The sequence below is a fragment of the Phyllostomus discolor genome, chromosome 14 (genome assembly GCF_004126475.2).
Source record: "Phyllostomus discolor isolate MPI-MPIP mPhyDis1 chromosome 14, mPhyDis1.pri.v3, whole genome shotgun sequence".
In the NCBI taxonomy this organism is placed as follows: Eukaryota; Metazoa; Chordata; class Mammalia; order Chiroptera; family Phyllostomidae; genus Phyllostomus; species Phyllostomus discolor.
In genome coordinates, this window is record NC_040916.2 from 27,121,744 (window position 1) to 27,257,160 (window position 135,417).

Genomic DNA, 135,417 nt, shown 5'->3' on the forward strand with positions numbered 1-135,417 from the left:
TGACATTCCCAGAAGGGTCACCAAAGGGTCTCCCGTGCAGGGACAGGGTAACAGAGTCTTGTGTTGAGAGGGGACGCCGTCGTGAAGATCGCCGAGTGACGGTGCCCCTGAGGCTTGTCAGGAACCGGAAGGCAGCGCCGGCTGCTCCCTCTGACCGCCGCCCCTCGCCCCCCGCCCCCCGCACAGAGGGTCGGAGATGAACCGGCAAACCCCTGTCCCCGTGTTTAACACTCACGCTCAAGCGCCAGCAGGCAGTTCAGCAGCCGCCCTCTGGGGGGAGGGCGACCAGGACCGGGCGCTGCGCCCAGAGCGAAGCACCGAGGCGGCGGCAGCGCCAAGTTCAAAAGCTGCGAGTCCGCGGGGCGCTGCCGGGGCAGAGGCCCCGCCCTCCCGGCCAGCACCCTGCGCCCCCCTCTCCGCCCCAGTGCGCACGGGGGGCCGCACGTCGGAGACCCGGGTCAGGGTCATTTCTCTCCCTTCCTCATCTGCGTCCGAGGCCACCCAGCCCACGCCGCGGCGTGGGCCCTGGGCCCCGTGGGGCGGGTCTGGGCGCCCCGGGCTCCCCGGTCTTCCTCCGCCCCGCTGCTCAGCTCGCTCCCCGCCTCCCCCCCTGCGCTGCCCCCTCCCCCTGCGCGCTGTCACTGGCTGCACCTCCGAGGCCGCACAATAGAGGCTCCGCCCTCGCCCTGCAAGCGCTGGGCTGCCTCTGCGCCCAGCAGTCGGCGCGGCCTGCCCGTGCACCCCAGGCTCCCGGTCCCCCGCGCCGACGACCCCAGGCTCCCCGCTGCTGCTGGCGGTGCGCGCACGGCCCGGACCCCTTCGCCCCCCTGGGGTCGCCGGGTCACCTCCTGCTTCCCTCGGCCCTGCTCCACCGGCTTGCAGTCCGGGCTGCTCGCTCCGGAGGGAGATGTCCCGGCGGTCCGGGGCGAGCCCGCCTGCCACGCTGGGCTGCACCCGGCTGGAGAAGGCGCTCTGAGCGGCCCCCTCGGACTCCAGGCGAGGGGCCCTCTCACCTCCGTCGCTCCGGACGCGGACCTCCGGCGCTGCCGCGGGCAGCCAAGCCCCTTCTTGCCGCCCCCATGGCCAAGCCTCTGCTGCTGGTTCTGTGCCTGGCTCTGGGTGTGGCTCCAGGCGGCGCCTCCAGCGTGGCCCCCGCGGGAACCAGCCAGCCCGCGGCGGGAACCAGTGTGCCCCCCCCAGGAACCAGTGCGCCCCCCGCAGGAACCAGCAAGGCCCCTGCAGGAACCAGCGCGCCCCCGCTGGCCCAGACTGTGGCCCCCACGGAGGCCGAGACCCTGCAGAACGAAGCGGACAACCAGGAGAACATCTTGTCTCAGGTACATCCCCGGCCACCTGCCTGCGCCCACGAGGGCGTCTGCTCCTGACGAATCAGAGCAGTTCCGTGGGGAGGGGACACGGGTCTCTCCGGGTGATGGAATCGGGAGAAAGAAGGGAAATCACGGAAACTCTCCGTGCGGGGCTGGGGACAGCAGGGCCCCTCTGGTCTGCGTGGCCGTTTGTCCGGCCAGGACTGTGATCGAAGATGGACGTTGGGCAGAGGGGGCTGGTGGGATCCACGGCAGAGTGAGACACGCGGGAGAAGACGGGGTAACTGTGGCCGAACAGCCATGTGGGAGGCTCTGGACACAGAGGGACCGACAACCCCTGACTGGGGCGCAGCAGGGAAACTCGGACCACCCAGGGCTGGCGCGTCGGGTGGGAGTGCGGGTGACGAGTGACAGCTGATACGGACGGGCTTTGTAGAGCACCCCTTTGCAAAGGACTTCGCTGGTTTTCCGACTCCGTCCTCACGCCCCCAGCCCCCAGTCTGCAGCGAAGGACCCGTTGGAGCTGGGGGTGGGCAGAGCCGGGGTTCCCACCGGCTGTCCAGACCCGTCCACTGCCAGGGACAGCTCTCCGGGGCTGTTTATCTCGTGCTCCCAGAGCCCGCGCGGTGACACGCGGTGGGTGTCACCGTGACCTCAGCAGGGTGGCTGAGAAAGAGCCCCAGGCGGCAGCTGTCAGCACCTCCGCCAGCCTGGCACTGGTCCCCTGGGCCTTCCCTCGACCACGCAGCTTACACGTGCTCCCCGCACCGCCCCCGCCCTCGGCTGACCCCCAAATCGGAAAGCAGACGCCTCACGGGGGACTTTTCCTGAACGCCCGCCCCTGGAAGGCAGGGCCCCCGGGGGGGTCTCAGGGCAGGTCCGGGAAGGACCTGGGCAGGGTCTCAGAGGGCCGCAGGTGGTGGACAGGCGGCCCTGCCGGGCCGGTCACCCCGAACCACCCCGCCTTGGTCCGCTGGGCCATGCTGCGTCCGAGTGCAGGCCTCACATGACTGTCAGCGTCAGAAGAAACCCACCTTCGCAGGGAAACATGGCCAGCCTCGTCCCCAGCATCCCAGGAAGGTTTCCACGGCAACACGCTCACGACCTGCCGGCCAGGTCGTGCGCTGCACGGAAGGGACCGGTCTCTGTGCCCGGAAAGGGAGCCTGGCTTTGGGGGCGCCGGGCGTGCTGGGGGGGGACACAGGGGGAGCCCGTGCCCCTGTGTGTGCCTGCTGGGGAGGCCTGCTGTGGCGGCCCCCGGCCCCGGCCGGCTGGCGGGGCCGCACTCTGAGGAAATGGTTTGCATCGTGGAAGCGAAAGGGCTGCCAGTTCGCATTCCTCGCTCTGGCCTGGAGCTTGGGTTCAGAAACTGCTCCGGGAGCCAGATGAACCCGTTAGCTGAGTAATCCTGACTGACTTCTCCACCCAGTTCCCTTCCCCCACTCTCACCCGTCCCCCGAGGCCCAGCGCTAACACCGCCTCCTCCGAGGAGCCCTCCTGGGACCCGGCTGCAGCGCCGGGCCCGGCCCGGCTCCCACTGTGCAGAGCACACAGTGGGGTGCCCCTGCTTCACTGGAGCTGCTCCTTCCCTCCCTCCCGCACGGAGGTCCCTGAGCGCTGGCCCGGCCCCGGCCCACGTGCTCGCCCCCGGGTCCCCCCGACCCAGCGCCGTCCAGTCTGAGGCGGTGCTCAGGGCGGATGGCGAGGGGGCGGGAGGAAGTGGTCTTCGAGTCTGAGTGTCAGCGAGCCCTCCGTCCGTCCATCCATCCGTCTGTCCATCCGTTCAGCCGCACCTGGCGCTGGTCTGGGTGAGGGCTGTGGGGAGGACCGAGGGCTTTGGTGCAAGGCTGCGGCCCCTGGACACGGGCAGCCTCTGGCGGGGGGGGGGGGCGGCCACTCGGGGCGACGTCAGGGAGCTGTCGCGGCAGCAGGCGGTGTTGCGGTGACCCCTCGCGCCACCGCCGGCGTGGCCTGAGGCCTCTGACCGCGCGAGCGCAGAGCCCTCTGCGGGGCCTGTGTGTGCGCCCTGCCATCTTCCCGTCTGTCCGTCTGTCTAGTTGCTGGGGGACTATGACAAGGTCAAGGCCGTGTCCGAGGGCGCCAACTGCCAGTGCAAGTGCGTGGTGAGGCCCATGGCCCAGGACGCCTGCCGGAGGGGCCAGGCGGGGGACGCCCGACAGGAGGACTTCTACACGGTGGAGACCATCACCTCGGGCCCCGCCTGCAAGTGCGCCTGCATCGCACCGCCCTCCGCCCTCAACCCCTGCGAGGGGGCCTTCAGGCTCCAGAAGCTCCGGGAGGCCGACGGCCGGGACCTGAAGGTGGGGGCTGCTGGGGGCAGGGCCGGGGGCGGGGGGCGCCTGAGGGACCCCGGAGTCTAACAGGCCGGGGGGGGGGGCACGGGCCTTGGAGTGCGTGGACCTGCTTCGCCTCTACCCGGACCGGCCACTTCCAGTCCCCACGAGCAGGGGCGGCGCCGAGAGCCCGGGGTGCCCGCCTTCCCGCTGCAGCCCAGGGGGCGGGGCCCGGGGGCAGCTGCCAGGCCCGGCAGCCAAAAGAACTTGGCGTCCTTCCTGGGGACCGCTGCCACGGCGAGACGGCCACCAGCACGGCCCCCGAAGGGGCGCGGGCGCACACCCAGGCGTCGGCGTGAGCGCTGGGTGACGCCAGGGGCGCTGGGGCCTGGCTCTGACCCCGTGGCCCTCGTCCCCTGGGGCGGGGAGGCTCCGGCCTGCCTGGGGCGGCCTGTGGGCCGCCGGGGCCTCGGCCGGTCCCTGCTGTCCCCCTTCCCTGGCAGCGAGGACAGTGGGAGGCGCCGGGCCTGGGAGTCAGACAGACGGGCTCAGAGCGTCACTCCGCCGCCACTTGCGTCATCCGACTCGAGACGTTTACGGGTCTGGTCTGAGTCCCCCCGAAAGGGGGTGGGGGCAGCAACACCCGCCTCCTGGGGCCGTGCTCTGAGCCGAGGACGACCATCGGGCCCCTGCCGGGCCCCCCCGCAGCCCCGCCCCGGCTCTGACCAGCCCTGTGCGTGTCCCGCAGCTGGCCACCGTCATCGACATGCTGGAAGGGGCCTTCTACGGCCTGGACCTGCTGAAGCTGCACTCGGTCACCACCAAGCTGGTCGGGCGCGTGGACAAGCTGGAGGAGGTGAGGAGGGTCCGGGCTCGCCCTGTCTGACTCCTGGCTGGGCCCCGCGTGTACCAAAGTCTCATCGTGTTTTTGCAGAAGGCTCGAACCCCAGCTAGATGTACGTAAGCCACTCCCTTCTTTGGAAAGAAAAAATGCACGGCAAACACGCACCCCAAATTACGCCGAGTTGTTGGTGAAACACAATATAAAGGCCTTCCTTTTCGCACGGACGAGCCGCACAGCCGCTGTGGCTGTGGTCATGGGCGGCCCCCCGAACGTGGGCCGTCGTCCCAGAGGCCCGGGGCTTCTCCGGGGCACCCTGGGGCCAAGTCGCCCTGCTTCCCAGGTGTGAGCCCGCACCTGTCGGGGGCCAGATGCCCACCAGCTGTCTGCTTGGGAGCGACTGACCGTGGCAGCTGGCGGCCCCACCCCGAGGCCAGCTGCCCAGGCCGGTCAGCTGGGGTCAGAGGCACTGCGCCCCGTCCTCACAGTCTGAGCACCAGCTGTTTCAGGGGCTGGAGCAGCTGTCCCTGGCCACCTGGTCCCTGCTGTGTCCCGGAGCGCTCGGGCTGAGCTGCGGGGAACTCCAGCCCCCTCCCCCCCGGGGCCCAGCGACCCCCACACTTGCTCACGCCACTCCCACAAGGCAGCCTGTTCCCTCCCCCCGGCCTGTGCCCTTGAGCCAGGCCCTGAGCACACCCATCTGCCTGCCGCGGGTCGGGCAGCTCCCGGCTGTGGGGCCGCACCCGCTGCGCAGCTGGGGCCCTGCTCCGCCCAGCTGCCGTCTAGCGAGCTCTCCCCCAGGCGTGCAGGTGTCTCTTTACAGCCCGCCGCTCGGGCCCCACCCTCCTCCCTGCCCCTTTCCACCGGCTGGTCTGTGACTGAGATCCAGGGCCCCCCCCAACTCCACCTCACCCTCGGGTGCCATGCTGCACGTGCAGCCCCGCCGTTGTCGGCCCCAGGCCTGGGGAGGGAGGCAGGTAGCACCCGTCCTGCCCCACCACTGGCCCGTGTGGCCGCACAGCCAGGCTGCGCTCGTGCCGTGGGCATCTCGTCTGGTGCCCAGAGCAGCACCTCCCCCCACGCCCACCCTGTGCTCCGGCTGCCTGAGCTCAGGGACCTGGGCACCTCCCCCAGGTCCAACGCTCCCAGCCAGCAGCACACACCTGTCCGGCAGCTGAGCAAGGTGCGGACAGTCTGTGCCCGCTGTGCCCGGGGACAGCCTCCCCCAGCCCCGGCCCATCCCCCACCCGCGCACCCCGTGGTGTTGGCTCCTTCAGGCTGCGCTCTGACCGACCGCTGCGCTCTGACCGCTGGGCCCCGAATCCACCCACGTCCACTTCCCCCTGCCCGGTGGCTCCGCCTCGTCCTCACGCTTCCTCCCCTCGGTGTCTGCGAGTGTGTGCACCGGCCCTGCCCTCCTGGCAGTGCGGCAGCTGCTGGCAGGCCCCCGTGCCCAGTGGGTGCTGCCCCCCAGCCTGTGGCACCTGGCCGTGCACGCTCCGCGTCCCCAGGAGAGACTGCCCAGGTCTCCCGTCGCTGGCCCGCCTGCTCTCCTCTGCCTCCTGCGCCGCTCTGCCCAGGGACCCCCGGTGGGGGCCACGGGGGGCGCGCTCACCCTGCCAGAGGGGCACCTTCCCCCACGATGCCCACGGGCCCAGCCACACGGCCCGCACGTGTCAGGGCTGCGGCTCCCTGCCAGGGTGGGAGGTGGGATCGAGAGCAGAGAGTACCCTGGGTGGGGGCGTCCCCTGCGCCCCTGAGAGGTGCCCCTACAGGCCCTCGGGGTGAGGGCGCTGCCCTGGGAGCAGAGCAGGATGGCGGTGGCTGGGGGCAGCCGACGGGGCGATGCCACCGCACGCAGACCCAGGGGTGGGCTTCTCACCGTCCTGGCGTGGGGACCGGAGACTCTAAGTCAGTGACTAGGGGCCCCTGGGGGTGTGGCGACGCCAAGGTGTGCGGCCCACATGCGCGAGCACACCTGGCAAGCTGCTTGGGAATCCGGGGACCTCATCTGGGCACCAGGGTCACTTACGGCCAAGCCCCCCGGGGCCCCCATTGTGCAGTCCTGGGCCGTGCTGGCCGCGGTCGTGGCCACCTCAGTCCCCGCCCCCCACACGCGTGTCACCGCCCGGACTCACTCCCCACGGCACTTGTCACATGTGCGCATGGACGCCCCGCGTGGTTCAGCTCCTGGGTCTTGAGCCCTTGCCCTCAGGGAGGGTCGTTGCTAAGCGGGGTCCTCGTGCACCCAGCCCCTTACCTGAAAGCGTCATCGATGAAGTAACACGTGCAACATGACCCCGCGGCGCTTCCGCCGTCGCAGGACGCCTGAGTCGTGGAGACTGCGGCCCAGAACCGCGGGAACCCGCCGGGACCCAGAACGCGCCCCCTCCTCCAAACCGCTGGCTCCCCTTCCCGTCCTTCCCCAGGAGCTGCGCTGCCCGCCGCCCCCGCATGCGGGCACAGACCCTCGCGGTGCGCGGGTCGCCTGTGCGCCTGGGCAGCGGGCTCTGATTCCAGAGGGCGGGGCCTGATCCGGGTGGGCGGGGCCTGGTCCGGGTGGGCGGGGCCTGGGCCCCGGGCGGGCGGGGCCTGCGCTGCTGCCTCTCTGGCCAGCTTCCCCCGGTGACAGGTGACGCCTGCTGTGGCCCTGCCCGCGCTCACGCAGCGCCCTTGTGTGGAAATGCACAGCCACTGCGCGCGTCCATCCGCGTGGGCTCCTTTGCTCCTCGTGCCCCCCACAGGGAGGTGCGCGAGTCCCCGCCTGACCCGGCACAGGTCCAGCAGCAGCGGCGCCTGGTGGGAGCCGGAATGCTCGCCCCTGAATCCAGGCTCGTAACCACCGCACGTGGCCGCCCCACACCCCTGCCCGCACCCTGGGCCGCCTTCTCGGGGCTTCGTTGTCGCGGCGCTCCGGGCATCTGGGGGGCGGGGCTCAGCGCCCGCCCTGCACTCAGAGCCCCGCCACTGCAACCGGGGCTCGGCCGGTTTCCGCACGCACCTCGGGCTTCTCCTGGCGGCTCTGCAGGGGCCCCAGAGCCGCCGTGGGTGTCCCATCGGCCCGGGCTTAGGGGTTCCACCTGCCCTCCTCTGCCTGTTCAGGACAGGTGGGGGCCGGCCCACCCTGCGCGTCACCTGCTTGCTGCCTGCACGCCCTCCTGAGCCCAGCGGCTGAGAGCTCGGCGGCCGGAGGCGGCCTTAGAGCCGGCCTGAGGGGGCAGGGCGGGACCTGGGTGCTGGGAGCGGCGCTGGCCCCAGAGGAGGAAGGGCGTCCTCGGTTCGGACCCGCGGCGCTGGCCTCCCACAGCCGCTGCCCGGCTGCTGGGGTCCTCCGGGGCCTCCCAGGTGCTGCCCACGGTACCTGGGGCCTGCGACCCGGGACCCGAGGGCCCGGAACGGGTCCTCAGCGCAGGGCGGGACACACCCTGGGGCCTCCCGCCGGAGTCTGAGCCCACCCGGTGCGTGTCTGAGCCGAAGACGTCGGCCGGCTGCCTTCTGCGCTGCGCGTCTCCAGGGCGCGGTGACGAACCCCGTTTTACGTGTTTCCCCAGGAAGTCTCCAGAAACCTCACCCAGGAAAAGGAGCAGACCAAGGAGGACGTGGAAGGGACTCGGGCCGAGACGCACCAGCGGGGCCGGGAGAACTGCTCCCAAAGCGCGGGGCACAGCCTCCCGGACGTCCGCTCCGCCCTGCAGAGGGACGCGGCGGCCGCCTACGCGCACCCCGAGGTACAGCCCCGCCCCGCCCCAGCCCCGAGTGAGCCCCCCCCTCCCCCGCATGCGCCCCAGCTGTCGGCTCAGTGCCCCCACAGGCCGGGCCCGGGCAGGGGGGCTGCCCGCCTCACTCAACTTGGAGCCCCGGGAGGCCCAAGAGCCAGGACGGGGCGACCCTGCTTGGCCGGGACACGGTGGCGGGGGTCTCAGTCCCCTGTCTCTGCCTGCTCTGCCGGGCCGCCGGCCCGGCGTCGCCCGCACACGCGTGTGATTTGAGTGACGCCCAGGGACCCTCTTGCTCCCGAGTTCCTCTCCGCCTGGTGCCCGTTGGCTCTGGCCCCCGAGACTAAGTCACGTCCACCCGCTGGCGGTTCAGTGTTACCGTTTCAGTGTGAGGGTGTCCCCCAAGTGGGTGCCGAAGAGGCCGGCGTGCTCCGGGGAGCTAGCCCGGGAGAGTGGAGGAGGAGCCGGGGAGGGAGCAGGGACACCGTGGGGGGCAGGTCAGCATGGGGGGGAGCCGGCCCCAGGGAGCAGCCGGGACAGCCGCCTCGCTGACTCCCCGGGGTGGCCGGTCAGGGGTCGCCGGTCAGGGGCGGACGGCAGAGCGAGACGGCAGGTGTGTGTGGAGGCGTCGTGTGGGCAGGGAGGGGCTGGGTGCTGCCACCCGCGGGCACTGCTGCCCGGGTCGCTAGCGCACTGGGTCGGGCAGGATGTCAGCCTGGCCTGTGGCCTGCTGTCCCGGGAGCTCCTCGGGGGTGCCGGGCGGGCAGCGCCCCAGGCCCAGGGTGCAGGCACGTGAGCCCCGAGGGCAGGGCCGCAGGCAGACCGCCCCGAGGGGAGCGGGGGCCCTGCCCAGAGTGTGACTCAGGACAGGGCCGGTTCCAAACCGGGGAGCAAGTACAAGGCAGGCCTGGAGCTTGCTGGCGTGGCCTGCGATGACTCCTTTGATGCTTTCTGGAAAAGCACATTCCGCCAGAAACCACGTTCACTCCCAGCGCGGGGAGTCCCGGGCGTGCTGGCTCTGTGCTGGGTCTGCCGGGCGGCCCCGGGCAGGGCCAAGCTCGGGAACCTCAGAGCCCAGGCCCTCCGGGTGGGAAGGGAACCGGCGGCACCCTCGAGGCCTGGCTGGCGCCCCCCGCCCACAGGCTGCCCAGGGTCCCTGGCTGCCAGGCTGAGAGCCGCCGCTGTCCCGGGGGCACACCGTGTGGTGGGCTCAGGAGCCGGCCCAGACTTCCCGAGGGCAGACAGCAAACCAAACAAGAGACCTCTCCGAGCTCAGCGAGGCCCGGTCCCCTCCGAGGTCCCCAGCGTCACCCAGCTGAGGTCAGCGCAATCCGCCCGAGCCAGGGGCAGGGCCTGGAGGGAGGGGGGGGCCCCAGCTGGGCCCGCCCTCTTTCTCCCCACCCCACCCCCGCCCCCCAGCGGGCCCAAGCCGCTGGGACACAGCAGGGGTCTGGGCTGAGCTGCTGCCCTCGGGGTTCTTGTGGGCGACGTCACAGTTCCTCCGAGTGGGGGTGACGACGCGGGGGGCCTCTCTCCAGGAAGGCCCCTGCCTGGGGGGCGGGAGAGGGACAGCTGGTCGCCAGGAGCTGAAGTCAGGCAGTGGAGGCACAGAGGGGGTCAGAGCGCAGCGGGGCCGCCCCCAGGCGCCCGGGGAAATCACACGCTCTCCGGCCGACCCGTCTGAGGTCTTGCTCCATCCCCTTGGCTCCGGGGAGGAGCCGCCACCCTGCCCGTCCCTGGGGGCCCCGCAGCAGAGGCAGCCCCTGGGGTTCGCCACGAGGAAATGACGGCCCGCTTCAGCAATGCGGGGGGACGCCTGGGCGGCAATTAGGAGGGCCTGCAGCGGTGCCTGAGTCTAGGGCTGGGGCCTGGTCCGCCTCTCAGGCCGCTCCGTCCAGTGGGAACCCAGGGGTCCCTGGGCCTGCCAGGCCGCAGGGCGCCTGGGCAGGGTCTCTCTCGCGGTCACAGCCGTGGGCCTGTGGCTTCACGCAGGCAGGCGCACAGGCCCTGAGGGCAGGCAGCCCGCTGAGAGGCTGTGTGAGCACAGGTGCCCCTCTCAGCCCCTGGACTGGCCCTCGGCTGGGGGGCCCTCGACGCAGAGCCTCTGTCCTCCTCTGCGAAACAGGGACCGTGGCACCGACCTGCCCGGGTGGGGGAGGGGTGCACACTGACCGAAAGGGCGTGTCTGACCTTGACAGGTGGCAGAGAAACGGGAAGCCGTGGGGATGGGGAGCATGTCGGGGCCAGTCGCCAGGGCACAGGTCCGGGGCCCCTGCCTCCAGCACTCGGCCGCCACCACCGCGCTCCCCCTCGAGGGGGCCAAGGCCGCCTGCCGGTGGCTCCGGTCCCGGGAAGCCCAGTGCAGGCGGGTGCGGCGGGGACAGGGACCCTCCCTTCTGTCCAGGCCCGACTTCACAGGTCCACCCGAGGGCACGATTTGCTCTTCCTCTGCAGGGCGAGGAGTGGGCCATGGGGGCAGGGTGCGTCCCTGCCAGCCGACCGTGACCCCCGGGGGCCTGCCCTGCCCCTCGGGGCTCCGGGCATGGGGGGACGGGGTTGCTTCTGAGCAGCTCTGCTCTCCGGGTGGACTTCAGCGGGGTCTGTAGTGACCGGGTCTCAGGGAGCGCCACCTCCTCCTGGTGGAGGGGCCCGTCGTGGCTTCCGTGGCTCAGGGCTGGGAGGGCCACACCCCCGAGGTCCCACACCTCCTGCCCTGGGGAGCCGGGCCCTGGGGCAGCCTTGATGTTGAGCACGGCTCCCCCCCCGACGCCCCCCAGCCCCCAGCCTGCGTGTCAGTGGAGACGATGAAACCAGCTCCTTCCCCACTCCCCGGGGGGATGAGCTCCTTCCTGTGGAGGCGCGCCCCGGTCACGGGCTCAGCCCCCACTGTGACCTGACCCTCTCGTGTCCCCTGGAGGAGACGTTCCTGCCGGAGGCCCCCGCGACCCGGCACGTGAACTCCGTGGAGCTCCCGCGGACGCGGCCGCTGGCCCCGCCCGAGCTGCGCCGGCCCCGGCAGCCGCTGCACAGGCAGGTGCACCTGCGGGGCCGGCCGGCCTCCAAGCCCACCATCATCCGGGGCGTCACCTACTACAAGGCCAAGGAGCCGGAGGACGAGAACGACATCGAGGAGCAGCGTGAGTTGGGGTCCGAGGGGCCCTGGAGGCTGGGCCGGGTGGGGAGGGGGAGCTGCCCGCCTCTGTGGTCAGAACTCGCCGCGCCGCCAGGGCGGCCACCTGTCGCCCCGAGGGTCCCCGCAGTCACAGCCCCCGAGCTCTGGCCGGGCCCCGGGCGGGTCTCCCGCCATCTTCACTGGGCGTGAAGAACCAGGGGCTGGGGGGAGGGACAAACCCCCCCCCCCCCCCCCCCGGCTCTCCCTCCGCCCTCTGCTGGTTCCCGGCAGGCGCTGGCCGGCCCACACTCATCTCCCTGGTTCCCTGACCTCTGCCCCTCCCGTCCCGGCAGCCCTCGGGGCCCAGCCCTGGCTCCGCTCGCCCAGCCGCTGCCAAAATCGTTCTGCCCATTTTTAACTGCGTTTGTTGTCTTTTTTAATCACCGACTGAGTTCCCCGTCAGTCACGTGACTGACTCCTCCCAGGACTGTCTTCCCGGTGGCCTGTGTCCCCAGCTCGAGGCCCGTCCGGGGGGGCCCCCCTCCCACCACCCCGGGGCCCCGCAGGGCTCTGATCCTGAGCCAGGGCGTCCTCTCCAGTCGGACCCTCCCCCTCCCAGTGCCCGGCCCTCGCGCCCGCCCCCCCGTGGCTGACGCCCGTCCTCTCCCCCAGAGGACGAGCTCTTCAGCGGGGATGGCGGCGTGGACCTGCTGATCGAGGACCAGCTGCTGCGACACGACGACCTGCTGGCCAGCGCGTCCCGCCGGGCAGCCGCCACCCGGCACGGCGCGACCACGGCCACCGGTGTGGGCGCTGAGGCCACAGCCCCGTCCTCCGAGCTGCCGCGTGACTCCCCCTGGATGCCCAGCACCCCCGCCCCCACCGTCTCTGCCGTCGTCGCTGAGCCGACCTCCACGCCTGAGCCGGCCACGCCCGTGGCGGCGGACGCCCCGGGGGAGGCAGGCCTTGCCCCTTCCACGCAGGCCTCGCCCACCACCGCGGCCCCCCAGCCATCTCCGGCCCCGGCCGCCCCACCTGAGGCCCCTGGGGACACGTTTCTGGGGACCACACGCTTGGCCCCGGCGCCCCCCACCACGGTCGGGACAGACTCGCTGGGGACGGAGGCCACCGCCGGGCCGGGCGCAGCCCCCGCCAGCCCCACCGCGAACCCGGAGGAGGCCGACGACATCCGGAACGTCATCGGTGAGTCCTTGCCGCCTGGCCGGGCCCTTGTCAGCACGGGTACACGGCTGGGCCTGGAAACGGGTTGCAGCCAGGCAGTCCAGCTCCCCCCTCGGGGAGGGCCAGTGGTGTTACGTGGCCTTTGGCGGCGGCTGGCTTTGGCACCCTGGGCTGAGGCGTCCAAAGGGCGTGTCCTTTCTGAAGTGCGTGGGGCCTTTCGGGGCTCTCTGGGCCGGGCTCGGTGGTGTCAGCGCGTGTGGGTCCCCGGTGGCGCGAGCAACAGGCCAGGCCGAGGGAGCTTCCTCACCGCTGGTTTCTGCCGCGGCCCCGCACGGGAGGCTGACGGGGCAACAGCCCCCCAGTAATGGCGGGTGGGCAGGGGCACAGCCCACGGGGCCATCTCAGGTCCTGGGTCTGCAGGAGCAAAGAGAGGGGCTGAGACCCTGGGGTGGGGTGCTGGGTCTGGGGGTCGAGACGTTGGGGTGGCGGGAGGGAAGCGTGGTTGTGACAGTGGCCCAGGATGGTGACGGGACGCAGTGTGTGTGTGGGGGAAGTCTCGAGAGCAGCGGCAGGAGTGAGGCTGAGACACGTTTGGGTCAAGTTAGCCGGGCGGAGCCTGCCCACGCGTCCAGGCTCCGGTGGGGGACCGGCCATGGCTTAGTGGGGGCTCCCTTCCATCACCCCAACCCCCTCCCCCCTCAGGCAGGTGCAAGGACACGCTGTCCACGATCACGGGGCCCACCACCCAGAACACCTATGGGCGGAACGAAGGGGCCTGGATGAAGGACCCCCTGGCCAGCGACGAGCGGATCTACGTGACCAACTACTACTACGGCAACGCGCTGGTGGAGTTCCGGAACCTGGAGAGCTTCAAGCAGGGTGCGCGCGGGGCCCTGCAGCTCGCCCTCCCCTCCGTCCTCTGGGCCGCTTGCCAGCGGGGGGGTGGGGCCAGCGCGGGGTGGGGCCGGGGCGAGAGGGAGGACACCTGTCGGGGAGGGACCTGCCACACTCCCCCGGCGTCTTCCGCTCCCAGCTCCGCCCTCCTTCCCGCCCCCGGACGAGGGGTGGCCTGGAGCTGGGACCTCCTTTCCTGTGGCCCCGACAGCTGGCCACCGTGGTCACACGGGGTGGCCCCTGGGCCCCTGGGGCGAGGGGCTCTGGTCGTTCCTGTGGGCACATGAGGGAGCTGGGGCCCGCCGGGGCTGAGCGCCTCGCTATAAAGAGTACAAGGTGGGGGGCGGGCCGGACACGCGGGGGCGCAGACCCCTCACCCATCACACCCCCGGCCTGCCGCCCGCCCGCCCGGCTGAGCCCGCCCTGTCCCCCGCAGGCCGCTGGAGCAACTCCTACAAGCTGCCCTACAGCTGGGTGGGCACGGGCCACGTGGTGTACGGCGGCGCCTTCTACTACAGCCGCGCCTTCACGCGCAACCTCATCAAGTACGACCTGCGCCGCCGCTACGTGGCCGCCTGGGCCATGCTGCACGACGTGGCCTACGAGGAGGCCACGCCCTGGAGCTGGCAGGGCCGCTCGGACGTGGACTTCGCCGTGGACGAGAACGGCCTGTGGCTCATCTACCCGGCCCTGGACGACGAGGGCTTCGGCCAGGAGGTGATCGTGCTGAGCAAGCTCAACGCGGCCGACCTGAGCACGCGGAAGGAGACCACGTGGCGCACGGGGCTGCGCCGGCACCTGTACGGCAACTGCTTCGTCATCTGCGGCGTGCTCTACGCCGTGGACAGCCACGACCAGCGCAACGCCAACATCTCCTACGCCTTCGACACGCACACCAACACGCAGATCGTGCCGCGCCTGCTCTTCGAGAACGAGTACTCCTACACCACGCAGGTGGACTACAACCCCAAGGACCGGCTGCTCTACGCCTGGGACAACGGCCACCAGGTCACCTACCGCGTCATCTTCGCCTACTGACCCCGGCCGCGCGGACGGGCGGGGTCGCCGCACCTTGCGCGCGCGCGCGAGTGACGTGCGCGTGCGTGGTGCGCGCGCGTGCGTGCGGGCGTGCATGGGTATGAGCGAGTGTGTGCGGATGGGTAAGTGCTTTTCGAAAAATATGTATTATTTTGTATAATGTAAAGTGACGACTTGGGTCTATTTTTTTATACGGGTTGTAGATCGACCCAAACGTGTGTGTGCTGGTCTCATCCTCCACGGTTTATGTTTTCGTGCAAACGAGCTTCTCCCCTGGCCGCTGAGCGCCTGCCCTCCAGCCGCCGCCCGCCCGCTCCCAGGTCCCTCCGCGGCCGTGCAGCCACGGCTCCAGAACACGAGTGGAGGCGGCAGGAGGAGGCACTGAGGAGGGGGGAAATGATGTCCCGGAGAAGTTTTAAAAACCCAGAAAATGCTTTTTTAATAAAGAAGGAATTTTAAACGAGCCCCCCCCCCCGACGCATTTCTGTTTTGTGCTGCTGTCTGCCCAGGGCTGGGCCCCTCACCAGGCAGAGGTACCCAGGGCGGGGACCCCGCTCCCCCCTGCCTCCCCCTGTGTGGCCTGGGGCGCCGCGCTGCCGGGAGGCAGAGCGGGGCGCGTGACCTGGTCCCCGAGTCTCAGTTGTCAGCCTGTCCCCACGGTCCCCGCCTCACCCCTGCTGGACACTCTCGCCCAGCGAGGCTCTCCTCCCCACCCCCGTGTCCCCGGGAAGACAAGCACAGTGCGTCACCGCTGCCCCCACAGCCCCTCCCCCACGCATCCTGCAGGCCCTGGGCAGAGGGACTAGAGACAGGAAGCAGTTGTCCCAAGTTCGGCTTGGACGTGACTCTGCGATGAACTGGCTTTCTCCCCACGCCGGCTCCAGAGAGCAGGGGTCCGTCCCTGCCCCCAGCAGGCGGTCCTGTGTGTGCATGTGTGTGTGTGTGCATGTGCGCACACGTGTGTCCTGGCCTCACCTGCTCCTTTTCTTCTCCCCGACCTGTCGTGCCGTGCGCCCTGGTACCTGGTTTTTGTGTTTTCCTGGCTCAGGGCAAGCATGCCCGAGCCGACGGCCTGGGATGCCTCAGCAGTGCGCTGTCGCGGCTGCGGGAGGCTGGCCCCCCTGCACCCCGTTTCCTGCGGGGAGGGCTCTGGCACGGTGTCCCTGGAGCTGTCTGCGGGGGACCTTCCCCAGAGAGCGGTGTCAGGCTCCCCTGAGCAGCAACCTGCCCTGGGGTGGAGGGCAGCATGGCTGTGTGTGTGTGTGTGTGTGTGTGTGCGCGCGCGAGCGCGTGCAAGGGAGACAGAGGCTGGGGGAGGGTGGGACAAGGGAGGCTGGCCCGGCGCCTGGGGCAGGGCCTGGGGTGGTTTTCCGGTGACCTCAGCTGAGCTCTGGCTGGCAGGCAGGCCTGGCCTGGGGCACCAGGAGAGTCTGGCCAGGCCTGGGAGGTCCAGTGCAGCCAGCAGCCGCAGGGCTTGGGGGGCGGGAAGCTGGTGAACTTCCCGGAGGCACAGAGCTCGGGCTCGGAGGCCAGGCTGGGGCTGGGGGACATCAGTGTCCCCGCCAGAGTGTGGCCGGGGCCGGGCTCAGACAGGCGGACAGATGTGCCGACCTTGGGACTGGAGCCCAGACACAGGACTGGTCACACGCAGGGCTCGGGACCCTCCCAGCACCTGCGGGGGCCCACCGGGCTCCAGAGGCCCCCAGCCACTCTTTGCCTGCGACAGACTCTCCCCTCGCCGACGCCAGGCGCCCCTCTCAGCCCTCCGTCTCCCCTCGGCCTATCAGGGGCCTCGCCCTCCATGTCCATGGCCCGAGCGGACAGGACCTGCGGTCCCACCCACAGCTGCTCTGCAGGACACAGGCCCCTGACCCCCGACCCCTACTCCTGCCCCTACGTCTCCTCTTCCCTGGGAACGTCCCGGGCCGGCGGCTGGCGTCAGCTCCCGCCCGCTGACGGTTCCCGTGCGAGGCCAGGCCGGGCCCGGAGCGCGATCCCACAGGAACTGCGGCTGGAAACTAACTCGAGGGAGCACCCGCGGGCCCTGGCCAGGCACGCGGGGGCGGGGCGCGGCTGAGCGCCCTGGGCACCAGCGTCTGAGTGTCCAGTGCTGCCCGGACCGTGGGCAGAGCGTCGGCCCTCTCGGGAGAGCAGCTCCGGCGGGGAGTGCTGGCTGCAGAGTTTGTGGGGGGCTCCACGCCCGAACCCCCCACGCCCTGCGCCGTCTCCCGGTGACGAGGGCCCCCCATGGAGGCCGAGCCGAGCCCGGGGCCACAGTGTGCCTGCCGCCCGGGCCCACCCTGCAGGCCGGGAGTCCTGGGCACACGGCGCCGCACAGCTGGGCACGGGCAGGGCTGCGGGGGCCCTGAGCCCGCGGGGGCCCCCCTCATCTGCGAGGCCTTTCCTGGGGGGTGGACACAAGGTGTGTGTGGGCACTGCCCTGGGGGAAACCTCCAGGGCAGGCCCCAGGGTCAGAGTGGCAGGAAGGAGGGGTCCTGCTGCTTCCAGGCCACAGCTGCTCCTGCAGCACCCCCAGCCCCCCCCCCCCCGGGCCCTCCCCCGCCTGCCCGGCTCTTCCACCTTCAGGTTCTTCCCTCGTCTGCAGGGACAGGAGCCTGGGAGCAAATCTCCAGCTGTTCCTGGGCCTGGCCGCCCCTCCCCCCTCCCTCTCCTTCCAAGAAAATGCCATCGCGCAGAAAGCTCCGCTTTCACAGCTCCGGCTGTTTTCAAGCGTTTCCCCGGCTCTGACACGGCCCAGGAATGTCTGACTTCACCTCCGCCAGCCCAGCGCATCCAGCCCGCACGGCCCCGGCCCCTCCCCCGCTCGGGCTCCATGACTCAAACACAGCTTTCTTGTCCCCAGAACCCACCCTCCCTCACCCCCGGAGACGCTGGGACACGAGCTGGGTCTCGGGCTCAAAAACAGCTTCTCGGTTCTGACTTTCGACGTCGGTGCCGTTGGACTCACTGGGGCGGGGCTGACAGTCCGGAGGTCAGGTCACCCCAGGGAGCTGGAGAGCTCGGGCGGGCAGGTGGCAGCATTTCTACAGCCCCCCGCCCCCCCCAACCCCCCACAGGTGGGTCCTGCCTGCAGCCCCACGTGGGAGCCACAGACACAGGCTGCAGTGAAGCTGGTTCCAGCCCGAGGCCAACCGCCCTGTCCCCAGGGCTGCGAACGGGAGGCCAGGGCAGAGGCCTGTCCTCAGGTGGCCAGGAGCCTTCCTTCTCTGGGCGCCCTGGCCGAGGGCACGGGGCTCTCCAGGTGGCCGCTCCCTCGCTGGGCCCAGGAGGCCCCTGGCGCAGGGGAGAGGGCGGTGCCTGGTGGGCAGCGGGCTGGCTGGCTCCCTGCCTCCGTCCTGGACACCGCCCAGCCGCGGGCGCTCCCCTCGGACCAGGGGCCCTCCGAGGGGCGTGCCACCACCCGCACAGCAGGGTCCTCCCAGCGGACCCGCGGGTCTTCAGAGGGGAGGCGGGGGCACGGCAGGGCCCCTGAAGCCCCGGCCTCCTCTCCAACCGGCCCCTGCGTGGGTGCTGCACACTGAGTCGGTCCCGCTGCTGCACTGGCCTTGAGCTGACCCGAGGGGGCTCAGTCGGGCCACAGAACTCTCAACAGAACTCTCGGCCCTGCTGAGTTCCGGGGGCCATGTTCCTGCAGCCCCGCCAGCCCAGGGCCCCTCGGCCGCACCTGCAGGTGCCAGACCCACGTCGCAGGGAGCAGCCCGGAGCCGCCCCTGGCCCCCGGGGTCCTGCCTCGGCGTTGGGCAGCCCTCCCGTGGACGTGAGTGCAGGGACGAGGCCACCGCAGGCCACCAGGACAGACGCCCGGAGACAATGTCCGTCCCTATCTTCCCAAATGGTCAACAGTCCAAGTCAACAAAAAACACCAGTTCAGCCCCCAGTGCCCAGAGAGCCCCGCCCCAAGCGCAGTGTCCACTGCCTGCTGGGGGCACCCGATGGGGTGAGACACCGACAGGCCCGCCCGGCAGGACGACGGACAGGAAATGAGCCCCTGCAGGCGCGAGAGTTCAGGACGGGGTGGGGGGGGGGGGGGGTGTGCTGCTCTGGGAGCAAAGCAAAACCCGGCTGTTCCCTCCTGGGCCCCCGCATGCCCCGCCCCTCCCCGAGCCGGCTGGAACCTCAGGGTGGGGAGGTGAGCCCTCGTGCCGCCAGCTAAGGTCCCCCAGAGGGGCCCCTTCGGGCCTGTGGGAGCCGGACGTCAAGTGTCCCCGCCTCCTTCCCGCTCACACTGTGGAAGGCGCGCTCCTGGCCCCCGGCTGAGCAGCAGGGGCCGGGCCGGGCGGCCCCCGAGGCTGCCAGGCCGGAGGGCACGTGTGGGGCTGACGTGAACACGTCACGAGCAGGAGAGGGCCCTGGCAGCTCCGGGAGCTAGGGAAGGTGTGTCCTGTGACCGCGGCCATGTGTGCGGACGAGCCGTGGCCAGGACGGACGCTGGCCCGGGAACCTCCACCCAGAGCCCCGCCGAGGGCAGCAGGGGTTGGAGGGCAGTGACGGCACCATCTCAGGACCTTGTGGGCCCTTCCCGCCGTCGCCACTGCACCGTGGGAGCGCAGCCCCCCCCCCCGCCCCCGGAGGCGGCTCTGGGGCGTCTGAGGGGCTGGGCTGGCGAGTGCTCGGGGGCAGGGTCCGCGTCCTCACGGAGGGCCCAGGGGAAGGACGCCCGGGCGCAGGTGACATCCCCCAGGTGACGAGCGCAATGCGGAGGATGCGGGGCAAGTGCTGCCGGTAAACCGCCAGGCACACGCTGACGGGCCGATGGCTGTGTGCCCCGAGGTTGCCCTCCGGCCCCTCACGTGGGTCTGCTCGGACCGCACCCCACGTCCAGAGGGCAGGAGCCCCTTGGGCGGTGCCGTGGGAGCTGGTGGGGGGTGTTGGGTTCTAGCTCCCCGCTCCCTCCTGTGGCTCTGCTGGCCCTCTGGCTCCTGGACTCTCCCTTCTTCGTCTCCGTGCCCAGCCCCACGCCTGCCTCCACCCAGACTCGGTGGACACAGGCCTGCACTGACCATCTGGGACGCCCAGGAGGACGAGCCCCCGGCCGACAGACCCCCCCCCGCCCACTGCCTGCGAACCTGCTCCGCAGACCTCCGGAGAGGCCCGGGACCGGGTCCTCAGAAACAGGCCGTCCGGCCTCCCAGAGAGGCCAGCGTCGCCGTCCCTGTGTGCTGCGTGCGCCCGGGGCCGGGGGGAGCGGGAGCTGCCCCTCGCCAGCTCCGAGTCCCGGCCGCAGGGAGGTGGCGGCAGCCATGGTCTGTGGACACGAGGCTGCGTCTGCGGACCCGTGGGCCTCGAGTTAGCTGCTCCCCACGGTGCCGGCGGTCACCGGGGAGGGGCCTCAGGCCCCACAGAGCGGGAGGTGGGAGAGGGGAGACGGGCTGCTCCCTGGCAGGACGGCCGTTCCCGCGTCGGGACACCGGGCGGGGGCTGCACCCCACCGGCGGGTGGGGGCTCAGCGCCTCCGTCTGAAGGGTGACAGTGGTGTTCCCGTCTCGTCAGGAATCACGTAACGTGAAGACGCGGTTCGAGTCCTCGTCCCCCCCCCCCCCGGCACAGACAGAGCAGGCAGGCAGCTGGAGACTCTTTATTCACATTTCAGAGGGAACGAGCACTGTCTCTCGAAGGCGGCCTGAGAGCCCGCAGCCGTGGCCGTCCCTGACCCGTCCTCCCGCTGCCGACCCACTGACACGCGTGCTCGGGGGCGGGCGGCACACCTGTCCTCCCCCCACCATGCCCACTGGTGGTCGGCATGGACCCAGCCTCAGCGAGGATGCCACCCACGCTCCAGGAGCCCTTTGCCGGCAGCCCGGCCACTGGGACGGTCAGAACACGCCGCAGGTGCCGGCACACGGCAGGGCTCACCTGCAGCCCCACGCCTCCCTAGGTGACTGGCCTGGAAGCCAGGGCTCAACGTCAGGTAAACATCCAGCGTGCATCTGCCGAGGTCAGCCGGCCAGCCTGCCCAGGGTTGCCGCCCTGGGGGACACAGGCCACACCTCCTGGTTTATGCAGCCGACGGCCCCACCTTCGCCGCAGGACAGGAAGCAAGCTGGCAAGGCACTTGCTGACCTTGGCAGATCGCAAACTGAGACACTCACTCCTTGGCTCCTGCCGAGGTCCGTGGCCAGTCTTCCAACGTGCCGAGTGCCCAGACCAGCAAACCGGTGCTGGGTGCAGGGCCCACTCCCAACAGGGGCCCGGACACGCCCACACCAGGACTGAACGCCCCCCCAAGAACCTCCCTGCTCCTCCTCCTCTTAGACCCCGGCTCTCCGCCCGCCGGGGGCACGGACGGCACAGCTGCTGGAGCCCGTCCTCCACGGGGACCCTCGCTTCAGGCAGCTGCCACCCACACCCCAGTGGGCAGGTCACTCGGACACCCTTCCCGGGGGAGGGGCCTGCCTGCTCCCACTGGGGCCTGGCAGCACCCCGTGGGGGCACCCAGGGTTCTGTTTCCTAGAAAATTAAAAATCAACCACAGCTCTTAGGGGTGGGGGGGGGGGGGGTGGGGACAGGAATGCCCCACTTTGAAATTAGGAATAAGAATGAAACTTTCTTACATTCTTTCTTTTAGGCATTACTCTTGCTTTTAAAGTTAAAATTAGCATTCACACTAGCAGCAAAGATCCCCGATCTCTGTGAATAAAACGACCCCTTTTGGTGAGGGCCAGGGGCCCCCGGGTGCCGATGAGCACCCGCCTGCGGCGGCCCCGGCGAGCAGTAAGGTCCATCTGTGCGGAGCAGCGGGGAGAACGCAGGGCCCAGCTCCGGCTCCGAGTGGTCATTGCCAGGGGGCCTGTGAGTGGAGCTGCCGGGAGCGCCACTCCTAGGAAGGCGGACGCAAGGACAGGTTCACCCCGCCCCGCCTGCTCCGATGTCCCCACAATGGGGGACGGACCAGCCCTCTGCCCCACTGCCGCCACCTCCTGGCCCCCGGGTGGTCCCAGGGGTCCCCGACGAGCCGGCCCGTGAGCACGGGGCACGCTGGGGACAGGTGGGTCCCGTCAGAGCTGTGAGGAGGAGGGGATGTCTGCGCACCCCCACGCGGTCTCTGCCCCGCCGACCCCCCGCCCTGGGCCCGAGGCAGGGCCCCCGGCACCATGGGTCAGTGTGGCCCCCGGCAAGAACTGCCTGTTGGACCACCACCAGGACGCCAGGGCGGAGGGGCGCTGTCCCTCGGGGAGGGTGCTGTGGGCAGGAACAGTGGACGGAGGGTCTGGTGGAGGAGGGCCGGCCGGCAGGAGGCCTGCCCGGGGAGGGAGGTGCCCGGGGCAGGAGGGCAGCGTCCATGCACAGTGCAAACGAGCGAGGGCAACGTTTCAGTCTTTGTTTCTGGTCTCGACGCGCAGGGGCCGCCCCCCACACCCGGCAGGAACCCCGCTTGCCTGGCAGCACAGTCAGTCTCGGGTCCGAGAACTCGGGTCATTCCCAAGACTCGACACTCTCCTTTGCTTGGCCTGGTGCCCCCGAGCCCCTGTGGCTGGGCGTGGCACCACTGCCTGGCAGAGGGGTGGCGGGTGGGGGCTCCCCACGGGAAGGGGGTCTGTGTGTGCCGAGGCCCGCGGGGCCGCACGGCGAGCGGAGAAGACTCGGCCCGGCGGCCGCCGGTCCTCAGAAGAGACGGCAGCCGTGGCTCCGACCGAGGACGGCAACCCCAGCGAACATTCAGTGCCTGCTCACGGGGCCCTGCCCCTGGCCTGTCCCGTCCTGCCCGCTCTCTCAAACTCGCTGCCCCCCAGCCCCCAACCGTCACCCGGGTGTGGGGCAGCCCCCCTACGGAGGTTTCCCCCTCCTAACGCACCCCTGCACTGTGCTGGCTCTGGGGGTGCACTGGGCTGTCCAGTTCCGAAACCCCATTTCCGGGGCACATGGTGTGCGCAGTGGGTCTGCGTGGACCCACAACACGTGTGCTGCTGTGGCCGGCGACAGGCGGCCCGTGCTGGCGAGTGAGGAGCAGGGCGGGGAGCGGGGCCGACCCCCAGGAGGTGGTGGCCGAACAGGAAACACACACGGGGGAGCCACTCAGGAGACCCAGGAGTCCGCTGGGGGCCTCGCCGGAGGGGGGGGGGCCACACGCCCCGTGTCTGTCCGCATCCGGGGCCCTGCCGGGGGCGGGGGAGGGGGCAGACGTGGAGATGCAGCAGCTCCTCTTCTCTGTCCCCGAACTTGACCCTGGGGGCGGGTCCCGGGTCAGACGCCACCAGGACGGCGGTGGGAGGAGGCACGCGGCCCCTGTCCCCAGTCTGCGGGGTCCCGCTCGGCGCCCGGGGCTACTGCAGCGACTCGGGGATGGCGCCGACCACGCGGGCTGCCTCCGCGGCCGTGGGGGGGGCCCCAAAGACGGTGCTGGTCTGGTTCCGCGGCGGCTGCTCCCGCAGGGAGGGCGGGACGGAGGCGCTCTTGATGTGCAGGATCCTGGTGTCCATCACCTGGCAGTCGATCTGCATCATGACCTCGTGGTCCTGCCCGTCGATCACGTTCTCTGCAGGAGGGCACGGGGGGGGGGGGGTCAGCAGGACGCGCACGTTCTGCCGCCGGCGCGGCCCCAGCGAGACTCGGGCCGGCGGGCAGGGTGCGAGGAGCGCTGCGCTGGCAGGTGCCCGAGCGGCCCGACCTCGGCTCCACCCCCACACCACCCTCCCAGCTCGGGGGGGCCTGGACACACATGGCGTCTGCGTGCCGCCTGCGTGCCCCCACGGGCTGGGGTGCAGGGAAGGGCCCCCAGCAGTGGGAGGAGCAGCTGCCAAGGACCGGAGCCTGGTGTGCTCGGCAAGGGGACCGTGGTTTGCCCTGGAGAGCTGCGCACGGAGCCTGACTCTGGCGACGGCCCTCCTCCCAGAGCCCTCCACCCCTCCACCCAGAACACAGACGGCCGCGCTGAGCTGCACAGGGCTCAGAGACGGAGGTGACCGGGTTCTGGACGGCTCCCGGGGGCGCATGCAAGCCGGCTCTGCAGCCCCAACAGGTGCTGGCCCCCAGTTTCCACCAGCCGAAAGCTGAGCCGTCTGTGCACACAGACTCGGGCTCCCGCCACAGGGCGGACACGGAAGGGGCCTCACTTCGAGCCGACGGGGCTCGGAGCTCAGGGCTGGGGGCCGGGAGGGGCAGGGGGCCCGGCGGGCAGCCCCTCCGGGGCAGGGAAGAACTGGACCCTAGGAGACGCCCAGCCAAAGGGCGTGAGTCTTGTGGAAGCGCTTGCAGACCAAGCAGCTCATTACCGAGTCAAACACAAGACAAACCACTCCTGGAAAAATTACCCACACGACTGCCAGCAAACCGTGAATTATCTTCCTCGACGCAGCGACAGCGAACGCACTAAGGGTCCAAGCCCGCCGGGCAGGCTGCCCCACTCCACGCTGCAGCTGCGTCCCCAGGCCTGCTCCGTGGCAGAGGGTCAGAAGAGGCCACCCCGAGGGGGCGGGGGCAGCCGGACATCTGGGAGGAGCTCAGCAAGGACGCCAGGTGGCTTCAAGGAGCGAGAGAGGGAGCGAGAGGGAGAGAGCGCTCGCGCCAGCTGGACAGTGCGGGGTGGGGGACGGCCGTCCAGTCCCCAGCGGGGCGGGCTTCCCCAAGCGGCTGCCAGCGCCACGGACGCTGCCGCTGACAGGCCGCTGGACCTTCTCCCTCCTCCCCACTCCAGGCCCGCAGTGACCTCAGCCCGGCGGCTGCCACGTCTCCCGGCTCATCGCCGCCGCTGCCGTGTGCTGCCGCCCCCCCCCCCCCACCGCCCCCGTCTCCTCTCTACGTGCAGAGCACGGCCACACTGACCGTCCCCCAGCAGCGCCCCCGCGGCGCGGGTGCACGGTCAGCAGGTGGGAGTCACTTCCGGAGCGCACTAGTGACCTGAGCCCCCCGCTGCACCACCCACGGCCAGTCTCGTCCCCCCAGGTTCCCGCCGGCGTGCATCACCCAGACCGTCGCCTCTCCCGCCTTCTCACCTCTGACCCCACACCCCAGGGTGGGGCTGGTGGCCACCCAGGACCGACCTGACCTCTCTCTGAAAAGTCCGTCGGCGCGCTGTGTCCGGGGCGGAGCTAAGCGGCCCCCGAGGGCCCGGACCGGCTGGATACGCCGTGCCAGAGGGCTGCGAGGCCCACTCTCGCCCAACCTCGCGGGGCAGCCGGGGCCACACAGGCCTCCCTGGGTGACTGCTCTCTCCCGGCGCAGCCCACGGGCACGAGGCGGAGGCTCGGGGCTCTCTGAGGGCCTCACGCAGCGTGTCAGCAAGCGTGCACGCTCACCACCACACTTGCTAGGGGCGCAGAAGCGACAGGTCGGCGTGTTTCTGGGAGAAAGGAGCCGTCTGCTGGGGCGGCGGGCGGAACGTCACCAGTGCCCGCGGCAGGGGCCACAGCTCCGACGGCGAGTCCGTTTCCCGTTAAAAAACCGAAACGTGGGTTCTGACTCCACGCACCTGACTGTCTGCACGCGACCACCAGCACTGGACAGAGAACCGCAGCGAAAACACCACGTGGTGAGCACGCTCGGCAGACAGGCCCCCTGCAGGCCGCCAGGAGGAGGAATGGCTTTGCAGGAGCGGGGGCGCAGCGTCGGGGCACGGCCCGCGGGGGCCTGCGGGGGCGGCCCCCCCGAGTGAGCGGGAGGAGGTCTTCTCGGGACCATGCCGGGGGGAGGCCGTCGCCGGGGCGGGCGTGTCACCGTCCCCTGACCGTCCCCCGGTCAGTGTGTGTCCTGCCCTCGTTAGGTCCTCTCCACCCACCACGGGGTTTCATCGTGAGTCCTTCGGCTTCCTCCGCAAGGAAACGACTCAGGGATGAAACTCCGCTGCCGTGCAGCCCTGGCGGCACTGGCGGCCGGACTCGGGCCCTGATGGCGGCAGGGCGGAACCTGCCGGTCTCCGTTCGTCCCCCGGTGCCACCACGGCTGTGCGCGTGGCACACGGGCGGGTGGGGGGTGCACAGGACGAGCTGCTGGCCGACCTGCGGCACTCCCGCCCGGGGGGAGACCGCCACAGAGGGGAGACCACTGAAAACCCCCCTCTCTGTCCTGTTTTGCTGGATTATGTATCAAGACTGAAAGGAAATGAGCAGTTTCACCACAACATCAGTGGAAATAACTCAAAAGCGGGAAATGCTGACTTCAGTGCAGAAACATCCAGAACCCTGTTTTAAAAATAGCACGTCTAACTCATCGCCCGCGGCTCCGCCAACCGCCCACAGTCGCCTTCTCGCAGCTTTGTCCGAGCGTGGCCCGCACTCCGCTTCACGCCAGTGCTCTGCGGTGTGAAGACTCCCCGGGGGGACGCGGAGGGTGCTCTGGGCGGAGTGAGAGCCGGGACGCGGACGGACGGCCCCTCCCTTCCAGCGCGGGGCCCACCGCCGCCGGGCACACGCAGGAGGACGACGCCCTTTCCGGGGCCCAACCCCCCCCCCCCGAATCTGGGGGTCAAGGGTCAGAACGTCTGTAGCTTCCTCTCACCTGGCTCAAAAGACACACGCGTGCAGACAGACAGACAGACAGACACAGGCGAAGGGAATGTGGTGAAACGTGAGCGACTGGAGAGATCCAAGTGAAGGGTCTGCAGATACTTGCCGTCCTCACCTTTCGAATGTCCTGTCGGTTTGAAACTTTTAAAACTAAAAGCTGGAGAGCCAAGAAAAGAGGGAGCCGTCGGCCACACGAGCCCTCGAGAGGCCGGTGCGGGGAACAGAGGCGTGGCCTTCGGCTGTGGCAGGGGCCCCGCACGGTGGCCCTTCTGCTAGAGCTTTCCGGCGCAGCGACGACGGGTAAGAGCCCAGGAGGCAGGGCGGGACGGACAGGCCCCCCTGCAGGTTCCACCGGGGCACGTGGCGGAGAGAGGGACATGGACTCCAGGTGCCCCCAGGGCAGAGCTGACCGGGTCCGCCAGCAGGACGGAGCTGCTCTGGGGGCAGGAAGGGCTCATGGGCGGGCGGGGGTGGAGACTCTGACCCAAGAGGAACCGGGACGCGGGCCCACGGGGACGGAGAGTCCTCAGAGGACAGTGACGGCGCTGACAGTGACGGCAGGGACGGAGTGGCCCGCACCCCCAGTGCGGCTGCACCACCGGAAGCTCCTTCCCCAACCCAAGTCGCCCAGCAGCTTGGGGTGGCCAGGACGTGCCCGCAGCCGGGGCTGCTGGGGGTCTGAGGAGAGAAGGCCGGGTCTGCAGGGCTCACAGCTCTGCTGGCCTGGTGAGGCTGCTGCCCGCCGCGTCCAGCTGAAGACAGGGGACAGCCGGGCTCAGCAGGGGCGGGGTCTTCACAGACAAGTGGGACCCACGACAGACTCAGCCAGTGGGGGAGAGGAGGGGCTGAGGGGGACATGGAATCCAGGTAGGTACGGAGGCACATCTGTCCACAGAGGGCACGAGGGACACAGAAACGGTGGCAGGGTCAGAGGACAAAGGTCATGAAGCCAGGAGTAGGTGATGGCGGCACAGGGCTGGCAGAGACCCGTGGGGTCAGCAGGGGGCAGGGGGCAGTCGCACACCTGAGGGTTCCAGGGACACGGCAGAGGGCGGGGGAGACGGTGTGGAGGCTGCAGTGGGGCAGGGACGAGGCCCCTCCCCCGACGCCGTGGGCATGGGGGTGGGGGGAGCCTCAGGTGGGAGCAGCAGCCCCGGTGGGAGCAGCAGCCCCGGTGGGAGCGGCCGAGGGTCGGGGTGGGGCCTGAGGATGGCCCCCCACAGTGTGCACACGGCCTGTGATCCCTGAATTGGAACCTGAACTTTCCTGACAGGTTACTACGCCCTAAGAAGAAAAAACAAAACTGTTTACAGGGAAATCCAAGCCACGTTAAAGAGAATGAGCCTCCAATGACTGTCTTTTTCGGGTCCGTGAAATGCTCGTCCCCTGGCCGAGACAAACGGAGCCACACAGCACCTCCCTGCCTCTGGCTTCGCAGAGACCGGGCGCGCTCACGGCCCTCGGCGGCACCCTCCTGCGCAAGGGCCACCATCACGGCAGCGAGGCCACACGAAGCCACACTTGGGCCGCAGCCAGGAGCCTTGCGGGGCCGAAGCCACTGCCCCTGGCTCAGCCGAGGAGCCCGAGGCCGGCGTCCCCAGAGCCTGAGGTCTGGAGCGTGCGACGCGCACTCGCGGCCGGAAGGTGCTGCGCTCCTCAGCCTCCCGGTTTTGGTTTTCGTGTGGACGGGCCGACCGTGGGCTAGGTCAAGGGCTTTCCCGTTCGCCTTCCTCAGACCCCAGGAGCCTCTGACACCAGACACAGAGTTCCTGGGGGTCCCGCCGCTCTGACACAGGGGCCTGAGGCGGTGGCCGGCTCCCCCAGCACCCCCCTCGCATCAGAGCCCAGCGCAAGGCAGTGGAGAGCCGGCCCTGCCCTCCGCTTGTTTCCAACCCACGCCAACCCTCGCGGCGCTGGGAGGAAGCCGGCTCCCTTTTCCATGGGAACACAGCTTGAAGCAATCTCCCCTCCGCGGCATTTCCTCAGTGCCTGGTGCGTTCCTACGGGGCTCGCTTTCTGGAGCAGAGGTTTCTGTTTGTCTTATTTTTCCTTCTCGAGGATGTTAAGCAAGTGCACTCTGCCTTAACATCTTCGGATAGTTTCTTATTTTTTTTTTCTAAATCCTTGCCCGAGGATAAGTCCATTGACTTTAGAGAGAGGAAGGCAGAGAGAGACAGAGAGAAACACCGATCAGTTGCCTCCCATATGCACCCTGACCAGGGATCGAACCTGCAACCTTTCGGTGCACAGGACTGTGCTCCCACCAACTCAGCCACCGGCCAGGGCCATCCCCGGGCGTCTGAAAGTGCTGCAGTCTGACCGCACTCCAGGTAACAGCCAGCACCAACACACAAAACGCAACGCAACACTGTCAATGCCAAGCTCTCCGGTGCGAGGGATTAACTATAAAGAGGCTCCTGAGGCTTGGTCTGGAGAGGACGCCGCCACCTGCACGATGCCGGAAACCGCTCTGCGTCCTCAACCACGAGCCCCGCGGTCCCCCCGGGGCTCTCACTGGGCGTCTGGACCCAGAAGGTCCCAGGCGCCAAGTCTGCGACAGTCAGCTAACTTTCCAACGTAACGAAAAAAGAGCATCGACTTTTCTTTGAAAAATACGTCAATTTAAAAAGTAACTTTAAATCTTTTAATATTTAAAAATGGTATAAAATTTAAAAATAGTATCTCGTGAAAATAGTGGAAAATGTTTCACCGTCGACGCCCAGACACACACGTGACCAACCGAGCACTGCGAGGGTCTCCCGGCCAACCCAGAGCGCCTCGGCCCCCACCCCGCGCGCCCACGCCGCCCGCGCCCGGGGCCGCCACTCACCGCTGACGTTGATGGCGGGCAGCACGATCGACATCTTCGGCCTCGCGGTCTTGTTGTGGGTGGTCGCGGGCAGCAGCAGGTGGTCCTGAGGGCGACAAGGAGCATCTGTTAAACACGGGCCCGGTTCCGCGGTAGGCCGCACTCGGGGTGTCCCAGATGCCAGCACTCGGGGCGACCACAGGCAATGGGTTTCCAGTTGACCTTGACCTACGGCTGACGGACGTCAGGCCGCCTCACAGCTGCTTCCCTCACTACACAGCACACAGGTGCGGAGTGCCCCTCATTCCCGACAGAATGCCGGGACACGCCAGGTTCTGGTGACGGGCTGGGTGCGGGACACCAGGGAGAGTGCTGCCCGCGCACTCAGACCAAAGACTGTGACCGCAGCTCTGCCCCGAAACAGCTCCTGGTCCGGGTCTGTCTCCAGGCCCCAGGAACGAGGGGCCGGTCTAGACAGACAGTCAGAGCCCTGCCGTCGTCTACCCAACAGTCATTTTCAAACTTCTTTTTCAGGAAGACAGGTGTTCCCCCCCCCCCAAGAAGCTCACGGTCCCAGACGATGACCACACACGGCGAGACGGAAGCAGGGCCGGGGCCTGGCCGTGCCGCTCGGCCTCCGCGTCCCGGTGAAGCGGACGACTCAGGTGACACGCCGCCGTGAGCAGCAGGTCCGCGTGACGGAAGACGGCGGTGCCCGAGGCGCGCTCTTAAAAAGCACAAACGCGTGCTGAGCACAACCACGGGCAACGCCGCCGGCCCGCGATGCTCCCCGGGTGAGCCGGGGCCTCCGAGGCTCCTGGTTCCCGCCACGCAAGCCCGGAACGCGGGAGCAAGCCCAGAGGGGTAAAGGGCCTGTGCCTCCACAGGCGTTCCAAGGTGAGTGTGACTACGACTTGGCTCTTAACTGCTGTCTTCAAGAACTCCTTTTTCCTACCGAAAGCAGGTATCGTCACGACAAAAAGAAAAGGACACAGAGGTGCACGACATCTCCACGGCGGGGCCAGGCCGACCCAGACGCACGTGAGACGTGCGTTAACCCTGCGGCTTCTCGCTCCTTTCCCGTCCGTCTCACCATCACTCTGCACTCTCGCTCACAGGACTCGCCAACACGGAGGCCCTGCCACGGCAGAGGGTGACAGGAACTCAGCGCAGCCTAGTTCAAAGCCCACGTGACTACGAAACTCGATGTCAGCAAAGCTAAGGAAAAATCTAGAATGTGAACAACGCACAGAGATGAACGTACGGAAACAGGACTGGAGAGCAGACGTTTCCGGTAACGGACGCTTTGCCTCATCCGGGGCAACACTTCCCAGAGAACGTGTTTTTCTAAGGGGCGGAGACGGGGGAGCCTGGCTGAGGGCTCCAGCCGTGCGGGAGGCAGGGTCTTCGGATGCGTCGTTAGACCCCAGATCACAAATTCCCGAGGGTAAGGCAACATATGACAGCCAAGAAAACACAACATTTGCTGACCTTCGTGCCACGAAAGCCTGCAAATCCTATAATTAAAACATAACTGAACGAGAGAACAAACCAACAAACTTGCAAGCCCCCAATTACAGCCACTGCAAAAATAAACAGTCAGACGCCGCTGGCCACGGGCTAAGAAGGTCAAGCTCAGACTTAAGCCCGAGTTTCCAGCCGAGGTCTGGATGCCGCGCCAGACCCCGTCTTCAGACAGGACCTCCTCAACACGGTGGCTCCCGCTTTCTCTCCGTTCAGTTTCACACCGAGGGGCCACTTCTGCGAGAAACGAAACACAAGCCCCACACACTGTCCACAACAAGGAGGCTCGCACAGGGAACGTGGCCAGAGCCCTCCACGGGGGGGGGGGGGGGCGCCTGGCTGTGCCGAAACCCCTGGGGCTCGTGAAACCTGGGGTCCCTTTTATGACCAAAATTAAGTTACATTTCACACAAACGTAGAGATTAGTTTCAGATTCCTCTAGGTTTTCTGAAACTGAAAACATTACAGCCTGTTCTGGCTTAGAGACATCTCAGTGTCCCTCGAACTGCACAGCATGAAGTAACTTCGTAGGGTCACGCTGACCTGTGGCGTCCTCCAGTGTGCGTGTCTCTGGAATGTCTCTTTCAGCATCCCCTCAACAGCTGATGGTGCGGTGGGGGCGGGGGCCTACAGGGGACAGGAGAGGCTCCGCCTCAGACCCCACCTCCTCAGGAACGATGCCGAGACACCCTCGGGCTCTAAATTTCTTCACCTGCAAGACTAAGGGCAAGAGTGCACCTCTCCACCCCAAAAATCTAAACTGGGAACTAGGATTTACTCAGCAACCCCACAACGCTTAGCCCCTTGAAAGCACTATCACTTGAAGCTTATGTCAAACTCCGTCAAGCCAGATTAAATAGACGCCGACGGGCCTGACCCAGCCTGTGAAAGGGACCTGGTTCTGGGGGTGGGTTCACTTCTGCTCGCCACTCCCGCTGGCTTTCCGGGGGGTAGTCAGCCGCCCGACCCCGCTCTGCGAGAGAGGTCACTGCGCCCGCCACCTGCACGACAGGAGCGCGAGTTCAAGCTCCCGGGATCGCGAGGCTTCCCTGAGCCGAGTCACCGCGGAGTGACCTCGAGGGGCCCGGGGACGGGTCACAGCGAAGCAGCAGAGGAGAGACGCACACAACCGTGCAGGCGCCGCACACGGAGCACCTGCCGCCGGTGTCTGGGGTGGGGGCGATCCCCGACTGCGGGGCGTGGAGCCCCCGCTTCCCGGGACAGCCTCGGCCACCCCGTGCGGGCAGGTGCTGGGGTGTCAGGCAGGGCTGGCCCGGCACCTTTCCTGTGACTGACTGAGTCCTTTGTGCTTTCGAAAGATCAGTACTTTTTTTTTAAAAAAAGCCTCGATGTCAGGGCACAATAGCGTCTTTCAGAGATGTCTGAGCGCTGACAGGAAGCGGGGTTCCCTCCTACTCACCACGAAGTACGGAAGCAGGAATTGTTTTCTTTGGAGAGGCCGTTGGTTAAGTGCTCTTCTTCGGGGCGGGGGCGGGGGAGGCACGGAACAATAAAGCGATCACATGTACACGGACAGTCCCACCAGGGAGCCCCGAGTCCACAGCAGAGGGGAGCCCTGCCCTAAACACGCAGACGCCCCAGTCTCCCCGAGACCTGACCTCTCTTTCCCACGCTTTCCCCAAACCCTGCCTCCGACCGCAGCCTCACGCCTGCGTCGGGGAGCCCTAGGGACCCTCCACGCCAGAGAGAAGGGGGCCTCTCTGTCACTGTCCGAACCCGAAGACTTCAGTCAGTACGATGACAGTCTGGTAGGACCGGATCTGAACACCAGCCTTTATCCTCCACAAAAACGTGCAGGACCTATGTTGTGACGACGTACAAACATCGTGCATCTCCTTAAATCAGTGGAACCCACATGACTACTGCATTAGTTTCGTTGAACTAGTGGGTTATAGGTGACTTGTCCCTGTTTGTTTTACAAATTTCTGAGCAATGAGATAGTCCTTCTGAAATTAAAAAAACATTTAAAACTCACCACAATTATCTATTAATGGTTGAGATTGTGTGGTAAGAATCCTGTATGAACACGAAAACTCCACAGACTATTTTAAAAAACGTTGCCTTGAGAAACTAAAAACTTATAAACAACGCAATAACTTTTAAAAACGGGATCCCCACAACTCAGGAACTCTGAAATTAAGCCTCTTTTACTCACAAAAGGTTATTCCACTCAGTTCTCACGCCAGATCTACCAACTGCGAGTTTTCAGTCGAACTGGAGTCAGTAGCTCTCATGAGTTACAGAAAGAATTTAAACTGTAGTTGACTTCAAAATGGGATTTTAAAACTATTTCTTAAGAGCAAAAACTAAAATACACGCTCTCAATCCAGTTGTCTTTTTAAAAGGAAAAGAGGGATTTAAGTACTAATAATAGGGAAATGATTTATATTGGGTATTACGTTTTTGTAACAGTTCACAAGATATGTTTATTATTATAAAAGATTTTGCAACCGCTTTCGAGAAAGGGGAAAACCACAAAGGGCTTAATTTTTGCAGAAAGAGGGCCGTCAGGCAAGTGCTCCGGCTCCACTGGAGCGTGACACCGTGTCGGCGCGGAGAGGGGAACGCAGGCACCGGAGGCCCTGAACTACGAAGGACACGCCTGTGTTCCTGGTCGGAGACACGCCTGCGCGTTAGACACCGTCTGTCTCGGTCCGGCCCGGGATCTGACAGCCTGAGAGTCAAGGAACAAGCAGGAGGTGAGGGTTGGTTCTGTTGTGCACACAGAACAGACACTTCACACCGCAGAGGACTGACTGCGGGGGGAGTCCGGGCAGCCAGGGCCCTGCCTGACACCGTCCGCACACGCCTGTGCGCCGGTGCGGCTGCCGCCCAGTGTGCACACGCCTGGAGGAGACACGAGGGAAACGGGGAACTCTCAGGGGGGTGGGCGGGGGTGTCACACGCAAACAGACGCCTTCTTATTAGGTAATAACTTTTGTTGTTTTTTAAGGTCAGATTTGAAGGCTCAGGCTTTGCAAGAAGTTCAGCAAAATTCTAACCTTGTCTTACTTGTGCTTTCATTTCCAGTTTACTTTGAAAATAACGTTTCCACTAAACCGGTCTGCAAATCGTCCTAATCTCTGCAGGCCAGAAAAGACAAACACTCATGTCCACGCCGGGAAGTACGAGGCCCGTTTTCTGGGTACAACTGCAGACACAACACACAAGCCAAGGTCACTGGGACAGAACTTCATGTGCTCCATCGATCCACCTTCACCGTCTTCTCGCTGCGTCAGCCGAGACAGACAAGGCAACGCAAAAGCAGTGGGTCAGGGGTCACGAAGCACGTCCCGGGTGGACCCCGAGCCGCTCCGGTGACGGGTGCAGCCCAGACGCGTGCACAGGGGCCCTCTGCCCCGCACAGGCACCGTCTCCGGGCTGCGCTCAGAGCCCGCTCAGGCCCGGAGCCTTCCGGCCGAGGTGGGGCCTATGGGACAGAGCAGGGGCGCACAGCCCAGCGAGAGGGTAGGCAACTCGAAGGGGCCGGGGGGGGTGCATCGGCTGCAGGAAGGAAGGTGGGACGTGAGGGACAGAGGGCTCAGCAGGGACCCCCAGAAGGGCAGGCACCCTGAGGAAGTCCGCACAGGGGGACGCTGCGACGGCAGAGGCCGCACGGGGAAGCCATCCGGCGGACTCCCCTCCGTCCTGAGGGGGGTCTCACGCCCACCTCTCCGGAGCATGTAAGGCCCACCACTGGGTACGTGCCCCCTCCCCCCCTGGCAGAGCCGAAGCACAGCAGGTGGGGGATCGCAGTCCAGCCGAGGCGGGGAGCCCCCGCATCTGCACACTGGGCCCGGGGCAGCGCGTGCCGGCCGCCCCAAACGTGGAAGCCCGGTCTCGTTTCAGTCTGCTGCACTGGAGGCCGACAGCGGCCCGAACACGCCCCTTACACTCCTTTCCTTGCAACCCCCCCCCCCCAAAAGTGATGGTGTAAAAGCAGCCCTGTTCTGTAGAAGCTTCCTTTACTCTTCCTTTAAACGTGTGGTTCTTCGGAGGAGCCCTGACCGTCCAATGTCACCAGCGCCATCAAACAGAACAGGACAAAGAGCCCTGGGCGACGTTTGCCTGTGAAGCTGCTTCTAGACCGGCCGTCCCCCCCCCGGGCCGCCCCAGGGCCTTGTGGCAGAGGGCCTGCCCCCATGCGCTGCTCCCCGAGAGGAACACCACAGGGAGCGGGGCCGAAGGAACTGGGCGTGGAATCCGCAGTGGCACTGCCGCCCGGCACCGCGGGCCGCGTCCCCGGGCGCAGGGGAAGCGAGCCCGAGGGCACGGCCGCCCTGCTGGACGGGGGCACTTCTGAGCGGGGCCTTTCGGCGGCAGCCCCGGCTCGAGTCCGTGACGAACGACACAAGCAGCACAGTTTGGGGACACGCCGGGTCCCAGATCCTTGGCTTTGAAGCTGCTCTGGCCAGGACGCCAGCCCTTCCTCGCTCGCAGAATACCTGAGGGGGCGCGGCTCAGGGTGGGTGGTGAGCTCTCCAGGCCTGTGCGCCCCAGTGGCAGCCCGTCGGCCGCCGGGGACCGGCTGTGCGTCCTCCCCCGAACGCTGGGACAGTGGGCGTGCACGCGGGGGGGCCCACGGGAACTGCCGGGCAACTCCAGGCCGCGAGGCCATTCCCGGTGGTGGGCCTGCCTGGTGGCAGCGCCACTCCTGGAGCAGGGTGAGAGCGGGGAGCCTCTGGGGACGTTGGCTCTTCCTCCCTTCCCCAGGCGGCAGCCACTAGCGGCAACAAGGCTTTCCATCGGGGTCTGGGAAGGGTCCCCCGCCCCACGACACCACTGTCAACAGTCCCGCGGGCTGGGACTTTCGCAAGCACACGTCACGGGACTCCACGCTGCTGGCTTGAACCTCGCCAGCGTGATACTACCTGTGTTTAACTCACACGACTGTTCACTCCCGCGGTTGTAAACCAGACGGCTGTTTCCGGTTGGTTGTCCGTCTGTCCTCCACGGAAACCGGTGCCAGAGAAGCTCCCGCCCGGAGGAGGAGGGGGACCCTTCCCCCACGGGGTGCAGAGCGGCGGCGCCTTCTGCCCGGACGCACGCCTGCTCCTCCCCGTCTTCTGCGGGGCGGGCGGAGCTCCGGGCGCCTGGTCCCAGCCCGTCCCAGGGGCTCCGCTGGCCGCTGTTCCCCGGGGCCGGCCCTGCGTCCAGGGCCTGCGCCCTGCTCCCACGAGCTCCCCACCCGATCGCACAACCAGCCCCAGAACACCTCCCGCCACCCCCCCTCCCCCCCGACGCAGGCGAAGAAGTCGCGGGGGCAACGGTGCCCGCCGCCCGCCGCAGCGCTGCCGCAGGGCTGGCCGCGCGACCCCCACGACCGCCGGGCCGGGCCGCAGCGCGCCAGAGCCAGCAGCCACCCGGCGGGCCGCCTTGGCGGGCTCCGCTGCCCCTCCCACGGCTCCTACCCCAGAGCTGTGTGCGACTCCCGATTTCCGAGTCGGTCTTCCCCACCGTGACAGACTCCTGGGGACGAGGGTGTCCCCTTGTTCCTCTGCACAGGTCCCGTGGCAGCGCGGGGCCCGGGGACAGTGAAGGTCCATCGGGCCCCCGGGGCGAGCCAGCGAGCGGAGGAGCAAACCGGTAGAACCTCTCAGGCAGAGCCGGCCCAGCGGAAGGGACGGGACCCCCGGGCAAGGCCCCTCGGGAGCTCCAAGGGCTCCTCCCGGCCGAGGTCTCCCAGGGCCTGCAGGAGAGGGAGGAGGCCCGGCTGCCCCTTCTCCCACCGACGGCGCGCACGGGGCTCCACGCACGGGGCGGTGCGCACGGGGTTCCGCACACGGGGTTCCACGCACGGGGTTCCACGCACGGGGCTCCACGCTCTGCCCTGACTGGGGACGCGCCAGTACCCCACCAGGGGCCACGCAGCCTGGTCCTACACGCAGCCCGGACGACTGGCGGCCGTCACCCGGAGGCCCGGTGGCTGCGCAGTGCTGCGTGCCCGAGCGGAACGGCCCGAGGCCTCGGGAAGTACCAGGGCGGTGCCCCCGCTTGCGAGCGCTCCTGCGGCCTCCTGGTCACCTCTGGTTCGTGTGGGGCCTGTTTAACTTGGCAACAACACCGGATTTCAACGGAGAGAGGAGGAGGCGAGAAAACGCCCGAGCACAGGACCGCTGCAGCCGAACGATACCCTTGTGCTGCGTCCGCAGGCGCCCGAGGGTGGTGCACGCCGGCCCCGCCCGTCCCGGGACCCCGGGGTCCGGGGGTGCGGCCGCACTGAGGGTGTGACTCCCCCACGGTCACTTCCACGCTCAAACGCTGCACTCACGAGCCGGGGCTTACGTTTTCAGACCAGCAGACAGAAAATGCACGGTGAGTTTCTAATTCCTCTAGATAATTCTCACCAGCAACAGTACTAGTCAAAAGCAAAGAAAGAAAGAAAAAAGCCAAAGAATTTCTATGCCTGGAACCCACAGCTACTCAAATACTTGCTGGGTAAGTGACAGCAGAACCGATTAAATCTCCTGATAAAAATAAACATGCTTTGCGGAGAGCTGTATTTTAAAGAACTATTTATAATTATAAAAGTAAAGCAGTTATTGAAACAGGCACAACTTAGCAAGAATACAGTTTTTGTGGATAATAAAATTAATTCTTCAAGGTCTGAGGAAACCGTTTATGCTCTGAGGATATCTCGTACTTTCTCTTAAAGAGCAACAACAAAGGCACCACTCCAAAAAATTCTGGGTTTTGTTATTTATTACTACCATTTATGTTCTTAATATAGAACTGTTTGTTTCAGAATGAAAGTAAGATTCACATTTTGGGGATGGAAAATATGACTTCTTGGATTTACATTTTAAACGCCCATCAGTCACACAAAAATAGAGTGAAATCCGGTAAAAGTGCCGATAGAGACAGCTGCGCCGGAACTGGCCTGGGCTCTAACGAGTGCTTGCTGGGGGAGACCCCACGCCCTCCCCAGGGCGGGCGGGGCGCAGGGTCGGCGAGGCCCCCTCCGGGGACGAGGGCTCGGGAACCGCCAGCAATCGTCCTCGCACAGGAGCGGGGCCCTTCCTCCTCCAGGGCAGGGTATGACGTGCACGCACGTTTTACGTTAAAAAGTAAGCCAGATAAACTTTATCTCTGAAGAGCTGCCCCCAAAGCCTCAGACTTAGGTTGTTCCGTCTGAACAGACTTGAACGGCTCTGTAACCTGCAATCAAATTACTTGTCACTAATTTTTCACCTTCTTAACAATGTGCGGACTTCCATCACCTGTGAAAGTGCCAGGTAACGGGCTTCACCCGAACACGGGAAGTCAGGACTCACCGCCTCGTCGAACGGCATCGACAGTCGCCAACCCGTGTGTGACTGTGTGTCTACGTCATTGGTATTTACGGGAAGACAAGGTCGGCCCATGCTGCACACGACAATAGTGCCGGTTGTTTATCTCCTGGACACACTCGAACTCGCCCCACATCAGGCCTCAGGCTCCTCTGGTGTCCACTGGGAAAGTCAGATTAAGGCCACCGAGTTTCGTTTCCCTTCCCAGCGGATGCCACCGACTCTGTCAGAACCAATGTGGGCAGGCAAGTTGAGTGAACCCCCCAAACTGCAGGAAACCTGGCATCTGCTGTTAGTTCTCTACGTGCAATCGAAGTCTAGACAACACGATAAACGAACATGGAATCAGAACACAGGAAATCTCTACAAGAACCCTAAAACCCCTTTTCTAAAGGCTCCTCCGCACGGCTGTGCTCTCCGGAGGGAGACTCTGGCCCCCTGGCCGGGAGTGTGGAGGGCCCCTCCGTGCAGCGTGTGGCCCCTGCTCCCCCCCAAGGAGGCGAGGGCGGGCCCGCGCACCCACGCCCGGCCTTCACGAGCCTCGCGGGACAGAGAGACGGGACGGAGGCACCCCCTCCCACCCACTGCTGGGTCCCTGAAACCACGACCGTGCGCTCTCCGAGAGGTCAGCCCACGGATGGGAGGGGCAGACGTGCACCCGACACCCACCGCGTGTCAGCACGGTGCTGGCGCTCCACTCGCTGTTTCATTTAAAAACCCCCTCTCCACCCACGAAGGGGGAGGCGGCCCCGTGGGCCCCCCTGTTGGCGATAAGGCGGCTGGGGCTCTGCTTGCCCCCCCCCAAGTCTCCCGAGTCCGGGGGCGGCAGAACAATGCTGGTGGGGAGCCAGGCTCCTCCGGCCCGCGGCCCCGCCTCCATGGCCGCCTGCAAAAAGTGCTGCATCAGCCCCAAAAGCTATTTTCTCCGCTGAACCCAATAGCAATGACTCACAGCTGAGTGGGAACCGCTCCCCCCTCGTTCCTGAGCAAGGCTGCACGGAGCTACAGGGTAACCTCGCTCTGCCCCGTGCTCTGTCTGCTCTGTCTGCTCTGTGGGCCAGTGCCTGCAACGTGTGTGTGCACACGCATGTACAACACACGCACACGTGCACGATGCGTGCGGTTTTAAGAGTTCTAGGTCTAACTCTCTTTCACTAAATAAAGGGGAAAACCCACCAGGAGACTGGGCAAAAAGCGGCGGAAAGTTCTAGCAAGAACTCCATTTCCAGTCCCCCTTTGCTCACTCTCCTGCGCACCCCCGCACGGTGGCCGGTGGGGGCGAGGCTGCGAGGTCACCGCATCTGGGCTCCAGAGTCTGGGTTTGGCAACAGCTCCCGCTGCCCATGACACTTTGCGGTAATTACCTACAGTCTACGCTACGTTTCCAGAGAGCACATCAATACCGTGCACTGGTTGGGCACGAAGACGGGAAATCTGAGGCTGCAGAAGCGAAGCCACAGGGTGCCGTTCCGGGAAGCGCAGCCCAGCACACCGCCTCCCCAGAGAGCCAGGGCGCGCACTAGGAGGACCCGACGGGCCGCGGTGCAGACCTGACGCTCCGCCCCGCTGCCGTCCTTCCCGCGAAAGCTGTGGGGTGAGCACCAGCAGGAACTAACTGCCCGCCGGCCCTGGGCACCCGTGTGCGAGCGGGAAGCTCCGGTCCGTCCCCCCATCAGTTCAAAAATCACTCAAAACAAATCACAGACCCACATGCGAAACCTCCAGCTGCACAAATTTCAGAAGAAAAAGTGGGAAAATCTTTGAAACCTTGGATTAGGCAAAGGTTTCTTAGGATAACAAAAACACAAACCACGAAAGACCGCTGGTAAGCTGGACTCCGTCAGCGCTGACCGCCTCCACCCTTCGGAAGCCCCCGAGGAAGACGCACAGAAGACCAGCAGCGGAGCGGGGAAGACGCTCCGAAACCGCGTGGCGCGTCCTGTAACGTGACGCACTCCTTCCCGAGGGAACACGCTTGTTCGACTTAACCGGATTTGTTCTTTTCTTTTTTTGTATACTTACACAGAGCTTAGGATAGCAGCTGGCACCGACTGAATCACTGAAGGTATCATCATCATCATCACTACTCTTTTTTCTTTCTGAGTGGCTTACTTATTTATTATTTTTTTCTTATTACTGCATTAGCTACACTACACTGAATCACACCTGCCCACACCCTGCCCCAAGCCCTGGAAAAACAGTCAAGAAAGAGAAAAAGAGAAGCCTCGACAGGGAGACAAGCTGTGGGCGCGGGGGGCGAAACTCCCCGGAGAGCGGAAGGGACGGCAGGGACGCGCGCACCTCGGGGTGCAGCAGCCGTGCCACTGCGGGGGGTGGGGGCGTGGGGGCACGGGGGCCAGCTGCAGGGGCAGGCAGGCCGTGAGGGCCTCGACCGGGTGAGCGGGCCGTCACGTCCAGCAGCAACACAGTCGGCGGGCGGTCACTCCCGGAAGCCTCACCCCTTTCCCTTACATCTCAGCAAGGACAGGAGGCACGAGCCGGGGCCTGAGAAACAGACTCCTTCCCCGTGACACGGCCTGTGGTCTCTGTGGTGAAACCCGCTCTCTGCCCCACCACTAACACGAGAAGGACACGCGATGTCGTCTCCAGCGACCACGGTCTGAGGACGCACAGGCCCACCCTCCCTCTCCGCTCCCCGGGAAGCACGGGGCTGCGGTCGGAGGTCGGTCGGGAACGGAGACGCCCAGCCGGGCCCCCGACCGGGGGTGGGGGTGGGGGTGGGCAGGGCGGCTTCCACGAGGACCAGGAGGGAAGCGGTGGCACCCACCGCCCTCTGGCAGCGCCCTCCGCGGCACACGCACAGGAAGCCGCTTCCACACATGCAGACGCGGGGGCGCCCGCTGGAAACACGCCGCAGCGGCCCTTCCCAGGCAGGACAGGACCGCCCTCGCCCACAGAGGGCGCTCCTCCCCGGACACACAGACCGCCTGACCGGACGGCGCCCGCGGCCGCACGAGGCTGCCTCCGACACGCGCCCCGGTCTGGACCGAGTGGCACAGCCGGCACCCTGCCCCTCGGCGGTCAGCTCTCTGTGCGTTACAACACCCCCCGGAGCGCACTCCGCACGGCACACTCGGCAGCGTCCTCATCTCAACCTCCACCGAGCCCCGTCTTCCGGGGGCTGGACCTCATTGCCGCACCCCCTCCTCTCCCCTCGGCCTCGTCAGCCCACGGGCAGCTGCCCTGCTGCGGACGTGGCTGTGCCCAGGGCCCCCCGGGCGTGTGTGGGGCGGGGACCCCGAGGCGTCGTCACTAGTGCCATCACGGGGGCCCCGCACCGTCCCAGCAGGTGTCACCGAGAACCACGAACGCAGGGCAGGCCGGGCTGCCTCGTCTCCGGCCCCAGGCCCTGGGCTCCTCGGCACTGACACCGAGGAGGGAACCCAGGGCCCCCGAGCGGCGGGGGGACGGGGCACCGGGAGGCGCCCTCTGCTCTGCTGCTGGGGCGCGCTCACTTGCAGCCACACCCCCCCCTGCCAGAAGGAGGAGTCCTCGGACACACACCACCGAGGAACTCCAGCCCCTCCCTCACCCGCTCCCGGTCTAACACCCGGCACAGGCATCCATCCGCACAGGGCACCCCACACGCGTGCGTCCTCCCTTCAGAGGGGAGACAGACGGCACGCAGGCCGGGTGCTCCGTTTGGTCACCACATGTGACATCCAAGACCGCTCGTGCGGACGCGGACGCTGCGTGAGCTGAGGACCCTCCACCACCTTCCGCAGCCGCAGGCGCCGGCGTCACCGGAGCACAGAGGAGGGGGCGGCCTCTCGGGACCACGGAGCGGACGCCCCACGGCTGCCACCCTTACGGCCCACGGCTCACCCGGCGACGGCGACATCTCATCACCCGACGGCCACCCCAGGCCTCCACAGGCACTCTGGCAGCACACACACACGGCGCGGCCACGAGGCCACAGGGACGGCAGACACGTCAGCAGGGAGTCGGCGCTGTGTCGGCACGGAGCCCCGGCCTCACCCCTCTCGCCCCGCAGCCCCGTCCACGCCAGCCACGCCCCGGGCTCTGCCCCGTGCCAGGGGCTGAGCGGGCTCTCGGAAAGGCGTCCCCCCCCTCACAGCGCACTTACCCTGCGGAACGACACCACGTAGAAGGTGTCCCCCCTCCTGCGGATGGCGTCGAAGAAGTCCTGGTGGCTCCGGGGGGAGGCGCGGTACACCTGGAGCTCGTTCCCCGCCCTCCTGCGGGGAGAAGGAGGCACTGTTCCTGCACCGCGGAGCGCCGCCTGCCCTCGGAGACACGCCCTCTGAGCCCACGTCTGAAGCGTGAGAATCTCAACCAAACCGGAGCGGCATCTCCGCAGTTTTTATAACAACACTTTGGAAAGCCCGAGAGGTCAGGAGACCGGTGAGATTCCACGGGCTGAGCTAGAACCCCATCCCTGCCTCGCGGCTGCAACGCCCCAGACAGCCACGGGCGTCGCTGAGACCACAGAAGAGCCGCGGCCGGCACGACTGCCCGTTCCTGGCAACGAGAACAGAGTCTGAGGCCAGGGCCGCCCACCGCGGTCGGCACTGGCCGCCCGCCTCCAAGGCTGTGGGGGTGCAGGGCGTGCAGGCGGTGCAGGGTCCCGAACACGGCAGCCTGGCTCGGAGTTCCTGTCCTCGTCCCCGAGGGCATCCGCGGGGAGACCCTGTCGGGGCCACTCCGGGGTCGGGGTCACTCCGGGGTTGGGGTGAGAGGGGACGGGAAGCACGTGTGGGGCCCCGCCCACAGGCATCTCCCGGCGACCGCTGGTCAGACGTGGGAAGTGCCGCGGCCCCGACAGAGGGACCCTGAACCCCAGTGCCCGGCGACTGGGACGCCGACACCACGGGTTAAAGGACACGAAAAGAAAGAACGCTTATCCTTCCCAAACACAGCTTACTCTTCTCCTCCGGTATCACGTTCTTTTACAGTTTCCACGAACCTTTAGTTTTCCAATTTCTATTCACGTAAGAGAAGAGCGCGGCCAAGAGGAGAGTCTGCGTGAGCCGTGACGGCTCCCTCTGAGGTCACGCCGTGTGCCCCCGGGCCATGCCTGACCGTGAACTTGGGCACACGCCCGAGACTCTCCACGGCGTCCCCACTCCATGCACACGCCGAACCCCGCTCTCCTCGGGAGGAGGGGGCTGGGATGCCTGCCAGCCCCCGGCTGCTGTGTTCTCACCCACAGTCGGCGTGCAGCTTGCTGCCCTGAGACCCTCTGGAACGGGGGCGTGTGCCTCCCGGCCACAGGCCCCAGGGTGACTCGGGCCAGACTGAAGCCCCCGAGACACAGCTCGCACTCCGGCACACGCGGACCAGGGCGACTGCCGGCCAAACGCACAGAAGCGTGGAAGACACAGCCCTGCCACCCCGCAGAGGACCCCTGCGCCAGGAGGCGGGGCGTGCGCGGCCCTGGAGCACTTGGCTGCACTGGGTTGCACACACGTCCCCACAAGCAGGGGGACTCCTGCACACGGAGCCCAAGGGCAGCGAGGACGGCCCCCACTGGGCAGAGTGCCCGCCCACTCACCTGGCGCTGGGGGTCTCCGTGTACTGGACGGCCAGGAGCTGCGAAGGCGGGCCCTGCGGCAGCGCACCCTGGAAGAGAAGAGCAGCAGGTGCCGCAGATGGAAGCGCATGGCGGTCGCCTGCACCGACCGGCTCCGCAGCCACAGGTACCGAGCTCCCACCGCGGTGGCCGCACGGCGTCCCTCCCCGCCCAGCTTCACGCACTGTGTGTGCGCGGCACGGCACCAGCACCAGCAGAGACGGGGCTCCTCCGGCCACAGTCGGGGCGCAGAGGTACCTCAGAGGGACCGAGGCATCTGAGACCCTTCCCGTCAAGTTTCTGGCTTAAGATCCCCAAAGCTTAGTTCAGGCATTCCAAGTTTTAGGGCCAAGTCATACAAGTACTGTTGAAAAGATAACAATTTACGCTTGCCTAAAACAATTAGTTTCCCAATGGAAAGTTCCTGAAGTGTGGAAGGTCCATCATGAAGCCTGCCCCTGCTGTTTACTGAGTCGACCCAAAAACCTTCGTGCCCAACCCCGCCCCCGCCCCCGCCCCCGGGGACGCCGCCGCAGGCCCTGGGCCCGGGAAACAGGAGGCTGCAAAGCACTGACGACGGCAATGGCAGGCAGAGAGAAGCTGGAGATGCTGCTGGCCTACCCAGAATCCACCCCCTTAACAGAGAAGCCGAAAAACTAGCCGTGGGCTCAGGCAGTCGCAGTCACAGGGACTCAGCCAAGGTCACGGTCAGCAAGGACGTGAGGTGGGCAGTAACGTCAGAGCTCACACAGGCCTCCGGCCTCGCCCTCAGCGCCCGGACCCTCAGCGCTCACACACGGCGGCACAGCCCCCACCGGACAGCAGGCTCCGTGCGGGCGGGACCGGGCCACCCTCAGCACTGTGCTCCCGGGTCTGCGCCTCAGAGGAGTGACAGGCCCCCGACCAGTGACGCAGGGACAGTGCACGGTGCTCTGTGGCAAGCGGCACCCAACTCCAGGTCCACCCGAGAGCCAGCGTCCACCCGCAGGGCTCCCCAAGCCCAAGGACAGTCTCCACAGAGGGGCCTTCCCTCCCCACCTGCCCTCTGTGTCACCACCCTTTCTGAAAACCCCCAAGAACAAAGAACGTAACCGGTGTTATTGCATTACTTATCACACCGTGTTTGCCACAAAAAACATCTGATGTGGGTGTCGTGACAGCGGGTCTGTGGACGAGAGCAGGAAACAGCAGCGGCTCTGCAAGGACCCCGGGGGTGCCCAGTCCAGCCCCACACCAGTGACCCCGGGCAGGGGGCAGGGACCGTCAGGGGCGGCCGAGGGTCAGACTCCCCAGGTCTTCCAGGGACGGGGTGCCCCAGCTGGGGGCAGCCCCCCCACGGAGCTAACACGCTCAGCCGCCGCTGGAGGCGGGCGCAGACGCACCTGGAGAACGTGGGCTTTGGGCTGCTGGGTCGTCATCCTCCTCGACTTGGTCCTCTGCACCTCGTGTCTGTGCACCCACCACCGCAGTTCGTGGTTCAGCCTGCAAGGCAGCTCCGGTAAGTGTGCGCGTGCCTCAGGGTGAAGACCAGAGAGAAGTCTGACCGCACCCCACAGGCTGCGGAGGGCGCTCCAAGTGCCCGGGGGCTCACTGCTGCTGCCGCCTGGAGGAAGGGCAGGCGCAGCTAAGCTGCTTTTCACCAGGCGTCAGCTGTCATGAGGTGGCCTCCTCCACCTCCAGGGCAAGGTGCAAAGAAAACCGCACCTGAGCACCTGCCAGGTGGAAACACGGACGCAAAGGTGTTTCCACAGGAAAGCGTCTGCTGCCTCTGCCCTGGGCTGCACTCCCGCGTCCAGACGGGCAGGGGAGCTGGCCACAGGGTGTCTGACGACGACAGGTGCGTCACCACCTTGAAAATCGCCTCTTTTGTGGGAAGGGAAAGAGCGAACTCAAATGCTCGGGAAGAAAAGGAGATTTCAAAGCACCACAATCCGAGTTTCCCAATTTTCCAACCAGAAATTTAAAAAGCCAGGCTCTACCCAAAGGCCCCTGTATTTCCCTCTCTGGAGCAGCTGCAAAGCCGCTGGGACTGCGTCCACGTAACCACAGTTGCTATCAACCACGAAACACCGAAGCGGGCTCTGAGGTTCCAGGACAGGGTCCAAACCGCAGGAGAAGTTCCAAGGAGAAGCAGGTGGGAAAAGGTGCACCCGTGGCAAGTGTCTCCGGGGTCACGTGTGTTCCAGTGACTGCCTCCCTGGCACCGCGGTGTCACCGCCCGCCCGACTGACACACACCCCCAACTTCCACACGAGCATCCCTCTGTGGTTTTCGGGGGGACGTCTGGGGCCACCCCCCCATGGAACGGAGGCACTGTGCCTCTCAGGCAGACGGGGCGCGTGACGAGTGGTGGCTCAGCCCCTCGGCGCCCGCCCCCCACAGCCCGCTCGGCGACACGCACCTGAGGGACTCCGTGGTGTTGATCAGGGGCCGGCACGGAGGGGGCGGCAGGTACAGCACGGGCTCCTCGCTCAGCACCATCAGGGCCTTGTCATCGGAGACGGCGTGGGGGTACCTGAAACAGACGGGCACAGGCGTGTCTCCCTGCGCCCCGATCCCAGCGGGGGCGGGAGAAACGAGCCTCTCTCTGCAGGTGTTCATGTGAGGACGGACCCAGACAAGAAACCAAGCGTTAAAAACCCCCACCCTGGGGTGGGAGCCGAGAGAGAGAGCCGATGGCGGCCCCGAGGTCGGAGGAAAGGGTCTGAGGGGGACAGGGTCCGGGTCGAGGGTGGGGAGGGGGGGGTTAGGGTTAGGGGAGCCACATCAGCTTCTCGGCTCCAGCTCAGCACACCCCCCGCTCACCTGAAGCTGTCCTTCCGGATGACGCCGTCGGGTGTGTCCTGCGCCTCCTTGGCAGAAAACCCGAGAAGATGCCTCCTTTGGTTCACAGGGCTCGTGCTGGGGCTCGCTCTCCGGGAATCCTGCTCCGGCGTGCTGCAGGTCAAAGACGGAGAGCGAGGCATGAAAGAGCAGCATGGCACACGCTGGACAGGGTGCACACGGGCACACCAGAGCCCCCGCGCGGGGCCGAGCACACGGCCAGAAAAACACGCTCGTGCACGCAAGCCCCCGGCCTGGCGTCCTCGACACGGGAAGGCAGCCCTACAAACAAGGTGTGTCAGTGTGAGGGCACCTCACTGGCGCACTGTTTGAACGACGTGGGTTTTCTGCGTCAGTGTGCGCGTGAAGGGTGAGCGGAGCGCACACGGGGACACACTCGGGTGGGTGACAACGGTGACGGCGGCGGCGGGCAGCTCTCCGGTGAGGAGACCTGCAGATGGAGTGGGACCCGCTCTGTGTCAACAGCCAAAGACATCAGGCTTTCGAGTCCCGCAGGCAGGCTACCGGACAGGGCAACAGAGGTCACTGTGTCCGATTCTTCCCTTTCCATCTCCTATAAAAGTTTCCTATTTACTTTTACCTCCTCCTGTCCACTCTCCCCATAACACCGTCGTTTGTCTACACCTGCTCTCCTGACGGGCCTAAGGACTGGGCGGCAGAGACACGCACACGATGCACGTATGTGCTGTGCACCCGTGCACACACACACCGGACACTGCAGCAGCTATTTAACCCTCCCACACACCAATCCGCCGATCACGGGCGGAGAAACCCGGCTCGCTAGAGCGCTCTGTGCTTCGCCTCCCGCCCGTGCCCGGGACCCACGCCTACGCGGGCGCGGACACTGCAGGCGGCACCGGGGAAGGGAGAGCCGTCCTGCCCCGAGGGAGGGAGGGAGGGAGGGAGGGGGCCGGTAAGGACCTGTGGCTCTGAAGGAGTCAGTCTCCGGAGCCCAGCGGTTTGCCCAAATCTGAAGAAAGGTACAATCAAGAGTGGCCACTTGCATGGTATACAGATGATTAATAAACTAAATCAGTTCAGAATTATTAACACTCGGAGGTTCCTAAAGAGCCTTTCTTCGAACGGTCACTCGGTCGATACAGTTATGTGACCGGTGACCCTCTGGTTCGCAGGCCGGTGCTCAATCCACTGAGCCACACCAGCCAGGGCATCGACTCAGCATTTTAAAACAAACTAGTAGATATTAAGAAAATGGTAGTCGCTATGTCTCAGGTGTCAGAAACATCCTACTCTCCACCCCTTGCTACCACAAGAGTCTTGACAGTGTCCCGCTACAAACTAGTCCTTACACCAATAAACTCACTCGTGTTATCTGCCAACAGGCCTGGAAAGCATAGAGTAATAAAACACAACTAATTTCAATTTCCCCAAAGGCCTGGAAAAGTACGGTAACAACTGTTACTTTACTTTTTCATTTACGAAATTCTAAAAGCCAACAACTGTTTTAGATTATTTATGAAGCTACTTAATCCTTGAGATAAAATTTCAGATACCCAGTTTTCATACCAAGTGGCTGAGCAACCAATGGCTCCTCCCCAAATCGGCCCCACCTCCGCACACCTGCTCCCCTGTGGCTGCCTCCGCAGGTGGGCTTCCCCGCTCTCTTCCCCAGAGCCGCCCCACGCGGCTGCTGCTGTCCACCTAAGAGCCACACCCGACCTCTGAACCCCCGAGATGCTGGCCTTCGGACCCACACACACGAGGGGAAAAGCCCAGAGTCTGAGCCGGGGGACCAGCAGGTGTGGCTCGGAGCCTCCCCCCACCCCCGATTCCTTACGTGTAAAATAAGAAAGAAGAAACATGTACTTCACAGGGACTTTCCAAGGTTCGACAGGTCCGTGTGCCCCCGAGGCGGCCGGGCAGGCTGCGGCACAGCCGGCACAGCCAGGCACACGCTCGACCTCGCGACCCAGGTCAGACCGCCGCAGCACTACCACCGCTGGGCCCACGCCTGCAAGGGGCGCTGTGCTTCGGTCCTCCCCAGCTCCGGCGCCTGAGCCCCTGGCCGCACCTCCCGCCTCGCCCGGACCTGCTCACTCTTGAGGGCTGGGCTACCCTGCCCTTCACTTTCCACAGTCTGGGGGGCGTTCTTCCCACACCCCCCGCCCCCCACCCCGGGGCGTCCTGTTCTCCCTGCTGGCCCTCACTGGCATGGACGGGCCCAGAGACCTCTGCTTCGTCCAGGGCAGTGCCCCGCCCGCAGGGAGGGCCCCTCCCATCCCCTCTCAACAACAAGCTTGTGCTGGGGAAAAACCCAGACCGTCGTGGTCTTCGGACAACCGGCTCCAAGCCGGGAATGAGGCCGCGCTCTCTCGCTCTCTCATCGGGACGGGGCGGGTGTGGGAGGAGCTCCCCAGGGAGCCCCTCCCGAGAGGGGGGCAGCAGGAGTTCCCGCGGGTCCCCTCTCCTCTCTGGCAGCGACATCGTGACTTCTCAAGGTCAAGGGGGAAGTGAGCAAAGGTCTCTTGGACTGCCTTCGCCTTCGTCCTAACAACCCATCTGGGGGAGGGGGAGGGGCGGGGCGGGGCGGGGCGGCACAGCAGGGAGGCGGCGGAGACACCCACGAGCCCCCAGCACGCGCCCCACCCGAAGGCCGGGCCGAGAAGTCGACCAGCTCTGAGCGCGACGGGGTGCAGCCCCTTTTTAAAGCCGAAGCTGGCGCCCACAGAGGCTGGGAGGAAGGGCCCGCACCCGCACAGAACGCGGACAAAGTGCCTCTGCTCCCCCCCACCCCCCCAGGTGCCCCGGGCCGGCAGCACCGGGCGCCGAGGCGCCTGCGCTTCTCCGGCTTGTGTGTCACTCTGACAAACGTGGAAGGGCTGCTGGCCAAGAACTTGAACTGGATTTCATTTCAAAGTCTGCTGCACGCAAGCCCGCACAGCTGGCAGCGTGAACTCCACGTCTGAGCTGTGCAGGGGCTCGCAGCCGCAGCCAGCGGTGACCTCGCATAGCGAGGCGAGCCGGGCGACCGGGGAGAGGGCCGGGGCGGACCTGGAGGGCGCGTCTCAGGGCAGGAGCGCGAGCGCTCCCTGGAGGACGACGGGCCGAGGGGCTCAGGGCTGCGGGAAGGGACTCGTGTTTCCAACGGGTCCCAGGCCCGGCGCAGCGCAGCGCCCCGTGCTCGCCTCTCCCGCGCCACCATCTCCTGAGAAACCCCAGAGGAGCTCGCCCGGCGGGGGCGGGACTGCCCCTCCCCCCGAGTCCCACGTCCCAGCCACAAAGATTCCCGTCTTGGGGAGGGGCCGCACCTTGGCCAGAACAGAGGACAGGGCTTGGTCAGCCTCCCTCCCTGGACACGGCGCCTGGAGACCTGGCCTGCCCAGAGCCTGCGGGGGACGCGGCCCCCCGGCTGTGGGAGAGAAGGGCGACGCAGTGACACCCACACAGCAAGGAGCCGCGTGGCCCCACACTCACCTGAAGGGCCCGCAGTTCAGGAGCACGAGGGCCAGCAGCACCATCACGCAGACGGCTCTGCGCTTCGGACTGGGCACTTTCAGCCTCTGGTTCTACAAAGGAGCCGAGAGACACAGTCAGACGACACCCAGCCCCGCAAAGCAGCCCCTCGGGGAGGGTGCTCGGCCCCCCCACCGGTTCTGTGAGTGCTCGAGCAGCAAGCAAAGCTCAAAGGCCAGCCAACGCCGCTCCCCGGAGACCAGAGCAGGGCCTCCCCACTCCCTCTGCCCTCCACCCGGCGCCCCGAGGCGCTCCAGCAGCCCGTCCTATCCCCTCGGCCGCTGGGGTCAGTGACCCGGGGCGGCTCCCTTGGGCAGCTGGGCACTGGGCGCCAGGACAGCGAGAAGCCTGCCCTCCAGCAGAGGCCACCCGGGGCCCCGGGCAGCTGCTCCGGCCCGAGAGCACCGCGCTGTGCGGGCGGAACAGGCGCGCACCAGCCTGGGAGCAGCAGGGCACGGTGCGAACCCCGGGACCGGGCTCCGGTGGGGCCGGGAGAGGCGGACACTTGGGTCTGTGCTGTCCCCGCTTCCCTTCCGAGGAGGGAAGCCTGGGGGTGCTGCTGAGCCGTGGGGACTGGGGGGGGGGAGGTGACCTGGGGCTGCTCCCCCAGGGCTCTGCCCCCCGCCCCCCCATGGACATGCAGGGCTCCTGGCCCCTCCTCACTCCGCTAGGTCACAGACTCCCCCTGCAGTGGGCCTCCCCCTGCGGATGTCTCAGAGAGGAGGGGCGGTGGCCCTGCGCCCGCCCGCCCGCCGGCCCAGCGGCCGGCACACACCTCCAGGACTGCCTGGTCCAGCTGCCGCTTCAGCGACCCGTTCTCCTTCCTCAGCTTCTCGTTCTCAGACAGGGCGGCCCGCAGCCGGGCCTCCAGCCCCAGCAGGTACTCCTTCTTCTTCTTGCGGGACTGGCAGGCCGACTCCCGGTTCTTGATCATGCGCTGCTGCCTCCGGAGCACGGCGACCTGGGGGGAGGGGGGGACGGCCGGTCAGAGCGCCCCGGGCCCCGGGCCCCGAGCCCCACCCGACCGGGACAGACCGTCTGCGCGGCTGTCCTCAAACACTTATTCAAAACCTGTTACTGGCTGTTTCAAAACAGGTTTTTAAAAGTCCCGCCCCGAGTGAAGAGACAGGATAAGGGAGGCTTTCCGAGGCCTAAGGGGGCACGGCTTCTGTTTCCCAGGCTGCTGGCCCCGCCCCCAACCCCCGCCACAAACCCCCGGGGGCCAGGCGTCACCGCACGGCACTCAGACCTGCGGTCTGTGGCTCGGGCCCTGCACCGACCGTTTTCGGGAGCCCCGCACGCCCAGCCGCTGCCGGGCTCCGCCCTGGAGCCACCCGCACTGGAGACACGGCATGTGCAAGCCGCACGCAGCCCCCCAAACGCCCCCACCCCCATTTCCCTCCCCGTCCTCCGTGGGTGACGGGAACCTGCAGACACGGAGGGAAGGCAGCAGGGCTCACTCCTCTGTTACTCCCCGCGCGCAGACTGAGCAGCCCCCCCAGCAGCCTCCTGACCCCTTGGGGCGTGGGGAATCTCCTCCCGCCCACCACCCCCAAGAACACTCCCCCCACGAAACCAGGCCCTCGCTGCCCGTGTGGAGAACAACGCCGGCCCGGCACCCCGCTCCCCAGCTCGGCTCCTCGGGCTCCCTCGCCGTGGCCGCCCCCACTCAGGCCCTCGCCCCACCCAGCACCACACCACAGGCCCCCGGTGGTCTCCGCACGTGCCTTCCTCGGGCCATCGTCCACTCCAAGCGCTCCGTCTCCGATGCGGTCTCCTCCACACTCTGGTTCTAAGGAGCCCCACGCCGCCCAGCTGACCGGCTGGGCGCTCTGCCTGACACCCGGACGGCGCCTGAACACTCCAGAGGTCTCCTCCGTTTCAGGAAGGTCACCGCTCCCGCCACCGAGACTTTGCACCCAAACCACCCACAGCTACCTGCCCCTTCGCTGCCCACAACGTCTGCCGTGGTGAAAACTTCTGAGCAAAACCTGCCGGGTCGCGTCCTCCCACCCAAAGTGTGGAACCTGCCTGCTGCTTCGGCCTCATTTATCCGGGGAGGGAGGGGCCCGGCAGCCAAGCTAAGTCCGTGTGAAGCACCAGACAACGTTCTGAGCATCGTAAGTACAGAGGGGACTGAGCTGCCGACTTCTACCTGTAACGGCTTTCACACACAAGCCGTCTACCCTGAAGTGGTCCATAACTGCTCCTGGTGAGACCAGTAAATAAGGTCAAACACCTTAACGTTGGTTTTCCTAAAATAACCACCCAGCCCCTCCCCCCTGCACTTCCCAGACACAGCCTCACCGGAGCCGGCCAGGCAACCTCGGTGGCGCCGACATCCGCCAGCGCCGACGACCCGTCTGCATCAGGGTCCTGGGGAGGAGCCTCATACAAGGTGTCAGAAAAGGGTGCCTTTTCCATTTTTATTCTTTTTTTTTTTTATACCAGAAACGCTACAAGAATGCTGACCTGCGCAGCCTGCTGAATTCCAACTCTTCTACCGCGCTTTCTGCTTAAGCGCAAGAGGAGCAGATCGTGACGATCTTTTCTTCTGGCCGTTTTGCATCCGGAATGGACACGAATCCAACTGACACACGTGCCGGGAAGGCCAGCCCGGGGCCCCCGGTGAGGCTGCCCGCAGCCGCTGCCCGCGCAGGGGTGCCCTGGGCTCCCGCAGGGCTCAGCCAGCTGACGGGCGGCTGACACCACCTACACGGCGGCTCCCACGGCGCCACTCCACCCGTCGCCACCACAGACTGGACCCGCAGCCCCCGCACCAGCCCCCCCCACACACACACACGGCTGGATGCGCGGCCTCAGCGCCCCCCCCCCCCACACACACACGGTGACAAGGACAGACGTGGGCTCTGCCCGCCCTCGAGCCCGGCACTGAGACACTGTGACCGAGGTCACACTTACGTCGGAGCCCACGCTTCTCCCGGCGCTCTGCAGGACGGGTTTGGTCACAGAAAGCTTTCCGTTCGCTGGGCTGCCAGCCACAGGGGCTGGCACCACACTGACCATGTGGTTGGGGAGCTGCGTGGCCCCCGCAGCGACGGCCAGGACGGGCTGGGGCGCGGGCAGGACCCCGGGCACCCGCAGCTGGACCACGGCGGGCGGAGACAGCACCACGGTCTGGCCTGCGGAGACAGAGGACAGGGTCAGCGGGAGCCCAGCTCCGCGGCGGGAGGGGCCGCTCGGCCGGAGGCCTGGTCTGCGGGTGGAGCGATGGGGGTGGGGGGTGCGGAGCCACCCACGCCGGCCTGGCCGCAGCCCGGGCTCTCGTGAGGACAAGCGCTGTCTGGCCTCCGCGACCCCGGCTGTGCCCTCCCCTCCCGCGAGAGTGCTCAGTGCACTCGCGTGTGTTTGGTCTCGGCACGCACGCACGCACCAAGGCTGCTAGGTCGTGCGGAGACGTCTCCGAGTGGGGCCCCGACCTCTGAGGCACGTCAGTGCTCAAAGGACTGTCACGTTATGCAGAACGGACCTTCCCACGGACGCAGAGCCTGTACACGTGTTTCGAGCTGGCGGGACTGAGAGGCGCTGAGCTGGGAACACGCACCCAGAGGCTCCTCGACTCGGTGCTTGGAAGGGCCCAGGGCCTCAAACACCAAGAACGGTGACGCCCCCGAGACGAGCTGTTGGCCGACAAGCGCAGGGAACGCAGACCTGTGACTCCGGTCCTGGGCAGGCGGGCACGGCCCCCGCCCCCAGACGGCCTGCACGTCTCTTCCTCATCTTCACGTTGCGCCCTGGTTCAAGGTCCCGCTCCTCTGAGCAGAGGGAGTCGGTGACCTCAAGGAGACGCTCGCTCACAACCCTCCTGGGAGAAGCGCTGCCGGCCTGCTGGGGGCCCCTCAGGGCCCCCGGGCTCCGGGAACCTGCCTGGCAACACGAAGGCACCGCCACGCCCGGCAACCAAACCTTCACACACGTCTAGGACCCGTCTCTAGGGAAACGGTGTTGCACTCCCAGGCAGCGTGACACGAGCCGCGTGAGACTCAGCCCATCCTTCAGAGCATCGAGGAAAACGAAAAATCAAAGTAATGCTTCAGAACACCTGTGCATTAAGAACATCTGTCTCAGCTTTAAAAAACCACTCCCATGAAATCGAAGTACAGCTTCAGACGGCCTCGAAAACCCTGCTAAAAGTAACGGAGTTCAACACTGTTTTGTCCCACGTAAATGAGTGCATCAGTGAGAAAGATGTAAGGGTGATTTCACGGATCTGTAGTACGTACAATTTACTTGGGCATAAATGATCACTAAACATTCTCCCTTAGAATGACTTCTTTTACGAAATAAAAACATAAAGTGAGAAAATGACACATAAGCTGATAAAAATACGCTCGGGCCAAGTACGCGAGTGAAACTAACCACCAGCGTGGGGGGACCAGCGGGAGGTCTCCCAGCGACACTCACCGAGAAGTCACGGCCAGTCTGGGCCCAAGGACAGGCTCGTGCCGATGCAGGACGCGCACCAGGCCCAGCCTCTGCCGCGCTGCCCTCACGCCACAGACACCACGTCGCCCAGCGGCCGCGACCGTCCTCTCCGTTTCTCCGGACTGAGAAACCGGTGACAAGAAACGGCCACTAAGAACTTCGCGATGCTCTTACACGAACCTGCAGCTCATCACCCAGAAGCGGAGCCACAAAACCTGGGAGCAGCAGTCGAGACCCACGGAAACAGGCAGGGCCCGTGCACAGGGGAGCCACGGGCTCCCTGCACCGGGGCGGCCAGGCAACAGCGCTCCTCCCCCTCCTCTCAGCGAGAACGCTGCTGCCGCGAGGAGGAGACCCCGGAAACGAGACACTGCTCCATGGGCCTGTCGCTGAGAGCACGGGACGTGGGCGACAGGGAGACCGCGTCGCTCCGAAGGCAGGAGCCCCCTCCAGCCCGGTCGCGGGCGGGCGGCACTGGCCAGCGGCACGGGAAGGCTCGGCCCCATTTCCCAAAACCAATGCAGGAAAGTAACGGCCACGCGGCCCCCACGGCCGAGCTCACACCACCTCCCTGCCGACAGCGGCAGCCGGGGGCCAGGTCCGGGGACGCCCCTCCAGGTCCGGGGATGCCCCTCCAGGTCTGGGGACAACCCGGCTCTGTGTCCGGCCGGCCTCGCCGCCTCCCGCTCTCCCAGTGCACGCCTCGCCCCTCCCCCGCCGCCCTCGGATCGGCCGCATCCAAGCCGAGGGGGAGACAGAACGGGGGAGACGGCTAGGTCTCCGCTCGGCGTGGGTCGAGGAGAAGTGAAGCCCCCGTGACTCGCTCTTCACGGGCCGCTCCCAGACCCCGAGCCGTGGGGCAGGGCCCGGGCCCCGGCCGGCCAGCAGCTGCCTCCGTCACTGGGCTCCTCCTGAGGGGACGCGGTCAGGAGGGACGCACCTCCCACCCAGCCTCCCTGGCCTCCCGTGCTCCATGCTGAGCCGCCTATGACCCGGGACACCCCAGAGCACCCCGGACCCCGCATGCACGGCCTCACCCCGTCGAGCAGAAGAAACGAGCTAACACCCAGAGCTGGACAGACAGCCCCAAAAGCAGACGCCCCACTGTGTTCAGGGACAGCCTGTACCCCAGCAACACCTCGTCTTCCTGGGCCCCGGTCGCTGCCCCCGAGGAGGCTGCTGGAGTCGGGAGACACGCCCCAGCACGAGAGGGGTGACGAGCACCTGCCAGAGCGGCCGCCTGAGCCAGCGACTCCCGGGCTGGACCGTGCCAGGCCTCCCTCCGCCGGACCCTCGCAGAATGGAGCGCACGCGGCCCCCTGGTGGACGGCACGCAGAAACACACGCGGCCTGAGCGAGAGGAAGACGGGCTTTGGGGTCCCGGAGCCGCCCCAGGCCACGTCCGGGCCTCGGAGAGTGAGCGCCTGGCTCCACCGCCAAACCACGAGACCCACGAGACCCACGAGACCCGAGCCGGGCCGCGCTGTTTAAACACCGCCCTCTCCCTCACAACAGGCTCACAGACGCAAACACCTCAGGACAGAACGTCACCGACGGAGTTTCCCGGGCTGCCCCTCATCACGCGTGGTCACACAAACCACGAGCCTCTCGTGACTAAACCTGTGAGGCAACGGGCGTGTCGGCTGCCGGGTCTGAGAGCTCTCTCCTGCCGGGACCGGGACCAGGTGTCGGCCACCTGCCACGTCCAGACCGAGGACGGGTCCTGGCGCGCGGCCCGGGTGCAGACAGCCCCGCACACCTGGGGCGAGTCACGTGGCGCCCGCCACGGCGGCCGCCCGTCAGGCACACGCAGCCCCGCGCTGCACGCGGTACCTTTGGTGGGCGCGGGGTGGATGCTGATCGCTGGCTGCTGCTTTGCCACCGGAATCAGGGTGGGCAGGGCCTGGATGAGGATGGCCTTCGCGGGGACGCTGGGGCTGGTCGGAGGCCTGGGTGCTGCTGGGAGCAGCAGAGGCTTGGGCTGGATCGAGGGTTTGGAGTTTGTCTGCAGCTTCTTCCTCGGAGCCGGTCCGCTTTCTGGAGAAACACCAAACCACAGGTCAGCCCGAAGACGGGTCAGCAGTCAGAGGGGACAGACTCCATTTACACCTCTCTCCGCACGTCGACCGCCCGAGTCAGCCACCCTGAGGTCGCCCTGAGCCCTGAGTGACCGCCTTCGGCTAGGTCCACGCACGGCGGCCGCAGGCCCCAGCGGACCGCGGAGCAGCCCGCAGCCCAGCCTCCAGCCTGGCGCCATGAGGTGGCAGAGGCCACCACCCCGTGGCCCTCACAGACAGGACCCCCCACTCAGGGGGGAGAGGCCTGAGTCCCCTGCGGCCCCTTCACCTCTGAAGACAGAAAGGACAAAAGGGGGACGTCCTCCCCACCCTCCCCACACTGGTGCTCCGTGTACCGTACACCAGTACACTGGACAGGCCCGGCGACCCTCCCACCCCGGACCCCACATCTGCTTCTGAGAAACGGAACCCGAGCCCGGCTGGGCCAGCAGGGACACCGTCGGGAGAGGGAACGGTACCGGCTCTGCTCCTGGGACTGGGGACGGGCTTGTCCTCCTTCAGGGGCTCGGCCGAGCAGGGTCTGCTGGAGCTCTCTCCGTAGAGGGACAGGGGAGACATCTGGGACGTGGAAGACAAATCCAGCTCCTCCTGCAGCGAAACCAAACACGGGCTCACCAGAAGAACGCCGTCCCCGAGCAGAAGGCCGTGCGGAAAGCGAGGCCAGATCCAGAGAGAAACAGCGGAACACTTTGAGACAGGCCCGCGGCCCAGGTGTGATGCACCAGAAACTTTGCGCGTCAGGTACCAAGTCGCTGCAGGCAGACAGACCGACACTGCTCACCAGCACGGAAGGGAAACAGCTCACAGCGCCAGGTCTGTCCGTCAATCACAGCTCTGCTGCTACACCCCCTCCCCACAGGCTGTGCATCTTACTCGGTTCCTGGCCCCACCAGCGACCAGTACGCTATGAGGCCACGGTTGAGACACGAGAGCCCTCTCCCCACAGACGCCTGCTCCGCCCTGCAAGACCCTCCGCGCGAGGGGCCCCGCTGCTCTGCCGCTCCTGCCCGCTGGCTCGGGCCCCTCGCCCGGCGTCTGGGAGACGGGCGCACGGGAGGGACTGGGCTGCTCCCCGCTCTCGGACGAGTGAGCGCACGGTGCAGAGGCCCGGAGGGCCAGTGCTCGCACTCCCAAGAGACCTTCACTGCTCGGGGGCCGTCTCCTTCCGACAGAGCGAAGAGAGCCACCCTGGCACCCCGCGGCATTCCTGCCCTGGGAGGCAGCGGCGTTCCCTGTTATGGCGAACGGGCGCCTTCGGTCTGTGGGGCCGCTGCGGGGCGCTGGGAGGGGGAGCAGCCCGGGCGCCCCCACCGGGGAGAAGCGCAGACGGAGACAGGAGACCGCGGTAGGGAAGACACTCCGCATAGAAAGCAGGGCGTGGACAAAGGCAGGGGAAACAGAGCCACGAGAGCCACGAGTCCCACCTGCTACAAAGCAGGGAACCGGAGTACAGACACAGGAAGCCCGGCGGGAAGGAGGACGGTTTCACAGTGTTAAAGCACCTGCTTGTTCTGTGCTCGTGGCAAAGGGAGCCCGAGCGAGCCACGGCGGAGGGGGCTGGCGGACGGCCGCCGTCCGGGGCGCAGCGGCGCCTGCAGCCTCCGCGCAGCCTGCAGCGAGCGCCACCCGTCCAGGCCAAGCACGGGGGCAGGCGCCCCTCCCGTGCTGCGCCCGCCCGGCTCGCCCCCGACTCCAGCCCTGACACACCGGGCGAGCCCCGGGGGCTGTCTGCACACTGGCCAGTCTCTGCTCAACCGAGTGACGAGGTCTCAAGACTCGGGAGGGACAAGCGGCCTCCCGTGAAGAGGGCCGAGGGACAGCACACGTCAAGGACACGTCAGCACACGTCTGTGGTCGACATGTGGGCACGAGGCGGGGAGCTGAGGGTCAGGTGAGCAGGGGCCTGTGCGTACTTCCCGATTTTGACGGTGACGGGGTGGCCACCTAAGACGTGTCCTGGCCTGTTGGAAACAGACGCTGGGGTCCCGGGGGTGGGGGGGCTCCAGGCCACATCTCACTCCCATGTGGCGGCGGGGGCGGGGGCGGGGGGGAGTTCTTTATGTAACATTTCTGTAAGTTCGAGAGTGTTCCAAATTTTTAAAAATTAATAGAAGCAAGAAAACAAGGATAAAAACACTAACTTCTGAGTAGTGGAAAACTCTCCTTTGAGTGAAAAAAAGCAATGAAAGACCAGTAATTTGGCTGTTTTTAAAGAAAGCATGCCTGAAGAAAGGAAGAGGCAGGAACAAAGCTTGAAGACCGACGACAGACGGGGGACAGAGACGCCGCACCTCGCCGCGCAGAGCGGAGGACTGGCAGCCCCGCCTCGCAGTACAAGGCTCGGGTAACGCGGGGCGGACAGGCCGCCGCCGCCGCCACTCTGCGGAGAGGCGCACAGACGCTGCAGGGACGGCGCTCGGGGCCCTCGGGAGGAGGCTCTGGAGGGCGGACCCCCGGGGGCGGCAGAGCGCCACTGTCCTGGGGGGGGGAGGGGGCTGGGCCGCACGAAGGGGGAGGGAGAGTGGGGAGCGCGAGTCCGCCCCCTGGCGGCGGCGACTGCAAGGCACCTGGGGTTCCAGTGGAGGACCGACGACCGACCAAACCCGACCGAAGGCTTCTCTGCGGAGGGAGCCGCGGCCACAGGGGCAGGGGCGGCGAGGACGACGCCACCAGCTGGGAAGGCGACTCCCGGAGACCCGGGCCCAGGAGGCCTCAGAGCTTCCCGAGCGACAGCGAGACGCCCTGTGTGTGAGCCTCCCCCCTCCCACAGCGCGCCCGCACGCCCTCTCCTGGGCACGCCCCCTCCTGGCCTCCGGCCCCCCAGACCCGAGCCGCATCACTTCTAAGGGACTCTTGGCCCGAAGACACCCCGCCCTCCGGGAGGCGGGTGGGCACCGCTGACCCATCTGGACAGACCGCCCTGGGTTCGCGGCTGCGGCCCAGGACCTGACCCTCTTGCCCTCTCGCCCCGGCCCCGTCCTCCCCTCCTCCGAGGAGGCGCGAGGGAGGTGGGGAGAGAGGGCCGCTGGGGAGACTCTGAGTCCCGCGGAGGGGACCCAGAACAGCCTCCACCTCCCCGCCCAGCCTCCCGCCCAGAGGCCGCTACTCACAGGCACGTGCGGGAGGGGCGAGGCCGAATCCCCGGACTGCGGGGAGGACAGTGAGCAGCTGCAGGAGGCCGGCGAGAGGGGCTGCGGCTCCGTCTTGACAGGTGAGACTGAAACACAAGGAGCACAGGTTTGCCGCGGGACAGCGCGGGCTCTGCTCCGCTCCACGGGCGAGAGCGGAGGCGGCTCAGGCTCTTCAAGTCCAGCCCTGGGGCGGCGGCGGCGCACACACCGCACACAGGTGCAGGCCTCCCGCTCTGCCCTGATTCTGCGGGCACCGTGGGAGGAATCGGGGGGCGTCGCTGGGAGCATGAGGAGCTGGCCGAGGGGCGAGACGGGGGGGAGGCGCTGTCCTACTCCAGACTCGTGCCCTCTGAACTTCACGCCACATGCAAAAATGATCGATTGCCAAAAAGTAATTTTGAAAAATGCAGCAGGAAAGAATCATTTTGGAAAGCGTTTTGGCACTAGAGTTAAAACTCACGAAAACACCGTGCCTTTGTAACTGTTGGTGCACTTACAATAACACATTGAGCAGCGTCACCCAGATGGCCTCCCGGTGTGGAACTGGTAGGGGGAGCAGGTCTGTGTCTCCCCAGCACAGCCGCAGAAGTCCTGGCGACCCCGAGGATCCTGCAGGGCACCTGCCACCCCGCCCGCGCCAGGACCCCGGGGCGCGGGACCCCTGCCCAGGGGTGCTGTGGACACTCTCGTCTGCACTGCACGCCCCGCGTGAGCCTCCGACGCCGGACTGCCGCCGGACGCCACGCTGGGAGGAGGCCGAGCCACGGGGACAGGCCCCGCGCGGGCACCTCGTGGGCAGTCCCCGCGGCCGCACGTCACCAAGGCAGGCGGCCGACAGGGAGCAGGAGCCCTCAGGAGGGCCCGGGCCCCGGGGCCGCCGGTCTGCCCAGTCCGGCCGGCACATCCCAGGCAGAGACTCGGCGGTCCTGGTGCGCCCCGCCCTGCCCCGGCCCTCGGACTCGGGGAGCGTAACAAAACCGAGGGCGCTCCAAGCCACTGAGCTCACGACACAGCAGCAGTGACCAGCACACCGGCCTCGAGCAGCCCACGTGCCCGAGGGAAGAAAGGCAGCGAGCAAGACACACACACACACACACACACACACACACAGAACGGAGGGGCGAGGAAGGGCGGGGCGGGGACCCACTGTTCGTCCGCCATCGGGGGGCTGAGATGCCAGTCATGTGCAGGCCCCGCTGGCCACTGCTGGGGCCCCAGCGCAGGGACCCCGGAAGGACGCCACTGGTGGGAGGAGGGGAGGAGGGTCTCTCACCCCGCATGCGCCTCACAGGAAGTGACAGCTCACGCAGATGCCAGCTTCTGTCTGTGCAGGCGCGCCCCCTCCCCAGCAGGGGGCGCCCCTCAGGGCACCACCCACAGGCCCCCGGCCCTGGGCTGAGTTCCAAGGGTGCGGTCACTCTTTCCCTGACTCCCCAGGTCTGTCTGGTGCTCTTACAGAGACATCATCCGTAAGTGGAAGCCAGCACGTCCGACTGAATGCTTTACTCACGTATGGGACCAAAACAAGTATGAAAGTCCCATCTTGCCCGGGCAAGAACTTCACGTGGGCACCACCACGCTGGAAGTAGGGTGTGCAGCCCCTGGAGATTCAGCCCACCAGGGCAGCCCCACAGCCCCCCTCCCATGGCTGCGGCCAGACCACAGAACAAGATGGACCCTCCCGAAGTGTCTCCGACGACGGCAGACCCTTACCCGTGCACAGGTCGTTGCCGACGTCCCACACGCCTGCCTCCCACGGCATCAGGTCCAGGTCAAAATCAAGGCTCTCAAAATTGCTGCCCTGTAGGTGTCAGATCAGCAACAGGATATCAGAAGAGTAAAACATGTGCCCCCAGACAGCAGACCAGCAGATGCGATTTGCCACGGACAGTGCAACCGCTGCCACCCAACTGGGCACAGACGATTTTCTGAGACGCCAGCTCACCTGGAGCCGGCTCACCTGGAGCCCAGAGAGAAGCCGACGCAGCGACCTGGCACAGCGGTGGCCACCGCGGGGAGCCCACGGGCCCGCCCTTTTCAGGGGACGGGCCAGCACGAGAGCCACAGAGACCCGAGGGCCTGCCACCGGAGCCCCGCACACAGAAGTCCGCTCTCCCACCGCCAACGCCTGCTCACCGCAGCACCCCGCAGACAGCGGCGAGGACACGGGCACAGGCGAGAGCCCGGCGGGAATCACGGGGGCTCCCCGGGACCCTGAGACCCACCCACGGGAGCCGGCTGTGCGGGAAGGGGCCCGCCCATAGGCGGGTGGGCCACCTGCTGCTTTTCTGTGCTGTCCTGCACCTTCAAACTTCTAAAATGTAATTTCTACAATGTTTTTAATCCAGGAAGATAAAACCTAAGCTTTTCAACCGGGGTCAACAAACTCTTCAAGGGACTCAGTTTCTCTTCACTGAGACGGAGCTTCTCCCCACACGGGAGCGTGCGCTGGGCCGTCTGGCCGGCTCCTGCCGCGACGTGCACGTCTGGAGGACGGCCACCAGACGCCCGAGCCCTCGCGTGAGGGCAGACCGGTGGGGGGGGCGGTTGGGAGAGCAGGAACGGAGCTCAGGCAGCGGAGAGGCAGCCCCGCGGTCGGAAGGCGGCCGACATCAACGTACTGAGACCGACGGCCGCAGGGAACATGGGCCTCCGGCGGAAAGTGGGCTCCAGTGGAGCAATTACTGCCCACCGCTCGGTGATAAACTGTAGAACAACGGTACCATTTCGAAATGTCTGCCGTGTGGTTTATTTTTATCGAGAATGTAACGGGACACAAGGCAGACTGTTGGGTCACACCCTCTCACTGAGCAGACACGGTACACGTCACACAAAGAAAACGTGTGTGAGAGCACGTTAAAGAACAGAAAAAGCTACTCAGAGCACGGAAGAACCACTTTTCAATCAACCTCCTTTGTTTTTCTCTTACTTGGACCCACACATCAGGAAACCGGGCGGCCGCGGCGGCCAGCCCTGCTCAGGACACTGCCCCTCGGGCTCAGCCAGAGACACACCCTTCCCGGCCCGAGGACCCTTCTGGTTGGTAGGCGCACACACAGGACTGACACCCGCCGCCGCGGGGAGGAGGGGGCACGGCCGGCAGCGGGACGGCCCTCAGCAGCATCCGCTCCCGCCCCTCCATTCCAGACCGGACCAGCCAGGGTGCTGAAAGGCTGAGCGACCTGCATGAGCTCAGAGCGCTGACTGGGACACCAGGCCCACGTCCCCCTGGGTCCTCCCAGTGCACCGCACCGCTCGCTGATGCTCCGGGCGCAGGGGCTGCGAGAGCGCACCCGCCACTCAGGCACCAGCCAGTGGTGCAAGTCAGCCTCAGCAGCAGACCACGCTCTACGCCTCTCGGAAAGGCGGGGAGAACCACGAACCCAGGCACCGACTCTAAAGCACGCCGTGTGCTTTCACTGTTCTGTGTCCATTCTCGGTAAAACCACCGCCCCACTGCTCTTCGAGAAGAGCCTCAGAAGCCCACTCAGCAACCGAAGCGTGTTTTCACACTCCGGTCGGTAAGGGCTCGAATCACAAGTGAGCAGCACCCGATCCGACCGGCGCGCACCGACCCCCATCCACGGGATCGACTCCCTCTGGGAGCAGCGCCTCATCCGTCCGAGCAGGAGCAGGGCACGGCAGGGCCCCCCCCTCCTCCCCCGCCAGAGTACCATGCGCGTGCATGCACTCAGGGGCAGATCCGGGAAAGGGGAGGAAGGAAATCCAGGGTGTTTCTGAGGACTCCGAGAACTACCAAAGCGCTTACCCTGGCTTCCAGTCACACAGAGGCAAGAAGCAGGGGCACATCCAAGTTTCAGAGCGCTCCCCACTCTGGATACCGAACTTTTGAAAACTCGGGGAGTTCTCCGCGATGAGCCTGTGACTCGCACGAGCCCCTTCGCGTCACCATTCCTGTCGCCCAGCAAAGGAACCCCGGAAACCGGGCCGGAGGCGGGCGGGCAGCCAGCCCAAGGTGGAGGCAGACCACGCGTCTTCGAGCACCAGGACCAACACCGTGTCCACGGCCCTGAGCCCCCTGGCTGCCAGCCGGCTCCTCGCTCCCCCGCTCGCGGCCCTTCAGCCCTGGACGCCTCGCCTTGCCCTGCGACCCCTAGCCTAGCCCGCGACCCCGGAACCTCCCTGCACGAAGAGGGCGAGAACGACCCCCCACGAGGCCGCAGCTCCGCCCGGGGCACTCACGTAGATCCCGTCGGCTGCATCCGCGTCCACGTCCGGGTCCACGTCCACGTCCACGTCCGAGAGGCGGCCGAGCTCGGCAAACAGCACAGAGTCTGGGGCGGAGGGAAAGGAGGCAGGTGAGCTGCCGCGGCCGTGTTCGGGCAGGGGGACAAGCACCCCGCCCCGAGGCCGGCCTCTCGGGGCCTCTCGGCTGCTGCCGCCAGCGGCTGTTGCTGACGGACTGCAGCGGCGCGAGGGACACTAAGACAGAGCTGGGCTCTGAGTTATGTGCCGCTGCCGGCGCGACTCTCGTCTTGTGAGCGCAGTCTTCACACCGGGGTCTGGGGACCGGCTTCACCTCCCGTCGCGCGGGACGCACCGGTAGCAACCCTCCGGAAGGGCACTCCCCCCGCCCCGCCCCCACCCCGGTTCTGAGACTGCCTCTGGGCCCAGCACCGGGAGTGCCGGGCCGGTCAGCAGCAGGGACAGGAGGGGGCCAGGGCTGCACGCGCTCCATGCGAAGGCCACCCGCGCCGGAGGTTACGGGACAGCGTTTTCCATCTGAGCAACGAAGGACTCGCACATCTAACCACTCAGGACACTTCACCAAATCTAACGATCTCGTCGTCGACCAAGAAACGCACGGACACGGAAAACAATCTTCCGTCAACCGGGCTGAAACCTTCTGTAGAGAGAAGTCAAGAAGCCGCTCGACCTGTAAAGCGTTTCCCTGACTCATTCTGACCCCAGGTCTGCCCTCTGCGGTCCGGGCGCCGCGGCCCCGAGACTGCGCCGCGGTCTCCCCGCTGCGCATGCGCGGGAGTGACACTGCCCGCGCATCACCAGCTCCACCGGCGCCGGAAACATTTCACCGACCGCAGCCAAACAACCCACGCTCAAGAGAGGGTGCGAGTGGTAAAGAGGAACGCTCCTCTCAGCTCTCGGGGAAACCACCTCCCAGGGACAGGGCCTGACGGCAGCCACGGCCCTGCGCTCCTACGACCCTGCGCTGCTCCGACCCTGAGCTCCTCCGACCCTGCGCTCCGGCACTGCGCTCCTCCGACCCTGTGCTGCTCCGACCCTGAGCTCCTCCGACCCTGAGCTCCGGCACTGCGCTCCTCCGGCCCTGCACTCCTCCGACCCTGTGATGCTCCGACCCTGCGCTGCTCCGACCCTGCGCTCCTCCGACCCTGCGCTGCTCCGACCCTGTGCTGCTCCGACCCTGCGCTGCTCCGACCCTGCGCTCCTCCGACCCTGCGCTGCTCCGACCCTGTGCTCCGACCCCGGACTGAGCGCCCACCTCCCGGAGGGAGGTCTGCTGATGGCTCCTGGGAGGAAGGGCTTACTCGGGGCTGGAGCAGAGAAAGTCCAAGTTGAGACTGGCACATCTCGTGACAGAAAAGGAGGAAATTCTCAGAGAACGGTGGGAACACGTCAAAAGAGTGGAAGGGCCGGTACGAGTGGTCAAATCCGGGAAGACCTCAGCACCGAAACAGGAGGGGGCAGGGCACAACCCACTGACCCCAGCGGAGCCAGCCCCGTGACAAGCACACACGCACACGGATGGGCTCTCCCACGGTGCGATGTCGGTCACAAACGGAGACGGGACAGAGACGCCCCTGCGTGGTCCCGCAGGGGCAGCTCCGGAGGCCGCAGGTGCTGGTGGCGCCCAGGGCTGCTGGGTGCAGGTCTCCGGGGCCAGGACAATGACGTCATGGCGGACGCCCTCTCCCAAATCGTGACTGCACAGTGGAGCAACCGGGAGGCACCGACGTGACCGTGCCATCAAGGTGACCGTCACCTCGGGACAGGTCAAGGGCGTGTGCTCAGATGCTCCGAGACTTGCTGAGACGAGGACAGCGCCGCATCCTGGCGCCCCACCGTGGTGCACGCCTGCCTCCGGTCACGAGGCCCCGTCCAGGGTGCCCTGCACTCTTGGGGACGGTCCAGGCCACGAGAGACGTGACCGCGGAGCCGTCCCGGACGAGCGAGCACAGTGCATGTTTGCAGGGGGCGTCCTGGCCGGGAACGGAGAGGGCAAGGCGTGCGTGGCGGCCGTGGACCGGCAGCCGTGGACCAGTGGCAGCGTTCCCGCCCTGGTGGGGAGGGCGTGTGGCAGGAACGTGGGGCACCCTTGGCTGGGGAGACCGAGTGTAGTCTGCGGTGCTGAGGAGTGACGGGTCGACACATCTCGCAAGAGAAGTGGGCAAACGCGGTACAATTTAACAGGGAGTCTGCGTGAAAGGCACGCATCAGCTCTTTGTCCTGCTCTTACACCTTTTCTGTGGGTTTGAAACTATTTCAAAACTCAAAATCTGCCCGACTGGTGTAGCTCAGTGGACTGAGCTTGGGCTGAGAACCAAAGCATCACAGGTTCGATTCCCAGTCAGGGCACATGCCTGGGTTGCAGGCCACGGCCCCCAGCAACCACACACTGATGTTTCTCTCTCTCTCTCTTTCTCCCTCCCTTCCCTCTCTGAAAATAAATAAATAAGATCTAAAAAAGAAAACAACAAAGCTGTAAAAAAAAAACCCTCAAAATGTAAACTAAAGAGAGAGGGTGCTTTCTGGCAGCTCTCTTCCGTGGCCGCTGCCAGCCTCCTGGACTTCTCCAGTGGCCCCCGAACAGACCCCCACTCTGCGCCCACCCGTCTGTCCGTCCGTCTGCAGCAGCACGGCCAAAGCGAGCCCCACGCCCCAGGGTGTCCATAGGAACCGGGTTTTCACCAGGGAGAGAAACGCGTCATCGGGCAGACGCGAGAATGGGCTCTGAGCGGCAGCACAGGCAGGAGCCCAGGGCTCCGGAGCCGCCCATCCGCTTCCCCTGCTTCCCCGTTCGGAGCCAGCCCTGGGGCTGGTCAGAGTCCTGTGCAGCTGCAGCCTGCTGCCCGCTGGGAGGCGGTGTGAGGAGGGCTGTGGGTGGGAGGAGGGGACAGGAAGAGCGAGTGCGGCGGGATGGTGGCAGCTGGTGACTCTAGACGAAGGAAACGTAGGTGATCGCCGCTCAGGCCTTTCAACTTTCCCGTGGTCTGTGAGCACTTAGGACCCCGATGGGGGGTCTGGAAACACCTGCGTGTCTGTGTGGGGGGTCCCAGGAGTCACGGGGGTGGCCCTCCCGGCCACGCCGGCCCATGCTGCTGACACGGAGGCTTCCCGCGGCAGCACGGCCGGCTGGGGAGGCGAGTGACCTCAGCTCGCTCAGCAGGCTCTCCCACCTGACCTCGCCCCGACCATGTACCCGTCCTTTCGCCAGAAGGGACTCGGCCACTGGAGTCCCTGGGGACATCCTCACGCGCTCTGGGTGGGGCGCCGAGCCTCGCCGCAGCGGGTCCAAGAGACAAGGGGAGAAACGAGAGTCGGTGAACACGCCACCCCACACAGAACTCTGCTGCCCAGTGAAGAAGTGCCGAGGGGAAGTGACATCTGAAGAGGGCCTGGGGCTTACCGTTTTCACTCTCGACGGGAGAGGCAGCCCCCGCGTGAGCAGACAGGCGGCCCAGGAGTGGGGGCAGAGGCCAAGGCGCTCGGCAACGTCCCTGAGCACAGGCCCGGGGCCAGGCCCACGCAGCGCCAGCGCTGGCTTCAGCGGGAGCCGGGGGCCAGGCGTCCCAGCGGCAGGAGACAGCACACACATGCAGACACACACATGCAGACACACACAGACACACGCAGACGCGGGGACACCGCAAGGCACCCCTCTGCTTCAGAGGTGGGGGCGCGGACCAGGGGCAGGCGCTCCGCGGGCAGCACGGGAGGGTCTGCTTCGGGTCGGCGTGGCCGACGGGGAGGGAGACCGGCCTGCAGGGCTCCCTGCTCTTCCCAGCCACACTCCGCTCCCCGAGGCGGACACGGAGTCGGCAGACTGGACTTAACTAAGGGTATGGTCCGTCCAGGAGAGAACGGCCGAACGAGAGAGAGACCAGGACTGAGGCACGAGGGGACGGCTCCCGCGACTGTCCACGGGAGTCGGACTGGGTGGGGAGGCGGAGACAGGGGGGAGGGGCTGAAGACCGGCAGAAGCTCCGCGGCGGGGCCGGGGCCCTGGAAGTGGGGCACTAGATGGGTGGGGGCGGGGCCTGGAGGACTGGCACCCAGAGGCCTGGGGCCTGGCCGGTGCGGTGCGAGGAGGCAAACAGCGTCCCCAGGGAGGACGCGGTCCGACAGAAACCGCGGCGCAGGCGGGCGCTCCCGACCGCGGTGCGCGTCTCCCACCGGGCAGGAAGGGAAGGCGGCGCCTGCGCCTGCGCAGGCGAAGGGGGGCGGGAGGCGGAGAAGGCGGGAGGAGAGAAAGACACACGGACGACCCTCGGGCCTGGGACACCAGCCCTCGCCCTCACGCAGATGAAAACTGCCGCGAGGGACCACGACGCCGGCCGGACCGGCTAAACCCCCAGACACTGACCACGCCCGGGCTGGCGGGATGCGGGCGCTCGTTCTTTGCCGGTGAGCGTGCAGACCGGGGCGGCCCCGCTGAAGACGGGGGGCCGGTTCCGCACACAGCCAAACACACGTGCGCTCACCGCCCGGCTGGGCAGTCGCCCCCGGCCTTCCCCCTAATGGCCTGAAGACTCGCATCCCCGCCCACACCTGCACGCAGACGTTTACAGCAGCCTAACGTGTGACTGCCAGCACGTGGAAGCAGCCCGGACGCCCTTCAACAGGCAACCAACCGGGTCAGCAGCCGGTGTGCCGCGTCCTACCAGCATGCCCGGCTGACGTCCCAGCCCCGCGTGACGGCGCCTAGAGGCAGGGCGGTCTGCAGGAGGCTCCGGGGTCGAATGAGGTCGTAAGGGTGGGGCTCCCATCCCCTCCCACAGGGCTGTGGCCCTTCTACACCCCAAAGACCTCCCCCTCCCTCCCCCTCCCACCTCCCCCCCTCTCTCCCCTCTCTCCATCCCTCTTTTGCTCTCCCCTCCTCTCTCTCCCTCCCAACTCTAAGACCTTCCAGAAACCACACACACTAGGGAGGCAGCGAACCGTCAGTGGCTGCCTAGGAGGGAGGGCAGGCGGGTGGGCGGAGCACGGGCGAGCTCGGGGAGATGCCCTCCGTGACACTGTAACTGTGGGCCCATGACACCCACCGTGCACTCGCCAGCACCCACGGAACGTCCACTCAGAGTGTGCCTTCCTGTGCACCATGGACTCCAGTTAATGAGGGCGTGTCAGGACCGGCTCATCAGGTGTCACAAGTGCACTACTGCCCGGTGTCTCCGTGGGGGAGAAGGGTGTGTGCTGTCCGCTCAGTTACTCTGTAAATCTAAAACTGTACTAAAAGTGAAGTCCACTCACCATTAAAAAGAACTATGTGAAATTCAACTTCCAGCGTCCACAACGAAGTTGTAATAATGGTGGAGCCCAGGAATTGCAACAGAAACATGTGACTGAAAATACTATCTGGACCTTCGCAGAAACCGTTTGCAAAATCCTGCTCTGCATTTCATCACCCAAGTTAAAGGGAGGGGGGCCGCATCACGAGCTGTCCTGGGCTAATCAGTTCGGTTAAATCACCCAGTTGTCACAATCACAGGCAGTACTAATTACATAAGCTGACTCTAAATTTAACTGCTCAGCTTCTAACAAACAAAACAAATCAATAAAGTACTCCCAGAAAAACAATCCACAGTCTACTGAGAAACGCCAGCAGACAGAAGTGTTCCTCTCTAGCGCCTGCGAAATCTCTCCGACGTACTCAGCACCCACGGGGTCAGAATCACCACGTTCCACTGAGAGGAGGTTGCCAACGGTTTGAAGATAAAGCCTGGACAACACGGGAAACGGCCCGTCCTGGGAGGGCAGGCCCCGACCCTAGGGCCTGAATGCCCTGTGGAAGAACACTAAGACCAGCAGCCAGGGCTCGGGTCAGGCAGGACGGCGCAGCCTGGGCATCGCCTAGGCATCGGAAGACACATGGTGCGGTGCTCTCAGGAAACGCCCCGAGCGGTCAGCCGTTTACTAGGTGAAACAGCAGCCCTGACGACCCAAGGTGACCGGGGATCTGGGTAAGAATCCCACCTGTAGACTCAGCTTCCAGAAGTGGTCCAGCACAGAGACCGCAGCGCAGGCTGTGGAGGCGGGCAAGCCTGCTCCTGGCCCTGCTTCTGCCACTCACCAGCTTCGGACCAAGCGCTCCTCCCCTCTCAGCCTCAGTTTACTTGTCTGGGAAACAACAGAACTCACTGCCCTGCTGGGGGATCAAGCACGATGCTGCGCACAGGCGTTCACCGGGGTGCTTCCCACAAACGCTGGGTGGCACCTGCTCCTGTTCTGGTGTCGGGCCTGAGAAAACACTCTTGGAATAGACAGTCAGGTTCCTCCAGCAGCTCCTAGAAAACCTACCCAAGCACATAATCTAAAAGAAGTCCTGCCTTTGGAAAACCAAGTGAGGACTTCAGCTCAATAAATGGAACTGAGCTGACACTCTTGCTACTGGGAATGGTGGTCCAAGGGGAAAGGTGAAGGCCGTCTGGGTTACCCCAAACTCCAAGGGGTGGGGAGGGGAGATGGTGCAGGCTCAGTGGCCCCTCTGGGACCTACACAGTCCCAGATTCCCAAGGAAGCTGTAGAGCAGTACTGGCATTAGGGCTTGCGATCACGAGGTGGATTTGGTTCCTCCGCGATGACCAGGTCTAACCCCTTCACCCCTCCCCCGCAACAAAACCTGACAAACTGCGCATGAACTGCGTGTAACCAGGAAGCCCCCAGCTTTACCTGGGGAGCAGTGAAGGCTACACGGCCTGTGGGTCCACCCAGGTGAGCGGCCCGCGGCCAGGCGCACGGGTCTCTGCTTCTCTGCTAAGACAGACGACCTCAGCCCGGAGCCACAGTGGACGCTGCCGGACGAGCATCTGCTACACACTCATTCTCGCGCGCACACGCACACACTGGCGCACACGTGTACAGACACGCACACGTACACGTAGTGCACAGGTGTGAGGTACAAACGCGCACAGTACACAAACGGACACAGACACGTGCACAGACGTGCAAACACAGGGGCGCGCACGCGCGCACGAACACCAGGCACGCGCAAGCACGTACCCCTGTAGAACACAGGGCAGCACAGGTACACACACGCACGGCCCCGCGTGCGAGGACTCCTGTCGCACACAGGTGCGCGCGGGCACACACACACACAGACACGCGCCCACACTCCGCGGCAGTCACCCATCCCACGCTCCGCCACAGCCCTCCGGCCCCACGCCGCCGCGAATGACGCCGTCCTCGCCCCACAGAACCCCGCCCTACGAACCCCGGCCTGGTACGCCCCAGGGGCCGGTGACACCGGCAGTCCTTCCCCTGAGCAGCCCGCCGGCCCCCCAGGACCCCGGACGGGAGCCACGCGCGGCCTCGCTCCGGCAGACCGTCCCCACCTGTCACCGCCGCGGGCGGGGAGGGAGAAGCCCAGCCTCCCGGCCCTTCCTCGCACCCCACTCACCCCAGTCCTCATCCGGCCGCAGGGCGAGCCCCGGGCTGAAGGGCGACTCCATGGTGCGGGCGGGCGCCCGCGCCCCCAGACACACGCGCTCCGGTTCCTGGAACTCAGCGGCTAACGCCGGGACGGCGGCGGCCGGCGGACAAAATGCAGCGCAACGCGCCGGCGCGACGGTGGCCGAAGGCGGACAGACCGCCTCAGCGCGCGAGGATCCCGTGCGAACCCGAGAGCGGGCGTCCCGATCCGGCGACTCCGATCGCTCCGCTCCCTTCCGAGCTGGCAGCACTCTCCGTCCCGCTGTTCGGAGGGGAAAAGGAGGCACGGGGTAAACAGCGCGCCGCTGAAACAAAAGCTGTCGATAACATTAACACGGAAAAGCCAATCCCTCCTCTAATACTAAGGACGCTGCCGGGGGGGGGGGGGGGTACTGGGGGGACCCCGCGACCCCTCCGTAAGTTACAGAGTCGTCTGACCGCCGAGCGGTACACCTGAACCAGCGGCGAATGACGCCGAACGTCCACGGAGGCTGGAAAACTAGAAATAAACCAGGAAAAGTGATGTCGCGCCGCGAACACGCGGGCTGGTTCCCTGAAAACGCCCTTGCTCGTAGGACCTCCCGGCCGCCCTGGAGGCGGAGAGCGAGTGGGGTTCAGGGTTTCCGAGGAACCCGCGGCTACGTACGAGCGAGTCCTCCGCGGGGCGGCGGGGCGGCGGGGTCGCGGGGAGAGAAAGGCGCCCCGCACGGAGCCCCGGGCCCGACCGCGAGGAGGACGGACGCGCGCGCGCGCGCAAACCGGCAACCGGGTAGGTCCCCGCGCCCAGGCCCAGGACAGGGAGGGCGACTCCCGGCGGGCGCGCCTCCACGCCGAGGTGCATTCCCTACCTTTTCAGGACGGAAACTCGGTCTCGGGCAGAAAAAGAGATCAACTCCGACCTAACACTCAGCTGAGTTTTACAGAACAGTTTCGAGAACGCCGCCGAATGGGACTTGTTCTTAACGCGTGCTCAGCGGGCAAAGTTTTAAACACCCTCACCTTAAGAACACGTATCCCTTACCGCCCAGCGCAGTCTTTCCCACGGCCAAAAAAAAAAAAAAAACCCCAACAAAAAAACACCGCTTCCCAGAACCCTCCGCGCGCCCGGTGGGGCGGTTGCCGCGGATTGCGTCGTCCGCCACCTGGAAACAGCTGGGGGCCCCGCCCAGAGGACCCCGCCCCCCCGCCAGGTCCCCTTGCTGGACCTGGATTCCTGCCCGCATCGGTTGCCTGACCCGTGTTCATTAGGGTGTCGTTCACAACACTTTTATTCTCGTGCAACTGCAAGTTCAAAAGTCGTCATGAAAGCTAAAATCAAACCAGCAAAAGTTCTCTATTCTGCATCCACCAGACACCGTACTTTTTTTTTTCACCGCAGTCTTTTTTAAATCACCGTGACTGAACTCCGGCAAGTTTTTTTTTTTATTATTGTTGTTCAAGGACAGTTTTCTGTAATTTTTTAACTTTCAAAAATGTTATCTTTTATTCAAACAGAGATGATGATTATGAAACGAACCCTTGTGTACCTATCACCAAAGACGAACAAATATTAACTTTCTATTTTCGCTTTCATAATGTAAGAAATTAAACACTAAACACTATGAAGTTGAACCCCGCTTTTCCTTCCATCCACATAGGCAACGTCATTATAATTTTATGGGAATCATTCAAGTTCATTTTTATTTTATATGTTTAAATATGTTTATAGATACATATATTTAATGTGGTTTGGGGGGGTTTAAGATTAATGTAAATGTACTATGCTCTATTTTCCAAGTTACTTTTCTCATTCAGCATCACTTTTGGATGATCTATCCGTATGTAAACTGTTATATGGTATTTCCTTTAATTATGTCACATTTTATATCTCCATGTTCCTGGTGGACATATGAATTGTTCAGTTTTTCACTGTTCCACAAAGTGTATTTGTGTGAGTCTCCTCATGCATACATGAAGCATGTCTAAGATACATGCTGGGTCACGGAGCAGGAGTATTAATATTTGCCAAATTAAACCAGTGTGCATCCTGGCTGGCAGTGATGAGTCCCCTTTGCTCCACACTCTCACCCACACTGGACCTAGTCAGACTTTTACTTGTGAACGGTGTGTCTACAGTTTACAATTTCCCAACAAGTACAGTTGTGACGCACCTTTCCATGCTCATTAAACCTTACTTCCCTTCTGAGAATTTCTGAAAATAAAACCTTAAAAAAAAAACTATAAAAAATTGCCTTTCACCAGTTGTACCAGATTTTACATTTTCGGTTAGACATCTTCAAGATGTAGACATCTTCAAGATGTAGACATCTTCAACATGTATCACCCTGAAGTGGGAACCCAAGCACGGAATACAGAGGTCAGGAGCACAGATTTGGGAGTGAGACAGATCTTGGTTCTGGTGTAGGGTCAGCCATTTGCTAGCAATGCAACTTTGAGGAAGCGGCTGACTCCTAAGCTCCAACTTCACCTGTACACTGGGAAGAACAGGATCGATTTCAAAGGGTTGTTGTGAGGATGAAACTGGATGACACTCATTAAGTGCGTAGCGTAGTGACTGGCACGTGGTGAGCGTTCAATAAAGTGCAGCTGTTTTCAAGGACGAACGGTCGCATGCTGCTTGCTAGGCATCATCCTAAATCCTTGTGCCTCGCATCACAAAAATCCTCACGACCTGAACGTGGACACCAGGACCATCTTCATTTTGCGTAAGAAAGAAGGCAGGCTCGTGCAAGTGAAACGACCCTGTAAGGAGAGGCCCTCGGTTCTCCAAAGGGCTGCTTGCTCACTTCCAGGAAGAGCCAGCGTCACCAGCGCCCGGCGCCTCACTTCCGCATCACTGCTGTTTTCCCTGCCCCCAGCCTCGGAAGCGGGTCATGTCGCTGCTCCCGGCAGATGTGTAAACCCAAACGCTCTGAGCTGGTTTCCTAAATTCAAAAAGGGAACAGTTCTGATTGTTTTTGTTCTCAGAACAAAGGCCAAGGCATTTTCTTTCTACCTACCCCCCAAAAGGTAACCGTTAAAGGACTTTAAATCTGAAAATTCTGTTTAGTGTTTCACAAAACTTCCAAACCCACATGACGTTTCCCCCAACGCACGCCTCACTGGCAAATACAAAATATCTTTCAAAAGAATGTATTCTTGTGCCTCTATCTCCGGGCTGGACTATAGACTCCCAGAAAGCAGGGGTTTCCCTAGTTTGTTCACTGCGTCATCCAGGACAGTGTACACACGGGTGCCCGGGGCAGCGTACACACAGGTGCTCAGGTTAGTGTACACACAGGTGCCCGGGGCAGCATACACACGGGTGCCTGGGGCAGCGTACACACGGGTGCTCAGGTTAGTGTACACACAGGTGCCCGGGGCAGCATACACACGGGTGCTCAGGAAACATGGAGTGCAGCAGGAGCAGGCTTGCAGTTGTTTGTATGGAAAATAACTGATGTCACAGTAATGTAAGAGTCAACTGCGTCTTGCTTCCTCACAGCTATCAATCTACTTTCGCTCCGCCCTGTATTTCCTGAATTGGCAAAGGTAAACTTAAGTAAAATCTATGTACGTTTCTCTGTGCTGTGGGGCAGAGAGGTGTTCGTTTGAGCCACGTGAAACTGCGGCAACTCACGACATTTCACCTCCAGAGACGGCAACTCCACGTGGCTCCGCCCGGCTGGTTTCCAAAGGCTTTCTACAGTGCAGTATCATGAAGCACAGTGTGAAGACTAGGGCAGAAACGGAGAAATTTATTCTCCTAAGAAAAATGTATTCGACGAGAGTTGCCGAAGGCTTCAGGCTGTGTGCTGAGATCCCCCACCTCCCACTCAACCAGAAACACACGCGGCATTTGGCAGGGTCATTCCCACTGCTCAGGTCTGCCTCTGAAACACTGCCCACCCTGGTGTCTGTATTCACACAGACACACCCACACGTGTAAATGCGCGACATGTCTTAAGAACATGGGCTCTGCTTCTCTTTATTGCCTAAGTCTGATTTCATGGAAGTGTTCAAATACCTAATTTGGTCCAATTCCAATTATTTGTAATGAGTTAAAGAGTTCCAATTTCCAGAAATCACGCTGACAAGGTAGCCTGGACACAGTCCCTTCTAGCACTCTAACTCACCAAGCTTAAGAAGTCGCTGACCAGCAGCTGCCCCACACTCACTCTCCTTGTCGCTAGAAACACACCTAACATCAGCGTATTTCAGCAGACGGCTTAACTAGGCGTCTCACACACACTTTTCTGAAACACTAGGTAACTGAGCTTCCTGCAGTGACGGACAGAAAAGCCCCACTGAAACGAGGATTTCCCTTGTGGCCTTTCCGTCTGCACTTCCCCAAAATCCAGCCACGCAGAGATTTATGTCCCTTAAGAGAGAGGAAGAGCAATACATGTTCAACTAGATCCCAACGGATCTGCTCTACACTCCCCGACATAAAAGAGTATCTGGGCCCTGCCTGGTGCGGCTCAGTGGGCTGGGCGTCACCCCACAAAGAGACAGCTTGCCGGTTCGATTCCCAGACAGGGCACACGCCCAGGGTCCTGGTCCCCACGAGGGGTGTATGCAAGGGGCAACCGACCGACGACGTTTCCCTCCCTCTCTCTAAAACTAAGTAAATAAAACAGAAAGTATCTGGATTATAGAAGATTTTAATATCAAATAAAGTATAATTTACGAGACCGAAAAGTTTTGACTTCCATGTGAAGTATTCTCCTTAACCACAGTGTCCAAGTCGCATCACGTGGTTTCATCTCCTCGCATTTCCGGTGAACACTGACGGTCCAAACGCCAGACGCTCTGTGTGAGCGGCGAGCGGCCGGGAGCCCGTGTGGACCGGCCAGTCCCTCTCCAGCTGGGAAGCGTCGCCAGTTCACGCTCTTCTCGTCGGTGGCCCCAGGGCGGGCAGCGCTTTCACCTCGTCCACCCGGTTCTTGTGGATTTGGAAGGCGGGCGTTATCCACCTGCCGCAGGAGCACTGCTCGCCGTACCAATTGAAAGACCCCAGCTTGGCGTTGCATTTGGGGCACAGAAGCTGAAATCAAGTGAACGCACTACTTCATTCCTCCCCTTTTGTACAGAGCAATTCTCGCTGGCACCACAGGACATAAAAACACGACACAGCCTGTACCTTCAAGAAGTCCATGACCTCATCAATGAGATAAGATGGTACAGCAACTGACTACAACGGCTGTGGGGAGAAGCACGTTGTACCCTGGCAGGTCCTCGGAGGAACTAATTAGAGCTCCAGGGAGGAACGGTCAAGCGTGAGACGTGAAACGTGAGGTTTCATGGATGCCACACGTGTGTTGGCCTTTAGGCCAGTCTGCCCTTGGAGATTTCAAACGAAAACCATCACAGCTGAAGGGCAGGAAGTCATGTTAGGATTGGCACGCTCTATTCCTTGCTGATATCAACAGTCTATATGTAGCTCAGCCCTCAGATCCCTGCCTACTGAAAAACAAACAAGCTGATACTCCAGTAAAACAGATCAGTCCAAAAATGCTTAGCAAGTTTATCCTATTTGCTTCCAGTGTATCGACAGCAAAACTCTAGTTGAAATATGGTTTAAAGTGCGAGAAGAAACAACATGTAAGCGACTCGATGAAGCTAGAAAAGGAGGCGAGTCCTCACCTGTCCGTCCATCACCCCCAGCAGGGCAGGCTCCATCCACTGCACAGGCTCGACGAAGTGCGATGTGCAGGGGGCGGGGCTCCCCGAGATGCGCGGGAGGGCTGGCGCTGGCCTCTTGTGGGCGAAGGCGACGGGCCCACTTCCTTCCTTATGGTCCAAAATGCTGGAACTTCGAAATAAAGAGCGCCTGCAACCCCCAAACAAACAGAACAAAAAGGGAAAACAGATGAAAGTACGTGCAGTACCTCCTGAAGGACAAAACAACTGACGCTGACGGTGCGGCTTTAATTTTCGACAGTCCCTACAAGCGACCTGATTGCTTTTACCGCTGAGAACTGACGTTCTTGAAAGCCGATTCAAATCTGAAATGTCTGTAGCATCCGGCTAAGCAAAGCCTTCCCACAGAGATTTAAGAAACTGAAATTTTCCGCACCCTTCAGCTGCAAGGACAAGGTAAAAGTCTCTGGAAAACACAAACTATTTTACCTGCACTTCCTGCATTTATAGAGAACCTCGTCGTTAGGTCCCGGTGAAACCGTCGTCGGGTCGACCGCGAAGAGTTCTTGAGGTAAGTTCCGCAGCTCTACACGACAATGAAAATGTGTCCATTGGGTGAAATCAACACTGCATTTTCAGACAAAATTCAATTAATGTCAAGATGAGGCAACAAACGCTAACCTCAGAAATTTAAACAAACAAACAAACAAAACCAGGCCTCCAGCTTTGAGGAAGCAGGATGAGCCAGGAGAACGGTCGGGTTCTGGGCACCAGCTGTCTGCACTCAAACCCCAGCCCACCCCTCACAATCCGCTGTGACCCAGAACTGGGCATTTCTTGCTAAACCGCAGTGCAGAAAGGAAAAGGGATTGCTGGAAAGTGAGATAATGCACCAGCTTCTAGAAAGGTCCCAGTACATACTAGCAACTGTTGCTAACCTGGATACTTCTCTGTAACCTTTTGTAAACGGTACTGTTTATAAACCGCACTGGAGGTGTCCACTTCGCACCCCATGGCCTGGTATAACTTCAGCTGCCACTCAAACCCCTCATTCATCCTGAAAGGGCAAACACACAGTTAGGTTTTCTTTAAAGAAATAAAAACACACCACAAAAGCAGAACGATTATGCCAACCGAAAGCTCACTTAGCCGCGGGCTGGATCGTCTGGAGGTTTTCGTAGGCTTTTTCAAAGGACAGCTGCTCAGTCTTCATCAGAAAGGCGGTCATTACAGCCACGCTTCGGCTGACTCCGGCATGACTTAACATGAAATAGAAAATAGCGACACTTAAAAAAAAAAACCCAAACAGCAGTACCCTACTAATGGTAAATTTCAGGCCCAGTGTCTGCTTCAAACCCTTTGCCTCTGAAATACTTCCCACGTGCAGAAGAATTATTCCTTCATCCCTTACTCCTTTTGAATTGTGAACCATGTGCGTGTATCAGATAGGTATCCAAATGGAATTGCAGTAATTCTTTAAATTTCATAATGGCTGCGGAACATCTCCTGCACTGCTGGCGGGAAGGGCCCAGGAGACCTGGGCTCGGGCTGCCCTCCGGTCCCCCGCGTCGTCCAGACTCCGCGAGGTCTGCTGCGGATGTTAACGCTGCAACCCGGCCCGAAGGGGTCGCGGAGGGGCGCCAAGCACCCGTCACGGCCGCCCCCTCTCCGCCCAGGGCACCGCTCGGGGACCCCGTGTGTCCTCGGCGACCGTTCCCTCCCAGTTCCCTCCCGATTCCGCTGCACCGCCCCCGCGCCCGGGACACACCGAACACCCTGCGGCCGGCGCGGGAGCCTCCGGCGCGCCCCCGCCCGCGTCACCGTCACCGCCCCCGCCCGGGCCTCGTGCGCTGACGACCCCCACCCCCACCCCAAAAGAGCTGCCGAGCGACCCCCCCGGCCGGGCGCGCACCGCGGAGGCCCCCCGCGAGCCCGCGAGCCCGCTCACCAGCGCACCAGCACCCCGCGGCCCTCGGCGCGCGCCTGGAGCACGAAGGCCACGCAGCGGTCCAGGCGGCTCAGCAGGTCCGTCCCGGGCTCGTCCAGCGCGGGCACGAAGAGCTGCCGCAGGTCCGGCGCCTGCAGGGCGGGCTCCTCCGCGTCCACCGTCAGCACGGCCCCGACGCCCGCCTCCCTCAGGCCGCCCGGCTCCGCCGCGGCCGCCGCCCCGCCCAGGTACAGCCCGGGCCGCACCTGCAGCATCCCGGCGGCGGCGGCCGGCGTGGTGGCGCCCCGGCCCGCGGCGGCGCCTGCCACCGAGGGGCGGCTAGAGCGGCTAGAGCGGCCCCGCCGCCCGCACTGCGCAGCAGCGCCCTCGGAGGACCCGGCCGCGGGCGGCAGTGCGGCCCGGGGGAGCGCTGGTTCCGCCCGGACCCCAGGCGGATCCCAACTTCCAGCGGAGAGGAAACCTCCCCAAACACGAGGCTCCGCGGCATTTGGAGCTGGGTCCCCCCCGCCCTTTCCGCAGCAGCCATCGAAGTCGGCTTCGAAACGATGGTCCCGCCGACGGAATCGGCAGCATCGTTTCATGCATTTAAAGTAGAATGTTGCTTCTAGTGCTTCTAGAGCCACTTGCCTGCAGTTCCTCTCCTGCTATTCCTTTCCCCCTTTTGCCCAGTTTTTTTTTTTTTTATTGGTGCGTGAATCCTTTTTTGTTGCTCTCCACTGTTCTATATTTTAAGGTATTAACCCGTGTCTTTCAAGAAAGATGGGGCCACGGCCAGAGGGAAACCTGGACTAAAGGGATGTTTCTTTTTCTCCCCCCTCACCCCACAGGAAGACTTGAACCTTTTTTTAAAGCACAGGGAAAACCAGGACAGAGGGAGAAGCCGCAGACACAGGGCGCCGGGATGAATTGGTGGGGGGGTGCAGGTGCAAGGCGGCAGGAAGTTACAGGAGCTCCCTTCTGATGGCTTCTACTTCCTGGGTGAAGAACCCAGTTCACACTCGGAGAGTGGGGACAGAGGTTTGAGGAGAATAGCCAGTTTCGGGGGGAAATGCCTGAAAAGACTGGAGAATATACGTGCAAGCTGACCTGTGGGATTCTCACGGGGGAGGGGCCTGGACAGAGAAGAGGCAGGTCTCCCCGGCATGGTCTGCAGTGCGCGGGTTCTCGACTTCCTGCGGGAAAGAACGCAAGGCAGGGGTCCAGGTGACTCTGAACGCACGTTTACTAAAGCTGGAGACGGTGAGAGGCAAGATCACGGCAGCCGGAGTGAGCCACGCTGGGCTTCGTGGGCTCAGGACACAAGTGACCCCTGAGGCAAAAGGAGGGTCCTGGGGACAGGTTCAGGGGGTGAGCCCGGGTCAAGCTGCCCTGCTCACTGCTGCCCTGGCTGCAGGTCTTGTGGGGACCTTTGGAGTCAGGAGAAAGAAAGCCAAAGTCCATGCCTGGGATAGGGGGGTGCAGGTAGGCTCAAGGAAGAGCCCACACTGAGTCCTTTGTCTTGGGGGCTCTTATCTGCTTTCTGAAGGCGGGACTTTTAGGGGAGACCTCAGGGAAGGTCTCCACAGACTATCCAACAGCTGTCCAGGCGTGTTCTTCAGCATGCTGATGCATCAAATGTGCGTGTAGGGAGTCTGGGGTCATTCTCTGGCCAGGTTCTCTGCTTCGCTTTTACCTTGGATGTGTGAGACTCTAACTGGTTTGTTGGTTTGTTTGTGTGTTATTCCCCTGACTTCCCCTGTGCTGGGGTCTGGCGGGCACTCATGGCACTGACCGGGTCTCTGTCCTCTCTCCCCGCCCGGGGTGGTTGACGCGCCTCGCGCTCTGGCTGGGGAGGAGAGGTATATTATACACCATCTGCTCCCAAGGGTCCTGGTCTGCGAAGATAAGATCTTTCGATTTATTACCGGGCTGTGAATTGCTTGACTTTGTTTAACTCCCTTGTCTCAGTTTTCCTCATTCCACTTGCCCAGGAATTCCCTGGATTCTTTCCAGCGTCCCGCAGCAGGCAGCCAGGGGCCGGGCGGCACGTCAGCCAGTCAGCCAGTCAGCGACCAGGTCACGGAGACCAAGGGCTTCCGTGCAACGAGGGGTTGACCCTGCGGGCCAGTGGCTGCAGCTCTGCACATTCCAGAAAGGCTGTTTTCTGGAAGACCAGCCTGACCGGCTCCGGCTCCGGCTCCGGCTCCGGCTCCGGGAGATGCCCCTGGGGCCTGCTGAGGTGCCTGCATGCTGGCCAGACCCCTGGGGGCCGCAGTGGTGAGGTTGGGCGTGCCTGTGTGACTGTCCCCAGGGAAGACCCTGAACCCCGGGCTTCAGTGAGCTTCCTGTTGAGCAAAATTTTAAAAAATGCTGAAAGATGTTTCCCAAGTGTCCAGTGGTTACTTCTGGGAGCTGGCGTGTGGGAGTCCTGTGACAGGATTTGTACGACTTCTCTCCGTGTAGTTTTTATTTCTTTTGACCAGTATTATTAAAATGGTTTACTGTTAGCAATGGTAGATATTTATATTCTGGAACAGGGAGGGGGGAAACTGTGAAGGGTTTCAGACATTTTCTTAAGGATCCTAAGCATTCCCTCCACTGTATTGGTTTTCTGTTCGAAGTGAGCTTTCCCTCCTCAGCTCCCTCAGATGACCGGAAGCTCCTTCAAGGATGGGAGTAGCCACGTGACTGCATTGTCAGTGAATTGTTACCCACGGAGCCTGGGTAAGTGTGGAAACTGGGCCGGTACAACATGCCTTCGTTGGACGCCGAAGTGTCTTTTCCAGTGTCTGTACTTGCACTCTTGACCACTAGGTGGCACCATTTCTCTTTCCAGGAGATGAACGAGAGGGAATCCCCCACCCCCCCCCCACCCCCCCACCCCCCGCAAAAAACTCGAATTTATTTATAAAAATTGTGTATTCATTCTTACATGCCTAAACTTCGGTCACCTTCAAAGTACTCTGCACTTGAAGCAATACACCTATCGAGACTTTTTTCCCACTGCTCAAAACCATTTTCGAACTCATCGACTTTGATGCCTTTTAGTGCTTCTGCTGTTTCCACTTTGGCAAAACGTTTTCCTCTGAGGACTTTCCTCCCCCGGGAAATAACACAAGTGGCTGGGGCTGAGATCAGGTGAATGGGGAGGGGAGGGCACGGGGTCCATGCCCGTGCCGTTTTGGGTCAAAAACTGCTGAACACTCAGCGTGGTGTGGGCAGGTGAGCTTGTAAATCACCCATCATGAAATGGGCAGAGGCGTTGAAAGAGTCTTCCAAAAAAATTCACTGAAGCCGAACGCAGCCTCTCACAACAACGCCAGCTGGTGCACGGACACAGATGGGTTCCCAGGACACTCACCAGGTGGGGGACGTCTGTAGGACAAGGGGCCTGCCCAGAAGATAATTCTGCGGTTTTGGGGAGGGTCACCCCTTGTGTTTTCAGCACCTCCCTTGAAAGAGGGGGAAATGAATGTGGGAGCCTGTAAGAAAAGCAGGTTGGGTCTAGGAAGGAAATGCCATGTTCAGGGAGGGGGCTGGGTTGCGTCCTGTCGAGGAGAGGACACAGACCCTCGGTCCTTGGGTCAGCACACACACCACACGCACTCCCGTTTTATCGCGGGCACACCGCAAGCTCGACAAACCCGGGTTAAGTGAAAAATTCTCACAATCGCAAAAAGACCACGGATATGTTGCAGCTTGCGTGTGAAGAAGACACCCGTTTCGTGTGACGTGGCCTGAGCACTCCCCGACTCCCCGCCCTTTGGCCACGGTCACATGTATGATTTTCATGTTCATTTTCATGTTTCAAAACGCGTGCTGGGAAATGTGTGGGGAAATTTCCCCTCCCCGTCCCGTCGCCTCCCCATCACAGCCCAGGTTCCTCTTTCCAACCCCAGCCCGCTGCCCAGACCTGCCCACACCCGCTGAGTCATCGGTAAGTGTTTGCGGGGGAGCTCCTGGACACTCGGGAAGAAGCACACAGAACATACTTCGAGGCCTCTGAATTAAAAAGGTATAAATGCGTGGTGACAGCATATTCTGCCGTTTTTTCTGTGCTTGTGATCAGTGGTGAGCTCAGATTCGTCTCGGGGGCTGCAGTCTGAAGCCGGAGGACACCTCGGTCAGAGGGCAGAGCAGCGTCCGGCTCCGGCGCCCCCTGACGTGTGTCCCTGTGCCTTCAGAACACTGTGTGACTTCTCTGAGTATCGGTTCCTTCTGCTGCAGCACACACGGGAGGCGGCGCGGTCCCTTTGCAGAGGTTTAACAAGGGTCCGCTGTCACCCTGCTGTCACCACGGGTGTCCAGCTGGACAGACGCTGAGACTAGACACGCAGCTGCAGAACCCGGGAAGTGAGACCCTCTTCGCTTCCCCTGGACGCTCCGGCCTCCCACCCTCGGGGGGGGGGGGGATCGTAGTGCTCGCTGTGCTCCGCCAAGTGGGGTGAACGCTCGTCCCTGCCCCGCCTCTGGCACCGGGTTCTCAGGGGGACACAGGAGTCAGTCTAACTGGGTGGTGGGCCCATCAGAGCCGCTGAAAGTTTGGGGTGTTGATTGGTCACTTACACGGTGGGTCCCCACCCCCAGCTCCTGCTCATAACCCCAGGGGCACGGAGAAGCTCTCTCTCTTGCCTGTGACCCGCACTGACACGGAGCACTCGCCTATTCACTCTACAGCCACGGGGGCTCACACACAAGCTGGGGGGGGGGGGCAGGGGGAGCTGTATGCAGCAGCACGGCCGTGGGTGGCAGCTGCAAACACACGCTAAGCTGGCCGGATGCTGGACAGGACAGGACTGGACTGGACTTTCCTATGGAGCAGAAATCCTGGGCACTGGCCCCCGTCCTGGTGGTACTGAAGACGAGGCTGGCCTTCTTCCACGGGGGGACGGGCCGGGATGGGACGGCGGAAGTCAGGAGGGGGAGCCCCTTCTTTGCACATCATCGCCAAACCACCGGCCCTCCCACGTGGGGCTCAGGAAATCCTTTCCCTCCTGACACTGCAAGAACCCCCACTGTCACCATTGGGGGGAAAGACACCCCAGGCTGAGCCCCTGCTCCCAAGGCAGCTCAGAGGGGACAGAGCAGAGGCTGAGCGGGGGCAGGAGGGTCGCCACCCTGCCGGGAAGCTGTGAGCAGACGGGAACCCCTGGGCCAGAGCGGCCCCGGGACCGTGCTGCCGACCCCGGGGGAGGGAAGCCGGCCCCAACTGCCCACGCTGCTGCCACTGAGTCCCTAAGTCCAGCCACTGGTTTAGCACCCGCGTCCCGGTGGAGATGCGCCCTCCTTCCCTAGAAGGGCGCTGATCGTCGGGGTTCTGAGGGAGCAGCCTCAGCTCCGCAAACTCGGGGACCAGAGGGGACAGGAGGGGCTCGACGCACCTCTGGTCTGCAGGGACAGCGCGGTCCATGGACTCAGCGACTGCCCTGCCTGACCCCCGACGTTTGCCAAGTCATCAGGTTGTGAGGCACACGGGCGGGAAGTGGCTGTGGCACGGGACCTGTGCTCCCGGTTCCTCTCTGACGCAAGGAGAAGCTGGTCAGCAGTCGGAGCGGGTGCGGCAACCGCAGCCACGCCCGGGTCCCTGCGGGTCCCTGTGGGTCCCTGGGCTGTAGGCCCCCCCCCCACTCGCCCCCAGGGCACAGAAGGCGCTCGGTGGTCCTGCTGTCCCTGCAGGCTTTGTCCCACCCCCACAGCTCTTTGCCGCCTGAACACAGTCTGGAGAGCCGGAGGGGAAAGGGCTCCGACTTGGGCTTTGGAGCTGCTGGGCAGGAGCCGTGTGGCTGGACCAGGCTGGGCTCCGCCAGCGGCTTCCCCGTGGGCCTTTAACCCTCGCGAGTCAGAGACCCTGTGAACGTGGGGTCAGGGCACAGGACACTCCCAAGTCCTCCTAACGCTGCCCCTTGCCCTCTGACCAGCAAGCACGCTGCGTCTCTAAGTGTTTCGCCTCTGCTCCCCTGCCTCTCCCGAGAAGTGTCTTGGCTGGCCCCCACCAGGGACTCACGTGTCCGCCCCCCGCCCCCCCGAGCCTGGAGACAGAGACGCGCCGGCCTCTCACCAGCATGTGAGTCGGCAGAGGGAAACCTCCCTGAAGGAGGAAAAAGTGGCGTCGAATGTTCAATGGAAGTGCTTTCACACGGTCCCCAAGTGAGACACTTTTCAAAATCAGTTAGCCACCCCTCCCCTCGATTACTTCCACCTGAACGTGTTCGTTCTTCCTCAGCGCTGGAGATGCCACTCGGGTAAGATGGAGGCCGAGCGTCGGTGCGTTTGCTGACGGAGCGAACCAGACGCCGGGGCTCAGACAAGAAATGATGGTGTCTTGGCTGGAGGGAGCCGGCGGCACTCGAGCGGGGCTCTCCCGCAGCAAAGGGGAGGACGGGGTGAGGGCTGGAAGGGTGCTGGGGGGCGGAGCGAGGGCGCAGCCGCAGACGGGAGGCCACGACACGGGACCTTTCACTGAGCATGCCTGACCTGCCCGGCGAAAGCGACGGCTGGTCTAAAAACGTGGCTTCACGAGCCCCCCTGGGACACGTGTCCCATCGCACCGGCCACGTCCATCCCAACGGCGGCCCGCACAGAGCTGCAGCCACTGGGAGGGAAGTGACCGACTGCACCCCCTCATGCCCCCAGCCCCTTCCCCAGAGGGTCTCCGAGTCCCCAGGTGGGGACACCCTGTCCTGAGTAGATGAGCCCGGCTGCTCCCATGCCTCCAGGCTCTCAAACCGGTCAGGTTGCCCCCAACCCACGATGATGCTCCAGAGCAGGTTACTGCAGGGGTGGCTTGTCAGCACCTGGAAAACCAAGCAGCTTTAACTATGTATCGACCGCAGCTATGGCAGCTGTGGTCAATCCTGCCTGGAGCATTTGATGTTTCCACAGAGAGTGGATCCTAAAACTTCTCACCACAAGGAAAAAAAATGCACGTCAACTGGACTCAGTGTGGCCATTTCACAACACAGATATGGACTCAGTACATCGTAGACCGGACATGAACCCGATGTTTCAACTGTAAAGATGCAGCGGCCCCAGCAGGGGGCAGCAGAAGCTCAGGAAGAGCGGTCAGGTCCTGCCCGCCGGTTCTCTGCGGGAGGCGACTGGACACCCCCGCAGGTTAGGAGGACGCGCACTGCATCTTATTCCCCAGCTCGGATCCCCTGGGGACCAGGTTCGACCTGTGGGATGTTAGGGCGGCTGCGTTACATTGGTACTTGGTTAAGCACTTGTCCCCAAAAGGTAAGAAATGGACCCATGGCGATCAGCAGAGCTCTCTAGTGAGATGGAGCCATCACCCAAATTTCTTTCATCATCAGCTTCATTCAACTTTTTGGGGGTCATTGGGCACAGAACACAGGCTTACCTGATTTGCATGTGTCACAGCTGAGAGGGACTACACCGGGTCCCAAAACTGTCCTGTATTAAGCGAGCAAAGACAAAGCTAAAAATATGTGTATGAGATTCTGCACCTCGACCTCCCCCAGGGACAGAAGGGAACTATGTAACTGTCAGCTGGAGGTGAAGACGGGCCTGTCAGCGGGCTTGCAGGCAGCACGCTCCCCGCGCCGGCTCCCGGGAACGCAGAGCCCGCCAGGCCACACGGAAACTCCACGCCCCCCGGAGTCCTGTTTCCACCTTCCGCCAGCCTCGGCGGCGGCTGGTCTCCGGCTCTCCATCTCCTGATCTCCACAACTGACAAGGCGACCGAGGTCTCCAGGTCAACAGCAGCGCTGAAACTCTAGGCCTCGTCCTCTGCTGTCTGGGGCGGGGTCGGCGCCCACGTCAGCCTCTCATCCCCCCCCACCCCCCCCACCCCCCCCCAGCAGCAGCTAACTCGTGGGGACTCCATGCCGCCGGGTGCCCGGAGTTCTGTGGCTCCGGCCACTCGGACGCCCTGAAGCCGGCACAGCACACGGGGTGACAGTGACTGTCCTTCGACAGCCTCTGTGGCTTCTGGAAACTGGCCGAGGGGTGTTCTGAGCAGCACTAGCCGGGGTCACAGGGCCAGGCGCTGGCTCCGAGAGGCTGGTTTTCACTGACACACTGGACTGCCCGGCCGGGTCCCAGAGGTCAAGCAGACCTGTCCCCTCACCCAGCTGAGGCCCTGACTTGGGGAGAAGTTTGATCTCTCTCTCTCTCTCTCTCTCTCTCTCTCTGTCTCTGTCCCCCCTCCGCCCCCAATCTTCCCCTCTAATTTGCATCTGCTTCCTTTGCTCCCCACCTCAGCCTCAGAAGGAGGAAGAGGGAGGGGGGGGCGCTAGGGAGGGAACAGCAAGGTTTCGCTCGGCCGGGCAGCTTCCCACCGTCCAAGCCGGGCAGGTGGCCGGGGCCAGCTCTGCCTGGTGGGTGCTGGTGTGGACCTGGGAGCTGTGTCCTCTGGGACTGCTGTCCCCTGTCCCGCCCTCGGGGCAGACACATCTCTTCCAGGGGTCCCTGCACCTCCCCCCTCAGCTCCTGATTCCCCTCCAGCGTCTCAGGGCCTCAGTCCACCCACCCAGGGGGCCTTGCTGTGCAGGGCCCGAGACAGGCCCCGGGCCAGCTCTGTCTTTCATGGGCCACAAATACTCACACACCCAGCTGACCCCAGGACCTTCTGGGCTCAGGCTGACCCCGCCCCGGCCCCTCTACCCCACAGCCTCGGCTCCCTTCAGCTCCCCCAGGTGTGAGTTGGGCCCCTTGCCTCTGTCCCAGGGACACCCCTCAGCCCTCCCCTCTCCTGCATGCGGCACCTCCCCACTAGGAAGGGGGCACTGTGATGGGGACTCGCTGTGTGACAAAGAAGCCTCCTCTCAGACCCTCCCTCCTGTCCACACCACGACCTTCTTACCTCCTTGTTGTGACTTCAGGGCCCAAAGCCAACCCCCCCCCCCATTTCCTGTGTGAGCAACGCCCCTGACACCCTCGCTCCAGAACCACAGGCCCATTCTGCTGGGAAACGTCACTTGTGACATCCTGCCACAGCGCCCTGGCCTAAGTGTGAAAAATAAAAATAAAACCCCGCCTTCCTGCCTCTGGGGAACGGCGGTCCCCGCAGGCCCCACACGGACCTCCGACCCAGCACGGAGCTTCTGGAGACGAGGAGCAGGGCAGACAGAGAACTCAGAAGGAGAACAGTCAAAAACAAGGGGCGGGGGGAGGAAACAGCTGGAAGTAAACTCTGCCCTTCAGGAAAACTAAACACGACCCAAGGGGTGTCCTTGTGTGTCTGGGGGGTTGACACGAGCGCCAGTAACTAGGTCTGTTGAGTGAACCTGCGAGGCCCAGGGAGCAGACGTTGTGATGAAATCACACTGCTCACTCACGTGTGTCGGGGAGGACTGCCAGTGGTCAGAGCCGTCCAGAAATTTCTAGAGACAGCGGGGACACTTGTCATCTGTGGGCAGAGGTGGGCGGGGTGACTCAGACACATCTGGCAACGTGCCAGAGTAAGGAGCTGCACATAAGTGCAGAGTCAGCCCTCAGGTCTGGCAACAATGCGACGGCCACGGCTTCTGAGAAACTTTTAGGGATCGCTGCTTGCCGGCCCCGTGGGGGGAAGAGGGTGTCCAAGGGGGGGCCTCGGGCCCTGGAGCCCGAGCGCAGACGTGATTCAGACTGACCGTGGGGAAGCTTTGGGCGGACCTTGCCCAACCGACTTCTCGGACATTCTCCTCTGTGTGCATCTGTAAGGCTGAGTTAGGAGTTTTTAAAATTCTGTTTTCTAAGGAAGCCGGAAGGACCTGCTGTGGTCGCCCGGTCACTCTTTCCGTTCTTCGCGCCCCCTTCGCTGGGGCGCCCCGCGGTCCTGCAGCGAGGGGACGGAGCCCCGGAGCCTGCGCCGCACGGCTGGCAAGTCCCAGACGTGACGTCCGAACCCCGGCCCCTTGGCCCCTGAGAGGTGACATCTGCACCTCGGCCCCCCCCCCCTCCGGGTCCAAAGCGACTCAGCGCGGCTGTCACTCGTGGGCTGCGTTAGGGGCGTGTTTGACATCGGCATGTGGGACGCTGGTCCCCTCCCACGTCACCACAGTGAGATCGGCTCCTCTGAACTGAAAAGACTCCCGTGGACGGCACCCACGCTCTCCCCTCCGGTGTTAGCTGAGCCAGGGTGCACACGCATCATTAAGAACAGAAAGAAAAGACTCCGGCAAGATGGAGGCACAGGTGGACGCACCGCACCTCCACGCACAACCAAGATTGGAACAACAACAATTCAGAGGCAGAATAACACCCAGAACTGACAGAGAATTTATCTGAATGGAAGTCGGACGGCCAAGAAGTTGAAGTAGACCCGTTCATCCAGACCGTAGGAGGGGCGGAGAGGAGCACCTGGGAGCGGGTCGCAGCGCAGAGAGCAGACAGCAGTGGGTGCATAGGGCAACCGGGAGCGCGTAAGGCATCTGGGGCGCCCAAGATCGCAGTGGCTGGACCCTGAGTACGCAGGCGGCAGCTGGCAGACCCAGTGAGGCTGCGATTGTGGACCAGGGCAGAGCACGCAGCCCAGGATCCCAGGGAAGGGACTGAGGTCCCAGGAGAGTGGGGCTGCCGCCATTGTTCCCTGCCGCCCCTGCCCCCACATACAACGTCACAATCTAGCGACTGGGGTGCCCAGCCCCGGTTAACACCTAAGGCTCCGCCCCTCACCATAACAGGAGTGACTAGACCAAAAAATAAATTAAAAAAAGAGAGAGAGAGAGATGTCTCAAACAGAAGAACAGAGCAATGCCCCAGGGCTCATCCTTTTGAGCGACTAAGAGATAGCCAATCTATCAGGTGCACAGTTCAAAACACTGGTGATCAGGAAGCTCACAGAATTGGTTGATTTGGGGCACAAATTACATGAAAAAATGCAGGTTACCATAAAAGAGATGAAGGAAGATGCATTGAGAACCAATAGCGATGGGAAGGAAACTGGGACTCAAAACAATAGAGTGGACCAGAAGGAAGAAAAAAACAACCAAACAGGAAAGAATGAAGAAATAAGAATTTAAAAAAATGAGGAGAAGCTTAGGAGCCTCCAGGACATCTTTAAACATTCCAACATCCGAATTACAGGGGTACCAGAGGGGGAAGAGGAAAAGCAACAGATTGAACACATATTTGAACAAATAATAAAGGAGAACTTCCCCATTCTGGCAAAGGAAATAGACTTCCAGGAAATCTAGGAAGCTCAGAGAGCCCCAAAGAAGTTGGACCCAAGAAGAAACACACCAAGGCACATCATAATTACATTAGCCAAGGTAAAAATGAAGGAGAGAATTCGAGGAGCAGCAAGAGATAAGGGGACAGTCACCTACAAAGGAGTGCCCATAAGACTGTCAGCCGATTTCTCAAAAGAGACCTTGCAGGCAAGAAGGGGCTGGAAAGAAGTATTCCAAGTCATGAAAGACAAGGACCCACATCCAAGATGACTCTATCCAGCAAAGCTCTCATTTAGAATGGGAGGGCAGATAAAGTGCTTCCCAGATAAGGTCAAGTTAAAGGAGTTCATCATCACCAAGCCCTTATTTTATGAAATGTTAAAGGGACTTACCTAAGAAAAGAAGATAAAGAAAAAACATGTAAGAACAGAAAGAAAAAAAAGGCCCTGGCTGGGGTGGCTCCGTGGCTTGAGCGCCGGGCCTGCCAACCGAAAGGGCGCTGGCTGGATTCCCAGTGAGGGCCCGTACCTGGGCTGCGGGCCAGGCCTCCCAGCTGATCGATGTTTCTTTTCCTTTCTTTCTCCCTCCCTCCCCCTCTCTCTAAAAGTCAATCAATAAATAAAATTCTTAAAAAAAAAACAATAGACGTCAAGCGTGGAGATCCTTTGCAGGCGGCGTGACCGCTGGGTAAACCGATACGGGAGAGCTGTAGCGCCTGTTCCCCGTGGCTCGTGGAAGTTCGGCGGAGAACTGGGATGATCGGGCTTAGAAGACCTCCCCACTTGGAGGCGTCTTGCTTGTCCACCACCGCTGAGCCTGCTTCCCAGGGCGCTCACCCCAGTGCACTGTGGTTCTGGGGTGCCCGCCCCCCACCCGGGTCGTCCCAGTGACTCGGGAAGAACACGGGGAAGAACAATTCCCAGAAGAGTGTGGTGAAGGGCGTGGATGCTCTTCCGTGTAGTCGCTCATGGAAATGTGGGAAAGTGGGTTGTGGCAGCCTCTCTATCAAGTTCAAGTGAAGGGGGAGGACGGGGAGCTCTCGGAGGAAGGGCGCAGAGCCAGCAAGGACGAGAGTTGCCGAGCGCCAGCCGGGCGGGGAATCGGCGGCTCCAGAACGGGCAGATGGGGCTCGTGAGAACGGGCCGCAGGGAGACACTCCGGGACCATGGTGGACATCTGGTGTCAGTATTGCCACCCTGCGGCGGGGGGGGGCGGGGGGGGGGGGGGGGGGGTGGGCCCGTGTGCTGTGAGCCCAGGTGTGCTGGTGCTGCAGTGGCTCTTCCGGAAGTCAAAAAAAAAAAAAAAAAGCTGCTTAAAAACTAGAATTCAGCAATTTCGAGGATCTGTCTTAAACTTTCCTCAAAGACATTTCTGGAAGCTGTGACTCCAACTGGTAACTCGCGGCTGACATGAGTGGGGCCTGCCTGCTGCCCCCTGCAGATAGGGTGCCCACCCACTGGTCACGCAGCGCTGACCCTTGTAACCCCCCCCCCCCCACCACATACGGGAGACCCACACAGGTGCCTCTCAGCCTCTGAAACTAAACCAAACCCAGAGCTTTTGGGGCATAAACCCATCAGAGGTAGGACGGACGTCTTCTCAGATTAGCGTGAAATGACCGAGATCACAGCTTGGCCCCGACAGGTCCCCAAGGGCTCCGCCCCCTCAGTGAGCCCAAGCCTGCAGGCGGTGGGCTGCGCGACGAGCTAAGGGAGCCCCGGTTCACCTCCAGACACAAGCCCTTCGGCGCACGCACACGGGCCCCACTTCCTTCCTGCGCTGCAGGGGAGGAAGCCATCAGAGGGGGGCCCGGCGGTTGCCCCCCAAGCACGCGTGCAGACCCATTGTGGCTACCACGCTTTATGTGCTTCTGAAAAACCGCAGAAAACAAAGGCCACGAACAGATGGTTTTTCAAGGGCTCAGGTGACAGGAAGCAGAAGAGATAGGGGCAGGCGGGCCTGGTGAGGGCACGGGGCTGCCCCTCAGCTCCCTGCCGAGCCGGTCTCCGGGGCTCCCTGGGTCCCTGCCCAGTGAGTGGTGGGCGTTCCCAGTGCTGCCCCCGCCTCCGGGAAGGCCCGGGGGTCCCTCATGTCCCGGACCACCCGGCTCAGAAGGCCCTTGAGCAGCCGCATTTCTCGGAGCAGCAGGTCCACGTCGGATCGCAGGGCCCCAAAGGATTGCTCCGTGGGCATCGGGGGCGCGCAGCCGGCTGGCGCAGCGCTGGGGCCTCTGCCCGCGGGGTCCCGCCGCCCGGCTGAAGTGGCGTTAGGGACGGAGATGACCGACGGGACTGACGTGGACCCCAGGGGCTTTCGGAAGGAAAGCGGCTTGTTCCCAGGCGCCAAGGGTGCAGCCTGCGGGCCCGGGGCGGCGGTGGACGCGTCCCGAGATGGCCCTGTGGAGGCACACCGCGGGGGGGGGGGGGGCCCGGGCGGGGTGGGGGGAGAGAGCCGGAGCGGGAGGCAGCTCGGGCGGGAGCGGGGTGGAGGGGACGCGCAGGACGGGGACGGAAGGGGCTCAGGGAGACCGGGGGGTGCGGGGGGGGGCGGGGGCGCATCCCAGGGCGCGCGCTCACTCACCGCGCCCTGGCAGTTGCAGCCACGCGCTGCGTTTCCGGACGCTGCGGGAGGCTGTGGCCGCCTCGCACCAGTGAGACTCCAGCTCGTCGGTCTCGGACTCGGGGACCCTGTACTCGGCGCCCCAGTCGAAGCGGCGCACCGCGCGGCTGTACTTGTAGAAGGCGAACTGCAGCGGCACGGCGCTCTTCCGCGGGTGCAGGCGCGTCTCGCAGCGCACCACCACCCCGCCGGCCTCCGCGCGGCCCGCCACCTTCAGCACCGGCGCCGGGAACAGCTCTGCGGAGGCAGTGCGGGCAGGGCGCGCACGTGAGGCCGGAGCCAGCGTTCCGGGAGCTGGGGCGCGCAGTCGCCGGCCTCCGACCCTGCTCTCCTTGGGTGTCCCGCTAGGGCTCCTCGCCCACAGGAGACCGAAGGGCGGGTGGGAGGAAAGGCTCCTGAAACGCGGCAGGGAGTCCATGAGGACACACAGCTCGGGCTCTCCACAGAAGGCTGCGCCTGCCTCCCCCGGAGTCCCACAGGGATGCCCACCATTGCCGCCGCCCCCTAGGTGGGGTCCCCAAAGGAGCAAGAGCGGGGGGGGGGGGAGTCGTGGGGGAAGGGACACCCGTCCCCACGCCGGCCGCGCGTCAAGTGCGCCTTCACTGCGGAGCAGGAGAGGAAAGCGCACCTGGTCGAGCAGAGCAACCGCCACCGGCAGCCACTCGACCCTCCTCCGCCCCTCCTTGCCCCGCCTGGTTCCCGACCCAGCATTTCCCGGGTTCGACCGCACCCCACCCCCAACCCCGCGCCCCAGGTCTCCCCACCTTGCACGGTCACGGCCACCTTGGAGGAGAACATGGGCGCGCTCTCCACGGGGATGCGCATGGTGCCGGAGCACTGGTAGCGCCCGCTGTCGCCGGCGCGCGCCTGCGGCACTGTGTAGTTGGCGCTGGCGTGGAAGTAGCGCACGGCCTGGCCGTCGCGGTAATAGTGCAGCTTGTACACCGCCTTGTCGTACCAGCCGCGGCAGCGCAGGACCAGCGGCTCGCCCTCGAACACCGCGGCGTAGGGCACTTGCAGGATCAGCCAGTCTGTGGCAGGCAGCACAGAGGCCCTGGGGTGAGGCTCTCCCCCGCCTCCCGCCCCACTCCCAGCTGCTCTCCTCTGCCCCGCGCCTGCCACTCCACCTACTGAGCGGCAGGTGAGTGGCAGGGAAAGGGCGGGGGCCACGATTCCTGAGGCTTGGCTCCAGCCTCAAAGAGAAAGGCCGCCGGAGTGCAGGTTAACCTCGTCAGGACGCGTGTGCAGGGCCGTCCGGCCTGTCCTCTGCCCACCTCCCCTCTGCCCCTTTACCTCCACCCCCAACCCCGGCCACTCCCGGTGCAGGTGAGCCCTGGGGAAACCGGCCCCGCTCAGAGCCCAGGGCCGTGCACCTGCTGCCGCCCCCCCCCCCGTGTCGTCCAGGCCCACGTGGTCCTCGACCCCATCGACCCCACCTCGGGCGGAGGGCTCTGTGACCCCCCGGTGGCCCCGGGCGCCTCCCACCGCACCCCGTGTCCCCCAACGCCGACACAGCTGGGAAGGGGGGGCGCACGGCAGGTGTCCTGAACGGAGAAGGAATTCCACGGGCACCGGCCGCAGCCCCCACGCACTCTCGGTTCCTCGGGCAGCGGCCGTGGTGGGTCCCGGCTGGCGCCGCGCCCACACTCACCACAGTTTCCAAGAACTGCCACGTGTGGGTGGGAGGGGTGTGCCGGGGCTGCTCTTTGCACTGAGTGGTGGTCGTTAAGCTGTGGGCACGGCTGTGGCCCACGGGGCCCGGGGACCCACTATTCCCTGCAAGTAGCCAACCCGGGGCCCCGATGAACACAGCTTCTGTTCCTCTTGTCCTGCAAAGGTCCCCGGGCCAGGCTCTCCGCTGACCCCTGGGCACCCACGTGGGCGGGTTTGGAATGGAGTTCTGACCAAGTGCTCTGGCCGCCCGCTGCCTTTCTGCTCCCACAACCTGTGGCCCTTCTCCGGTCCTCACAGCACCCGGTGCCGGGGGGCGGGGGCGGGGACGCTGGCCCTGCTCACCGGTGGCAGGCACAGAGAGAGGCCTGTCAGCCCGGAGTGACCCTGCAGCCGCGCCGCCCGCCAGGGACCCTGGGCCTGCTTTGCTCTGTCCGCCCCGCCCCCGCCCGGTTCTCTGACCAGCGTCCTGGGCCCTGAGGGCCTCTGCTCTCCGGACCGTCGGCCCGAGTCTCATAAACTGTCCTTCTGCCCCCCTGTGTGGCGGGAGGGTGAGGGGACCTGAGGGACGGGCAGGCTTCCCTGCGTCTCTCACATAGTGTCAGGCACCCCCTTCTCCGGAGACTCAAGGCAGCCCCCCTTTCCCGCCCCGATGGGCGTGGCCCGGCGTCCCCTCGGACAGGACCGCCAGCCTCACCAGAGGAGCCGCGTGCTGCCCCCACCCCCCGCCCCCTGCACAGACTCTCACCATTGGACACAGAGAGGTGGACCGGGTCGCTGACCGGCGCCCCCCGGGTCTGGCACCGGTACACCCCGGGGGTCTGCACCTCCAAGCTCCTCCCGTGGGAGGGCAGCAGCAGGTGGCCCAGGTACCAGAGGGTGCTGACCGGCCGGAGCTCCACGACCAGGGGGTGGTGCCCGTCACACCGCAGCGTCACCCGCTCCCCCTTGAAGATGGTGGTCCAGGGCGGCTGCAGGGACAGCGTGGGCTTCTCCAGAGCAGCTGGGAGCGTGTGGGAGGGGCCGCGCAGGGACGAAGGCCACCGTGAGGCCCCTGAAGCTGTGCTCTGTTCCCCGGGAAGTCTCGGGAAACCCCAGCTTCCAGGAGCCGGCCCACATCGCTGGCCCTTCCCCCCAGGAGAGTGACCACATGGAGCTACTGAGAGCCAGTCCCCCAATTCCTCCCCCGGTGACACCAACACCCGTGTATAAGTGCCTGCAGGCGAGCTGAGTCACAGGGATGGTGGCCATGGGGAAAGGCACCCTCCCAGAGCAGCCAAGGGGCGGGGGGCAGGGGGCAGGGCCCAGGCAGGTCACTCTGGGGCTCAGGGAGAGGTGTCGGAACTTGGGGTGAAGGAGGCTGGGGACTCACTCACCGGCTTGCCCACTGCTGGGAGCTGCTGCGAACAGGGATGGAAGGAGGAGGGAGGGGAGGTGCTGGAGGGAGGTTGGAGGGAGGAGGCGCCGCCCTGACCGCAGGAAAGACTCGGCAGGGACCCAGTCCTGCTTTTCTTCGGCCTCGGCCCCCCCAGCTCGGAGGAGGCGCCCCCCCACCCCCGTCCCTCCGAGACAGTGAGGTGTCTGGAGTCGGGGATGGCGTGTCCCCGGTGCACACACACACGTGTGCACACGTGTGCACACCTGGTCCCCTGCCCGTCGTGGACTCACCCAGGAGCAGGAGGGCTGCCAGCGCCCACATGGCCGGTCTGCCTGCAGCCGCTGCACCAGGGTGGGGAGGCTGCCTGGGGGGGGCGGGGGGGCGGCAGAGAAGGGGCCGAGCAGAGCCCGGAGCTCCAGCGGTCTGTCCGCTGCCGGGGGGCTGGGGGGAGCAGGAGCCAGGCTGCACAGGTGCCAGCCCTCAGGTGCCCCGCCGCCGCCCCCACCCCCGCAAGGGCACCCTCGCACCTCAGGGCAGCCCCGGCACCGGCAGGCGACCCTGCCACCCGCCGTCCAGCCAGCCCCAGAGCCTCCGCTGGGGAAGACACAGCCTCCTGGCCCGCAGACCCCGGGGACAGACCCCGGTGTGCGGCTTCGCGGGGCCGACCTCCCTCCCTCCCTCAGGGACGGAATGTAACAAGTCTCCCCCCCCCCCCCTTCCTGCGACCCTGAGAGTCCCCCCACTCTCTTCCTTCCTGGGCCCGAACCCTCCGCAGCCAGAAACTCGTCTTCCCCCACGCCGCAGTCGCCTCGCCCCGTGGCCCCGCACCCACGGGGGCCTCCTTCCTCCTCCTCCCGCTCACCCCGCACCCCCGCCCCGGCCACGCCCGCGGGGCGCCCCTTACCTTCCGCACAGACGCCCCTACTCCGGCCCCTCAGAGACGCTGCGCCGGCGACCTCCCGGCTTTCTGGGCCACGTGATCCGCCCTGAGCAACGGCGAGCCCGTGTCCCCGGGTAAATAGTTAATGAGTTTTCCAGCCCGATAGTGTGTCTGCGGGGGCTGGGTCCTGTCCCCACCCTCGGCTGTCCAGCTCGGGCACCGCCGCCCCGGGAACCCTGGCTCAGAGGAGACCGCCAGGCCCGTGCACTCGGTGGAGGGCCGTCCCCGCCCTCCGGCCTGGGGACGCCCGGGGCTGCTGCGCTCTGAGAACTCCCGCAGGGCGTCTCCCAAGGCGCCAGCCCTCCCTCGCCACCCGTGCAAAGGCCTCCTGGGGAAATGGGACCCGTCGTTTCGGTTCTGGGGGCCACCTCCGACCCTGGGCCGAGAGCAGCTTTTGCTGGGAGAGGGATGGCGTCCCAGAGTCTGGGAAGCTGGTGGGCGGGCGGCACCTGATCAGGGGCCCGGGGCTGGGAGGGAGGGAAGAGCAGGGTGCTTGGGAGCGGGGACCGGGGACCGCCCGCTCTGGGGCTGCACCGCCTCCTCGTCCCTGGCCTGCCGGCCTGGGCTCCCCGCAGCCAGCCCCCCCCCCCCCCCCCCCCCGCCCCACGGCTCCGGCCTGGCCCCTGACCAGACCCCTCGTCTGTGACGAGAACGGGACAGCGGGCAGCGTGGCCCTCGCCCACACCAGGTGACGCTCGTCGGGCTTCTCCTTGTCGCTCCGAGCTCAGCCTCTTGGCCAGATTCCAGGACACCTCGGGCCACGCCCCACATTCACAGAGCGCACAGCCGTCCCTGGAGACCCCCAGGCGCACCCACCGGGCTCACCACACACAGAGCTCAGAGTCCGGCTCGAACCCCCCCGCCCCGCCCCACCAAGTCTGAATTCCTGGCTTCCTTCCAGCTCACGTGCGGCGGGCACCGGGTCACAGGCCTCCCAGATGTCCCTTCCTAAAACTCGCACCTAAACATCCAGTGGGATGCCATTCCCTCGGTGGTTTGGGTTTTTTTTTTTTTTTTATTGATTTTGGAGAGCGAGGAGGGAGAGAAGAAGAGAGAGAAGCACGGATTTGTCGTCTGCTTGGTGATGCCTCGTCGGTTGATGCCTGCGTGTGCCCTGCCCGACCGGGGCCGGAACCCACCCCCCTTGGCGTGTGGGGGCGCGGGGTGACGCTCCAGCCCGCCCACGCACCGGGCCAGGGCCCATGCCCTGGTTTCCCGGTGGCTCGTCCCGGCAGACACATCTGTCGTCAGTCACCGAGGGTCACCGCGGGCACAGAGGAATCTGCGCAAGGAAAGAGGAAGCAGGCAGCACCGCCCGGGATGTGGGGCGCGTGGGCTGCCGTCCCCACAGAACCGCACGCCGCCTCTCCGACCAGAGGCCGCTGTGGGGCCCGGCTGGCCGGCTCCCGCTGCCTGGGAGTGGCTCGCCCCAGCCGAGCACGGGGGGGGGGGGGGGGGGGGGGGGGGGGGGGGGGTTAGCGCGGCCCCAGAGAGATTCGAGTGTGTTTTCAAAGACAATCAGCTCAGGGACCAAGTCGGTCCAACAAGCCGCCGCTGCTCCGGCACAGTGGGCTCGCCCAGACTTCCAAATCCAGGGGAGCCTGCGGGGGGGGGGGGGGATCTCCGGACCCTGCTGCACCTCGGGCAGGCGGGTCGGGCGGGGGTGCGTTCAACCGATCCCTGGGCAGAGACGCTGACTCGTGTGTGGGCCTGACGGAGGGTGACCTCGGGCAGCAGCAGAGCCGCCGCAGGCCTGCGTGTCATTAATCAGCGTTTGCTGCGCGAGGCTGCCATGGAGGGAGGGAGTGGAAGAGGCAAAGCGCCCCCCACCCCCGCAGTCGGACACCAAGCTTCTGCCAGGCCGGGGTTTCCGCCCCGGGCACCGTGGACGTTTGGGGCCAGAGGATCCTTTGTGGTGGGGGCTGCTCTGTGCACCACAGGGTGTCGGCAGCACCCCCGTGTTCTCCTCGGTAGACGACAGTGGCACCCCGCCCCGGAACAGCTCACAACCCAGACGTCTCCAGACAGTCCCAACAGCTCACAACCCAGACGTCTCCAGACAGTCCCAACACCCCTGGGCGGGCGGGGAAACGTCTCGCTGCTTCTCTCCCGGCACCAGACCCGGGGCCAGGGCAGCGGGAGGGCACCAGGTCGGCTCACCTCCGCCGGCCCGTGGTGCAAGGTCACCGGCACTCACCCACCCCCAGCGCTGGAGCAGGGCTCCGACACCCCGGGGACCCCTCCGTGCAGCGTGTGGACGGGTCAGAGAGGGAGGAGAGTGCGGTTTATTGGGGGCAGAGCAACACCACAGGCGAAAGGTTCACTGGCGTTTGGCAGGGCCCTTCCTGGTCTCCGGCTTCAGGTGGCTGGACAAGTCCCTCAGCTCCAAGACCAGGTGGCCAAGGAGCGCTCTCACGTCCTGCATTTGTTTGAGGAGGACCCCCATCTGGTGGTGCAGGTGGGGGTCAGGTGCCTGCAGAGGAGAGGGCAGGCCGGCACCCTTGGGCGGAGGGCCGGGCGGTGGGGGCAGCGGCCCCGAGGGCTTGGCAGCTGGCGGCCCTGGAGCCCAGGGTTTTGGAGGAGCCGGGCTCAAGGTGGGCGGCACCCCAGAGCTCGAGGGACCTGGGCGGGATGGGAGACACACACACCTGTGCCCACGGAAGCCTGGCTCCCGGGCCCCGCCCTCAGCTCCTGTCTGGGGCCCAGCGTGGCAGAGCCGTGAAGCCCCTCAGGTCCCTCCCGAGCCCTCAGCTAGGCCCCTTGGCAGGGCAGGAGTGCTCCCCCACTCGGGGTGTGCCATCCACGCACTTCCTCATGCTGCACATTTGGGGGTGCTCTGGAGGCCCCCGAGCCACCTCCCCTTCAGGATGAGCCCCTCCCGGGTCCCTGCTGCTGCTTCTCCTCTCACGACTCGGCCTCCGGTCCCCTCACTGCCCTGGACAGCTCCCCTGGGTGCATTTCAGGTCAGGATCAGCCTCCTCAGCGGGGCTCCCGGCTTGGGCCTGGGCCCGGACGCCTTGTCCCCGTGTGGACACTGACCACCCGCCAGGGCGCAGGCTGCGCATCGGGAGCGGCAGGCCTGAGGGCGGCGGCCGCCCCCCCCCCCTCCGGGGTCGTGTGGGGTCTCCGTGGTCCGAGGGGGAAGTCCCTCCTGCCCGGACCCCTGGCTCCTCTGTGTGCTCTGGGAATCTGCTCACGCCACCCCCCCCACCCCACCCCCGTTCTCCCACACGAGCTGGCTCGCCCACTCACCCTGCACCCTGACCTCCAGCTTGGGGCTGCGTTTCCACACTTGCCCGTCCTCGGTGGCAGCCTCGCACCAGTAGGCCCCGGCGTGGCCCGCCGCGGCCGCAGGCACCTGAAGCTCCGGGGAGGCGCCCCGGCCGCGCACGGCCCGGCCGTCCTTGTAGAAGGAGAAGAGCAGGCGGGCGGCCGACCTCTGCGGCGCCAGCTTGGTCCGGCAGCTCAGGGTCAGCGGGGCTCCCTCCCGGGGCTGGGCCGAGGGTGCGGCCCGGAGCACGGGGGCTGGAAACAGTTCTGGGGAGACAGGCGGGAAGGCGGGGCTCAGGCCTCCGAGGCTCGCGCTGCACGGGAGTCTCCACGGGCACCGGGTGCGCGGCCCCCCACCCTCCCGCGTCCCCCACCCTCCCGTGTCCCCCATCTTCCCGCGCCCAGGGCAGAGCGGACCCAGCGACACGGGTGCCTCTGACAACGCTCCGGACGCCCCGTCTCGGACCCTGGATGCCTGGGGCCCAGGGACCGGAAAAGGCTCCGCCGGCCGGCAGCAGGCCTGCCCCTCCACGGAGAGGCGGTCAGTCTCTCTGTCGCCCCCCCCCCCCCGCCCCCTGCTCTGCCACAAGGACGCGCCCGCGCTCTCACCCTGGACCGCGACCACCAAGGAGGACGCTGTCTCCGGGCGCCCGGGGCCAGGGCTCCTCAAGACCGCGCTGCAGTGGTAGTGCCCGCTGTCCGCCCTCCGCGCCGCGGCGATGGAGAACTCCCGGCGAGGCCCCGGCGGGCCCAGGGCCGAGCCGTCGCGGTAGAAGGTGACCTGGGCCAGGGGCCAGTCCTGCCAGGCCTGGCAGCGCAGAGCCACCGGGTCCCCCTCAAACAGGGGGGTGGCTGGGCCTTGCAGAATCAGCCAGTCTGCGACCCAGAGCGGGAGCTGAGTGTCCCCCACTGCCTGCCGTGGGAGCCCCCCAGCACCGCCCACCGCAGACCCCGGAACTTCCCCTGGGGGCCCCGGGATCCCCCACCCCAACGACATCTCTAGGGCCTAGGCCTGCGGGCGCCCTGGTCTGTGGGCTCAAGATGTGGGAGGCGGTGCGCCATCCGTGCCGGTTTCCGGGGGGGGGGTGGGCCTGCGCTAGGGGCTGCGGGCAGGACAGCGGGCCCGCACCGGTCGGGGCCTCACCGTAGGACACGACCAGGTGGAAGGGCCGGCTGAACACGTAGCTCTTGGCCTGGAAGTCCACCTCCCTGGAGCCAGTCAGGTGCCGCCCAGCGTGGCAGCCGCTGTCCCGGGTGCTGGCCGGCCCTTCGCACTGCAGGGGCTCAAAGCTGGCCGCGGAGGAGGGCGCCGGCCCAGACAGTGACGCTGTGACTTGGAGAGAGGGGACAGGAGAGGGGTTCCTCCTGCTTCTGGGGGACCCCCCTTTCTAGAGTGAGAATAGGAGGACCCCGAAACCTTTTCATCAGCAGACCCCCATGGGTCCCTCCGAGCGTCCTTGATGTGTTTCCAGGCTGCCGGGAACTCGGGGGCACTCAGCGGTTTGGGGGAGACTGGCAGGACACGGACCCACCGGCGTGACCTCCGGCTGCTGTGGGCACGGGAAACCAGGCGGCCCCAGAGCCGGCAGACACAGGACGGGGGGGGGGGGTCCGTTCAAACCCTGACAGGCCGGGCCCTTCCGCACATGCGCTCGTTTTACCGCCGCAAGGTTTCGGGGTGCTTGATGCACCCCCCGTTTGTGGGTCTTTAGGGAACAGGCTTGGGACACGCGACGAGCTGGCCCAAGGTTTAAAGGGTCCGGGAACGGGCTGGGAATGGGCCGGGACAGCCGGGCTGGCCTGCGCCTGGAGCCGGTGCTCTTCCCGCCACACCGCTCCCACACGGTCTGCCTTGGCCCCCGCCCGGCCCTCCTTGGCGACTGTCCTCCGAAACCTCGTTGTCCCCAGACTCACTGGGCCCCCGGCCCCCAACTGCCACACCCCCAGCAGCTCTCGGCTCCCAGCTGCGTCTCCTCCGTCCCTGCTCCCACCCGTAGGTCCTCCCTCTTCAGCCACCTCTGCCCCGACGTCCTCGTCCCTGCTCCCACGGTCTTCTCCACCCTGACCCCTGCTCCCAGTCCCGTGACCAGGCAGTGACGCTCTCTTTGTTCCCGGGCCGAGGGCCAGAGCCACGGATTTCTCCCCAGACCTGCTCGCCCGCCTCTGAGCTCCACGGGCGACCCCCCCCCCCCATGCAAGGCAGTTCCATTTCACCGCCACACCTGCGCCACCGGGCCCCAAACCCCACCTGGACCTCTCCCCGCTCCTCCTCGCTCCTGCTCCTCGACGCCTCGGCCCTCCCTCCCCCTCTGGCCGAGGCCACGCGCTCACTCCTCGCCCCGTCCTTCCCCGCCCCCCCCCCCCCCCCCCGGGCTTCTCCCCTCCGGCCTCTCCCCTCCCGAAGGCCCCACGAGCTCCCCCCGACTCTGTTACTTCCCTCTGCGGGGGCCCCCTCCCCACTTCCTGCTTCTCACCACACCAGCCCAGGTGCCACATCCTCTCCCCGCTCTGGCCCCGGCGGCCCCTTCTCAGTTCCTGCTCCTCGGGACCCCGCCTCTTCTCCTTTTTCAACGTAAGACCTGCTCGGGCCACCAGGCGCTTTCCCTCGCCTCGTGAGTAAGGCGGCCCAACCCCAAGGCACGAGGAGTGGAGGAGTGACAACGGTCCTGCAAAGACGGGCCACACCCAGACACCCGGGACACCCGGGACACCCGGCCCTGTCTCTGTGCCCCCGGCAGAAGGGTCCGCGGCACTGCCGTGCGGGGACAGCGCGGGTGCTGAGCATTCCAGTGTGGGCGGGACCAGGTTGAAAGACAAAACAAAAAGGCCCCCTCTTGCCCGCCAAGAACCGAGTTTGGCGGACAGCACGGGCCGGTGGACACACCGCCTCTGCACGAGGAGGCACAGGAAAGAGGGCCGGGCGGCCGAGGGGTGGGGGGGTTCGATGACAGTGTCCTGGCGAAGGCGCCACCAAGGCTGAGGGGTTGGCGATGCTGGGAGTGTGGTCGCGAGAGGGGAACGGGGCCGTGAGACACCCACTTGGGCAGAGGGGGCCGGCGAGCAGAGTTTGGGGACAGGTGAGGGAGTCTGGCAGGGGACTGCCTGAACCCCGGCTGCTGGGGTTTCCCGGGGCATCGCCTGCTGGGCTCAGGGACGGCCAAGGCCACGGAGGTCACCGGCCAGGCTGGCTAGGGGCCCTGGTGTCACGAGAAGGAGAGTGGGTGGGCCGCGGGCAGAGAGAGCTTCGAGGACACAAGGCCGAGACAGGGCGGTCGGCTGGGAGGTCGCTGGCCAGCCCCGGGGCAGCGCAAGAGGTGACCCTTGTCAGCCAAACCTGATGGCTGACCGTCTTTAGGGCCCCAGCAGAGGGGGGCCGGCCTGTCCCCCGAGCGTGAGGCTGGGCGGCCGCACACAAGGTGGGACGGAGGGCGCCAGCGGGTGCTGCGGTCCCGGGCGGCGTGCAGAGGGCGCGCCTTGTGCAAGGCTGGGCGTCGGAATGCAAAGCCCAAACGCAGCAGCCAGCGGGGTGCAGGCGGGGCTGAGGACTCCGCGGCACAGGTGTGGCGGTGGAGACGGCACCTGCAAGTCAGCTCCCGGGGGCGGCCGAGTGTGGAAAGGACCGCAGGGAGCGAGGAAGCAGCGCAGGAAAGAGTTGGGCTTCCAGGGAAGGGCGGGAACCCCGCCGAAAGGGGCGGAGCGGCAGGTGGACGGCAAAGGCGGGGTGGGGTGTGGGGGCCGGGGCCGGGGACTGGGGGACAAGGGACGGCAGCGGTCAGGCCCGGCGGGGCAGGAGCTAAAAACTGCGGGAAGGCCCATCATCAGCACAGGCGTCGCCGCCTGGGCCAGGGCGACCCTGCAGCGGCCGGACCGTGAGCCCCGAGTGGCCGTGAGGACGTGGGGGCGGAGGTGCCGGAGACACCCGCAGGAAGAGCAGAGGTGACACGCCACTGGGGAGGGCAGTGTGGCCGAGGGGCGGGGACGGCCAGGCTGGACGGTGTCTGTGCTCGGAAGGAGCCCTCGGCCCTGCACACGGACTTCCTGGTTTCGCCCCGACCGCCGGGGTGGCCCCGGGGGCTGTGCGTCCTCCCGCAAGTGAAAGGTGCCGGCCAGTTCCCGGTCAGGGCACGTGCCTGGGCTGGGAGTGTGGCCCCCGACGGGGGCGTGTGCGAGAGGCAGCCCACCCATGTTTCTCTCCCTCCCTCCCCCTCTAGAATAAATAAACGGAAAAGAGAATTAAAAACAAATTCCTTGTGCACACCCTTCACATCCCCTTGAATGCCAGGTCTTCAGAGGCCCACGTTGTCCCCATTCCCCCCCCGGGTCCTCCTCGGTCAGGCCCTGCACCCCCTCCCCCAACCTGCAGTGTCCCAGCGTGTCTGCTACTCACCCAGCAGCACCCACAGGACGGGAGGCGGAGAGCAGGCCCCGAGGATGCCGCCCAGCGCCATGGCCACCATGTGAGGGTCTCTGCAGCAGCCGACACCCCGATTTTCATCAACACGAAACCTCCCGAATTAGAAAAGAGGAAGCGAGCCCAACTGTCTCCTCTCCTGCATCTGCGGCCCGTTCTCAACCCTGATTGGCTCCCATCCCTCGGCTGGGGGGGACTGTGCTCCCCGAGACCCCAGACTCCCGCCCCGGGGCCCAGCGAGCCTCCAGGCCCGCTGCGGTCTGACCCTCGCCCGGCCGTCCGGCCGCACACTCGGAGAAAGGCAGCAGCGATGCCCTTCGCTGGCGAAACCGCCGCGGACGGGGGCGGGGAGATGCCCGAACGCTGCACAGAGACCCCTGCGAGGGCAGGGGGCGTTCCGGCCCCCCGTGTCCCGTCCCACGCCTTCCACGTTCCCAGTGACGGTGCCACGGCGGCACACGGGAGCAAGATGACGGACGTGGCACCGAGTCGAACACCAGCGGCCCCTCCCTCCGGGCTCCGGCTGCCCCGAGGCCACGCAGACCTGGCCCTGGGCCCTTCAGACACACGTCTCAGCTCGGCCTGCAGCCCCCCAACGAGGCGGGTGACGGCGGCCATCAGAGTGCGGTGCGGAGAAGGTCCCCGGGAAAGCAGACAGGGGCCCGGGCACAGGCTCAGCCCGAGGCCCTGACTCTGAGGCGCCGGAGCCGGGAGGCACCGGGAGCTGGAGAAACCCAGGGAGGCCCAGGGACAGGGGGGGGGCGGGGGGGGGGAACCTGGAGGCAACAGCGTCTGCTCCAGCTCACAGGCCCCTGCTTGGCCCCTCACTGTCTGCCCTGCGGCGGTGGCTCCACCCACGGAGACGGCCCTCCGCTCCCCACCCACCACCATCCCGCCAGGCCCCCAGGGGTTGCAGGAGGTGACACCTGAGACCTCAGAAGCGGGGGGGGGGGGGGGGGGGGGGCAGCGGTCCTGCGGGAAGGCGGGGGTCCGCCTTGGCCCTCCAGCTGCGAAACCGCAGCCGAGAGCAGGCGTGCGAGCCCTGTTGCCCCAGGGGGTGAGTGTCTTGCCGTCTAAAATAAGCCTTTATGGCAAAGTTTCCATTATCGAGGGGCATGCACGTTGGGGCAGGTGGCCCCGTGGAGCCCAGGCGGCTGAGCGTGGGGGTGTGGCAGGCAGAGGGCCCTGCAGTGACCCAGCAGCCCCGGGCCCACCCACATCTCATTGTGACCCACAGAACATGCACCAAAAATGGGTCACGGGCTGAAATGCCAAGTGGGGAACTACACACCTTCTAGAAAGATCCAGGAGGACTTGCCCTGGCACCCAAAGCCAGCCTCGGTGCCCGGAGCACGGTCCCTCTCGGACGGCGAGTCCCCTGGAGGTGGGAGAACCATCAGCTGGCAGCCTGGTGTCTGATGAGAGGTGCTCCTGTCGGTGTGCATGTCTGCACGGTTTACATGCTCAGATGGGACTGCACTTTCCTCGGAAACAGAAGAGAAACAGGGAATATTTCCTTCCAGGGACACAGGAGCACAGAAAACAGGGGAACTGTTGAGGAGATATCTCAGATGACTTTCAAGCTATACATATTTCTTGGTGTTAAAAAACACAAAAGACCCCAGCTGGAGTGGCTCAGTGGACTGAGTGCCGGCCTGTGAACCAAAGGGTCGCCGGTTCGATTCCCAGTCAGGGCACGTGCCTGGGTTGCGGGCCAGGTCCCCAGTTGGGAGCGCATGAGAGGCAACCACACATGGATGTTTCTCTCCCTCTCTTTCTCCTTCCTTCCCCCTCTAAAAGAAATAAATAAACAAAATCCTTAAAAATACAAAAGTATCAGAAATAAGAAAGAGGATATTAGTTAGGGCTAAAGATTATTAAGAGTATAAAAGAGAGCACAGTGTACACACGAGAAAGCAAGTAAGATAGGCCTGACCAGAAAACCGAAGGTAATTTTGCAAAAAGAGCAGTAAAACAGATCTCTGACAGGTCTGATTAGGACAAGCAGAACAAGAGATAAAGGAGTCTCTCTGGGAGTCGACCACTGACCAACATTTTATTTACTATCTGCACAAGAACGGGGTCATGTGTCACAGAAAACTCAGTTACAGGGAACTGAGTTTGCGTCCCTAAGGAGGGACTGCTGATGAGAAGCAAGACACTCCCCCTGGAAGATCCCCGGGAAGGTTCGGGAACTAGGGGGGTCAGAGGGCAATGCGAGAGGTGGGTCAGGAATGGTTCTGAAAATGAGGGCTCAGCTGGAGAGCCAGCCTTTGGGGGCCTTTCCCCCACCCAGGGGACACAGGTGTTTCCAGGTGGCTGCTCTGCCCAGCCCTGTAGTTCACTTCTCAGGGGAAACCGAGCCAGCCAGCAGGTACAGGTGGCCCGAGGTGAGTGGAGTGATGACAGGGGGGGCACCGAGGACATTTGCACCCTGTCACCAGCCGCCCTTTCTCAGGATGCCTGGAAGGCACGCCCCAGCCAGGCAGGGAAGTAAATCAAGAAATCGAAAGGTGTAAGATTCAGGGAAAAGGGGATTTAACTCGAAAGACAGATGAAGGGAAGTCCCAGACAGTGGCTTGCAGGCGCAGAGCGGCTGCAACAATCCACATTCGTGTCAAAGGACGGAGAATCCCAGGGCTTCTTGGGGCAGGGCTTCTTGCTGAGAGAGACAGAGAGAGAAAGAGAGAGGAGGGGGGGAGGAAGAAAGGAAGAAAGAAAGAGGAAGGAAGGAAGAGAGAAAGAGAAAGAGAGAAATGGAAAAACTGCTTGGTCATTTGACCCCATGGGAAATAGTATTAAGCTGTTTCAGAATGTTTTTGAAGGCTCTGGTTAAAACTAAAAATAGGCACACAGAAAACTAAACAAAGGACAAGATGAAGCAGTTATCACCTCTAGAAGGAAAGCAGCTTTTGGGGGGAAGGAAGCGAGATCAGGGAGCAGGGTCTCGGCGGGGAGCACCGGCCAGAAGACCTCAAGGCCGCCCGGCGGCCGCCCCGGGAGAGGAGGAGGGGAGGGTGTGGGCCTGCTGCCGCTCGGCCAGTGCTGGGACCCCACAGCGCGAAACGGGTGGGTGACAGCTGACACGGAAAAACCGAAACATGGCGGTCAGTGAGCAGACGGCACAGTTAAAACTGCTGGGAAAATGCCCCTGAGAACAGGGCTGAGAGCGAGCGAGGGACGAGCAAGAAGCAGCTACTTCTGGTTGCAGCCTTGGGTCCGGTGACACCACGCAGACTTACCTGAACGGAGAGGAAAGTTTTCCTGAAAACCGAGGGAAAGCATGGTCTTCCCAAGGGCCCTGAAAGACCTCAAAGAAAACGACAGTGGAGGTAAACCAAGGAAGTCACTCTAACTACACCTGGAGTTCTGAGGAAAATAAAACCAAAGCTAGAGATTATTCGGCAGCCAATAGTGGCAAGAGCACACATCCAGACATCTGACGGGTGTGACCAGCACAGCAGCGAGAGGAAAGGTGGCAGCCTTTGGTGACTCTGTGTGAGACCAGCTGGGACATCAGTGGGAGATCAGTGGGCCAGGCAGTCAGTCCCAACCGAGCGAAAGAAGGGCGACCTCAGGGACAAGCAAAGGGCAGGGGCTGGCTGGTCGAGCCAAAAGCCGAGACCAGACGGTGAGGCAGGCGGACCGTCGGCAAGCTCGGTTAAGACAGACAGATGTGGTGGCCATGGGGACTGTGGGGACCGTGGGGACCGGGGCCCCAGTGATCGCTCCGCTGGGAAGGGTTCAGCTAAGCGACAGGAGGTGGGTCATCTCACTCCCGTGTCTGGGGGCTGACTTGGGGGGGCGGGCGGCCCAGGTCTGACCGATAGGACATGGTGGGGGGGGGACAGGTGTCCTCGCTCCCAAGGAGGAGACAGGCAGGAGAGGCCACCGTTCCCCGCGTCCCCTGTCTCTCGGGCGGTGACGCATCTTCCACCCCGATGGAAGGGCCACACCCGGAGCGGCTCGGGACACCCTGTCTCTGGACTTGCCGTCCTGTGAGATAACGGGTTTCCTTGTCGCTCGAGCCCATTGAATCCCGGCTTCCTGTTATTGCCGTCCGAAGTCGCCCTCACTGATACGAGGGGCCCCAGGTCCGGGTTCAAGAGGGGGCCTGAGTGCGGACACTGGCGGCGGCGTCCGAAATGGGAGGAAACACGGCACCCGGCTGTGCTGCAACTCACACGGGGTGGTGACTGCCTGGGAGAGTCAAGTTTCTCCAGATCGGCTCCAAAAGGGATTGAACAGCCTGATCGGACCAATAGTGGCAGGAACAATAAGTCTGTCGAAGATCTCTCCTACAAGAGGTATCAAGCCCGGGTGCCACTACAGCGGCGCCTATCAGATCTAAGTGGACAAGTCCAAGGGGAAGTTGGTGGACCTCAGAAACCACAGAACACAGGGCGGGTTCGGGGAGGGGCCATCTGGGCAGCGCCTCTGGGGTGCAGGACCCTGCTCCCTCTGCTCCGGGCGTGAACTCCAGGGCAACGGCCCCCACACGGCCCACCGGGGGCACGTGTCCCCTCTGGAATCAGGGACCAAGTCAGCCCACCCACCCACACAGACTGAGGGGGAGGGGAGCTATTTTGCGAAATCAGCCACTGTTATAAGAATTGGGGGAAATTCGTGCTGGGTAGAGAACGGGAACATTGCCCTCTGTAATCAGACCGGCAAAAACGAAAAGTGCCCAGGGTTGACCACAGTGTTAAGAAATGGGCAGCCAGACGTGGTGTGGAATATTATACAACCCTCAAAAAGGAATGCCCAAGACATGAGCCCCGCCGTCCATTGTTAATTACAATTACAATTACGAGAGGCAACCACCCATTGGTGTTAAAACAAAAGTACAGATGAGCAAGATCATTAAGATCATCTGAGAACCAGGGGAGGGCTGGGTGGGTGGGTTGGGATGGGAGTAAAAGATAGAAAATTGTACTGCAAGCACAATTAAAATAAAAAAAATTTTAAAAAAGATCACCTGAGAACCCACGAACTTGACAGAATCAAGGTGGCATTTCAAGTATGTGTATTTGTATTCTTTAATCGAATCACACTGTTTTCACGTACCCCTGATGTGCACAGGCAAAAATCCATGCTCCTCCTGAGCATGCAAACCCAAACAATACGGAAACAAACAGTGAAAATGGAAGTTTGCTTTTGTCCTCACTGCCCGCCCCCAATCCTATAACCCTTTCTACGGGTGACGGATGTAGCACATTTGGTATATATTTCTGGATTTTTGGTATGTATCTATACATTTTTTAAAAAAGATTTTATTTATCTTTAGAGAGAGGAAGGGAGGGAGAAAGAGAGGGAGAGAAACATCCATGTGTGGTGGCCTCTCGAACACCCCCTACTGGGGACCTGGCCTGCAACCCAGGCGAGTGCCCTGGCTGGGAATCGAACCAGCGATCCTTTGGTTCGAAGGCCAGCACGCAATCCACTGAGCCACACCAGCCAGGGCTGCTTATCTGTATTTTAGTTTTATTTTTAAATTAGTATGGTAAAACTGTAAGTGTAAAGAACGTCGAGTAGGCCACCATGCTGTGATTTATCAGCAGACGTGCCCCAGTCCTGTAAAAACGGGCAGGAGAATGTGAACGGAAAGGTCACCACAGAAGACACACGAACGGCTAACCCTCAGACTCTGGCTCCAAACCACGTAGCCCGGCATGACGTAAGCCCCAGTGGCCCCGTGGTCGCGGGGATCGCAGCCCAAGGTGAGTGTGCAGCCTGACTGTGGGGCTGCGTGGTGTCTGCTGGAGGCCACGGAGACCACCCACGCAGGGACGCCGTGGCGTCCTGACCGCGAGAACGCCGTGGAGGGAAGCGCGTTAGGGTCCCCAGGAGATGAGGCCTCTCCCGGGACACCCTCGAACCCCGGGGAAGCGGCTGGGCACGTCCCCAGCCTGCCGGGGTGGCACGTCTCCGAGGTCGCGTCCTGCGGGTCCCCGTGGCTGGGGACAGGGCAGGGCAGGACGAGTCCGCGGTCCCCACGGGGGACCCGCTGCAGCGTGGCTTCCTGCCAACGGGCATCGCGGGGGAGACCCACCGTGAGGGGTCCGCAGGAAGAGGAAGGAGACGCAGACACAGAGCTCAGGTTCTCCGGACGAGCGGGGCTCCCCCCCCCGCCCACGCCCCCGGCCCCCTCTCCGCCGCCTCCTGCCCAGCGCCACCTTCCCGAGACCGTCACCGAAGAGAAACGCAGCCCCCGCCCCACACAGCCTCCGACAGGCAGTGGAAGGTTGTTTCACATGCTTTATTATAAAAGTGATACATGCTGTGTAGAGGAAGAGAAAGGAACCCCCCCGATTCTGTCGCCCCGAAACAACGCCGGCCCGTGTTGCTCTGCTCGTCACGTCCGAAATCAGACATCCGTGTAGTTTTTCCCGGGGCACGCGTGGCACGCCCACGTCCCCTGTGGCCGCCCTGTCTTCACGAAAGCGCGTTTTGCTGGCCGCGTGGACGCAGACAGAGGACGTGTGATGGGGACCGGTGCCGCGGCCGGGGTCGGCGCGGCCCGTCAGCTGGGACCACGTGGTCTGTGAGGAGCCCGGGCATCCGGGCGGGGACGCCCCCCCCCCCGGAAGAGTCCTGCTCCCTGGGAACCTCGGGGGCCTCTGGTCAGGCTGCAAGACCGACCCGGCCAGCCCGGCCCGCCCGGCCTGCGTGCCCACGGCTACATGTTCTGGTAATCCGAGAGCCCCGCGTCCTCCTCCGGGTGCATGAGCAGGGAGTAGGTGATGGTGTTCTCGGCCTGGAGACGGCAGGGGAGACCCGGGACCATGGAGGAGCCGCACGGGAGGCAGGGGAGGGGGAGGGGGGCGGGGGGGCTGGGGGGCTCACCTCAGTTTTGGCAGCCTCTTCAGCCGGGGTGAGGGTGGCTGTGGGTGAAAGGAACAGGTCAGCCGGGGCCCTGCCGCACGCGGGAGGGAGCCTACTGTGCGCTGCGGTGGACACCCAAGGCCAAAGCACGCTGGAGTCTGCAAGGCCTCGCTCATTGCCCCCACGCCCGCCCTGGGCCCCGGCAGGGCCGCAGGCGGCTGTGCCAGCGTCTTCTCGGAGTCGCTGCCTTTTCCCAGAGAGAAAGCAGGCGGCCTCTGAGGCCCGAGGCCCCGCACAGGCGGGCGGCTCAGCGTCACACGGAGGTCAGGTCTGGGTTTTTGCAGCCACAGACTCGAAGGCGAGAAGACGGGGGCCGTGCTGGGCTGAGGACGCACGCCCTTGCTGGAGCTGGAGGAGTCTGGCGACCCCCTGATGTGAAAGGAGCGAGCGAGCGCCAGAGCGAGGACAGAGGGGGAGGGGACGGCGCGAGCAAGCCAGTCCCCGGGCGGCACAGCCAGCCCCCTCGGGCTCCTGCCCTCGCACCCCTTCCCCGTGGAAGCAGCCTCGGTGTCTGCACGGCGGGGGAGGCGCCTGAGGCCACGGCGGGCAGCGTCCTCCCTGCGCCCTGGGCCAGGTGTCCCCGTTTGCCACGCTCCGAGTTCTGGTACGGTCCCCCTCCTGAACACCCCTTCCCACGGCCTCGGCCCCAGTGCCCGCTGCGAAGTCAGTGCCCCACGAGACGCACCCAGGCCAGCACGCACAGAGCTGAGCGCCGGAGCGGCCCAAGCAGGCCCGCGTCCCCCCGCGGCCTGGCCAGCCCCGTGCGAAGCGCAGCTGGACAGTGCCACTCGCTCAAGCCCTCAAATCTGTTGTTCCGCTCTGAGCCACACCCTGGCCATCCGAGGCGGCGGAGCTCCCGGGGCCTGCTTCCCCGCCTGACTCTGCCCCGAGCTCCCTCACGCTCTGGCTCCGAGGGCCGTCAGGACGCCACCTGGAGCCCCTCCCTGCCGTCCCACCGGGCCAGGCTCTCGGCAGCTCGGACCTGAGGGGGCTCTCGTCCTCAGCGGGGTCTGAACCCACGAGGCGGACGACTCGCTGAAGGTCCCACTGCCCCGTGGAGACCAGCCCACGGCCAGCAGGCTTAGACCCAGGCTTCGCCCGCAGAGCCTACCGGTGCCGCTGGGGCCCCAGAACGTCCTGTGGCAGCTGAGCCTGGGCAGGCTCCCTGACAGGCCCGGGGTCCTCCCTGGCCTCCTCCTTCCCCCTGAAAGCCCTGCGCCCCAACCCTGCTTCAGCCTCGCCTCTGCACCCCCGCCCGGCGCCGCGCCACTGCCACGGCCCCCGGAAGACCCGACTGTCTCTCCTGTCCTCCGGCTCTGGAGATTTCCCAGCATTCCTAGCCCCGGGAAGCCTGACCCTGGCGAATTCCCACCCCTCTACCTGGCACAGGTGTGCTGCCCACCCCTGCCCCCGCCCCCGAGGAGGTCCTCTTCAGGCCCAGGTGTTGGTCTCAGAGCTGACCAAGCGACTTGAGCCCCACCCGCCTCCCCCGCCCCCTCCCTCTCCCTGTCCCGGGTGCCATGCTGACCTCACACAAGCCACATCCTGCTCCCATGCACCAGGCGGCCCCGGGCGGGGCAGCAGGAGCCCCCGGGGCTACACTCACCTGGTTCCTCAGGTGGGGTCTCTCCCACTTCCCTGCTCTCAGGGGCTCCTGGGAGGGCACACAGGAGGTCAGTCGGCCAGGGGCGGGGCCCGAGTCCTCGCTCGGAGGACCAGGGGGTCACCGGGTTGGGACCCACGAGGGGCCTCCAGACCCGCCCTCCCCTCCGGCCGGGCACCTGTCCTGCCCCGGCTGCCAAAGGACCTGCTCCATCCAGAGCCCCTCCCGGCTTTTCAGCCAGACGGTCTGCCCCCTGCTTTTCTGGGCGCTCGCCCCCCCCCCCCCCCCAGCGCTGGGCATCAGTCAGTTCCGGTTGACATGAAGTTCTTCCGCCGACCGGCCAGCGAGCATCCACAGGGGGCGCCTGCCGGCCCGAGACCGAGACCGAGGCGGCCCCTCTTTCTGTCCACCTCCTCTCTCCGGGTCCCGGCCCGCACGGCCTCCAAGCCCGCCCCAGCCACACGGGCCCTCGCCCCAGGGCCCCTGCCAACGGCCACCCTCGGCGTCACCTCCTGCATGATGACAGTGCTGTGTCTGCACAGTGGCCGCCGCCGGGAGGCCCGCGGCCTGGTCCTCCGCCCAACACCCCTGGACGGCGTTTCCGTGCACGGCCTCTTGTCCAGAAGAAATGACTGGGGTGCAGAGGCATCGGGGAGCTCAGCCCAGGCCCCGCGGCCGCGCGCCGGGGACCTGGGCTGAACGCAGGCGTCTGCCCCCCCCCGAGGGAGGGGGGCTCCTGTGAAAGCGTCCCTGACGCGCCCCCCCACGCTCTGCCCCCCGCCACGACCTGTGCCTTTGTCCGCCATCACCCTCATCCCGTCTCGTTGCGACGGCTGCCCGTGCTTCCGTCTCCCTGGGGCGCACGCGGCTCCCTGGGGCGCAGGCCGAGCTTCTGCGTCGTCCCCAGCGTCTGGCACGGTCTCCCCACCACGGAGCCCGAGGGCCCGCGTGAGTTAGCAAGTGTCTCACGTGTGAGTTAACATGTGAGCGAATACGCAAAACCCAGGGCACCTCTGAGCGCTGGGGAGCCCCCGGGCCAAAGGTGAGGGGTCCGGCCCCGGGCCTGGGACACGTCGCAGCCCGGAACAGGAGAAACAAGGAAAGGCCACGCACCTGCGCTCTGGCTCCGCCTGAGGCAGACCCAGGCCGCCACGGCGGCCACGGCGGCCACGACAGCGATGACCACGACCACGGCCACGACGATGGTCACCGGGAAGGAGCTGTCGTCCGGTCTGCCTGCGGGGGAGGACAGAACTCAGGACAGGCCGCCTGCCCCCTCCCGCCCCGGCTCCCAGTGCGGCTCCCTGTGTCTGGGCCGCTCATGGGGCGGCGCCTCCGGCCCCCCAGCCTCGCCTGCTGGGGGTTTCTCCTCATGGCTGGGCCTGTGACCCCCATCCCCGCGCCTCTTCACTGACCTAAGGCGCACTATGACGGGGTGGGGGGTCCTCTGAGAGTTCAGGGGTCGAGGGGAGGGGAGCCTGAAGCCCCCACGGTGCAGGCACTGTCCCTGCGCCCAGCACAGGCCCGACAGAGCGGTGGACGGACGTGAAGGCCTCAGCTCCCAGTGTCCGGGGTCTCGGGGCCTCTGCACCCGTGAGGGAGGCCCGCTGTGCCGCTGTCCTGCTGCGGGGCCTCTTCCCCTGGAAGGGGTGGCTCTGAGCTCCGGCCCGTCCTCCTGCCCTGTGCCCCGGGGTCCGCCTGCATCGCTGGGCCGCTTCCCAGACCTCCAGGGGGACTCCCGCGACCTCAGACCGACCTGCCACCCCCTCGCCTCACCTCCTGCTGCCAGGACAGCGCCCCCACCTTGCACAGTGATGCTCACAGGCTCGGACTTGTGCTTCATTTTCCCGATGAATCCGGAGCAGTGGTACGTGCCGCCGTGACTGACGTTAGCGTGTGGGACGAAGAAGCTGGAATTGGCAGGGGAGTACCACCTGGAGACGCTGTCCTGGAGGAACTGGATCTTGAACAGAGGCCGGTTCTGCCAGCTGTGGCACCTCAGCAGGAGGGGGTCGCCCTCCTGCAGCAGCAGGCGTGGGGTCTGCAGCAGCAGCCAGCCTGAAGGACACAGAGGGGACACAGGACCCCGGAGGTCAGGACTGAGCTCTGAGACCCAGGGCACGCCGACCACGGGACAGGCTGTGGGGGAGGAGGGGCTGCGTGCGCACCCTGGCGCCCTCATGGGTGAGCTCTGCCGTCGCAGCTCCCTCGTCCGTGAGGGTAGACAGAAAGGCACAGGCGCCCTGGGTGCTCAGGGACTGCTTGTCCTCCCTCTGCTGCCCTGGGAGGGGGCGGCACCACGCGGTCCCGCCTGGCAGGCCTCTGCGGGGAAGGGAGACCCCGGGTGGAGGTGACAGGGTCCGTTCCGGCGCAGGACACCCACGTCTTTGGGGACAGCAGGAGGTGGTGGACATTTGGTGAAAGTTGGGGAGTGTGGCGCTTCCGTCAGGGGTCTTTGTCGGGAGCCCTCCGCGACCCAGGGGGTATCGGTCTGCTGCGTGAGTTCCCCCACTTTTCACCCTTGCACTGAGGAGGGGGAGTGTCGAGTGTTTTCTGTAGGGAAGAGCGCCCGAGGGCGGCGCTGGGACTCCTGAGCTCAGCCCGCACGCCCCTCCCCCCCAGAGCTGCAGGGCCGGGGCTGGAAAGAAACGTGGGCCGGCGGCGGCAGCCCAGGACGGCCCAGGCTGCAGGAGTGGCACCAGCCCCGCCCTCTCCGTCCCGAGGCCGCTGGTGGCGTGCGGCGTGCGGGAGAGGTTGACGATGACGACCGAGAGAAAGTTTGGGGCCACTGCCGCCCGCAGGACAGGGGGGAGGGACAGCGCGTCCCACGAGCTGGAACACTCTCCCCAGGGGGGGCGGGTGGGGAGGCAGAGGAGGGTCAGGATTTCTAAAAACGGTGCCGAAGCCAGAGGGCGGTCACAGCTGCCACTGGGACAGCCCTTCCTTCCCTGGGAGCTTCTGCTGCTGCAGGTCGCAGGGGCCGAGCGGAGGGTGGGCCCCAGGCTGGCCGGTGCCGGTGGGGGGGGGGGGCCAAGGCTCCTGCGGACACGTCTGGGTGCCGCTCCCGGCTGTGGGCACGGCACTAGGGAGAGGCCCTTCTCCGAGCAACAGAAGGGCCTGTCCATGTCGACTCAGGGTGGGGGCCGGCACAGCCCAGTACAGGGGCCCAGGGCCCGGTCTCCATGCCGGCCCTCCGTGTCTTGGGGCAGAGGGTGTCCCTGCGGTGGTGACAGTGTGACAGTGGCCCTGGGTCCTGGCATCTCTGCTGGGTGAGCCCAGCTGGCTTCTCGAAACTCGCCCACTTTTTTTTTTCTGTCTTCAGCCAGAACTGGTGGCCGTGGCTCACGGAGCAGAGCCTCTCGGAGGCACGAGACCGCCCGACACTCGGGACACTGGCCTTGCTGTCCGTGTGGCAGGCAGGCCAGCCCCCCTCAAGGGCGCCCGGATGAGTCCCGCTCAGCCCTGTCCCGGCCACGTCTGCCGCAGCTTCTCGCTTCTCGCCCTGGTTCTGCTTCGTGCCGGACACGGAAGCCTTCAGTGGCCTGGGTGGCAGCGGGGCTTCCCAGGGGCCTGTGGGGGTGTGAGTCACCGTCCGTCGGGACCCCGTGGCCGTGGTGGGGGCGGTTCTCACGGGCCGGCCCGCACGCTGCTCTGGGTCCCCGCCGGGGTGCCGGCCGCCGCCAGCTCTCTGCTGCCCCTGGAGGTGCCCGGGCAGCAAGCGCTGAACCCTCCGGAGAGACTGTCTGACAGCGGACGTCAGGTGTGCACTCGGCAGGTGCCAGGGGGAGGGGACGGCAGGGACCTGGCGGTGGTGGCCAAGGGGCAGCCAGCATTGTCAGTGCTGGGGCTGGTGGGGCTGGAGTCCCGGGGGGGACGGGGCTGGACCTGCATGTGGGGGGAGCACTACGGCTGCCTGCCTCGGGGCACACCTGCGTCCTGCTGACCTCTCTGGCTCCTGGGCCCCGTGTGGGCTGCCGGCCAGGGTCCAGCCATCCTGGGCCATTCCTGGGGCCGTTGCCACTACCGCCCACTCCCAAGGGCTTGTGGACCCTGGGGTGCTACTCCCACCGCCTCCCTCACCTCGGCTGCGGTGGCAGGATGGGGTGAGGCCCCAGGTGAGCCAGAGCTGCAGCGAGGGCCCGGCGAGAGGCCAGGAGGAGCAGAGACAGAGGGGCACAGCGGGGCTGTGCCCTGCTCAGTGGCTGGGCAGTGGCCTGCGGGCTCCTTGCTGCCCAGTCCAGCACCGGCACAGGCCCCAGAGGCACGAGCCTGCCTGACATCCGGGACACTGGCACCCCCCAGGGGCCTCAGGTGAGCTGGGCGGCCCAGGGTCCAGTTTTCCCGCCCTCAGTTTTTCAGCTGGGGCCCTGGGCACACGTGGGCCCGAGTACATGGGGCTGGGGGTGCTGGCTGCAGCAGCACCCACAGAGGGGTGACAGGCGGGGCAGGAAGGGAAATGGCCGGGCAGACACGGCGTCCAGCGGCTCACAGCCACGGCCCCCTGTCCCTGAGCACCCTCGGCCCTGCCGGCAGCGGCCACAACCCGGGGCCGGCCGAGAAGCTGGTGGAGGGTGGGGTGGGTGGACGCCCGCGGCCTGGGTGCTGGTCTGCTGCCACGGGGAGCTGTGCCCCAGTCACGTGTGAGCTGCCGCTGCCCCGGGAGGCCCAGTGGGGGCCAGAGCTTCAGGTGGCTGCTGGTCACTGAGTCCTCCAGGGGCATCAACTCATCGTTGGTCCCGTTGGCTGGTGTGGCCATTGGTGGGGACTTGCCTGTCTGGGGTGTCCCCTCCCCTTCCTGAGGGGCAGGGCCACCGGCCTCCCCTCGGGGCCTGTCCCTCGCTGCTGCGCCGAGGCAGAGCAGCCTGCTGGCCTTCTGTGCACTTCTGAGGGGGATCTGGGCACGAGCTGAGGAGAGGGGATGAGTGGCGATGGCCTCGCTGTCCCGTCACCCGTGCACTTCACGGGTGACTGCCTGCTGCCGGCAGCGCTGTGAGCTCCGCCGCCCGGTCAGCGGAGGGACGGAGCCACCATGAGCCACACTGGACATGCTCGGAGGGGTGCCGGGAAGTGAGCCTGAGGGGGCCAGTGCCCCCACGGAGCAGAGGGGAAACCGAGACTCAGGGCGGAGCGGGGCGGCTTCCGCGGCTGGAGCCCCCCAGGGGCTGGGCCCAGCCGTGACCCAGCTCTGCCAGGAACTCGGGGCGCTCTGAAGTCAGGGCTTCCTTCTGCTCCCCCCGCCCACCCCCGGGGGCCTGTGTGTGGCCTTGTCACCTTCTTGCTTCATCAGGACTGAGGCCAAGCACCCTCGCAGTCCTGGGGCACCCCGCGTGGAAGCAAGGGGGGGCGGGGCGGGAAGGGAAGTGACTGGGCAGAACCAGCTTCCAGCGGCTCGCAGCCGCGCCTCGCAGGCACCAGCCGCCCCTGCCCCTCGGCCCTCGACCTCCCCCCACCCTCCTGGGGCTGCCCCACTGACCGGAAGTGACGTTGAGGCGCACGGGGTCGCTGAGGCCGGTCTGGCCCGTCTGGCACCTGTAGTCCCCACCGTCGCTGAGGTTGGCTCTGAAGCTGAAGCGGGGCTGGACCTGGGCCGGGATGGGGGCCCCGTCCCTGGACCACTGGGTGGGGCCGTCCCCGGGGCCGTGGGGCCCCTGGCAGTGCAGGGTCACCTCGTCCCCCCGGAGCACGTTGAGCCAGGGGGGCTCCAGGCGCACCACGGCCTTCGGGGGACCTGCCGGGGGGGCGACAGAGGAGCCTGAGACGACAGGACGCGAGCAGCCTCGAATCTCAGACAGGGGGGCCCTGTGGTCCTGCTGGGGACGCCAGGAGCAGGGCAGCCCCGGACTGGGTGCGGCTGAAGACAAAGCCTGTCACCCCCTTCACGGGCCCGGGCCTCGCTCGGGGCGCGGCTGCTCCTCGGGCTGGGCTAGGGCCAGGAGAACACAGCAGGGGCGGGGCCCCAGTCCAGGAAAAGGCAGCTCACCAGGGAACCCCAACCAGCTGGCGCTCGCTCTCCCTCCCTGTCTCTCTCACACACACACACACACACACACACACACCCCTCGTGGGGACTCACTTTCCTCCCCTGTCACCTGGACCCGGTGGGCAAACCCTCCCCAGAGCCGGGTGACGAAAGAGGGGCAGGTGCCAGGTGGAGAGCCCAGCGCCTGGCTTCTGTTCTGACCTCAGGTCCTCCTCTGTCCCTCAGGACAGGCCCGTCCTCGTCCCCAGGCACAGAAGGGCAGAGAAAGTGCGAGAACGGCGGGGGGACCAGTGCAGGGAGCCCTGGGCTCAGGCTCTGGGAGAGCCCCCCCACACACACACACACCCCCACACCCCGAGGTCCTGGGAGTGGCGATTCATGCCCCCAGAAAGTGGCGCCTGCACAGCCGCCCGGCGGCCCGAGGCGGTGGGTCTCCCTGCCCCGCCCCAGACCCCAGCGCCCGCGCGCACACACACGGCAGAGGCTTGGCCCGCTCCGGGCGGACACTGGAAGGGCCGGACTCCTCTTACGGTGGGACTGAGCACCCTCTGCAGGGAGGAGGGTGTCTGAGAGGGAGGGATGGGGGGTCACCGGGGTGGCAGTGTCTACCCCGGCCCCCAGCCCCGAACCAGAAGGCAAGGCCCCGGCAGCTGGGAGAGGGGGCAGAGGAAGCAGCTGCCTGCCCGTCCCCACCTGGGCCCAGGGGCTGGCAGCCGCGCAGGCAGGTGCTGGGAGCAGAGTGGGAGGGCGGCTGGGGGCCGGGGGGCCGGACTTACCATGTGGACTGGGCGTCCCAGCTGCGGAGGCCGCGGGAGCTGCGGGAGAGAAAGCGGCGTCACTCGTTGGCACCGTAAGCCGCCTCCTTGCAGATCCCGGGGGCCCCTGCCCTCCCCGCCATGTCCACTACACCTCCCGCGCTGCCCGTGTCCGGCCAGGCCTCACCGAGACCGGCAGGGTGGCAGGCAGCGGGGCGACTCCACAGACGGCTGGTCGCTGTGCTTCCGAGGACCCCGAGCTGCCGCAGGGCACCTTCCCCCCGAGCATGTGCTCTGCTGCTCTCGGGAGGGACACTCGTGTCTTCTCGCCCCCGCCCCCCGACTCTCCTGTCCCCTCCCCCCCTCGGACCTCGGCCGGCCTCCCGCTCCGAGTCCTCAGCCCAAGGGCCTCTCTGCCCTGCTCCTTCCTCGCTCCGCTCCCTGCGGGCGGCAGCCTCTCCACCTCCCTAGGGGGCCGGCCCCCTTCGCCCCCTCGAGGGTCCCTCTCTGCGGCCCCCTTTCTCCCCTGCACCCGTCTCCTCCCCAGCCGCGTGTCCCCAGTGACGGAGGCGTGTTCCGGCACCTTCTGTAAACGGAGGACCCTCTCACTGGGCCCCACGTGGAGCTCCACACTCGCCCGTCTCTTCCCCTCACAGCCCGGCGGCTCCGTTTTTTCTGCGTCAGCCACCCCCGTCTCCTCCGGTCACTGTGTCCCCCCCTGCCCCCCCCCCCCCCCGTCCACTGAAGCTGAAGTCGTCCAAGGGACACGTGGCACTTCGCTCCCAGTCCCCCTGCTCCGTGCGGCACTCTGCACCCAGCCTCTCCCGGCTTCTCCTTGCGCCCTCCCCCCGGGCCCCACCCCCTTCACACCGCAGGTCTTGCTGGCTCTGCTTCCGACAAAGATCTTGGGTCCCGGCCCCCCCCCAGCCTTCCCCCACCTCCCCGCCTCTGTCTCCCCTGCAGCCCCTTTCCCACCGAGACACCAGCTATTTCAGACACATCGCGCTGGGCTCGTCCCCTCCTCTCGAGTGCCCGCGGTGGCCTTCCTTTGCTCTCCGCAGAAGGCGCGCCCACGACCCCCAGGACCCGCCCGCCCTCTGAGCCCCCTTCCCCACTCACTGAGCTCCGGTCACACCGGCCACCAGCTGGGGCCTTCGCCTCCGCCGGCCCCCCTGCTCTGAACGGCTTCCCTTGCCCCCCGCCCCCGGGGGCTAAATCGTCCCGCTTGGTGGGGCCCTCGGGAAGCTCCACATCGTCCCGCCCCCGCAGGCCACCCCGCCCCCACGGCTGTCCCACGGGGCGCCCCTCCCCGGGCTGCGCCTGCGCCTCCGGGTCTGTCCGGCACGCTCACCCCCTCGGTGGGGTGGGGTGCGCGCTCACGCAGGGCCGTGGCCGACCTGACCCCACGGCCCACGCTCTGCGAGCCGTCCCTCGAGTGACCCCAGGCGGGAGGCGGGACGGCCCCGCGTTGCAGCAGAGACGGGAGGTGAAGGGGAGACCCGGGCAGGACAGGCGGGGAAGAGGCAGGAGTGAGGGGAGCTGGTGCGGGACGAGGGTCCGGGAGACTGGGACAGGGGCTGGGGCGGAGAGTGGGGGGGCGGGGAGCAGGCAGTCGGACCTCGAACATGCCCTGTTCTGAGCCGGCCAGTCCAGGTGCAAGTGTCCCGGCCGCGGGTGGACCTGGGAGACGGTGCCGGACGCAGGCGGGAGGGCCAGGGTGGGACGCCAGCGGAGAAGGGCAGCAGGGCGGGACGGCCGGGACCCGGAGCGAGCGGGCCGGGCTGGGGGCAGCGCGCCAGGGGGCCGGCCAGAGACGCGGGGACGGAGGAGGAGGAGGCAGAGGAAAGTGTTGGGGTCACAGGAGCCCCCACCGTTCATTCCCCCCCACAAACAGCCGTGGACACCCAGTGTCCCCCCCCAAGGAGCCACCACGAGGGGTCACAGGCCGGCGTGCAGGTCGGGGGGCTGGCTGTCCCGCTGGCCGGCCAGCGGGTCCCCAGGCCGAGCCTGCTCTGGCGTTCACTAGATGTTTAGACCAGGCCGTCTGTGGCACCGGGGAGCCGGGAAGTACAGGGCAGCGTGGCCGGCGGCAGGGGGCCCCTCGGCCCCCACGAGGCGTGGGCTCGGGGAGCAGGAGGCAGGAGCCCTCGGGACTGGGAGCTGTAAAGACTGCCGTGGAGAAGAGACGAGGCGGCCCTGGCCGGGTGGCGCAGTCGGTTGGAGCGCCGTCTGAACACCAAGAAGCTGTGGGTTCAATCCCCGGCCGGGGTGTGTGTGGGAGGTGCTGGTCGATGTGTGTGTGTCTCTCTCTGTTAAATAAACATGCCCTCGGCCGAGGGTTCAAGAAAAGAGAACAGGAGAGAGAGGGCCAGACCCCGGGTGACGGAGCAGAGGGACGAGTGACAGGAACCGGCACGAGTGACAGGCACCAGCACGAGTCAGGGACCGAGGCTCAGGGGCAGGTGCCGGGCCTGAGTGTCACGTGCGAGGCGCCGTCAGTCATGCTCCGGGCCCAGGGAGAGGCGTGTGTCTCCCTCTGGGGCCCCCAGAGGAGGGTGAGCTGGCAGCTCCAGCAGCTGAGCCTGGGGACCGTCCCGGCAGCAGGCGCCCTCAGTGGCCTGCCCTGGGCCCCCCCCCCCCCCCCGCCCCCCGGCAGCCCCAGCCCCTGGCCCTGGCTGAGCACCGTCAGCCTCCATCTTGGCCCGAGACCCCGGCTCGGTCCCCGCCCGGGGCCCGGGCCCCCACCTGCGTGCAGTGTGAGCAGGCGTGATGCTGGGGTGGCCCCAGGGAAGGAGAGAGGCCCCCGCTGCCTGGCGTGGGGTCAGGGGAGCAGAGAACAGCCACTGCCCCCCCAGGTGTCTTCTGGCTTCCTCCCCCCCCAGTCCGAGGGCTGTTAGCCCCCCCCCCAGGAAGGAAGGCAGCCGCCTGCCCCCCCACCCCCCGTCACTCAAGTGCACGCCCCAGACGTTCCTCGAAGCTGCTGCCCCGAGGGGCGGCGGGCGGCGGTGGAGCACAGGGGACCCAGGTGCCCGGGAGGTCAGGCCAGAGACACTCCCAGACCCGCCAAGCCCGGCCCCATCGCACTTTGCCACACCGGCAGGTGGTCTGGCAGCCCCACCTTGCTGACATCCTGCCCCGTCTGCACCCCCACCCCAGCGCGGCCCCACCCAAGGGGGCCCACCGGCCCCATCCCCGCGCCTCTGTCCCCCCGGGACCTCGACTCACCCAGGACCAGCAGAGCTGTCCACAGCAGCATGCGGCCCCAAGGACGGCAGGACGGGCAGCCAGTCCGGTCACTCGCCGCAGCAGGGAGGGGCAGGACGGAGGGGACCCCCATGGCCCCACAGCGGTGTCCCGAAGGCACGGGCAGGCCAGCGGACTCTCTGGGAGGCTTCACGCTGGCTGCACCCCAGGGACCAGCCGGCTCTGGAGTCCAAAAGCGGAAGTGAGAGGCAGCGTTTTATCACAGGCCCCTCCCTCCCTCTTTCCTCCAAAGCGCTCCCTCCCCGAAGACGCACTCAGGGCTTCCCAGAATCGGGCTCAGCCGGCTCCAAATTCACCGAAATTTTAGAAACTGGGAAGCAACTTCCTCCTCTTCCTCCGGGGTCACCGCCGGGCTCAGCCTCGCGGAGAAGGAGGGGACGGTCGTGGGACTGGGCTGGGGGCTCCCGCCTGTCTCTGTCCCCTAGGGAAGGTGACTCTGGACAGTGCGCGGGCTTGTCCCGCCTGCAGTCCCACGGGGAGGCCGGGACGCAGGGCCGGCCCCGCTGGACTCGGCGAAGGGCACAGACCCCGCACCGTCACCGGGCGGTCCTCCCTGTCGTGATCCCGACCCCTTTCAGGGAGTGGGACGAGAGGGAGCGGTGTGTCGGCACGGAGGGGGCAACGGCACCCATCCACGCTGTCCCCTTCCCACTCGGGCTGCTGCCCTCTGCGGCGTTCACTCAACTCCCGCTCGCAGCCGGCACCGGGACCGAGGGCTGGCTCAGGAGCTCGGAGTGGCGCGGGTGTCGGCTGGGACCCCAGACAGCTTCCGGAGACTTCCGGCTCCTCGCCTGCGAGAAACGAAGGCCCTCCATGCAGGACTTCTCGGATTCCGTGCCGGTGACACTTGGGGCCAGGTGACCCCGTGGCGAGGACCCGCCCGCACCTCGTGCACCTCGTGCCCCTCGTGCCCCTCGTGCACCTCGTCCGGAGTCCGGCGCCCCCGGGTGTGAACACAGATGTGTCCCCTCGGCTGAGAAGCGACTTTGGGAAACACAGAGGGTTCGGGTGCCCGGGGCGCGCCCCCCCAGACGCTGCTTCTTTCTCTCGCCTTCTGTCCCCGTCCTCTCTGTCCTTGTGGCCTCAGTTCGGCCCCGCCCGGCGTCCCCTGGCGGCGGTCAATCAGCGCTCAAGGGCATGACCCTGGCACCCGGGCCTCCAAAGCCTCAACCGCCCGGGGCCTGACCACAGGCCTGGCCACCGGCGCCTCCAGCCCTTACCTGACTTCGAGTGAAAAACTCAATCTTTACCCGGGAGCGTCTTCAAGTCTCGTCTCTGTCTTTGTTTTACTGTGACCCCTGCCGGCGTGAGCCTCCTCGGGGGCAGAGTCGTGGGGAGCAGGGCTCTGGACCAGCCACACGAATGATGACACAGGATGAGGATGATGACACGGGATGAGGATGACACGGGATGAGGATGACACGGGATGACGATGATGACACGGGAGGGCGCGGCATGGAGCGGAGGTCCGCAGGTCCCAGCTCAAGGGGGCGCCGCGGGACAGCTGCCCCCCCCCCGGGGAGCTCGGGGCCCAGGTGGCCAGGGTGGCGTGGACCAGACAGGCTGGCTGCGTCCCCCACGGCCGGCAGCCTGCATCGCCTCACTTCCCTCCGTCTCCGCCCCCGCCTGGGAGGGGAGCACTGCCGTCCGTGTTTCCCGCCGGGCTCTCGCCCAAGGGGAATCGATTCGATCACTGGGCTTGCCACCGAGGACCCCGCTGGGTCCGAGACCCCGGCACCTGCAGCGCCGCCTGTTGTGACGCCTCCCTGGTCCCAGAGCCTCAGTGTCTCTGGACCAGGGGGAGCCCCCTCTGCACCCCAGTCAGCCTCCCCGTCTCCAGGTCGCAGCCAGCAGAGCAGCAGCGCCCGGCAGGTGAGCCCTGGCGGATCCCCGCACCCGCCCCTGCGCTCCCACTCCCACGGCCGCACCACCTGCGTGGGAGCCCGGCCCCAGTCCGTGTCACCTCTGCAGGACCGGCGCCCCTTCACGCCCGGGGAGCTCGGGGTGCACACAGGAGGAACACGGTCAGAGCTGCGACCCAGTGAACTGTCCACGGCCAGGCCGACACGCCACCCTGGGCTGCACCCCTCAGCCGACTCACATGGGAATTCCCAGGAGACTTCAGGGTTCAGAAGGTACCTGGCAGGTCCCTCACGCTCCAGCTCGCAGTAATTAGGGCAGTGCAGCCGCCCCGCAAAAGCCCCTAGACTCTCCGGCCAAAGCCCGCAGCCAAAGTCAAGGGCTAGGAAAGCCCTCGGTTGTCTTGGGGCTGAAGAGGGCGGCGCCCGCCCAGCGGAAAACACCACTTGGTGCCCTGGGCTGGCACTGGGGGGGGGGGGGGCGGGGGGGGGGGCGGAGGCCCAGCCACAAAAGGCCATTGAAGGAGCCTCTGGGCCTGACCACGTGGTCCCTCCTCGAGGCCCCTGGCTCTTCTGTCCAGGTTGGTCCGGGTGGGGCAGGGGTGGCTGTGTGCGGGGCCTCCCAGGGTGGGGGGCCATCCTGCCAGTGGTCTCCGTGGGGCTCCCTTCTCCCAAAAGCTTCAAATGCAAGCACGCAGCCACTGGGGACCAGACAGAGGACCCCGCTCGCCGCGGACCCCGGCCACGGGGTGAGGGAAGCAGCCAGGTGAGGGGCAGAGCCCGGGACCGGCCAGCCTGTGAGCCCCAGCTCCGGAGCCGGCCCAGCTGCGACCCGACCCGACAGCAGCGCCGGTGCTCTCACTGCCGAGCGAGGGCGGGGGGCAGGGGGGCTGACAGAGCCCGCACTTCCGACACACCAGGATCCACAGGATGGAGGCGGCCGCGGCCCGGCCCACGGGGCAAATCTGCGGTCAGTCACCCCGTGCCGGGTCAGCCAGTCTGTGGGTGCCCAGCCCAGCTCGCCAGCTGGCTTGCCCTGGAAGGCAGGGCGGGCTGGCCCGCCGGTCACGCCTCGTGTCCCCCTCCCCTCTTCCAGCTCCTTCCGGAACTCGCTCTGCCCGCGTCCCCGGGAAGGAGGGCTCCCCCACCCACGGGTGGCCCTCCCTCCGGTAACGGGCGTCACAACCGTTCCCTAAACGCTGAGCTTCGTCAGCTGATGCAGCAACAGCTCTGAGCGGCGACACCGCGAGAGACCGAAGTTCATATCCCCGGCCGCTCTAGGATGTCCTCCTTCCCGCCTCCGGGAGGAGGACACCCTGTTCACCCCTGGCAGGCTGACCCCAGTCCCCGGACACTCTTGTCCTTGGGGGGCACGGGCTCGAATCAGCATAACCGCTGCCCCCTGCTGTCTGTCCGGATAACCTCCCACACGTCCCCTCCACCCAAACCTTCCTCTGTCTTCAGCTGGGGACGGTGTTTGAGGTGGCGCCTTGGGCCACCGGGGGGCGGGGGGCAGTTACTCGGTTTCCCTGTGTTTGAGGGCACCAGGCTTAGCCTAAGTGGCTGCATTTGGGGCTCGTGGTCTTGCTTTTCACAATCCTTAACGCAGAACCTGGCGTTCGGTCTGTATCATCGTTAACCATGAGGAGAGCCCAGCCCACCGTTCCCCGAGGGGACTGGCGTGGACGGCGGTCCCCCTGAGAGGAGGGCAGGCGCCCCCGTGGCCCCAGCTCTAGACACGGAGCGGCCAGCCACGCGGGTCAGCAACCGAGGTTCTCTCTCTCTCCCCGGCCCGGCTGGGTGCCGTGTCTCTTCCTCCGGACACGCCGACCACCCTGCAGTCCCTCCCTGTGATTGCTCTAGGATTTCCTCCTTCCCGCCACTTCCTCCGCGCTGGGCCGCCCTGGGCAGCGCACATCAGCTGCTGACCCCGCAGCGGGAGGAAGTTCGGGCGGAAGGGTGACCGCAGAAGCAGAAGCGGCCGAAAGGGCAGGGTGGGGGGGGGGCGCTGATTGAGGGGGTTCCCAGCGGCCTCACCACCAGCACCACCGGCCCAGCCTGGAAAGGTCCCCCGAGAGCTCAGGTGCGTGTGTGAGAGCGCCCTGGCCTCTAGCAGTCTTCCCAGCGCTACAGGCACGGACACAGACACGGACATGGACACGGACACAGGCACAGGCACGGACACAGACACAGACACGGACATGGACACGGACACAGACACGGACACAGGCACAGGCACGGACACGGACACAGGCATGGACACGGACACAGACACGGACACGGGCACAGGCACAGACACAGGCACAGACACGGACACAGGCACGGACACAGACACAGACACGGACACGGACACAGACATGGACACAGGCACAGACACAGACACAGACACAGACACGGACACAGACACGGACACAGACACAGACACGGACACAGACACGGACACAGACACGGACACAGACACAGACACAGACACGGACACAGACACGGACACAGACACAGACACAGACACGGACACAGGCACAGACACAGACACAGACACGGACACAGACACGGACACAGACACAGACACGGACACAGGCACAGACACAGGCACAGACACAGACACGGACACAGACACAGACACAGACACAGACACAGACACAGGCACAGACACAGGCACAGACACAGACACAGACACAGACACAGGCACAGACACAGACACAGACACAGACACAGACACGGACACAGACACGGACACAGACACAGACACAGACACAGACACGGACACAGGCACAGACACAGACACAGGCACAGACACAGACACAGACACAGACACAGACACGGACACAGGCACAGGCACAGGCACGGACACAGACACGGACACAGGCACAGACACAGACACGGACACAGGCACGGACACGGACACGGACACTCCGGGCTCTGGGACCAGGGAGTCCGGGGCGCCAGCTCGCTCGCCCCTGTTGTTCGGAACCGGCGGGCGCCCGGCTGGGGTGAGAGAGGAGAGGGGTCCCCCGGCCGGGGGCCAGCGCCCGTGACAACGGGGGTCCATCTCCGAGGACCTGGGCTAGGAAGGGAGGACGAGACCTGGTTGTGGGTATTTGTTTCTGTGTTTATGTTTGTTTTCAAACTGAAGTACGGCCGGCACACATGAGTGCGTTGGTTGCGTGAGTTTCGGGTGCACGGCGCGGGGGTTCCACAGTTCTGTGCCTTGCGCCGTGCTCGCCCCGCCGACCCCGGCGCTCCCCCGGGGCGTGCAGCCTCGTCAGGGTCGCCGACCGCAGTCCCTTCCCCTTCTCCACGCACCTCCCTCCCCGGCCCCTCCGGCAGCCGTCCCTTGGGCCTCGGTTTCCATGAATCTGTTTGCTCGGTCTGATCTGGTTGGTTGGTTTCTGCGTGTCCTACGCTTGCCTTTCCCTGACGGACCTCACCGAGGACCCACCGTGCCCGGGGTGCACCCGTGTGGCCGGACACGGCAAGATTTCGTTCTGTTGCGCTGCTGCCCGGTATCGGGCCGATGCCTGCGGCTCGGTGCCTGTGTCCCTTCGCGGACGGACCCGGGGCCGGGCCTCAGACCAGCTCTGCCGCCGTGCGGCCTGGGTCCCCGCTTCCCTGGGCCTCAGCGAGGGATCGAACGGCTTGATCGTCATCGGGTACGACTTCTGGGAATATTCCCTCTCTGTCTGCCCGTGGCCTCTCTTCTCCCTCTCTCGACCGTGTCTCCGGGGGACAGAAGCTTTAATTTGACCAAGGTCAGCGTGTCCCTTATCTCCTCCCCGGGTCAGACTTCTGGGGCTGTATCTGGAAGTCATGGCCGCATCCGGGGTCGTCGAGGGCTCCCTCCTGTATCATCTTTTGGGAGTTTTCATGGTTTTGCATTTTTACCTTTAAGTCCGTGACCCGTTTTGAGACAATTCTGGTGAAGGGCACACGGTCAGTGTCTAGATTCACTGGTTGTTTTGTTTGTTTGTTCGTTTGCACACGGTTGTCCAGTTCTTCCAGCCGTTCGTTAAAAAGACCGCTTTCCCTCCATCGCGTGGCCCTTGCCCCTTCGTCAAAGGTCACTGGGCCGTGCTCCGGGGGGTCGGTTTCTGGGCTCCCCGGTCCATCCCATTCGCTCACTTGTCTGCTCTCTCGCCGGTGACCACGTGCTGCCTGAGAGCATCGGCCTGCACGCTAACGCAGACAAGCCCGGCGGCTCCCTGCCGTCCACCCCGTTCAGGCTCCGGACTCGACCGTCTCTTCAATTCTAACAACCGAGGCGAGGGCGGCCACCTTCCGCCACCTGTCGGGGGGCGAGAGCTGGGAGCCCAGGTGAGACCCGGCACGCTGCTCCCAGGGCAGCACCGAGACGGCGGGGGCGACACCCCACGTGCACCCTGAAATGGGTGCTACCCGGGAGGGGCGCACTACGCCAGCGCCACCCCCACCCCAGGGGACAGCGGAAGAGGCAGGAGGCACACCCCTCGGCCAGGGCAGAAGTCCCGGAGGGCGCGGGCCGGAGACAGGTGGGCTGTGAGGACGCAGACCCAGCGTGGGGCCAATCTGGTCGATGCCGAGTTCCCGCCGGCACCCCTCCTGTGCGCTGCGGGCAGGACGCCGGGAAAGGACGGACGCCGAAAGGGCGGGACTGTGAGGGAGGGGGTGGGCGGGCACCAAAGTCCGGGCCGCAGCTGAGGGCGGAGCTTTACGGAGGGGTCTCCACCGGGCCTCGGGCCTCCGTCCAGAAACGGGGGGAAAAGGATTCAGAGGGGGCAGGTGGGGGGCAGGCGGGGCAGGCCGGGGCCCTGGCAGAGGGGCAGCCAGGTCGTCCTGACCCACAGCGGGGAGTGGCTCCGAGGCTGGCACAGGCGGCAGGTGCTGGGCCCGGGAGGAGGCCCAGAGGGGGCAGGGGCCAGCCGGAGACAGTGACTCGGCCGGCACCCAGGGCTCAGCCTCCTGTGGCCGCGGGCCCACGACAGAGGGTGCGGGGGAGTGGGAAAGAGGAACTGGGAAGGGTCTCTGCCCTGAGGCTCGCTCCACACGAAGGGGAAGAGGGACGGTCCGGGCGGGAGACAGACACACTCCCGGCACGAGCCCTCCCCATCTTCCCCTGCAGGAGGGGGCGGGAAGGAGGCTCGTGTTTGGGGTGAGAAGGTGTGAGAAGGCGTGAGTGCCAGCAGAGGTGAGCGTGGACGGTAGAGCCCAAGCACTTCCTCCCGGGGCGGCCACTCAGGCAGGTCTGCGGGGTCCCCGCCGCCGCGAGGCGGGTCTGAACGTCAGGCACCGGCAGCAGAGGCGTGACGAGACACGCAAGAGCTCGGCAGCTGGGACGAACAAGCTCGCGCCCTGAAGGGTTGGAATGGCCCCAAACGAAGGTGGTCACATCTGTACGTCAAACAGCACAGCCCCGAGGAGGCAAGTGCCAGCTCCATGCAGCGGGGAGCTGGGCTCTGGGGGATTTCAAACGGGCCCGGGGCCGGAGGGGAGACATTCGGAAGAGCCCCTGGCCGGAGGGAGGCTCCCGTAGTCCCCCTGTCATGGCTGGGCCCGGCTCTGAGGCAGTTTTCTGAGGGCATTCAAAACACCCCATTTCTAGACAGGAAACGTCCCAACCTGACACCTCAAGAAACAATGAAGAAACACATCAGCCAGAAGGCAAACCCTAACAACAGCACAGCACGCGCTTCCATGTCAATGTGAAATCACCCCAAACGCAAAGGGACGGGTGTGCCTGTCAGAAGGCACAGAGCGGCTGGCTGGATTTAAAAAACAGAACAAGACTCGGCCAGCTGCTGCCTGGGGGAGACCCGCTCCGCAAGGCAGACACACAGGCCCCAGAGTGAAGGGGTGGAAGGGAACACGCCACACACGTGGCCACCGAAAGGCAGCAGATGCTGCCGTATCTGTACCAGAAAAAATACACCCTGGCTGTTGTGGTTCCGTGGATTGAGTGCCAGCCTGAGAACCAGGGGGCCGCTGGTTCGATTCCCACTCAGGGCACCTGCCTGAGTTGTGGGCCAGTTCCCCAGTAGGGGGCATCCGAGAGGCAACCACACACTGATGTTTCTCTCCCTCTCTCTCTCCCTCCCTTCTTCTTGCTTTAAAAATAAATAAATTAAAATCTTAAAAATAAAAGAAGGCAACCCAGTTAAAAAGTAGTCAAAAGATTTAACCAGACGCTTCACAGAAGACGATATCTAAGCAGCCGATTAAGCACACCCAGAGACCAGCGTCATTATTTATCAAGAAAATGCACATTAACAACACGGCGAGCATCACCATGCACTGAAGAGGTTCAGAGTACGTCGTTCCAAAATACGGCACCTGGGCGTGCGGGATATTGTAAGCTGAAGGAGTTTCACAAAAGAGGGGGGAGCAGAAAGTGCCCTCTGACCTGCCCCCCACCCGTGGCCCTTCTTCCCCACAAGCAGGAAGATCTCCCGAACAAAAGGGGTCCCCCCGCCCCGAGCCCGGCGGGAGGGAGGCGTCCTGTGAACACAGAGGGGGTGTTGGGGCCCAGGAGACGCGTGGACAAACCTCGTTCATTCTCCCCCACAGACCCCTCCGCCCAGGCCTCTGCCTCGCCAGGTCTTCAGGAACCCACGGTCCCTGCGGAGAGAGGCACCAAAACTTGGCGGCTTCTTTGTGGGGCCGTGTCTTTGTGGGGCCGTATCTTTCTGTGGCTGTATCTTTCTGTGGGGCTGTGTCTTTGTGGGGCTGTGTCTCTGTGGGGCTGTGTCTCTGTGGGGCTGTGTCCTTGTGGGGCTGTGTCTCTGTGGGGCTGTGTCCTTGTGGGGCTGTGTCTCTGTGGGGCTGTGTCCTTGTGGGGCTGTGTCCTTGTGGGGCTGTGTCTCTGTGGGGCTGTGTCCTTGTGGGGCCGTATCTCTGTGTGCATTGCATTTGTTTCTCTCCTGTTAACCTGTCTACACCCATTGAATAATTAGACCAGCCACAGCATCCAGAAGGGAAGAAGGGAAACTTGTCCTCCCCTACAGCACCTACCTGATTCGCTAACATTAAAAAGACCGACGGCACCAAAATATGCCTCAGATGAAACCGAAACAACAACAACACTGCCTCAGTATCAAGTGACCCCCCGTGACCTCCCATCACTTCAGGACGACATCCAAGCCCTCAGGACGCCGTGGAGCACCTCCAAGTGTGCACATCGCTGCCGCCGCCACCCCCACCCCCGCCCCACGCTCGCCAGGGACGCATCTCTTGCTGCTCCCCGCCTGGGCCGTGTGCCCACCCACGCTGCCGCCTGCGAACCAAGCTACCTGGCCAACTCCTGCTCACTCTTCAAGACACCCCCTTCTCCGGGGACCCTCCGTGAATTGCACACAACTCGACTGGCTTGCAGGAAGAGGGGGCGTAAGCCCAGCCTGGCTGGCTCTCCAGGGGCTGCCCTGCCTCCACACACATCTGTCCTGCTGGGAACACGGGAAGCAGGTTGTGCCACATTTGGGGGCCCTTGGCATTGGCATAATGTTGTAACAAACTGACACTTTATTGGGCTGGTTTTTCTTCCTGCACCGAGGAATGCGGGCTGTGTGTTGCTCTCTACTGCCCTCTGCTGAAATGAAGTGGGCAAGGTACCCAGTTTTCAAGAAAACGAAATAAAACCTTTTTTAAAAAAAGGAAAGAAGGAAAAGAAAGCTAAACACCTGAGCGGTTTGACACCAGAAGAGTGTGAGGTGGGCTCAGGGGCTGGGAGGAGCCGGATGCTCTTGCTTCAAGCCACTTGCTCTGCCGCTTGCTTTGCCTCTGGCTCCGCCTCAGTGGTTCTCAGCCGCAGCGGGTGGCTCCCGGCCCCAGACTTGCTGCACCCACCCCGTGTGGCTTCGGGCCTCCGAGGTGAGCATGGGAGGTGAAGGTGCAGGAGAAAACGAGCAGCTGGATCCCAACATTCAGGGTCTGCCTGGGACCCTCCCCTGCCTTGCCCTTGACCTGCGCTGGAGCCTGGGAACCGGCTCAGCCCTGGGTGCAGCTCCAGGGGAGGGAGCCCTCCCGCCGCAGGCGCGCTCAGACCCGCTGCAAGCGCCCCCTGCTGGGGAGCAACCGAATACTCGCAAGGACCTGGGAGGGATGGCAAGGGAGGTTCTAAGTGATTCAAATCACCTTCTTGGAAACGGACACCGCCCCCCGCCCCCTGCCCCCGCCCCCCAAGGCCTCGGCAATGAGGGACCCACCTCCGTGGCCTCGGCTGGCTTCCTCCGCACAGTCCAGCTCCCGTCCCGGCCCAGTCCCAGCCCAGCCTCTCCCCAGGCACTGCGCTGGTCCCAACAGGCGCTCCGTGTGCACCTCCCACGCAGAGCGTCCCTCCTGAGCCCGCACCCCCAGAGCCACCCGGCTGCGCTTCTCCCCATCGCGTTTCCTGCCGCGGGGGCCGGCAGCTCCCCAGCCAGAAGTCCGGACATCACCATCGCAGTGGCCTTCCTCTCTGCCAGAACCCACCTCCAATTTGCTGGTTCTCCTCGCTACTTAAATATCTCGGCCTCACCTCCATTACGTGGGGGAAAAAGTCGAAGAGGTACCTCGAAGAGATGCCTGCACCCCCAGTGATTGGTGGCAGCGTCGTGCCCAGTGGCCGCGACACGGGACCACCCCCGACGTCCACCGACAGAGGAGGAGGTAAAGAAAGCCGGGCAGGTGCCGGTGGCGGAACACCACACAGCCTTAACAAAGAGGAACCTGCTCTGGCAGGTTACAGTGTGGGCAAACCTCGGGGACCCCGAGAGTGAGACAGGCCACTCGGCGCGGGACAGGCCCGGACGACACCACTCCAGCCTCTGACGGGCGAACATTGTGGAAACGGAAGGCGCAAAGCCGGGTTCCAAGGGCTTGGGGGGCGAGACAGGAGCCAGAGGGTCGGGTTTGCAAGACGAGATGGCTCCCAAGTTCCAGGACATGACGAAATGCTCACGTTGCTCAATAACCCAAAACTAAAATCAACCCAACAGAAGCTACCAACTGCAAACTGTAAAAAGAAAAAAGAATTTAATTACAACCCCCCCCCAAAGAGGTGATTTAATCATTCAAGAAACTAATCAGGAAAGCCTGGAGTCCTGGGCCAGGGTGCCAACAGAGACGGGCAGAGACCCTGGATTCTGTGAGCAGTGGCGTCGGAGTGCCCAGACGCTTCCACATCCCGGACGACGAAACGCAGTCCAAGCGCAAGGCCCGGGCAGCGCCGGACACACGAGAGATCAGACAGACGCAGACTGGGGCGGGAGGCCCCGCTCCTCACCCGCCGAGCCACCCCAGGCTCGGGGAGAGCACGCAGCTGCACGGACTCTCCGGGGCTTCCTACTGAAGAGCAAATTCAAACGGATCTTTTGGAAAGAGGTGAGGGAGCACTGTCAAAATCCTAGGAACGTGTATGTGTGCCTATACCATTGTAACTTCACTTCCGGGAAAATGGCCTTTGGGACAATGCCAAGATATGTATTTTTTTAAAATGCCACTGCTCTTGGCAGCATACTGAAAATCATGAAAATTAGGACTTCCGGCCAAGATGGAGGCATAGGCAGACACACTGTGCCTCCTGGCACAATGAAAAACAGGACAACAAACTTAAAAACAAGAAGCAACCAGAACTGCCAGGAAATCTAACTGTATGGCAGTCTGACAGCCAGGGAGCTAAAGAAGAAACATCCATCCAGACCGGGGGAGGGGCAGAGACGGGCGGCCAGGCAGAGCGGACTCAGGGCAAGGTGGCGGCTGGTGGACCAGGTGGTCCTGCATTCGCGTGCAGATAAACCGGGAGGAACACCTGGGGAGCGAGACAGACCACGCAACCCAGGGTTCCGGCGGGAAAATAAAGCCTCAAACCTCCGACTGAAAAAAACTTGTGGGGGTTGGGGCAGCAGGGGAAACTCCCAGCCTCACAGGAGATTTGTTGGAGAGACCCACAGGGCCCTAGAATGCACACGAGCCCACCCACCCAGGAACTAGCACCAGAAGGGCCCAGTTTGCTCGGGGGAAGTGGGGGAAGGGACTGAAAGCCGACCAGAGCCCAGGAGGAGGCGTCTTTCCCTCTCAGACCCCTCCCCCACATACAGTGTCACAGAGTAGACGTGGGTCGTCCTGCCCAGGCAAACACCTAAGGCTCTGCCACTTACTAGTGACAGGCACACCAAGACAAAAAAAAATATATGGCCCAAATGGAAGAACAGATCAAAGCTCCTGGAAAATTACAGCTAGGTGATGAAGAGACAGCCAACCTATCAGATGCAGAGTTCAAAACGCTGGTGATCAGGATGCTCACAGAAATGGTTGAGCGTGGTCACAAACTAGAGGAAAAGGTGAAGGCTATGAAAAGTGAAATAAAGGAAAATGCACAGGGAACCAACAGTGAAAGGAAAGAAACTGGGACTCAAATCAATGGCTTGGAGCAGAAGGAAGAAATAAACATTCAACCAGAACAGAATGAAGAAACAAGAATTCAGAAAAATGAGGAGAGGCTTAGGAACCTCCAGGACATCTTTAAACTTTCCAACATCTGAATCATAGGGGTGCCAGAAGGAGAAGAGGAAGAACAAGGAATTGAAAACTTATTTGAAAAAAATAATGAAGGAGAACTTCCCTAATCTGGAAAAGGAAATAGATGACCAGGAAGCTCAGAGAGTCCAAAGAAGTTGGACCCAAGGAAGCACACACCAAGGCACGTCATAATTATATTAGTCAAGATTAAAGAGAAGGAGAGAATCTTAAAAGCAGCAAGAGAAAAGGAGCTGGTTACCTACAAAGGAGTTCCCATAAGACTGTCAGCTGATTTCTCAAAAGAGACCTTGCAGGCAAGAAGGGGCTGGAAAGAAGTATTCCAAGCCATGAAAGGCAAGGACCTACATCCAAGATTGCTCTATCCAGCAAAGCTTTCATTCAGAATGGGAGGGCAGATAAAGTGCTTCCCAGATAAGGTCAAGTTAAAGGAGTTCATCATCACCAAACACTTCTGATAAGAAATGTTAAAGGGACTTATCTAAGAAAAAGAAGAAAATCAAAACTATGAACAGTAAAATGATGACAAACTCACAGCCGTCAATAACTGAACCTAAGAAAGCAAAAATGGAGTAAACAAACAATTAGAACAGGAACAGAATTGCAGAAATGGAGGTCACATGGAGGGTTATCAGTGGGGAGGGGGAGGGGAGGATGGGGGCAAAGGTCCAGGGAATAAGAAGCATAAATGGCAGGTACAAAACAGACAGGGGGAGGGTAAGAATAGTGTAGGAAATGGAGAAGCCAAAGAACTTATATGTACGACCCACAGACATGAACTAAGGTAGGGGAATGATGGTGGGAGGAAGGGTAGGGGGTAGAGGGGAATAAAGGGGAGAAAAAAACGAGACAACTGCAATAACATAATAAATAAAATATATATTTTTAAAAATAATGATAATTAGAAACAACCTAAAAAATGTGTAACATCTGGCTTCAGGTCAATGGCTC

General features: G+C 64.8%; 6 protein-coding genes across 8 annotated transcripts; 1 reads left to right on the forward strand and 5 right to left on the reverse strand.

The window, feature by feature from the left end:
* The first annotated feature begins 722 nt into the window (after positions 1 to 722).
* Positions 723 to 14,838, forward strand: OLFML2B (olfactomedin like 2B). Of its 2 annotated transcripts, none has more exons than XM_036015235.1 (8): positions 723 to 1,337; positions 3,386 to 3,649; positions 4,371 to 4,478; positions 8,015 to 8,191; positions 11,097 to 11,316; positions 11,964 to 12,494; positions 13,176 to 13,352; positions 13,804 to 14,838. In XM_036015235.1, the coding sequence occupies exons 1-8, from the start codon at positions 1,080 to 1,082 to the stop codon at positions 14,403 to 14,405; spliced, it is 2,337 nt and encodes a 778-aa protein (XP_035871128.1). In that variant the 5' UTR covers positions 723 to 1,079; the 3' UTR covers positions 14,406 to 14,838. The 2 variants fall into 2 exon arrangements, with proteins under 2 accessions (XP_035871128.1, XP_035871129.1); XM_036015236.1 differs by having other exon boundaries at positions 11,100 to 11,316.
* Positions 14,839 to 22,168: 7,330 nt separating this feature from the next.
* Positions 22,169 to 70,945, reverse strand: ATF6 (activating transcription factor 6). Its single transcript, XM_028503457.2, has 16 exons — positions 70,652 to 70,945; positions 63,238 to 63,329; positions 60,748 to 60,835; positions 59,014 to 59,120; positions 56,362 to 56,491; positions 55,659 to 55,862; positions 52,302 to 52,522; positions 50,155 to 50,340; positions 49,341 to 49,432; positions 45,867 to 45,998; positions 45,463 to 45,576; positions 44,444 to 44,543; positions 43,044 to 43,111; positions 41,616 to 41,727; positions 28,695 to 28,779; positions 22,169 to 22,899 (listed from the first exon to the last, which is right to left on the reverse strand). The coding sequence occupies exons 1-16, from the start codon at positions 70,701 to 70,703 to the stop codon at positions 22,688 to 22,690; spliced, it is 1,995 nt and encodes a 664-aa protein (XP_028359258.2). The 5' UTR covers positions 70,704 to 70,945; the 3' UTR covers positions 22,169 to 22,687.
* Positions 70,946 to 75,306: 4,361 nt separating this feature from the next.
* DUSP12 (dual specificity phosphatase 12) lies at positions 75,307 to 78,834 on the reverse strand. The gene is made up of 6 exons (XM_028503459.2): positions 78,254 to 78,834; positions 77,451 to 77,564; positions 77,244 to 77,362; positions 76,795 to 76,891; positions 76,309 to 76,495; positions 75,307 to 75,709 (listed from the first exon to the last, which is right to left on the reverse strand). Exons 1-6 carry the CDS (start codon positions 78,832 to 78,834, stop codon positions 75,548 to 75,550), a joined length of 1,260 nt encoding a protein of 419 aa, XP_028359260.1. The 3' UTR covers positions 75,307 to 75,547.
* A 12,359-nt stretch (positions 78,835 to 91,193) lies between these two features.
* Positions 91,194 to 95,338, reverse strand: FCRLB (Fc receptor like B). Its single transcript, XM_036015787.1, has 5 exons — positions 95,308 to 95,338; positions 94,388 to 94,855; positions 92,733 to 92,999; positions 91,930 to 92,205; positions 91,194 to 91,745 (listed from the first exon to the last, which is right to left on the reverse strand). Exons 1-5 carry the CDS (start codon positions 95,336 to 95,338, stop codon positions 91,333 to 91,335), a joined length of 1,455 nt encoding a protein of 484 aa, XP_035871680.1. The 3' UTR covers positions 91,194 to 91,332.
* A 2,888-nt stretch (positions 95,339 to 98,226) lies between these two features.
* FCRLA (Fc receptor like A) lies at positions 98,227 to 103,792 on the reverse strand. Of its 2 annotated transcripts, XM_036015333.1 has the most exons (6): positions 103,615 to 103,792; positions 100,760 to 100,777; positions 100,372 to 100,560; positions 99,837 to 100,103; positions 99,210 to 99,494; positions 98,227 to 98,579 (listed from the first exon to the last, which is right to left on the reverse strand). In XM_036015333.1, exons 1-6 carry the CDS (start codon positions 103,682 to 103,684, stop codon positions 98,278 to 98,280), a joined length of 1,131 nt encoding a protein of 376 aa, XP_035871226.1. In that variant the 5' UTR covers positions 103,685 to 103,792; the 3' UTR covers positions 98,227 to 98,277. The 2 variants fall into 2 exon arrangements, with proteins under 2 accessions (XP_035871226.1, XP_035871227.1); XM_036015334.1 differs by lacking the exon at positions 100,760 to 100,777 and having other exon boundaries at positions 103,615 to 103,791.
* Positions 103,793 to 110,191: 6,399 nt separating this feature from the next.
* LOC114489494 (low affinity immunoglobulin gamma Fc region receptor II-b) lies at positions 110,192 to 122,286 on the reverse strand. Its single transcript, XM_036015788.1, has 8 exons — positions 122,087 to 122,286; positions 118,885 to 118,921; positions 117,600 to 117,859; positions 113,935 to 114,184; positions 113,240 to 113,358; positions 112,130 to 112,177; positions 110,485 to 110,786; positions 110,192 to 110,395 (listed from the first exon to the last, which is right to left on the reverse strand). Exons 1-8 carry the CDS (start codon positions 122,196 to 122,198, stop codon positions 110,318 to 110,320), a joined length of 1,206 nt encoding a protein of 401 aa, XP_035871681.1. The 5' UTR covers positions 122,199 to 122,286; the 3' UTR covers positions 110,192 to 110,317.
* Between the last annotated feature and the right edge of the window lie 13,131 nt (positions 122,287 to 135,417).

Bases quoted from the DNA above. Each gene is read 5' to 3' on its own strand.
- OLFML2B (XM_036015235.1), top strand. From the start codon at position 1,080: ATGGCCAAGCCTCTGCTGCTGGTTCTGTGCCTGGCTCTGGGTGTGGCT. The intron at 1,338-3,385 runs GTACATCCCCGG...CCGTCTGTCTAG, and splicing joins AGGAGAACATCTTGTCTCAG to TTGCTGGGGGACTATGACAA. The intron at 8,192-11,096 runs GTACAGCCCCGC...TGTCCCCTGGAG, and splicing joins CCGCCTACGCGCACCCCGAG to GAGACGTTCCTGCCGGAGGC.
- ATF6 (XM_028503457.2), bottom strand. From the start codon at position 70,703: ATGGAGTCGCCCTTCAGCCCGGGGCTCGCCCTGCGGCCGGATGAGGAC. The intron at 45,577-45,866 runs GTGAGCGGGGGG...CGTCTGTTTCAG, and splicing joins ATCCGGAAGGACAGCTTCAG to GTACCCCCACGCCGTCTCCG. The intron at 44,544-45,462 runs GTGCGTGTCGCC...GCTGCCTTGCAG, and splicing joins AACACCACGGAGTCCCTCAG to GCTGAACCACGAACTGCGGT.
- DUSP12 (XM_028503459.2), bottom strand. From the start codon at position 78,834: ATGAAACGATGCTGCCGATTCCGTCGGCGGGACCATCGTTTCGAAGCC. The intron at 77,363-77,450 runs GTGAGCTTTCGG...TTGCCCTTTCAG, and splicing joins ACGATCCAGCCCGCGGCTAA to GATGAATGAGGGGTTTGAGT. The intron at 76,892-77,243 runs GTTAGCAACAGT...ATTGTCGTGTAG, and splicing joins GGTTACAGAGAAGTATCCAG to AGCTGCGGAACTTACCTCAA.
- FCRLB (XM_036015787.1), bottom strand. From the start codon at position 95,338: ATGTGGGCGCTGGCAGCCCTCCTGCTCCTGG. The intron at 93,000-94,387 runs GTGAGAGTCTGT...TGCCTGCCACAG, and splicing joins CCACCTCTCTGTGTCCAATG to ACTGGCTGATCCTGCAAGTG. The intron at 91,746-91,929 runs GTGAGTGAGCGC...GTGCCTCCACAG, and splicing joins GCTGCAACTGCCAGGGCGCG to GGCCATCTCGGGACGCGTCC.
- FCRLA (XM_036015333.1), bottom strand. From the start codon at position 103,684: ATGGTGGCCATGGCGCTGGGCGGCATCCTCGGGGCCTGCTCTCCGCCT. The intron at 100,104-100,371 runs GTGAGGCCCCGA...TCTGGGTCGCAG, and splicing joins CCACCTGGTCGTGTCCTACG to ACTGGCTGATTCTGCAAGGC. The intron at 98,580-99,209 runs GTGAGTGGGCGA...CATCCCGCCCAG, and splicing joins GCTGGAGGTCAGGGTGCAGG to GTCCCTCGAGCTCTGGGGTG.
- LOC114489494 (XM_036015788.1), bottom strand. From the start codon at position 122,198: ATGGGGGTCCCCTCCGTCCTGCCCCTCCCTGCTGCGGCGAGTGACCGG. The intron at 113,359-113,934 runs GCAAGGTGGGGG...CCCCGCAGGCAG, and splicing joins GAGCCTGTGAGCATCACTGT to ACCGGACGACAGCTCCTTCC. The intron at 110,787-112,129 runs GTGAGTGTAGCC...CCCAGACCTGAC, and splicing joins GACCCCACCTGAGGAACCAG to CTCCGTGTGACGCTGAGCCG.